The sequence below is a fragment of the Oncorhynchus mykiss genome, chromosome 7 (genome assembly GCF_013265735.2).
Source record: "Oncorhynchus mykiss isolate Arlee chromosome 7, USDA_OmykA_1.1, whole genome shotgun sequence".
Taxonomy (NCBI): Eukaryota; Metazoa; Chordata; class Actinopteri; order Salmoniformes; family Salmonidae; genus Oncorhynchus; species Oncorhynchus mykiss.
The window spans coordinates 50,866,492-51,010,670 of record NC_048571.1 but is presented as its reverse complement, the minus strand read 5'-3'; the positions used below and the strand labels follow the sequence as shown (position 1 = coordinate 51,010,670).

The window sequence follows — 144,179 nt, the reverse complement described above, 5'->3', positions numbered from 1 at the left end:
AGGAGGCTATTTGTTCTGGGTCTGTGTGGATGGATGCAGGGGACAGTCAGCACTAGCCTTCAGTATATGGCTCATAAAGGTTTAAATGGCTTGCTGGACCCGAAAATGTGATTTATTTTCCAAGATCCCTATTGATATACATGTCATTTTCCCTACAAAGATGATCTGTTTTCTGTGCCTGGTTTAACCACTGGCTCGAAATGTCAACGCAGAGGCCATTTTGGGCACGGAGTTGCTTTGGTGCAGGTATATAGAAACTGTGGCACAGAAAGAAAGAGGAGTGTTCAGGAAGCCACAACCTGTTGTGTGTCACACCCTATTCTTTTCCCTACTAGGCCAGGGCCAGCCACTCAGACCTGGGTGCCATAAACAAAGAGTGCAGCACGTCTATTGTGGAATGTACCATGCGATTTATAGACACACTCACACGGTCAACAAAGACAGCAGACCCAGCATTGTACCGCTCAGATATAAACTGTACTTTAACTTGTCATATCTGACATGATTTTTGACGCATAACAACACCAACAGCTTTAGGTATAAATGCCTAGACTCCCCTGATATGCACAACCAACTACACACACACACCGTGCCCACATAGCTGAGAGACAATAGGCTGTTTGTTCCCTGTCGTAGCCCAATATAAGTAGAGTTAAAAATAAAGTGGAAGGCATGTCGCACAGCTGTGAGATGCAGGGAGATGCGTGCTGTCAGTCCACTTAATTCACAACAGCTGAGATGACAGGAGACTGCCTCTACACTGCCTTTTCCCTTCTCTCACTCGCTTTCCTTTTATTTCTCTCTCACTCTTTTCTCCCTTCCCAATGTTTCTCTTTTTCCTATCTCCCTCCTTCTCTTTTTATCCCCCATCGCACCCTCTCTAAACATGAAGCCACCCACTCCCAACATCCTACTTGGCAGACTCTACAGAGCAGTGCAAAAGCAACGGGAGGACATGGTTCCAAAGATGTTTAAATCACAAAATGTCATAAGCTACCATACTATAGTGTAGCACCCGCATGCACACAAGAAAGCAGAATCCTACAAATTGTCATGACAAGGCTTATAGACACAGAAATCAATTGAATGTAAATATTCTAAATCAACTTAAAAAGTTGTCAAAACTAGCCTAAAGAAACACAAGGCAGTCAATCACTGAAGCTGAAAGTTTTTAATCAAATAGAGAGAAAATACCTCATTCATGACAGAAGCTACCAAACTAACATGACTGTATCCAGGCAGAGATCCCATGTCTGTCAGTCAGTCGGTGTGTGAAATGGCATGTTTGCTATGAATATGTAAAAGTTACTCACCACTTCCCCTCCGGCTGGCTGAGCAAGGACTGGGGAACACACGGTCAAACAACAGAGCCTCTCAGAGGATAATCATTGCAGCACCATAACCAGAAGAAAACACTTTCAACGTCTCTGTAATTGAAAAAGTCTGTTCCTTTCTCAGATGACCAGGAGACGAGGGAGAGAGACTGACATGGAGATGATAGCATTGAGTGTGTTGCTGAGCTGAAGACTTCTCTAGACTGCAGCTGGTGGCACAACCATATGGATGTGTGAAGTAAGTGTGAGAGAGAGGAGAGAGGAGAGAGAGAGCTGCCCACCAGAGGAATGTGATAGGGGCTGATCACCAATTTAAGAGCCGAGCAGGCAGCCTCTGTAGCCAGAACTCCCCTAAACACCCCAAACACTTCTAACCACACCCCTTATCTCCCCTAAAGGTGTGAGTCACCAGCTCTAAGCCTATCACAGCTTAGCAACTAGACCCTGATTAGATTCATTAGGGTGTCCAGTTAGCTTGGAGGTTAGTTTGAGCACCAAAGTGAAGAGCAAGGGAAAATAGGAATCGTGAACATGATGTGAAATCTAAATGGACAACGATTGAAGGTTAACTTCAAGTTGGACTGTGGTATGTTAGTCTTCTACAGTCCATCTTCCGCCGACTGAAACACTGGAGAAGCCAGCAGCGTAGAGAAACAGGGTACTGCCGGCATCCTTTCACTGTAGTCTCTCTCGACTTCCAAACATCCCCCTGAACTGAACTGGATGGAAACATCTGCTATAGTACTTTCTGTAGAGCCAGATCTGATGTGATGTGCAGCTAGTAGTTGTCCACTGATTTACCTGCAGAGAGTTACAGACATATAAATCAATACAGATGGAGTGTGGCCTCAACTCACCATAGGCTCCTCCGAGCCAAACCTAAACCTCTTCTCTCTCCAAACTGCCCCCTCTTCAGTCACACACCCCCCCCCCCCCTCCCCCCTCCCCATGCCAATCACATACTCATAAATAGAGGAACAGGACCTGTAGGGCGTGTGAGTACAGGTTAGAGCGGAGTCATCTATCACCAGAGAGCCAGAGTGAGGTTTCTGGACCCGTCAGTAGTGTGCTGTGGGTAGAATATGATCTGTTGTACAGCAGCGCTCTAGACTGTACAACTACTGTTCCACAGGCAGCAGGATACTCTGATTCATTCCCATAAATCCATATGGATTCCTGTGGTGGAAGACAACAAGGAATCACGCCAGGAGAGCAACACATTATACCTGACAATGAGTGCCAGTGTTCTCTTTCTGACCATCACACACACACACACACACACATTCTCCAGTGGCACGCGTCTCCCTCCTAACATTAGCCCAGTAGCAGGCATTGAGCCACACTCACACTGAAGAATGTCTCAGATGTTGCTACTTTTTGCTACTATGGAGAGCCGCCTCCTAAAGTGGATAATAATTTATGTATGATACAGAGGAATAGCTAATGCCCAAAGCATGTTGAGATCGCTAGTAAAGCATACATTTGGAAAAACACTAAAAGAAGTGTTGATGTCTTAACCAATGTTCATATTGAAAAGTCTAAAGATGTGTTGATGATACTGTACGTGGTCATGTAGAGGAAAGTATGCCCTCTGATAGGCGATGTGGAAGTTTCACCATATTGCTTATACCAATCAAATCCTGTCAGATCTCCACGAGTGCATAAGGCATAGGGTTTAGAGGTCCTTTGGGATTGGGCCAATGTGACTCTCCCCTACCCCACCCCATCCCTCCACCCCCCAGCCTACGGAGAGGTTAACTAGTCTGCCCCCCAGGACTAAATGACGTGATCAATCAATCCCACAGTCCCACAGAGAGGGGAACCTGGGCCAACAGCACACACAGAGTGACAGAGGTGTGTTATTAATCACAACCAGTTCTGAGCTGCTCCTCTCTCCTATCATGAACCATCTCCCTTATAAGGACACTTGAAAAAAAATACTTTATTTATTATAACATTCAAAAATAAACAGTAATGAAAGTTAATCCAATTTCACAGGCTACTAATCAAGAGTCTTTGAAATAAACAGACATAATACTGCTTTGGCAACATGGCAAAGGTCATCAATGGTGACCGAGGAAATGTAGAACTGGTACAGGATGGTTAGTTGCCTACATATCTGAATAAATGTTCTCTTCTCAGCAAGAGACTGTCAAGTAATCTCTCCACTCCACAAAGTACTGTGTCATGGAGAAAATTGTCTTATACACATAATAGAGTCATCATGATCAAAAACGCTGCATCTCTCTCTCGATGGAAATATGCTTTCTTCTCTGACTCTGAAGCCATTAGAGGGACGGCTGGCAGGCAGAGTGAGGAAGAAATGAATCCTGATTTAGTGATGAAAAAAACTTTCATCTGACATGGTACTTCTCAAGAGAGTATCAAAAGAACCCCAATGCTTCAGCCAATTGAGCAAGAGTCTAGACAGAGGCTGTAGTAGAGTTTTAGGAGGACTCATATAGAGCAGCACCCTGTCTGAGACTAGTATCCTGATGCAGAGCCCAACCACAACAAGGGTGCAGCTGAGGATGGGAGCTCTGATCCAGGCTATCCACACTGGGCATAACACTGGGCTTATTATGGAATGGGTAAGGGGGATACCTAGTCAGCTGTACGAGAATGCCTTCAACTGAAATGTGTCTTCCACATTTAACCCAACCCCTCTGAATCAGAGAGGTGCGGGGGGCTGCCTTAATCGACATCCACGTCTTCGGCGCCCGGGGAACAGTGGGTTAACTGCTTTGCTCAGGTGCAGAATGACAGATTTTTACCTTGTCAGCTTGGGCTCTGACGGTCAGCTCACTGGTACATTGCCATGCCTAGGTTTCCCCTTTCAGACCCCAGATGGGAGGATAGGCTTGCTTAGACCACAGGCTGACCCTCAGCCAATATGAGGAGAGAGAGAGAGGGGGAGGTGAAGAAAGAAGACGAGAAAGAGTTGGGAAAGAGAGAGAGACCACTCCCCTAATCTCTGCACTGGCCTGGCAGCAAGCCTTTTGGCAGGCCCTCAGGTATCCATTGCGTCTGGGTAATACTGGGGGTGGAAAGGGGGGGATCCAAAATGACAGATGAGGAGAGAGCAAGGTTAAACCAACACTGAAACTTTGGAACGAGTTTCATGCAATCCACACAGTGATAGATAGAGAGAGAGCGACAGAAAGAGAAAGCGCAACAAATACACAGAAACAGAGATAGAGAAAAGAGAGAGAAACAAAGTCAAATTCTTCTCATGCTTTGTCGATTTAAAAAATGTCATGGGGGCCTGCTATACAAATTGATGGAAAGTGGTGTTGGTGGAAAATATACATTATCAAATCCATGAATACAAACAACAAATGTGCGGTTAAAATAGGCAAAAAAAAACACAGACATTTCTTTCCACAGGGCCGGGGGGTGAGACAGGGATGCAGCTTAAGCCCCACCCTCTTAAATATACAAATCAACGAATTGGCGAGGGGACTAAAATGGTCTGCAGAGCCCGACCTCACCCTACTAGAGGGCCTACAGCAGCACCTATAACTTCTTCACAGATTCTGTCAGACCTGGGCCTTGATAGTACAAACGAATGTCATCTCAAAAAAGGTCCAGTTGCCAGGACCACAAATACAAATTCCACCTAGACACTGTTGCCGTAGAGCATACAAAAAACTAAACATCAGCGCCACAGGTAACTTACCCCGTAGCACTCACTTCTGTCATCATGAAGTGAAGCTTTTAGAGACTAGTCAAGGACCATATCACCTCTTCCTTACCTGACACCCTAGACCCACTTCAATTTGCTTACCGCCCCAATAGATCCACAGACCATGCAATCAATCGCCATCGCGCTGCACACTGACTTATCCCATCTGGACAAGAGGAGCACCTAAGTAAGAACGCTGTTCATTGACTATAGCTCAGCATTCAACACTATTGCACCCTCCAAGCACATCATTAAGCTTGAGGCCCGGGGGCTGAACTCCGCCCTGTGCGGCCCGGGGGCTGAACTCCGCCCTGTGCAACAGGGTCCTGGAATTCCTGACGGGCCGCCCCCAGGTGGTGAATGTAGGAGACAACACCTCCACTTCGCTGATCCTCAACACTGGGGCCCCACAAGGATGTGTACTCAGCCCCCTCCTGTACTCCCTGTTCACCCATGACTGCTTGGCCACGCACATCTCCAACTCAATTATCAAGTTTGCAGATGACAACAGTAGTAGGCCTGACTACCAACAATGACGAGACAGCCTACAGGGAGGAGGTGAGGGCTCTGAGAGTGTGGTGCCAGGAAAATAACCTCTCACCCAACAATAACAAAACAAAAGAGATGATCGTGGACTTCAGGAAAGAGCAGAGGGTGCACCCCCCTATCTACATCGATGGGACCGCAGTGGAGAAGGTGGAAAGCTTCAAGTTCCTCGGCGTACACATCACTGACAAACTGAAGAAGGCTGAAGAAATTTGGCTTAGCACCTAAAACCCTCAAACTTGTACAGATGCACAATTGAACAACAGAAACTATTTTTCAATCTCTCGATCTCAAGGCCATCAGACTAAGGATCAGACCCTTTTTTTCAATTTTCGCCTAAAATGACATACCCAAATCTAGCTGTCTGTAGCTCAGGACCTGAAGCAAGGAAATGCATATTATTGATACCATTTGAAAGGAAACGTTTATGAAAATGTGGAGCTACAGTATAGAAAACTAATGTCATATGTTTTTTTTATTGTGTAATGTCATTAATACTGGTATAAAATAAATACTGTAACTTTAAAAGTATTTACACTACAGGTATAAAGTCTCCATCCTTTACATTGTGCATATAATATGACAAATTATTCACATATTTTTGTTAAGATAGGAATGTGATTTTAGGAGGTATGAGAGAATCTATAGTTGAAGTCGGAAGTTTACATACACTTAGGTTAGAGTCATTAAAACTAGTTTTTCAACCACTCCACAAATTTCTTGTTAATAAACTATAGTTTGGGCAAGTCGGTTAGGACATCTACTTTTTGCATGACACAAGTAATTTTTCCAACAATTGTTAACAGACAGATTATTTCACTTATAATTCACTGTATCACAATTCCAGTTGGTCAGAAGTTTACATACACTAAGTTGACTGTGCCTTTAAACAGCTAGGAATATTACAGAAAATTATGTCATGGCTTTAGAAGCTTCTGATAAGCTAATTGAAATACTTTGAGTCGATTGGAGGTGTACCTGTGGATTTATTTCAAGGACTTCCTTCAAACTCAGTGCCTCTTTGCTTGACATCATGGGAAAATCAAAAGAAATCAGCCAAGACCTCCGTAAATAAATTGTAGACCTCCACAAGTCTGGTTCATCCTTGGGAGCAATTTCCAAACACCTGAAGGTACCATGTTCATCTGTACAAACAATAGGACGCAAGTATAAACACCATGGGACCACGCAGCCATCATAGAGTTCAGGAAGGAGACAAGTTCTGTCTCCTAGAGATGAACGTACTTTGGTGTGAAAAGTGCAAATCAAATCCAGAACAACAGCAAAGGACTTTGTGAAGATGCTGGAGGAAACAGGTACAAAAGTATCTATATCCACAGTAAAACGACATAACCCGAAAGGCTGGAACTTTAAACCTCAACACGAGGTGAAGAAATAAACTCGCCTTCCTTTAGACCAGAGAGACGGCGAGCTGCAGCTCATGTCCAAATCCTGAATAATCAACGAGGTGTAGGCGAAAAGCTCACCTCTCAGACAATCACTCAGAGTCAGATGGAGGAAAGCGAATCTAAGAGGGAACCATACCACTACACTTCAAACCATCCCATCCTACTCTCAAATCACCGTATTCTCCGACTATCATCACCAATGGGAACCGTCGACACGGCTGGCTAGCTATCTTCCAGAGTGAACATCTCTCCCTCTCCACTCTTCATTCGTTGTAACAATCCGTCATATTTTAGTCAGTCCACTAGGGACATGTGTCTCATGTAAAGGGTGTATGTTTATTCTGTGTTATTATTTAGTTAGCTACTGAATAAATATTTAAACAAATTTGTGTAGTACGTGAGTAAGGCTGGGTTTTTTTGCAGATGCGTGAGGTTACAACTGTTCAGAATGATGATATGATAAGAGTGACTGTTTATCGATGTAATAGATATATACCTTAGAGTTTAATTTGTGAGATGGTAACTCTTTAAACAACCTCTTCTGTGGTGCCCCAAATTCCTAATGAGTTAGCTGTTACATGATTCATTTAATTTGGGTAACAATTAAACATAGTTAGTGGATTAAATAAAAAACAGTCATCAGAGTAATGAAAGTAAAGTCATGACATGTATCAAGGATTAAACTGCTATCTCGCAGCCCTCTGCCCCATCTTCTGTGATTTGAACTGTCTGCTTCTGGGTCTTATCCTGACTTCTGATAATGTCTCTATTCTTTTGGAACTTTTGTAAGTGTAATTTATTTCACTTTTGTTTATTATCTATTTCACTTCCTTTGGCAAAGTAAACATGTGTTTTGCATGCCAATGAATCCCTTTAAATTGAAATTGAATTGAGAGAGGAGAGAGAGGAAAGAGGGTGAAAGAGAGGAGAGGAAAGAGGAGGAAAGAGAGGAGAGAGAGAGAGGTAGAGAGAGTGACAGAAAGTCATATCTACAGTATGACTGCAATACAAAGTTAGCGGAGGTCAGGGGCCAGGGTCGGCAGAGAGGAGAAAGATTTGTCTCTGATGGCTATTTTTCGATCTGTTTATTCTCTGAACGAACGGAGATGAGAGCAGACAGTAGATGAATGAGGTTGAAAACACTTCCTGCCACTTAGAGGATGGATTTAGTTTCACAATGCCCAGCTGTTTCCCTCTCCAGAAAGCCCATGCAAATTCCAACCTGCAGTTTGGAGACTCCAGAACAGAACATAGACTCTGGGGACTGGGATCAGAGCTGAGGATCAAGCCACTGCTACAGAAGGCTCAAGCCTATTCTCTCATCCCTCCCTTCACCCTTCCTACTCTCTGCCGTTCATCTACTCCTCCCATGTCCTCTCTCCAGGGATAGTTGGATACACACACAGGCTCGCGCACACCTTGTGCATGCACAAGTCTGTTATGGCAGGATTAGTGTCCCTCTCATTGAAAGCGACAGCTTTACAGTACCCCATTGTAGCAGTGATTGTTAATACAGAGGGAGAGAGACTGAGGGAGCCTTGACCTCATCCTAATTCTTCTCCATAGACAGTGATGATACAGCCTGGGTGTCTCATCTCATTCCCCCTGTCTTCTGGCTATTAGTCATATACATTACCTGATAGGAGACGTCAGAGCTCTTCAACATGGTGAAGATCCATAAATATGTAGGTGAAGCTACAGCATATTGTTCTATCCAGTGCAGCCCTCTTTCAGATCTGTGGCCACCAAAAGGAAATTAAAACAACACTAAGTCCTGTTAGAACCCTGGTCTATCCATAGAGTTGGGAGTGTAATCCCCCAGTGAACAGGAGGTGAGAGGGTCATAGGGATGTGACTCCCGAGTCAGTTCCCGGCAGCCAGCGGCTTTGCAGCATCAGCCATCTGTAACTCATTCTCAGCGGGATGGAGTCACTGACTGCAAAACCACAGAATGCAGCCAGCCAGCCCGCCCATCACAGCTGAGCTACAGACCTCTGCTGCCTCTGATTATAGACCGTCCATCTGCTACACATTCACAGGATGGGAATTGAGCAGGATCCATTCACTGCATCATCACTGCAGCCTCCTTTATTATACAGTACCAGTCAAAAGTTTGGATACATCTACTCTACTCATTCAAGGGTTATTCTTTATTTGTACTATTTTTGACATTGTAGAATAAAAACCTCTGGAATCAGGGAATAACCCAGAAAAGGTGTTTTTAAAAAAATTGAAATATATTTTAGATATGAGATTCTTCAAAGTAGCCACCATTTGCCTTGATGACAGCTTTGCACACTTTTTGCGACTGCACTTGAAGAAACTTTCAAAGTTCTTGACATTTTGTGTATCTTCTGTATACCACCCCTACCTTGTCACAACAACTGATTGGCTCAAATGCATTAAGAGGGAAATAAATTCCACAAATGTACTTTTCACAAGGCACACCTGTTAATTGAAATGCATTCCAGGTGACTACATGATAAAGTTGGTTGAGAGAATGCCAAGTGTGCGCAAAGCTGTCATCAAGGCAAAGAGTGGCTACTTTGAAAAATCTCAAATATAAAACACCTTTTTTGGTTACTACATGATTCCATACTGTGTTTTTTCATAGTTTTGTTGTCTTCACTATTATTCTACAATGTAAAAAATTAAGAAAAACCCTGGAATGTTTGTCTCGTGTTTGTCTTCCACACAAGACGTCTTTGTTTTTGGCAGGCAGAGAGGGAATTCTAAAAAATGTTTTTCTTCTGAAGTCCCGGGGTGTAAACACATGAAATGCTTTTCCCGCTCATCAGCAAGCACATCCACAATGACGCAAAACATATGCTCTCTCCCTTCCCTCCTCCTCTCATCTAAAACCCATTGCTTCCCTCAAAATATTTAAGATGGTGCCGGAGCAGAAGGCAGACGTTTCACGTGCCCCCAACCGAGAGAGTTTTCATCTGTATTCTTAGTAGCTGTTTACATACCACCTCATTCAGAGGTTGGCACTAAGATAGCATTGAATGAGCTATATTCCGCCATAAGCAAACAAGAAATCGTTCACTCAGAGGCAACGCTCCTACTAGCCGGGGACTTTAATGCAGGGAAACTTAAATAAGTTTAACCAAATTTCTATCAGCATGTTAAATGTGCAACCAGAGGGAAAAGACCTCTGGACCACCTATACTCCACACACAGACAGACATACAAAGCTCTCCCTCGCCCTACATTTGGCAAATCTGAATTCCATCCTCCCGATTCCTGCTTACAAGCAAAAATTAAAGCAGGAAACACCAGTGACTAGATTTTAAAAAGTAGTCAGATGAAGCAGATGCTAAGCTACAGGACTGTTTTTAAAGCACAGACTGGAATATGTTCCAGGATTCCTCCAATGGCATTGAGGAGTACACCACATCTGTCATTGGCTTCATCAATAAACAATGACGTCATCCCTACAGTGACAGTATGTACATACCCCAACCAGAAGTCATGGATTACAAGCAGCATCCGCACTGAGCTAAAGGCTAGAGCTGCCGCTTTCAAGGAGTGGGACTCTAACCCGGAAGCTTATAAGAAATTCCGTTATGCCCTCCGACGAACCATCAAACAGGCAAAGCGTCATCACAGGACTAAGATCGAGTTGTACTACACCGGCTCTGACGCTCGTCGGATGTGGCAGGGCTTGCAAAATATTACAAACTACAAAGGGAAGCACAGCCGAGAGCTGCCCAGTGACAAGAGCCTAACAGACGAGCTAAACTACTTCTATGCTCGCTTTGAGTCAAGCAACACTGAAACATGCATGAGAGCGATAGTTGAACTGGAAGACTGTGTGATCACGCTCTCTGCAGCCGATGTGAGTAAGACCTTTAGACAGGTCAACATTCACAAGGTCGCAGGGCCAGACACATTACCAGGAAGTGTACTGCGAGAATGTGCTGACCAACTAGCAAGTGTCTTCACTGACATTTTCAACCTCTCCCTATCCTAGTCTGTAATACCAACATGTTTTAAGCAGACCATCAGTGCCTCTGCCCAAGAACACTAAGGTAACCTGCCTAAATGAATACCGACCCGTAGCACTCACATCTGTAGCCATGAAGTGCATTGAAAGGCTGGTCATGGCTCACATCAACACCATCATCCCAGAAACTCTAGACCCACTCCAATTTGCATACCTTCCCAACAGAGCCACAGATGATGCAATCTCTATTGCACACCACACTGCCCTTGCCCACCTGGACAAAAGGAACACCTATGTGAGAATGCTATTCATTGAACAGCTCAGCGTTCAACGCCATAGTGCCCTCAAAGCTCATCAATAAGCTAAGGAGCCTGGGACTAAACACCTCCCTCTGAAACTTGATCCTGGACTTCGACGGGCCACCCCCAGGTGGTAAGAGTTGGTAACAACACATCCGCCACGCTGATCCTCAACACAGGGGCCCCTCAGGGGTGCGTGCTCAGCCCCCTCCTGTATTCCTTGTTCACTCATGACTGCATGGCCAGGCACGACTCCAACACCATCATTACATTTGCAGATGACAACAGTGGAAGGCCTGATCACCGCCAACAAAGACACAGCCTATAGGGAGGTCATACACCTGGCAGTGTGGTGCCAGGACAACAACCTCTCCCTCAACGTGATCAAGACAAAGGAGATGATTGTGTACTACAGGAAAAAGAGGACAGAGTACGCCCTCATTCTCATCGATGGGGCTGCAGTGGAGCAGGTTGAGAACTTCAAGCAAGCGGTACCAGAGCGCCAAATCTTGGTCCAAGAGGCTTCTAAACAGCTTCTACCCCCAAGCCATAAGACTCCTGAACCTTTCATCAAATGGCTACCCAGACTATTTGCATTGCCTCTTCCCCCCCCCCCCCCTCTATGTTGTCATCTATGCATATTCACTTTAATAACTCTACCTACATGTACATACTACCTCAACTAACTGGTGCACCGCACATATTGTTATTTAACTGCTGCTCTTTAATTACTTGTTACATTTATCTCGTATTCTTATCCATATTTTTTGGAAACTGCACTGTTGGTTAGAGGCTCGTAAGAAAGCATTTCACTGTAAGCATTTCACCCCCCCGGTACCAGCTCTCTGTGTTAAACGGTGACACTGTCAATCAGAAGAAATTGTCTCCATTGACAGTGCCCAGAAGAGCACTGTCAATGGAGTTACTATGTTGTTACCACCCACTCTGCATCACCCTCGCTCGCTCTCATCCTCTCTCCTTAAAAATGTCATATTTTCTCTGTTTCCAGCATTGTCTCTTCCACATCTTTCTCCTTGATCTCTCCCTTTTCATTTCATCTCTCCTCTTCCTCGCACGCTCAATCTATAAATCCTGGCCACTAACCCAACTTGACAGCACATAATGATCCTTTCCTTGGGGGCCACTGTGTATGGCCTTATGAATATTTAATTGACTATGATTTCTTTGCATGCATAATGGAATAACTGTTTAAAGAAGGGGGTATCAAATGGGTTAAAAGTATTCAAGAGAAAATGAGACGCTGGAAATAAAATGACATTGAAAATGAGATCACAGAAGACCTATATATGTTTCGGTAATGTCTCCTTCTGACAGGGAGCTGTGGATTGAGGCAGAGCCATTAGTGAGGTTAGGAGCTGAACTGGACAGGAAGCAGAGGGTGAAACTACACTCCAGAGGAAGACAGCAGTTTTACACGGTCTATCAAAGGGATGAAAAAAGGCAATAAGCTCCCTGACAGCAACGTGTAAACTTCATGAAGCCAGTGTCAGCTCCTCTCCCTGTTCCACATGAGTGATTTTTATCTCTCAGAAAAACAGGTCCTCCTCTCGCCTCTCACACTGAGAGGCTCCCCCACACCCCGCCATCCCTTTTCATCCCTCTGCTTAGACAGCACAGAGAAAATACCGGAGATGCATTTCCATGTGCCACTAGGGACGACCAGACAAACAGATGTCATATATCAGACTCTCCAAGGAAGCCAAACAAACCCACTTTCAGTCAGAGAGAGGAGAGAGAGAAGAGAGAAGAGAGAAGAGAGAAGAGAGAAGAGAGAAGAGAGGAGAGAGGAGAGAGAGAGAGAGAGAGAGAGAGAGAGAGAGAGAGAGAGAGAGAGAGAGAGAAAGAGAGAGAGAGAGAGAGAGAGAGAGAGAACAGACAGAAAGGGAGGTAGGCAGGTAGGGAGAGAGCAGGAGTGAGCCAACAGACCTTCCCCCTGGTCTTCTGGGCAGACAGGGAGGAGAGGAACAAAAGGATGATCTGGGGGCCATGGAAAGCAGGCGCTCAAAGGCTGCCTTTGTCTGTGAAGTGAGGAGAGGGTCAGCAGGCCCTACACACTCCATGTGCCCTACACACATGAACATAAAAGAGCACACAACACAAAAGGAGAGACATCAGGAATGATTTAATAATAAGCAGCAGTAACAGTGTGGGGTCACTTCACTGTAATGTGACCTGGCTACTGTATCCATCTACCCCCCTTTGACAATTACACCAGCCAGCCAACCAGCCTCCCCTCCCTCCCTCCTCTCACCCCCTTATAGTTCTCTGTGGAATACAATACAGAAAGCAATTTGCAGTGAGCTAAATCACTTCTGCAATGAAAGGCTATTCAATTGCTCTTTTACTTTCTGGCGTATTTCTAGAACATGGCACAGTAAGTGGTTGTCAGATGAGCCATCATGTGATCTGCTGGTGACGACCTGTACATGTCAGTCTAAAAGGAGAGGGCTGGATGGAAGATGGAACTGATATGTGTCATAAATCAAAGAGCTGGTTCTCAAAGAGAAAAATGAATTCATGAGAGGAATTTGACTGGCTGCGAGACAGAAATCTACTCTACATGACATTGCTAAATGAGCATATTGTTATCACCTACGTAAAAGTTTGGATTTTGTTGAATTAATTATAATATGAAGATTCATTTGGTCTATGAACAACTGTTATATTTCAAGACAAATATTCTATAGCAAAAAAAAAGTGAATTCCCTGTATGTCATTATGCATGCAAACTCTAGGTACACTCGTAAGAATGACTCTCAAATAGGCGTCAATATCTGTAATGAGTGTATAATATGTCAGCTGTGAGATTTAAGGTCTGGGCTGACAGACAGTCGAGACACCACAGTCGAGACACCACCAAGTGAGCTGACACGAGGCTGGCGTCTCTCTATGGACCTGGGTGTCAGTGATATCACACACACACACAGTGTGTCCTATCTGTGTCCAGGTCTAGCTGTTCATGGTTCAGGAGTTCTAAATCTCTCAGATGAGCTGCTATTTCCCTGGCTGTAAAAAAATATATATAATATTTTAAAAAAAAAGATAAATCTGCTAACACCACTCTGTCCCTGGTGAAGGTTGAACATGAGGAGAAATACATTTTAGATTTGAAATGCTGCCTCTCTGACTAGGTCTTCCTATATGTTGGTAGCACAGTAGTCTCAAAAACCCAACCCTAGGCAACAGTGACTAGGGTCTGGTTACAATTATGGACTATGTTGGCAAAAAAAGGGTGGGCTCCCTTCAGACAGACAACTCTCTTAACAAATTACAAGGCAGACATGCCAGAATGTCTACATTCAAAACCAAAGTTTGCATCAACTACCTTCACTAAAACCACTGAAAGAATTTTGCGAAATGCACTCATTAAAAATAACCTCAGTAATCTCCATCTGCTAGCTCCTACGTTGTATTTTATTCAAGCAGATAAATTAGCAGTGGCAATTTTTTAGCATGTAAATCTTGGTGGGGCAAACTCCCCAGAATGTATTTTTATGCATGCCAGCAACGCTAACAATACGTTAATTGCACTATAACAGTGCCAAACGGTGCCCACAAACTGTTAAGGCCTACGTAAAGCTGTGCAAACAGCAGAACTTTCTTTTCAGCGCCATGGAGTGAATCCTTACCTGGATATCAGCGGAGCCTTGTCTGGCAGCGAAACAGTTCATTCAGTCGAATGTACTGCCTTTAAAAAAAACCTAGCTGATAGGGATGACTTGCTTATACACCCATGGTTTCTACTGACAATTGAGATGTACAAACTATGGCATAAGGGGATGACGAGCAGATAAGAGGCAATCCCTAATTCAGATTAAGACATTAATGAGCGAGCTAGGATGGACATAGTCAATATAGCATAGTAAAGAGACCCTTAAACCCAGACTTGAACCTCAAACCCCCTCCAATGAATAGCAGGCTAGTGATTGTTTTACAATGCTTGCATTTAGCCACTGATTCCTTCCAAACCATTCATTGTTGAATTTGGGATTTCCAACTTGTTGTGTAATGTTTATGTCCTATGGCCGATGAGCACCGGAACGTTTTATCTATAATTTCTCTTCACATGATTGAACAGGATTTGCCAGTAGATTGTCGACGTGATTCATGAAGATGACTGCTTGTCTAGCTTGCTAGCTAAGATTTTTAAAGTATGATGTTGCCATGATCAGTCAAATGACAGCACCCAAGGGTCTTGACTTTTCTAGCTCTCCCCGTAGATGTTGCGGTCACATAGTGTCCCCATGAGTGAGAATACTGATCCAATCACAGTCCAACTAGGGAAAATGACCAACTCCTATACTCCGTATTTACTGCTGGCTGCCCCACCACCACAGAAAGCACTGAGCTAGGCTGAAACACCTGCATTTTGGAGCTGCCTTAAGAAATTAAAAAGTGGCCATGTTTGTCTGCGGCTTTATTAACTTAATTTTTATTTTTTTAAATTGTTGGCAAACTGATATGCGACACGTATTAATGACAAAATAACATGAAAACCAGGCAAAAACAAAATCAAAAATGTTTATTATTTTTTTATAGCTAAACAGATGGGGCTCAAATCAGGTGGGGCTCTGCTCTGAATGACGGGTCGTCACTGTAAATTAGTGACGTAGGTAGTGAGGTAGTTCCCTCTATGCCAAAAGAGTCCATCATTGAAACCAGGCCCTAGTCACTTCCCACTGTCTAGTTTTGATTTACATTTGGTTGAGTTGTCAACTAATGTGAATTCAACAAAATAATTCACCATGTCATTGGACTTACGTAAAATAAAAATAAAAAATATGAAAATTGCTTACATTGATGACATTTTGCAAATCAAAATCCGTTGTCCACGTTGATTCAACATCATCAGACTGAATTTTTTTGTTGAAATGACTTGGAAACAACATTTACTCAACAGTTATTTGCCCAGTGGGTGTTGTCTAGGGTCGGGTTTTCGATACTAGTAGCACAGTGCGCACTAAAGCTGTACTAAAACTACAAAAACATGTGAGGGGAGCGAGATACATTCTGGAGAGAGAAAAAGTGAAAAAAAAGATATATAATCCAGAGGGAGAGAAAATAAGAGTATCTTCTTATCATGCCCTCATCGTCTCTTTCATTCTTTTCCCTCCATCTCAGTCTCTGTCTTTCCCTCTCTCACCCACAAATCATTTTCACAATAACATTGGACAAACCTCTGGTGGAGAGAGAGAGCGAGACAGCGGTAAGGATAAACAAAGCTTTCTCCTGCCACAAGGGAGTTTTACAAATAAGTTTAATTATTTGATTTGATGAATGGAATGACTCAAATTAATAGTTCATTCAATTATCCTGTGAAAATCGAATGAACTTTTGAAAGCTTTCAGACCCCTGGACTTTTTCCACATTTCGTTATGTCACAGCCTTATTCTAAAATGAATTTTTTCAATTATTTAAATTAAATCTCAGCAATCTACACACAATACCCCATAACGACAAAGAAAAAAACAGGCTTTTAGAAATTTGGGAAAAAGTATTCAAATTTAAAAACAGAAATACCTTATTTACATAATTATTCAAACACTTTGCTATGAGAAATTGAGCTCAGGTGCATCCTGTTTCCATTGATCATTCTTGAGATGTTTCTACAACTTGAATGGAGTCTATCTGTGGTAAATTAAATTGATTGCACATGATTTGGAAAGGCACACACTTGTCTATATAAGGTCCCACAGTCGACAGTCCATGTTAGAGCAAAAACCAAACCATGAGGTAAAAGGCATTGTCTGTAGAGCTCCGAGACAGCATTGTGTCGAGGCACAGATCTGGGAAAGGGTTCCAAAAAATGTATGCAGCATTGAAGATCCCCAAGAACACAGTGGCCTCCATCATTCTTAAATGGAAGAAGTTTGGAACCACCAAGACTCTTCCCTAGAGCTGGCCGCTCGGCCAAACTGAGCAATCGGGGGAGAAGGGTCTTGGTCAGGGAGGTGACCAAGAACTCGATGGTCACTGACAGAGCTCTAGAATTCCTCCAGAAGGACAACCATCTCTGCAGCACTCCACCAATCAGGCCTTTATGGTAGAGTGGCCAGACGGAAGCAACTCCTCAGTAAAATACACATGACAGCCCGAGTTTGCCAACAGGCACCTAAAGACTCTCAGACCATGAGAAACAAGATTCTCTAGTCTGATGAAACCAAGATTGAGCTTTTTTGGCCTTGAGATGATCTGCAGAGAAGAATGGGAGAAACTCCCCAAATACAGGTGTGCCAAGCTTGTAGTGTCATACCCAAGAAGAATCAATGCTATAGTCGCTGACAAAGGTGCTTCAACAAAGTACTGAGTAAAGGGTCTGAATAGTATTGTAAATATAATATTTCAGTTTAAAACATTTCTAAAAAAACAGTTTTTGCTTTGTCATTATGGGGTATTTTGTGTAGGTTGGTGAGGGGAAAAAAATATTTAATACATTTTAGAATAAGGCTGTAAAGTAACAATATGTGGAAAAAGGATCTGAAAACCTTTTTGAAGGCACTGTATGCAAAGCAGATGTGGAAGATAAATACGGTACCAGGCGCAAACACTCTACCGTCAATATCTTGCTTCTCTTCATGTGGTGTTTAGACCACAGACTAGTCTTCTCTCCACAGCTTGACAGTTTATACAGCACATAACAGAAAAGTTATACTGCTGAAACCCACAACGTAGGACAAATTATAGCTATCTTGGAAGATAAACACGTTTTTTCATGTTAAATACTTCATCTGTTTTCTTTCTGACTGATGGGTATGAGTGGAGAGCAGAGACGAGAGTCGTGAAAAGGGACGAGCGACTGAGAGGGAGAACATGGGCTCAGGCAAGATGGCTGTTATTGTACTGATCCTGAATCACATCTGTAATGAGTCCAAACCATGGAAAGTGGAAACAAGCATTTAGGATAGATTCACCTCCCTACTTCCTTCCTTCTCAGGCTCCCCTGTCTGGCTCTCTCCATCTTTCTCAGGCTCCCTGTCCATCTCCATCTTGCTCTCTCTGTCTGTCTCACTGTCCCTCTCACACACCTTCTTTCTCTCTTTATCTGCCCATCTCTGCCAACCCCACGCTGTATACTGTATCTGAAAAGAAAAGATCAATAGACATAGCTAGATGTCCCAGTAGACCATACATCACACACAAAGGAAGGTTGACACTGAAAGTCTATTTCAGAGCTCAAACAGACAGACTGATGTCACAGTGCTGCAGTATACCGCTCTCTAAACAGTAGTCCATGATGACAAAAAGTTTCAGATGAACAAACTTCAATAAGATGGCCCCATTTCACAAAAAAAAAAGATTAATTGCACTAGCATTGCATATTTTTTTTCCTGAAAAAGGTCCACCTCATTCCTAAAATATATTAATTTCTGGAAATGGGAGCTCATTAGCGAAACGTGAAGCTGGGTTTCTTTTTGCACTACAAAGCTTAGCAACTAGCAGATGTAAATCAATGCGAGTGAGAGATAAACAGAAGGAGGGCACAACTTCAAAGTGTTGGTCTGGTGAGATAATCATCCCTGCTGGTGATCCTGCAACAGGTCATCTCTAAATCCACTCCCATGGAGACTGGCCCAGACTCCGCTATTAGCAGCCAATTTACACCACTTGGAAACAAGAGCTGACACACACACACACACACAAAACGCGAATGCACGCGCAGGCACACACACACACACACACACACACCAGCAAAGCCTGTCTTTTCTCTGGGAAGTAGCTACTGTTAAGGTGGTGAAATGTCCAGAACAAACTTTTCAAAACTGATTTACATTCTCCTCCATTGGACCTACAGTCAGAATCTATTTCCTTCAGACTAGAGCATGGGGGTGCGGTGGGTTCTGTTCTGGACAGACTGGCTCCGCTGAGCCAGGTGGTCTAATTAAAGATGACTTCTAATAAAGCTAACACCACCCGCTTGGCATATCACACGCAGACCTACCCTCACCCATGCTGCCTTCCTTGTTTCACCGACGTTTCACAGAGACACCAGGCTGCCTGCCCTCCCACTCCAGGCAGACCCGTTGTCCAGAGAGGGAGATGGCAGAGGAAGCCCATATGGGTCATTACATCTAATATAGTCAGATTATGACTGGTGAAGGAGAACAGCCAACCTGCCCTCTACTTACACCAGTGGTGATTTTAGCTTATAAATCTTGGTGGGGCAAACAAACAAATTTTGCGGGGATGCATGCCAGCAAAGACTCTACACAACACAACACAATAAACAATACACTAACTGCACTATAACGGTGCCAAACGGTGTCCACAAACTGTTGGGACAGCTTTATGTAGGCCCTAACAGCAGAGTCCCAGCACCTTACCACTGCTACACCTGCCTATCAGCGGAGCCTTGTCTGGCAGCAAAACTGTTCATTCAGGCTCAGTTACTGCCTTTTAAAAAAACATAGCTGATATGGCTGACTTGCTTAAACTAATGTGGTTTCTACTGACAATTGAGATGTACAAACTATGGCATAAGGGGACGACGAGTGGATAAGAGGCAATCCGTCATTTCGAATAGGACATCAATGAGCGAGCTAGGACGGACGTGGTCAAATATAACTATTTGTTCAGCACTTTTGAAATGTACAGTGACAGACTGTACACCAAGTCAGAACCGTAGGATAAATAAAGGTGGCATATAAGCAGACAACGAAAGCTCTTACAATATGATTACATTTCTCTAAAACAGGTTATAGGCTTCACGTGCACCACCAAGTCAGAACAGTAGGCGAAATTAAGAGGGTAAAATAGACCAAATTATTAGGATGAGGCACATGGGCTACTAACAGCTTACTACACAACATATACTTTTACTTTCTTAGCTACAGTATACATATCTCCCTGGCATATTACATCACTTAAGCAGCAGCATACAATACATTTTTGGACTCACCTTGTTGTGCTGTGCTCACATGAACAGGAAGGTAGCGCGGCAGTCCTTCTTGGGCAAATTTTGTCATCTGGCATTCTCTGGATTATTGCTGTTTTCAAGACAACTGGGAACTCGGAAAAAAACAAGGTCGAATCCTAATGATGTCAGTGATTTTCAGGTCGTAGCTCTAGAAAGAGGCCTGAGTTCCCAACTTGCAATTCCGAGTTGCCTGACCGTTTAAAAAGTATTTTTCCCAGTCGGAGCTAGTTTTTTCCTGAGTTCCCAGTTGTCTTGAACTCACTGATGTCAGATTTCCCAGTTCTGAGTTAACACTTGTTTTGAGCGCGACAGAAATCATGCTGGATTGACAGCATGGCCAATGTTGAATGTTTATAATTTTAAGCATGGAAAAGAAACTCTTAAATCCAGACTTGGGACCACACACACACCACTGAATAGAGGGCTAGTGATTGCTTTGCAATGCTTGCAGTTAGTCATTGATTCCTTCCAAACCACTCATTGTTGAATTTGCGATTTCCAACTTGTTGTGTAACGTTCATGTCCAATGGCTGATGAGCACCGATACGTTTTATCCATAATTTCTCTTCATATGACAAGGATTAAAAGGATTTGCCAGTAGATTGTCGACTTGATTCACAATGACGACTGCTAGCTAAGATTTGGAAAGTATGACGTTGACATGATCAGTCCAATAAAAGCTACTGTAGCTATAACGTGAATTGACGTCACTTTATCTGTGGCCAATGACCTTCAACCTTCTTGGATGTAACTCTATGGCAGCACCCAAGGGGCTTGAGATTTCGAGCTCTACCTTTATATTTAGCGGTGACGTAGTGTCCCCATGAGTGACAGAACACTGAGCCAATCATGGCGCAACTAGAGAACATTACCAACCCCTAAACTCTGTATTTTCCGCTGGCTGCCCCACCACCACAGAAAGCACTGAGCTTGGCTGAAACACCTGCATTTTGAAGCTCCCTTACTCAAGATAGCAAAAAAGAGAACATGTTTGTATGCAGCTTTATGCTTTATTCTCAATTATTATTATTTTTTTTTACATTGTTTGCAAACTGATGTGGGGTTCAAAACAGGTGGGGCTCTGCCCAACCTGCCCTGAATGACAGGTCGCCACTGACTTACAATCACATCAATGTTGTGTTAACACAAATCCACAGTCCATGTAGTGGAGCCCATTTCATATGAGCTACTTGGAAGGTAAACTCATATAAAAGTGAGGGGTGCATACCGTTGGCTTATGCTGCTGCTCTGGCAGGGTTTGTGTGCAGCAGCATATGGGAGATGCATTAATCGCAACACAAATCACTAAGTAGTTCAGTCTGTTGAGCAGAGCTCTTGGCTTCGGTGCTCCTCAACTCTGGGATTTGAACAATGCTGACACAGGAGAAAGGCAAGGAAAGCTCAACTGTACCCTTCATACCCATCACTGTGTGTTAATGAGGTTTTAGGACAGCAGTATTCGGAATGGACTGATTGGGCTTTCTAATTCATTACCATCTCTGTGAGAACTTGGAAGGATCCACTGGGCTGAGCCTGCCAAAGAACTCAAAGTTAGCCTGGCTTTCAGGTTGGCGGCATTGTGCATTTGTGCGACTACTGTGTGTGTGTGTGTGTGTGTGTGTGTGTGTGTGTGTGTGTGTGTGTGTGTGTGTGTGTGTGTGTGCATGCGTGAGATAGCACAAGAGCAGGACTTGGCTTTGTGAAAAGCACATAGCATATCCAGCACTAGAAGGCTCATGCAGTGCAGAACTTTCCCCAAGAATCTCAGTTAAAAAAACACCCCTAGGAAAGATGTGATGTTATCCAACCATTTTGGAATAATACAAGGTTGAGACATTTTAGATGTAAAAATAATTTCCAATATCAGAAATCTCTCTGTAGAAATGTATCCTTCTATAAAAGTATGAAAAATGCTATTTAGGCTACCTTCAATTGAATCAAATCAGTTCTCTTTAAAAAACAACAACAGAGAACTTAATGACCCAACAACCCCACACTCCACCAATAATAAGACCAGGACAGCAGCTCGTAATGACCCAACACCCCCACACCCCACCAATAATAAGACCAGGGCTGCAGCACGTAATGACCCAACACCCCCACACTCCACCAATAATAAGACCAGTTTGAGGTTGTGGACAGGTGTCTTTTATACTGATAACAAGTTCAAACAGGTGCCATTAATACAGGTAACGAGTGGAGGACAGAGGAGCCTCAAAGAAGAAGTCACAGGTCTGTGAGAGCCAGAAATCATGCTTGTTTGTAGGTGACCAAATACTTATTTTCCACCATAATTTGCAAATAAATTCATTAAAGATCCTACAATGTGATTTTCTGGATTTTTTTTCTCTCTCATTTTGTCTGTCATAGTTGAAGTGTACCTATGATGAAAATTACAGGCCTCTCTCGTATTTCTAAGTGGGAGAACTTGCACAATTGGTGGCTGACTAAATACTTTTTTGCCCCACTGTAAGTTGCTAGCTAGCATTAAACTTATATTATAAAAACAATCAATCAATCATAATCACTAGATGATATTACTAGATATTATCTAGCGTGTCCTGCGTTGCATACAATCTGACTGAGCATACAAGCATGCACGTATCTGACTGAGCGGTGGTAGGCAGCAGCAGGCTTGTAAGCATTCATTCAAACGACACTTTCGTGCATTTTGCCAGCAGCTCTTCGTTGTGCATCAAGCATTGCGCTATTTATGACTTCAAGCCTATCAACTCCCGAGATGAGGCTGGTGTAACCGATGTGAAATGGCTAGCTAGTTAGCGGGTGTGCGCTAATAGGGTTTCAAACGTCACTGGCTCTGAGACTTGGAGTGGTTGTTCCCCTTGCTCTGCGTGGGTAACGCTGCTTCGAGGGTGGCTGTTGTCGTTGTGTTCCTGGTTCAAGGCCAGGGAGGAGCAAGAAGAGGGACGGAAGCTATACTGTTACACTGGCAATACTAAAGTGCCTATAAGAACATCCAATAGTCAAAGGTTAATGAAATACAAATGGCATAGAGGGAAATAGTCCTATAATTCCTATAATAACTACAACCTAAACTTCTTACCTGGGAATATTGAAGACTCATGTTAAAAGGAACCACCAACTTTCATATGTTCTCATGTTCTGAGCAAGGAACTTAAACGTTAGCTTTCTTACATGGCACATATTGCACTTTTACTTTCTTCTCCAACACTTTGTTTTTGCATTATTTAAACCAAATTGAACATGTTTCATTATTTATTTGAGGCAAAATTCATTTTATTGATGTATTATATTAAGTTAAAATTAAGTGTTCATTCAGTATTGTTGTATTTGTCATTATTACAAATAAATAAAAATCATCCAATTAATCAGTATCGGCTTTTTTGGTTCTCCAATAATCGGTATCGGTGTTGAAAAATCATAAAATCGGTCAACCTCTAGTTTAGATGTCCTAAGAATTTGAAAGATTGCTCAGAAAACTAGTGTTTTAATCGCCATATGCTTACTTTGATTTTGACCTTCCTTCGATTAAGATAAGCAGAGTAAGGTTTTACATGACTATTGCCATAATCAGTTCAATATCCAATTATTAGTGTGCATGTAAACGTACGTATTCATTGACAATCAAAATAGGTAATGACTTTTCAAACCTGTCAAATGAACTAGGTCTATGTAAAATGATCTGTTGTCCTACAAGCTATCCGTTAAGGGCATGTGGAGACTGAATGAAGTCTGTTTTTCATCATGATTTCAGATCCATAATAGTCACATCCCCCAGCCATTGCTACGGTGTGCATCTGCTCTGACAACTGAGTATGACTGATGCACACTCACGACAAAATAGCTTCCACATGTGGACGTTGAGCAAGTTCTTGACCCTATTTACCCAAAACAAGGCCTACACTGGGGCTTGCTAATGACGCCTCACCCCTGGTCCCAGCTCAGCTGACTCACTGACTGACAGTCACACACTGACGGACAGAGACAGCCAGACAGACGGGGCCTTAAAGAGCTGGTTCCTCATCCGCTCTCTGTTGACCAGGAGGAGGTCAAACAACAGATGGCGGGCAAAGGATTACTGCAAACTCTGTCACAGTCAAGTTTAAGTTAAGCACAGGTCTGCAGCGCAATCACAAAGCTACTCATGCATTACTGAACTGTATGGAACCTATTGTGTGCGTGCGTGTGTGTGTATACAGAGAGAAAGGCAACATCTGAAGAGCGACTTGTAAAAGAAACCCTCTAAATTACAGTGCAGAATTCTCATCATGTAATCTTGTTTAGCGACCCCTAATCATATACTCATGTTTAGAAAGCAAGGACCTGGGATTGGCTGGCACAGCAGCAGCTTACCCTCCCAACACCCTTGCATATAATGTCAAATCATAACCAAACACCAAATTTGATCTACTCAAGCTATGAAACCCCTTATTACGCAATCAAATGCCTGATAATCGGCCACCGAGATTTAAAAAAATAATAATTCCATTTGCGGCTCTTTATGAAGATTACAAATATTTTTTCGCACCAGGAAGAAAGGAAGGCGCAGGGAGGGAGAAGCCTTTGAACAGGGGAAAGAGGGGAATCGTGCTGTCTGAAAATAGCCTGATAATTTGGGGTCTGACACAGAAGGCGTCTGATGTCGTGGTTAGATCCACAGCTCTGAGCTCGGAGGAGAAGGGCCTCTTCAGAAAGGCATCATTTCCAGGGTGCCGAGAGCACAGCTATCAAACCGTACACGACGGGTTTGATCATCAACACCTAGAGGCTTTAGAAAATAGATATATTTACGTTTTTTATCAGCTTTAATATTGTAGATAGATTGTGGCATCCATCAATGTAATTGTCTGCATCATTTCCAATTCCCCATATATTTGTTTGTTTGTAAATAAATAAATCAATTATTTCATTAAAATAAACACACAGCATATAAAAAAAGATATATATTTATTGTGCCCTAACCCTACCACCCCTCCTCTAATTGGAGTAAACTAATGGACAACACAGCACTAGAGGCTTGGTTATAACACACACAGACCACCACAACAACCTGTCTGGCTGAGAACATATTCCCAGGTCAATCAATGTAAACAGTCAGTCTCAGAGGTTCATTGAAATGGGATTGAAGGATGCACAAATTAATATCCCTCACCCTGGTATTGTGCAAGGACAAAGGGCCTCAACAATAGGTGGGTGAAAAGCTAGAAAACAGTTGTAAGAATAGAGGAGCAAATTATTACACTTTTGTAAAGGTTTGGAAAGCAGCATTGTCATATGCCCCATCATTTTGCACTAACGTGTTAACAGAAAAACACAGACCAAACCATTGTAGCAATGTTGTATGGGAGCAATAGCTACTGTATAATGTGTAGGACCTTTGTTTCCTTTTACTTTTGTATACCTCTCATCTCCAAAATACACTTTTCAGGAAATGGAAAACACACCTATTTTCCCATTAACGAACATACAATTATGAATATTTCAGAAGCTATTTTGTATACATTTTATTGGACCTAGTGTCATGAAATGTTCAGAGTACATTTAGGGGAGTTACTGCTTTCAGTACATGAATGGAGTTGCGAGGTTTTCATCAGACAGAGATGAATTACGGCTGCCATTCAGCAATATTGTAGCTCTGAAATCCCCACGGTTCTTAGCAAAGCACGCTGACTGCACAGCCAAGCGGAAGACCCTGAAGATCACTTAGAGCTGTCAGCCTAAACACAAACGCCTGAGCAGCCCCGCTGAATTAATATTATGATTGTGGCCCTTCGGGGCCCATTTCCAATACAGAAGGACTGTGGTGTATTGGTCTCTCCCTCGTCATTCAAACCTACTGGGATTCACAGGTGCTGGCTGCTCAAATCCAATTCCAGCAGGCCAGGCCTGATGACTGTCTCAGTGATGAAGCTGCCTGTATTGGGCCAGGGTCTTTGTGGGTGTAGAGACAGACTCTTTGTGTCTGGGCAGAAGGCATATCCACTCTCCACTCAATTGTGTCACGCCATTAATCACACGCGACAGTCCATCGCCTCAGGCTAATATATGCACTGGTTTTACCGAAGGATAATACAATAAGGCCTGACTGACACACACAGGCATATGCACGCATGCGCACACACCCGCACAATCCCTCTTTTATGGACTTCTTTCAAATCTCCATTGATTGACAAATATTGATCCTTGTTAGTAAAATAAGGAATTGTCACAGTGAGTCCCAGTAGGAGAGAAGGCTGGGGCCCATCTTAATGTTATGTATTCCATTCAAATCGTCACCATCTGGCCTACACACAAACTCACAACACGCACATCAAACATTCTCCTTCTAGTCCAAATTCATTATTCATTATTTCTAAAGGTGCACAGCTTGCCTGAGTTGGAGTTCAAACAGGGCAAAGGCTGAGTCTGCATTGAGAGAGAGGCTGTGGCACCAATCCACATACAGGACATGCCTGACTTTACCAGATAAAGAGATGTGGAGAGGCAGAGGGAGGGGAGAGAGAGTGAAATAGAGGAAGAATCTTTTGCTCGTGGTCTGCATAACTGAGGATTCACATGATATGATGTATGTCACATGATGTCCGTCACTGGCGTAAACGGAGGCTGAGGCCTTAACACTCACTGTGGGAGTGCTCTTCTATCCTTACAGAGCTGGACCCCTGGAACAAAGACACAGTCTGTGTGTGTGTGTGTGTCTGATGGGACATAGCAACCTCAGTCATCAGTTGATTGAGATGGATTCATTTTAGATTTAATAATAAAATGTCAAGTTTGAGACACAGGCAAGGCCACTGTTCTTCTGAAGACCAGCATCACATTTACGCAACACAGACATTCATACCCAGGCCTAAAGTCTCTACAGGTCAGACAGTTTGTCTGGGGCTTCCATAAACATCCACCAAAACACACCAAACTGGACCATATGAATGGATAGATACACAAGCTGATAGAGGACACGTGTCAACAAATTCTCCCCCACCCCCCCCACTTGGAGGCACACACACACACACACAAGCCTTTGGGCATCCCTTTGTCACAGGAGAGGATCAGGCATCTGGCACCTGCTCACACCCCCAGCCTGTACCCCACCCTACCCCATGATGCCAAACACACGTCTCCCAACCCCACCTGTGAGATTGAGACAAAGAGCTGTAACACAATCTCACTCGGGGACACCTCAGACAGGAGAGGAGCAGGACGATGTCACAGACCACATGCCTATCCTTCTGAAAACATACACACACCTCCCCTGCCAACACAAGCGCTAATGTCCCTACATTGAAACATATCACTTTCACTTTTCCCTGACCATCTAGAGAGAAAGAGAAATGTGGGACTATGCAGTCGTCTCAGCCAGGAGTGGACACCAGAGCAGGAACCAGATGGAACGTTTACACATGCATCAATGCTCTGGATCCACAGTCAGAGTAATCATAGTCTGCATCACTATTTAAACACATCAAAAGACAAACAAACACAGGGATTGTGATCCAAACCAGATGCACCTTGAAACCCATACGGGCCTGCTGAGGCTAAGTCACTGTTTATGGTGTGTCCCCACATGACATGACAGAAGATTCCCACACTGCTGTGTACAGGACGGTTTTCCATAGGTCAAAAACTGCCTTTTTATGTCTTCTGCATCACTCCCTCTCCCTAAACAGTTGACATTTTACTCCGCATACAGCATTCATTAGACAGTATGTCTATTTGGCTTCAATCGGCATGAAAGAGGCTAAATATGGAAGAGGAGGATTTGAGTAAATACATAAGACCAGATCAGGCCTGCGCTTGTTACAATCAAACTAGAAACCAATTACACCCCAAGAAGACTGATAAATATGTGAGCCTTTGATATCTGCGCTGAATGAGAAAGAGCCACTCTACAGACAGAAATTAGAGTGTGTGTGGGTGTGTATGAGAGAGATGATATAGACTGTGGCTTGCTTTACAGAGAAGGGTTGAACTGAGGCAAAGTTAACCTGACTCTAAAAGTATGCAGCACAGAGCCAGAGTCAAGGGGACTACGGTGGTGGTTAGTCTGAACATTTAGCAGTCCAGGTGTGGACAGCATGAGGAAACACATAACTAGAACGTTAGAAACATTTTGTACAACAAAGTTTACGCTAAAAGGTAAAGCACAATCATAATACTAGAAATATCATGCAGTAAAATATTGGCAGCATCAAATAAAATCGTATTTGTCACATGTGCTGAATGAAACAAGTGTAGATTTACAGTGAAATGCTTACTTTACGAGCCCTTTCCCAACAATGCAGTTAAAAAGTACAAAAATTAACAAATTGATAAAAAGAAAATAGCAACACAATAAAATGAGGTTATACACAGGCTATATTCAAGGAGTACCAGTACAGAGTCAGTGTACTGGGGTGATTATTTGAGGTAATACGTAAATGTGGGTTTGGTTAGGTGATTGATTGAGGTAATATGTAAATGTAGGTTTGGTTAGGTGATTGATTGAGGTAATACGTAAATGTGGGTTTGGTTAGGTGATTGATTGAGGTAATACGTAAATGTAGGTTTGGTTAGGTGATTGATTGAGGTAATACGTAAATGTGGGTTTGGTTAGGTGATTGATTGAGGTAATACGTAAATGTGGGTTTGGTTAGGTGATTGATTGATTGAAGTACATGTGGGTAGGAGGTAAAAAGCAGAAAGTCCAGGTGGCCGTTTAATGAACTGTTCAGCAGTCTTATGGTACTTGGGTAGAAGCTGTTCATTCGATGTCAGTTTGTTATAACATTGGCATTTGATGAGAACGGAGATCAGGATGTCTTCCTTCAATACGTTGCTGAACTGGAAGCCATGTTCATTCTGTGCTTTGTAGCTGAACTAGTTATAGTGAAACATACAAACTGGATTATGTTATCATGTTGCCTAGTCACTTTACCCCTACCTACAGTATACAAGTGACTTTGGAAAGTATTCAGACCCCTTGACTTTTTCCACATTTTGTTACGTTACAGCGTTATTCTAAAATGGATTAAATAAAACAGAACTCAGCAATCTACACACAATATCCCATAATGACAAAGTGAAAACAGGTTTTGGCAAATATATACAAAAAAAAACAGAAATACCTTATTTACATAAGTATTCAGACCCTTTGCTATGAGACTTTGCTATGCATCCCGTTTCCATTGATCATCTGTCAGATGTTTCTACAACTTGATTGGAGTCCACCTGTGGTAAATTCAATTGATTGGACGTGATTTGGAATGCACACACCTGTCTATATAAAAGGTCCCATAGTTGACAGTCCATGTCAGAGCAAAAACCAAGCCATGAGGTCAAAGAAATTGTCCGTAGAGCACGAGACAGGATTGTGTCGAGGCACAGATCTGGGGAAGAGTACCAAAATATTTATGCAGCATTGAAGGTCCCCAAGAACACAGTGGACTCCATCATTCTTAAATTAAAAGAAGTTTGGAACCACCAAGACTCTTAAAGCTGTCCGCCCGGCCAAACTGAGCAATTGGGAGAGAAGGGCCTGGTCAGGTTTGTGACCAAGAACCCGATGGTCACTCTGACAAAGCTCTGGAGTTCAATCCAATCCAGAAGGTCAACCATCTCTGCAACACCCCACCAATCAGGCCTTTATGGTAGAGTGGCCAGATGGAAGCAAGTTCCTTTTTACTGAGGACATGACAGCTCACTTGGTGTCTGCCAAAAGGCACCTAAAGACTCTCAGACCATGAGAAAGATTCTCTGGTCTGATGAAACCAATATTGTACTATTTGGCCTGAATCCCAAGCTTCAAGTCTGGAGGAAACCTGGCACCATCCCTACATTGAAGCATGGTAGTGGCAGCATCATGCTGTGAGGATGTTTTTCAGTGGCAGGGACTGGAAGACTATTCAGGATAAAGGGAAAGATGAATGGAGCAAAGTACAGAGAGATCCTTGATGAAAACCTGCTTTAGAGCTCTCAGGACCTCAGACTGGGGTGAAGGTTCACCTTCCAACAGGACAATGACACTAAACACACAGCCAAGACAACGCAGGAGTGGCTTCGGGACAAGTCTCTGAATGTCCTTGAGTGGCACAGCCAGAGCCGGGACTTTAACACCCCCCCGATCGAACACCTCTGGAGAGACCTGAAAATAGCTCCCCATCCAACCTGACAGAGCTTGAGAAGATCTGTAGGGAAGAATGGAATAAACTCCCCAAATAGAGGTGTGTCTTGTTTGTAGCGTCATACCCAAGATGACTCAAGGCTGTAATCGCTGCCAAAGGAGCTTCAACAAAGTACTGAGTAAAGGGTATGAGTACTTACGTAAATGTGATATTTCCATTTTTATTGCTTTGTCATTATGGGGTATTGTGTGTAGGTTCTAGAATAAGGCTGTAACATAACAAAATGTGAAAAAGGGGGTCTGAATACTTTCCGAATGGACTGTAGAAGTATTTCTCTTGCATATGCATATTGAGCAGTGTGTGAGTATGTCCATACTTTGCACGACTGTGTGTGTCCATGCTTTTTACATGACTGTGTATGTATTAATAGCCAGGAGGCTGCTAGTGAGCCCTGTATTTCATGGATGAAAGAGTAGCTGCTCAGCCGTTCTGGGCTCTGCCTATCAATGCATCTTAAAAGAGAGGACAGGAAGTGGGCCCCAACAGGAGAGAGGAGGCACTGCCAACTTCCTGTGATCAGAGACAGAACAACGGACAGCATCCAGAGACGCTGAACTCCCTGACACTCAGGCCAACACACACACACTCTCTCTGCTGAGTGTAACCAGTGCTCCCGAGAGGCGCAGCGGTCTAAGGCACTGCATCTCAATGCTAGAGGTGTCACTACAGGCCCTGGTTCGATCCCGGGCTGTATCACAACCGGCTGTGATCAGGGGTCCCATCAGGGGTCCCATAGGATGGCACACAATTGGCTCAGCGTCGTCCAGGTTAGGGGAGGGTTTAACTGACTTACCTAGTTAAATAAAGATTAAAATCAATCAATCAATAAATACAAATAAAAAACGTAACGACGTCCGAAAGTAAGGGCACTGTAAAGGTCTTCCATCTGAAACTTAAGAAAACAAAATACTTTAAAAAGTCTATTCTACACCATGTTTATGGATTTTACTTTTTTTTTTTTTAAGAGTTTGTGTGCATGCGTCCGGTAGAGAAAAGGAGATAGGAGGGAGCACTTAGAATATTTCAGAATGAGCACCATGTGGGGTTTGTGGGCCCTGCCAATATCAGGCTCAAGCCTTTATCACCCTATTAAATCCTCCATTCCTAGAGGAGAATCATTGCACAAGAATCCAGAACTCTTGCTCCAGCAGCTCCAAACAGAAACCAGAACTCTTGCTCCAGCAGCTCCATACGGAAACCAGAACTCTTGCTCCAGCAGCTCCATACGGAAACCAGAACTCTTGCTCCAGCAGCTCCATACAGAAACCAGAACTCTTGCTCCAGCAGCTCCATACAGAAACCAGAACTCTTGCTCCAGCAGCTCCATACGGAAACCCGAACTCTTGCTCCAGCAGCTCCATACAGAAACCCAAACTCTTGCTCCAGCAGCTCCATACGGAAACCAGAACTCTTGCTCCAGCAGCTCCATAGAGAAACCAGAACTCTTGCTCCAGCAGCTCCATACAGAAACCAGAACTCTTGCTCCAGCAGCTCCATACGGAAACCAGAACTCTTGCTCCAGCAGCTCCATACGGAAACCAGAACTCTTGCTCCAGCAGCTCCATATAGCACTGCATATTTAAACGCAACACTCATGCTCTATCTTGTACGGCCAAGTTTATTTGTGTAAATTGACTGGTTGCCAAGGAGATGTGTGTGAGTGACCAGAGTCGGCTGGTATCTTGACAACTGGCCATGCTAGAATAACAGAGCCATTACCATTAGTAGGGTTACAAATGGTCAGAGAGCCAACAGGCATGGCCTACACAACAACCAGATTAACAGTGAAAGAAAGGAAGGCTACAGAAGAGAGAAACACAGCTCTTTTGTGAATGTAATTGGCTTTCGACTCCAATGAGCTTGTTTTGTCCTCCTTGTCTGGTTAGTTACACTGCATGTCTGAGAACAGCTCAGTGCTGCTGCACGGTTTGAGTCCATAGCGTACTGCAGTAAAGTTGAGGCTGAGAGAGGAAATGAATACAGTTAACCATATCAATGTTTTGCATCTTCTACCTTGATCTTCTTTTGTTGTGTCTGAAGATAAGTGCCACCAAGTTCTAAAATATTTTTATTTATTTAACCTTAATTTAACTAGGCTTGTCAGAATGAAGCACTTTGTGAGGTAGAGAGAGAGTCGTTTTCAAGTATCTGACAGAATACATTGACTATGCAGAATGACAACCAGAAGCTTTATTGGGCTGTTGAGGGGTTGATAGTTATGTAAATAAATTACCTGGATTTTGTCTGTATTTCCAGTGTAGCAGAGTCCCATAGAATGCTTAAACTCATAAAGTATGCCCTACATTTGAAAGGTTTAGGGCCTTGTGTCTTGTGAAATAAGCGACCATATAAGTAACAAGGAAGGTCCCCTTTCATTTTAAGGCCACTCAGTGATTTATCGCTCAACCTGATATCCTTGTAGTTTGAGCTAGCAGGAAGCGTTCTTTTTTCACTCAATTTGATGCTGAAATTTTTCAAATTAGCTTTGACTATTCACACAATGTCATATCTAGTGACCAGAATCGGTCAGTCCATGGCATCACAGGTTATTGTAAGGGTTAGTACTGTATATCACTATACCGACCCGGGAGAGTGACATGGGGGATATGTAGGTTGCCATTTGTTGAAGTGAACCAGGAGAAGACTGCAGGGTCACTGGGGACTGAGACATCATGGAGGAGGGGTTCTACATCATAGGGCATCACTCTCACACCTCCATCCTCTCTCTGGATGCTTATGTAGCGTCACTCATGTGGAACAGCACTTTCTACGCAGTTTCAAACAAACCAACAGCCTGGCAACTGTCTGTTTGGCTTTCTGTTGTGTCATTTTCGGTATTTGAGGAGGAATTGTTTCTCCTCTCCTAGGCAATCAGCAATTAGTACCAGGAGGTGTGCTCCTCACTTTGCAAGACAATTATCAATTAGTATTAGTACCTGAGCCTCCCCTGTTCTCTCAATGGCAGCAGTGTCGGTCTCGTCGCAAAACTAAAACCTTTCTAGGAAGGAAAGAGGTGTCTCCACACCACTATCACCTAGTGATTTTTCAGATTATCTTACTTTGCTCTTTTGTAGCTTTGGCAACTATGTGTGTTTTCTATATGTGTTCGCTCCTCTCCCTGTAAGCTTTACAGACGCTCCCCTACCCTTTGGCTGCAACCCTTCTAATTTTGTGTAACCTGCAAGCACAACCCATGTGGAATTCCTGGTCTCTGGCAGCGTTTGGATCTGACGATCTGTGGTCAAGAACACACAGTTCATCTCGGCCTATGCTGCCCTTCAGTCCATTCACTTTTTTTGGTCCTGATGGAGACATGGATCACCCCAGAGAACACGTTCGTTTTCTCTCATAGCCCGAGAGCATCTGGTCATCATGGTGGTGGCACAGGGAGATACTAATGTCTCCTAGGTAGAGATTTTCCCTTTTCTCCCTCACTCACCTGTCCTTCTCCTCAATTGAATTCCATGCTGTCACTTGTCCACTCAAGCTTAACATTGTCATCTATCACCCACCAGGTGCCCTTAGAGTTCCTCAATGAGCTTCACACCTTGATAAGCTAATTTCCTGATGATGGCTCACCGTTTTTTGTACTTGGCAACTTCAACCTCCTGATGTCTGCCTTCGATTAATTTCTTTCCAACTCTCTCCCCTCCTTGCCTCTTGATCTCACCCTATCCCAGTCCCCTCCCACTCACAAGGCAATAACCTTGACCTTGTCTTTACTAGAGGCCTACGAATCTCGCTGCTACCCCCCCCCCCCCGGCAATCTTTGCTCTCTCTCCCACCACTCTCTCCTCTTCTATCATCTCTGCCTTCTGCTAAATCTTTCTCCCTCCGGTCTCCTGATTCTGCCTCTTGACCCTACTCTCCTCCCTTTCTACATCCTAGGACTTGCACTGTCCCTTTTCTAAATCTTATATACATTTCAAGCTTCTACCTCTGTCCTTAATCCTCCACCCCTCCCTCTCTGCAGACGACTTTGTCAACCACTTTGAAAAGAAGGTTCACGACATATGCTCCTCATTCACTCAACCTATTGAGTCCACTAGTCCCACTCACACAGAACTACCCTAGGCCTTGACCTATTTCTCCCCTCTATCTCCAGATTAAATCCTATGACTAGTGAGGTCTTCCCTTCTCCAGAACATCTTTGGAGACCTTCTCCCATTCCTCACTTCCTTCAGCAACTCATCCCTGACCATTGGCTGCGTCCCCTCTGACTTCACTATGGCCCAAGTCCCTTCCCTCCTCAAGAAACAAACACTCGACTCCTCTGATGTCAAAAATTACAGTCCGGTATCTCTTCTTTTTTTCTTTCCAAAACACTTGAGTGTGCCGTCTCTGATGAACTCGCTATGTCTCTCAGAACGATCTTCTTGACCCTAACCAGTCAGGCTTCAAGAGGGGTCACTCAACTGAGACTGCTTTTCTCTGTGTCACAGAGGCTCTCTGTATTGCCAAAGCTGTATCTCTCACATATCCTCACATGGTCTCCCCTATCCTTTCTCTGTGGACAACACTCAACTACTTTTCTTCTTACGCCCTTCTGACACCCAGGTGGCGACACACATCTCTACGTGCCTGTCAGATATCTCAGTTTGGATGTCGGCCCACCACCTCGAGCTCAACCTCGACAAGACGGAGCTGCTCTTCCTCCCGGGGAAGGCCTACCTGCTTCAACACCATCTCGCTCCTGCAGGTTCATGCTCTACAACATCCGTAGAGTACAACCCTACCTCACACAGGAAGTGGTGCAGGCACTTGTCATCTGGACGACTGCAACTCACTGTTGGATGGGCTCCCCACTTATCCAGAGCGCTGCAACCCTACTGGTGTTCAACCTTCCTAAGTTCTGCCATTTCACACCGGTCTTCTGCACACTCCACTGGCTTACAGAAAAAGCTCACATCCACTACAAGGCGATGGAACTTGCCTACGGAGCAGCAAGAGGAACTGTCCCTCCCTACCTTCAGGCTATGCTCAAACCCTACACCCCAACCCAAGCAATCTGTTCTGCCACCGCTTAGTCCCTGCCCATCTCCAAAAACCCTAACCTCTTCAAAAAGTAGGTCTTAAATAAACCCCCCCCCCCCCATTGTTAGTTCATGCCTTCATCATGAACTAACACTCGCACTTGGCTTTTCCCCCCTTACTAGCTCTGACTTTGCTGATGGCTACTTTGAGGTAAAATGTACTTACTATGACTGCGATATGTGATTGTCCAACCTAACTATTTTAAGACGAACACGTTAACTGTAAGTCTCTGAATAACAGTGTCTGCTAAATGACTCATATATACTAAAGCTTTTGTTCCTGTTTTGTTGTTGAGCTGCGTCATTAATGGACTCTGCTGTGTGCTTTGAGTCATTGTGAGCTGTGGATGTGATTGGGATAAAAATAACACTTCGCCCACTCCTGATGATGGAGAATACGCAGAGCCTCAGTACGAGGGAATAGATACAACACAGCTTGCAAAACATCTTGGGTCAGATAAAAATCAAACCCACACACCAGAACATTTGAGTTTTAGCTAATAAACAGACTTAACTGCATCCCTCAAATGTGATTCATACTTTAAAAGAGAAGGAACAATGGGATTTTCCACAGAGCAGGTTAGATTGAATTCTGGCCCTGGTGCATGCAATGATGAATACTGAGTTGGACAACAGCTCACAGATCAATACGCTCCTAAAGGCAGTTGGCTAAATCAATAAACCAATCAAATACCTCAACAATGCATGCTGTGTCATCAAGTCCATTTTTAGTGGCTAAACAAATGAATACTGTTTCAATGGGATTCAGTAAAATAATGAAAACAGGACATTTCAAACTGTTCTGCACAAAAAGGATAAACTGTCTATTGTTTTGTCTTGTAGTCACCACATCTGATGTGAGATAATGTAGTATGTTTGGTGTCTGTAAAGTAGATTTTTTTATGCATTATATTTATGAAATGACTGAGAAAAAACACTTCTAGCCATATTGATGCTGAAAATGGCAGGCGATAACGTCAGATACAACACTGACCTCTGCTGGTGACTCTGGAGCTGATACGTCTCCGAAAAATCTGAACGGCAACGAGAAATCTAGGGGTGATGTAACAGTAAACTCATCATCGGACACATTAAAAGGACTTATAAGTTCTCCTGAGCAGAAACACAGAATCATCAAAACCTCTCCAAAAATTCGTAAAGGCACACACAACTCATCTGGAATGACATACAACATTCTAACCTGCAGTAACATCCTCTATTACTATGGTGGTGGTGTGGGGTTCTCTCCCCATACAGGAACATGTGACTGGAGAGAGAAACAGAGAGAGAGAGAGGAGGAGGATACAAAAAAGGGGGAGTACAAAATCAAAGGAGTCTTTGAAGCGGTGCACTGCTCCAACTGAAGGTCCCACTGCAATCTGCAGTCTGCTGGCTACCTGAACACTGCACCTTGGTGCATAGAGAGAGGGAAGGAGGGAGGGATTGAGAGAAGGGAGATGGAAGGCAGGGAGAAGGGGATGGAGTAATGGAGAGAGAAGGGGATGGAGGGAGAAAGGGATGTATGAAAGGGATTGAGAAGGTATAAATCATACTGCTGAATGTGCCAATACGATATGAAAGTAACACGTTCCTACGTCATACTTCTGGGTCATGTCCTGTAATCTCTCAACTAGGCTTCAAGATTATATATCAATATAACATTATATTCACATTTGTGTATTGATTTTCTCATACCCCAATGCCTCATTTGAACTCCTGCAGCCTTGTTAGCATGCTGGAGCGTGTCTGCTCGGGTTGAGGACTCATTGATGCGTTTAATATTCTATTTCTTTTGAAGACGGGCAAGCTGTTGAAAGTGAGACCTATAAAGTGGGAGTTGTAGTTCATGTGTAGTTCATGTGTGTAGTTCCAATTGAAACGGTTGTTTCTTTTCAGCTCTGTGCTTCTTCTCAACCATAAAATACGTTGAAAGCCGGCATGTGGTAAGTAAATTCATTCGGAAACACGCATACATGTATTATACATCTTAAATTAACCACATTTTTATGACTGAGGACGCAAATTTGAGGTTAATTCTTAGCCTACAAAACAAGGATCCAGGAATTGTCACTTTCATACCGTATAGTCATGGGAAGTTAACAAAAAAGTTGGTGGGTGAGGAGTTAGAGACCTCCATAGCTGTGTGGTGTGTGTCTGGTGTATCTGATCCAGTGTGTGTTTCAGTGTTCATGTCTGACCCTGGCCTAAAGGGACATACAGATCATGACTGTGTCTCCTGCTGCTAATCTGGGACCGACTATCTGCCATCCCACTGTGCTAGGCTGAACCTGAGCCCGGGCCAGACGTCTGTGGACTGAAACCATAGCTCTATTAATATGACGCTTAACTAGAAAGTACTGTGTGGGATATCAAATCCTCTGCATCAATATAGTCTAACTCCAACTGTCCAGCACTGAACCTGATATATACCGAACAAAAACATAAAAACGCAACATGGGCCAATTTCAACGATTTTACTGAGTTACAGTTCATATAAGGAAATCAGTCAATTTAAATCAAATTCATTAGGCCCTAATCTATGTATTTCATATGACTGGACAGCGGAGCAGCCATGGGTGGGCCTGGGGGGGCATAGGCCCACCCACTTGGGAGCCAGGCCTACCCACGGGGGAGCCAGGCCCAGCCAATCAGAATGAGATTTTCCCCACAAAAGGGCTTTATTACAGACAGTTTCATCAGCTGTCTGGGTGGCTGGTATCAGACGATCCCACAGGTGAAGAAGCCGGATGTGGAGGTCCTGGGCTGGCGTAATTACACATGGTCTTCAGTTGTTAGGCCGGTTGGATGTACTTCCAAATTCTCTAAAACAACATTGGAGGCGGCTTATGGTAGAGAACTTAACATGGAAAATCTCTGGCAACAGTTCTAGTGAAGGTACACCTGTGTAATGATCATGCTGTTTAATCAGCTTCTTGATATGCCACACCTGTTAGATGGATGGATTGTCTAGGTAAAGGAGAAATGTTCACTAACAGTAATGTAAACCAGTTTGTGCAAATAAAAATTGAGAGAAATAAGCTTTTTGTGCGTATGGAAGAATTTTGGGATCTTTTATTTCATGGGACCAACACTAAAATGTTGTGCTTATATTTTTTTCAGTATTTGTTGATGTAATGGTGATACCTTCCTGAAGGTTTAACAGTCGAAAAAGCAATCACCTGCAGTTCCACTGAATTCGAATTAATGAGTAGAAATAATAGAATATCCACAGTCTAATTGCACAGAGGAATGTTAACAGAAGAACATGTAAAGTGATGTGAATGAACAATGCAAACCCTAAAAGGTGTGGGCGGGTGGGAATTGAAGGCTGTAGTACGTAGTGAATGTTAAAGTCAGTGTGGGGGTGACGGCTGTGAGACCCACCCCCCCTTTATTCCAGGTGACAGTTCAAAAGGTAGCTCTGGATGCTAAGCCTTCATTAAGGCCAGATCAGCACCGGGGCAGAGCGCTGTCTGCGTGGATGGAAACTCCTGGGGATGGAACTCTCAGGCAAAGCCATGGTTTATTCACATCAAGGGGGAGAGTGCATTGATCAACAGAACCTTTTCCTCATTTCAGAGTGGAACAAAGATGTAAAACAGCAACAGCAAGGTTGCAAGCAAAATCCTTTTTTCTTTACAAAATCATGAGGAAGAATGTTTTTCTACTGTTATCCAATGTCCTTGGACAGTCTGTTACAAATCGATGTTTAAAATACCAAATGCACTTCTCCAGCCATTGGGATTCACTCTCCCTCTCTATTTCCATGTCTTTCCCACCGTCTCTCACTCCCTGCCTTAAACTCTAGCTGAACTCTATCCCCTAGGTAAAGGCTGCCTCCACCAGCACCAAAATGTTAGTTTGACCACAGTAAGCACCCACCCATGGAAGAGCTGAGTGACACACATACAGACAACTATATCCATCAGCTTGAGCTTCTCTCTGATAAAAAATATATATATATATGTCAAGTCTATGAGACAGAAACTAAAAAATGATATGCGTGCTTGTGGATACAAATGCAATCATTATAGCGGAGATTATATGACTATAGATACAAAAGACAGTCTTAACTGTACAACTGGATCCAGTCTCCCTACATCATGTGGATAAGCTGGTCGACTACATCCCTATCTGGTGAGTATGACTTCTGCCACTTCCCCAGGGACAAAGAGGGGTTTTCTGATGCCTATCCGTCTCTGTCCATTACCCAGAGTGCTTTGGCACCTGTTCAGGATGACCTCTGATAACACAGTCTAGGAAAATAGATGGGGATCAGACTTAGCTGTAGACTTAAACTATCACAGGAGACTCACAGAGATGCCTCTAGTCTGGCACAAGATGGCTATGCTTTTGTTCAGGGGTCAGCTGTCGAACACACGCAGTGCCATAAGGAGTCTACTGATTGTTGCAACAACAAAAAAATGGTCAATGCAGCTAACTATCAGTACCAACAATTAATAACACAATCACACAAGTGATAAAAGCTGGGTGACTCTTCCATTTGACACCCATACCTATTGTCTACTTGCTGCAAACAAATTGCCCTTTGGGATTTCTACTCTAGTCTAATCTAATCTAATCTATGAAGAGTATGTTCGCCTCCCTGTGGACAAACAGAAGCGCTTCACTGCCGGGACAGTAAACACAAACAACTGAACATGGCTCGTTTGAGTCTAATATAATTAGATGACAAAGAAAGTTACACCTGAACACGGAATGTATAAACTTTAAATGCAAATCATATCGCTGAATGTGCAGTCACTTTTGCGTGATGAGAAAGAGAGCCCATTTGGCAAGTGACTGCTGGGCCTCTCTAATTGTGTGGGTTTTCTGGCATGGGCACACTGGAGGTTGCCTCTACTCCACAGAGTCAAAGTCAGGGTAGAGAGAGTACTTCTGTTGTCTGAACAGGCCAAGACTTGAATCAATAGCACTTCAATTGAGCTATTAGGCTGTTTAACCTCTAAAAGTTAGAGCTCACTTTGCTGGCACAAAACTACCTCCATACTTCCATTCATTTGTATGGGTTACCTTCAGACGAGTCCCGGGACACTTGTGGGGGTTGTAGAGCAAAAAGAGAACACCATCATGTAGGCCAAACCGCTCGGACACTACAAACGTTTTCATTAGAAGACAGATTTTCGGGATGTTTCCATGGTCTGATAAACACCGCTGTAGCTCAGCCACCTCCCACCGCAGACGCGGAAGGGCGACATAGGCGGATGCGGTGGATTGAGACGCAGAATGATATCTCCAGCTTAGACTCTTAAGGATTAAAGAACAAGATGCAAGTAGATGGGTTGTAGGAATGTGAAAAGGTGATACTAATGACATAAGATATGTAGTTTCTGTTTGAGAAAAGAGATAATAGCCACACTGGACCAGAGCAACCCAACACCTATGACCGCTTCTCCTCTTACATGCCCCATACAACGGCTGGTGAATAGGAAAACCCTCTCCCTATGACAAAGACACAACACAGTCATCAGATAACCATAGTGCATATACGAACACAAAACACATCCGTCATGCAGTTTCATCTCCCCCGAGCTGCGTTCAGCATCTGCTACAGAGGTATAATCAGATATAATTTCCCCTCTCAAGATAGACAAACACAGAAAGACCATAAAGAGCTGCTCTGACAGACACAATATGTCAATATCACCCTGGATAAAACTAAAACAACAGGCTCTGTTATCTGGGTAGGGATCCTTCCACAATGAGCTCTGTCTGAGAGGCAGCTAACCCTGGCTAATCACGACTTTTGAAATGCCACTCCATTTGAAATCATGAGCCGTCCAATTGGCCCTCTGTTTCTCACCGGGCTACCACATGCATATGCCCCGCTTCCCGTTTCCGTGACCACCATCCATAATTGAAAGACAGCCAATCAAAAGACTCTCCCTCTCGAGCTCATAGAGAAGCCAAAAAAGCAACTGATCTTGGACCAGCCTTTGATGCAGAAACAGAGAGAGTAAGAGAGAGATAGAGAGGAAGGGACCTGTCAGAGGATCTGTAAATGTCAAACTATGATTTATATCAGGATTAGAGAGTTCTCTGGGTTTGTATTATTGCTGAGCATCAGTAATCTATCAAAAAACCCTCTGGGGCTGTCAAAACACAGGCCCTTTCAAAAATGGACCTTCTTAAATGACAAAGACAAAACATTCCATTTACACGATAAAAAGCCCCCCCCAACATCTCATTTGCCTTCTGACCCAAATGAGTGTTACCACGCGGCACAGATGTTGCTGCTTTCCACTTCAAAAGGCCACGGGGAGTGGACTGGAGGAGATAATGATTTGGGCCCATTACCAGTAAACTTCTCCACTGCTTTCACTGGAGGCTGGCCTCTATCTCCATGCAAGTACAGAGAAGAACACTGGTAAATCCACCAGGCCTATTGTGTGGTGGTGGTCACCAGGGTCTCCCCACCCTTATAGGCTGTGGCCTCTTCAGTACTAAACCGAGAGACTCCCTTTTAAAGGGCCATTCATATGCCAAACCAGTCTGACAGTTTTATTTGACTGGGCTGCTTGTTAACATGCTGAATAGCAGGGTGGGCCTGTGTTATGCAGATCAGGTCAGGTTACTGTGAGGACAGACGTCAGTGGGCTTTCAGCCCAACTCAAACCCCCCCCCCCCGGCCAAACCCCCTCTCCTCTGCTTTTAGTCCAGCTTGGATTTCAATGTAGGGCTTGGTGCATACAAGAGCATTCTTTGTCCAAACAGTATTGCAAATACCATCACTAGCATACTGTCCAGTGCAAATTAAGGTGCTTGGCAACAGGAAATTACTGCAAATGGGGACATTTTACAGAAATCAACTAACAGGAAATCTGACTTAAAACCTTCCCCATTATTAACTACAGGTCAAGTGTTAACATTCAAAAACCATTATCATTGACAGCGGTGCGCTAACATGTCTCGATGGAGCGTTGGGCGAGTTATTGAATGAAGTTTTAAAACATACAGGTGCAGAGTTAAGTGGGTGACACGATTAGGCTGATCAGATATCTGGCGCACACACACCGTTCGTGTTCATAAGCTCTGTAATGAGTCTCATTAGAACAAAGAAAATCAATCAAGCCAATGGCTAGCATTAAAAATTCAAAAGGAGCGCGTTGCACAAGTTAAATCCACTCCTGTCTCCCCCTATCCTTTCCTGCCTAGAGCTGACAATTCTGTTTACACAGCACTATTGGCTCTCTGACACACTGGCAGTGGGGTTAGTAACATGCTGCTACTCTTCAGAAAAATGTTGCCAGTCTTGAAAAGATAGGTAGATCGAATTGGTCTGAAGCCAGAGGCAATGAATCAATACCACGAACTAGGCAGCCACGTGTTTATTTAGAATAGTGAAGCTCACAGTAGCTCATTACATATTATATTACTGTTCACAAAAGTTGCTTTTCTGAGAACAAATCGTGTCATAAAAAAAAGTGACAAATTCTCTCATTGGACTTTTCCTTAGAACGAATGTGATTGGTTGGATGAAAGCTCAACAGTGGTGGATGGCGAATACGGTCAGTAGTAGGCCTGAATGATTTTAAATGGATGACACTTGACTGGGTTTTTAGTAGGACCTGAATGGAGCCAGCAAACACAGTAAAACCACAGTGGAAGAGTAGGCATGAACCCCCAAGACACCAGCTTAGCGGAAGCTTCTTTATATAGCGCGGAAGAAGGGAAGAACGGAAAAAAACGTACCATCTCTTCCTGGAAACTCAAGCTCCTGAATATTTAGAAAAACATGAATATTTTAGAGAATTCAGAGCCATACACACATGTTAAAGTGTAGGGAATGGTAGGGGGATGTTGGTCTCAGCGCTTACTTAACCCAGTCCCTTTTCCTGTAGTTATTTCTTTTTTCCTGAGATTTCAACCCAGTTCTTAAATGGTCTGGCTCTCCTAGCCTCCCTGGCTCTCCCAGCCTCCCCCAGCCTCCCTGGCTCTCCTAGCCTCCCTGGCTCTCCCAGCCTCCCTGGCTCTCCCTGGCTCTCCCAGCCTCCCTGGCTCTCCCAGCCTCCCTGGCTCTCCCAGCCTCCCTGGCTCTCCCAGCCTCCCTGGCTCTCCCAGCCTCCCTGGCTTTCCTTCAGACTCACATTTTGCATGTCATCAAAGTGTGTGCTGCTGTGCAACTACATGTCTGACATCAGCAACCTTTAAAAATGTGGCTGTTTAAAGAGCTCATCCTGTTATAGAGAACTTGAAACAGTCACGATCCCCTCCCACACAAACACACGATGATCCTCATCAATAATGCCCCCAAGGAGACAATTCAAGGTCTAATTTTGGCAGTCTGGCAGGTCCCTGTGTTGACATAGAAAATGTTGTTTTGTCACTCTTAGTTAATAAACAGCAGGGTTGATATGGTAGCCAACCCACAATGTACGCACTCCCTTCTCTGATTCCCTAATCTACAACACCGAGGTCAGATAAAGTCCACATTCCAAATAACATACATATCTGTATCAATCGGCATGAAAACAGGCTTTCCTGAGAAGGAGAGGAAGAGACTGGTCGGAGCATTTTCTTTCCAAGAAGGAACAAAGGCGTTCAGTGATGTTTGTCGCCATAAAGTTCCCCCATACCGTTCCAGGGTCTACACACAAAGCAGGGTTTCCACGACCCGTCTGTAAGAAATGTCCGCTGTCGGGTTGGTTTTTCGGGAAAAAGTGTACTTTTATTGTGGCACTGCAAAGGCAATTAAAGGCACATTCCAGAGGTTGACTGTTGTCCCGTAATGGTTTACAGAATGGAGGCCTGAATCATGATGATCCTCTGCCTAACATGCCAGCCCCTCCCCTCCTCCCTCTCTCTCATTGTAGATTCGCTTATGGTGATAGCATGCTTCAGTTCGGCTGGCACCTAGCCGAATGACTTTACTCACATACTCCTTTAAAAAGACCTTCACTTGAAAAATGAGAAAAAAGCAGCAATAGTTCTGTTTGTCCATTTTGAGAAGCCGTAGCCAGTATACACTTCCTTAAAAATAGTCTGAATTAATTTAACTCAAGAAATTTGTCATAAATGTTTACGTTTTTGCTTCAGAGATCTTGGTCGCGCAATTTTACATTTAACTAAGATGTTTGGAGTATTTTTCAATGAAAAAATGTGCATAAAAAAAAGTCACCTCTCGTTGAATGACAAACTTTGTTGAAGAATCCCTACCGTTTGGCCAAATCACCGACGGAGGGGGGTAGACTTAAGTCCAAAACGTCACTAAATGTCGTCATAATGTATGCACGAACTCCACTGAACTGTTTCAGCTGGGAATCATGCGGACGCCTTTAGACAGACCAGGCATTGCTTTCGTTAGGGCTGCTTACATTGCTGCTACAGACGACTCTTTAAGTGGAGGTGGCAGAGAGGGACTCCGTACCTCTTCTTGCAGGAAACAAAATCATGATGTAGGGGTAAAGTAATTGCTTTCAATTTAGAAACTGTATTCCTAATTGAGGAGTGCCCTGATTTACCAAACATATCATACTAAATGGAGTGTCGCGGACTTACGTACAGAATAATACGAAATGCTCCGAGACCAGGTTGAACCACACCACTGCAGCTTTCACTTGCCATATTCAGGGCAATGCATGTTTTAGTAATAACTCTTGTAAACAGTTCTGAAAAACTCATGTTGTCTTAAATATATAGCCTCTCCAAGAGTGAACCAAACAAACACAGCTTATACGTGCGGCATATCAAAGACAAACTACCCAGCGCTCTTTCCTTTCACTCTAAAGCAAATACAACAGTTGAGAGCATTTGTAGAATGTCTGCTTAAATCTCTCATATTGCATGAATGGCTAAACTGTTGAGTTAGGGCACACAGATTCTGAACAATGCCTTGCCGACTCTGATACGCACGGCTGAGTCCATTTAGCAAAAACAGGGTGGCTTCAGTAACCCTCAAAAGGCATCCTCCAGACCAGTGCCTTGCAGAGGGGGAAGTGTCCACTGCATCAAACTGGCATAGAGACATGGTTCATACTACTCAAGAGCAGTATGTATTCAATTTCCTCAAGACGTTTTCTAAGACAGGGAGCAAACAGCATTCCACGGTACCAACTGCCACCACTGAAACTTTGAACTTAAGTGGACTGATCTTTTTGGCTGGGAGGGGCGGAGGGATAACTAGCCACAGTAAGGGCAAAGATAGAGAAGGAGAGAGAGGGTCCCTACCTCCATTTGTGCAGAGTGAAGCCGGGACACTGGTCTCCACACACGTTACACGGCTGTCCTCTCTCCGGCTCATCAAGGGTGTTCAGCTAGTGATGGAGAGAAGAACCTATATAGTTAATGGTCACATGATACCTGCTGTTATCGCTCATCTCTTCTAGATTCATCAAACACATGCTGTCTCTCACATGACAATTCACATTGGGACAGAGTGGGTTTACAGAAGACTTCAGAAGTCTAACTATTTAGAGAAGACAAAAAAGTATTCAGTCATAATTAGTCATAATCAAACCTAAAAAAAACATTGAAATAATGAGACAATGACATCAAGCCTATATATGACTTGGCCCAAATTATTTTAAAAAGAGTACCGTAACTACTAAATACAGAACTCAGTAATAGTCGATTGCCTCTGGGTACATGTGTGGAACACAAATGAGGGCAAACACTTAGGAAAGAAATGTCTGGTGCAGTGAACTGAAAGGCTTAACAAAGTATGCGTATTGGGGTAGATTCGTAGAATACAAACCAACTATTCTTACATCAGCGGGATAATGTTGCTTAAATGAGCCTTTGAAATGTACTGGTGGATGCGTTCTCTCCCGATCAAATGAGAAGTGCGAAGAGGACTAGGAATTTAACGTTACTGCTTTACCGATTAAGAAACAGTCCACAGACTGCAAAATAACATTTAATTTTTATAGACTTAAACCACAACACAGTGTATCTGGACACCGGGATTAAAGAGCACGCCGTGGTCGCGTGCGCCTCATGCAACCGTACTGTACCACATTTCTGCAAAAACGTGGGATCATATGGAAAAACTACAATTTGTATCACTCACCGATCTACTGGATTCTCTCTTCTTGGAGCTGCGAGTGAACATGACAGTCTTGTTCCAGGACAGTGGGCTGAAAACTGGAACCAATAACGCAAAAGGGACACTTGGAGAGTGTCCACGCACTTTCGTAAACAAATCCCCACGGTGGCGCTCGACGTTCCTCAACCAAACAGAGCCCTCGCGGTCCTATCCCGTTACCCTGTTTCATTAATGAATGAAGGAGCGCGGTTTCCGGATTCGACCGAGGGTGCCAGCTCCACCTTATTGCCTTTCAGCCAATAGAATCAGCTAATTCCACAGACGATGATAATCTTGAAAGTATAATATTACAGGGAACACTTAACTTTACACTGTCCTTATTAATTGCATTTGTAAAAGTAAAGTGTTATACATATTCACTACATTCATTACGTATAATCAATATATACGTGACATAAGTGAATTGTCAGAGCATTTTTCTAAAAGTGAAGGGCATATAGAGCAGTTGTTCTATCATGTAGGCCTAGAGGATGAAACAAACCAAACAGTAGATTAGTTGAGAAACTTGAGATCCTGCCATGCAAATTCTTCATCACTAGACTGTAACCAAGCCAACCCCAAGGTTACCAGGTTACCAGGAGAAACTCCCCTTTTCAAACAAGACTGAGAACACTGTACAGTGTTGTCTCTCTGAGTGCTAAATCACAGGAGGACAGAAATGATTAATTCTACCCCCGTTTGTTTGATATAGCATCTGACTTCTGCCTCCCACCCAGGGATTTCCCATTTCAATTTCCTGTGAGGTAATGCAGACAGAGTTGGCTCTCCAACAAGTGCTTGCCATTTATCACCAGAGAAAAGCTTTGCAGCATTACCTCGACAGACAGACAGGCTCAATGCACTCGAGAGCGCTGAGTCCCAAGGCCTTTCCTCTCAAAGGAGAATTCTTCAAGGAGAACAGAGCCATGTTAAGAATATCCCAGCAAGAATCTCCTTGCTCAGGGCTCTATTCACTTTACTGGGCTATTATGTATATTCTTCTCTTACCCTTCAAAGGATGGTATTATTAACTAATATATTACACAACTTTTTGAGTTCCCTCTTGGCTTTTCTCTATCTTCGACACCACCAGTGTACAACTGAGTTCACTAACTTTCTATGTTCTGAACTTGCTTCGCGTCCCACATCTGTTTTCAGGAGCTTTTGAATGTGACACAAGGTTCAAATGACTTTGGCCAAGCAGTACTGATGAACGGAAGTGTAGAGAAAATAAAGATAGACACACGTGTCTATGTGTGACAACTCTCTGCTGTGACCTTCAGACACTTCCTCACACCTGTGTGTGGACTAAACAACCACAATGTTCCACATCAGCAGGCTCTAGAGAGAGAGAGAGAGAGAGAGAGAGAGAGAGAAGAAAGAGATGAGACATAGAGAACGCACACACACACACGCATGCACACACTACAACAGACACAGACATGAAGGTCCACATTGTTTGTGTGTGTACAGAAAGCTGGAGGCTAATCAAACCTAGTGTAAGTTCAAAGCTGTCTGTGTCTAATTACCCAGGGGAGTGGTCCTACAGGGTACTTTATCTGTTGCTGGTTTTAGGATCATCTTGATGCCATCTAAATACAGGACCTACATGGCCTAAGGAGGGTCTAATAGTAGCCACCTTTACATGATTAGAAAAGACACATGGACAAGTATTACAAGAACCCACCAGTGTTTACAGATAGGTAGGGCTGTGTTTGAAATCAAAGGAATCTCATATATTTTTTCTCTTACATAGACTTATTATTTCCGGGACATGCCATTACCCTCACATTGTCAGTGTTCAGGAATAAAATGCCCTTAGTGTGAAGGTCAGAGGTGTCAGGAAAGTACAGTAGAGACCTAGGACCTATAAGGACTGAGGTCACTACTTTAATCTGTGTGGGAAGGTCTGGGAATGTGTCTGAGAACAAACCATGGCTGGGTTTCTGTTTAAGCACTTTGTGAAATCTGCTGATGTAAAATAAATTTGATTGATTGATTGATTGGTATTTAGTGATTTAAGCACACACAGACACACAAGTACAGATACAGACAAAGACACAGACAGACACATGGACACGCACATGTGCTTATGTGCGGGCGTGCACGTGTGTGTATTGAGAGGCTGTGCTGTATTGCTACCCATCTGATTCCAAACAACGATATTAACTGCAAATATGGAATTACACCCAATGAAATGAAATTGATTTGAAATAGCATCCAGAACAAGATGATGACCTGACATAATTCACACCACACATATTCCACAGTGACAGATTCTCCAACCACTCCCAGAAGTTAATGTGCTCTGATAAATATGAGTGTGCAGTCTGCACAGCTCCACAAGGTTAGCTGAAAGAAACAGCTACACTTGCTCTAATGCATAATTCAGAGGTTTCTCTCTCTGCACTGCTAAAGGGGGGCAATGTCAGAGCTTTGCAGATGGAACACTGCATACAAAGGTGCTTTTAGTACCGAGCCCACGGAGGGGTAATCTGTCTCTGGCTGATACCACTTAGAGGGCATGGTACAGGTTGATATTGGGTGCAGGGACGCTGAAAGAGCCCACAGGGAATGAGGCAATGGTCCAGGTGGGACACTGCAGCTACTCTTACCCCCAGGCAAAACACTTTATCTGGACAGTTCCCATGAAAACGAGCTAGCAGTCTGCTCCAGCTTGAGTATTGCCAAAAGGTGAGGGAGTAACGGAAGAGCAGTCGTGTATGAATTGTTGATAAGGTAAGATTGAGCTCAAGCCATAACATACAAGCACCTCGATATAACTACTTATGAAAACAGATCAAATGTGTGTGATAATGATCAAATGAATAAAGTAAATAGATGTCCACTGAGCGATTCTAACTCATAAAGCGTATAAGAAATTCATTACTCAAAGAAGTTCATCTGTTAATAAAATAAGTCAACTTACCTGTTAGGAGTAGTTGTTTGCTCTTCTTCTTTTAACAGTGATACGTGGAGTTGGAGTTGTGAAGGGCAATGTGTGTTCCTACCACCTGGGCTCTGTAGACAGGTATTTGTCGGGTTTAAAACAGAACACGCCTACGTGAGGGATCCTTGGAGATAGTAAACAGTAACTAAATCAGGTGAGTTGGGGGGAACACACACACACACACACACACACACACACACACACACACACACACACACACACACACACACATCAAACAGACCACATTAGAGAAGCAACAAACTTGCCACCATTTAAACCCCACTAGACAGCTCTACTGTCAGAGATGTCGATCTAAAGGACAATGAGGGTGTAGTTAATACATTACACAACAGTGAACACCATGCTTTTAAAATAATCAATATAATGCTCATAATAACCACTACATGAATAGATCTGTTTTTCTGGCATCCGGTTAGTGCTGAACCAATGACCATGACATATTACAGAGGACCTACATCTTACATGGGAAAAGATGAGATTTAGTGGGCTATGTAATTTAACCTGAGATGTGGGGGAATCCAATACATCTGGTCCATGTAGGCTGCTACAATATATCTGATGTTATTTCTGTGATGAGGGATACTCTGCCAAACACCATTGGTTTTGTAAAGATAAAAGGCTAACATGGTAAATTAACTGTCCTTGTACGTTAGATCCCCAACGTACCTACTATATGGGTACAACACAAACTGTCTGGACACGAATACAACTGGTTTCATTTTGTTATCATTTTTCTGAGGGGCAAGACCAACCTTATTACATTGAGGGTACACAGTGTATCTACTGTACTTACCAATAATCATTTCCCTGTGAGCATAACAATCTGTCATGTAATTTCCAGGAACAGCACTTTTAAAACACAAGGTATTCTGGCTTGGCTCTGTCAGATCCTTCCGCTTGGTAGAATGATAGCGCTCTCCCACTTTCTCTCTCTTTGTCTCTCTCGCTCTGTCACGTCCTGACCTTAGTTCCTTTTTTATGTCTCTATTTTAGTTTGGTCAGGGCGTGAGTTGCGGTGGGCATTTTATGTTTTGTTCTGTGTGTTATATTTCTAGGTGTTTGGCCTGGTATGGTTCCCAATCGTTGTCTCTGATTGAGAACCATACTTAGGCAGCCTGTTTTCCCACTATGGGTTGTGGGTAGTTGTTTTCTGTTTTGTGTGTCTTCACCTTACAGAACTGTTTTGTTTCGTTCACTCTCTCTCTTTGTTGTTTTTTTGGTTATTGCAGTGTTCAGTTTATTTATTAAAATTAACATGGATTACATTACCACACATTACCACACTGCGTTTTGGTCTGATCCTTCCTATTCCTCATCCAAGGGGGACAACGATCATTACACGCTCCTCACTTATGCTACTAAAAGAAACATTCTTGACAACTAACAGTCATTGCTAAAATAATTCCGCTCGCTCGTAACATAGATTAAAGGACTTGTACAAACTAGCTGGCGCCTCAGCACACGACTTACTTGAATGCATATTCATGGCGCCCCACAGTCATAACATTGGCTTTGTATTCCCATGACAGGAAGTCAACAGTACAGGCTGGACTAGACCATGGTCACAGTACTGCACATTTTAGAGAAACCTACCAACCAGTAATTGCTGAGACTCTCATAAACAAACCAAACACAGGCAGTTAAACAATAAAGAATGGGGGCGTTAGAGTCAGATCCGCATATGCACAGCATAAACCAGCTCTTTATAGTATGGTGGGGAAAGTGCAATAATTACAAAGTGACAATTACGAAAGCATTGTGAGCTTTATGGCAGAGGCATGTCCTTTCATTGATTGGAGCATAATAGGCATCATAGCTTGTTACATCAAGGTCAGATTTGTGTAGGAAAACGATGTGTTAGCATAATATGTGCTCATAGGAATGGATGAGCTGTGTCAGTGACTTTATTTCCTCTGATCCTTCCCTTATCTCATCTCATACATGAATCATACATTTCATGTCGTGGAATTAAACTACGTGACATATTACGCAGACATGACATATAAATACGAACATTTGCTGGGAGAAATGGCTTGCCTGGAGCATACAAAGTGGTATGATTTGTAATAAAGAGGTATGTTTTATTTAGGTCACAATTGCATTATAATTCATAATCATTTATGATTCAAAGGTACAATAAGTACTTGCATATTGAACACAAGCATGTATGATTTCTTATTATAATACTTGTTAAGATCATTTAAAAGTAGAAAAAAAATGGAAAAATACATAGATTTATCAAAAGGTCAACAATGGGGGAAATGTGGAATCAGATACAGTATATATAAACTCAGCAAAAAAAGAAACATCTCTTTGCAGGACCCTGTCCTTCAAAGATAATTTATAAAAATCTAAATAATTTCACAGATCTTCATTGTAAAGGGTTTAAACACTGTTTCCCATGCTTGTTCAACAAACCATAAACAATTAATGAACATGCACCTGTGGAACGGTCGTTAAGACACTAACAGCTCACAGACGGTAGTCAATTAAGGTCACACTTATGAAAACTTAGGACACTAAAGAGGCCTTTCTACTGACTACGAAAAACACCAAAAGAAAGATGCCCAGGGTCCCTGCTCATCTGCGTGAACGTGCCTTAGGCATGCTGCAAGGAGGCATGAGGACTGCAGATGTGGCCAGGGCAATAAATTGCAATGTCCATATTGTGAGACGCCTAAGACAGCGCTACAAGGAGACAGGACGAACAGCTGATCGTCCTCGCAATGGCAGACCACGTGTAACAACACCTGCACAGGATCGGTACATCCGAACATCACACCTGCGGGACAGGTACAGGATGGCAGCAACTGCCCGAGTTACACCAGGAATGCACAATCCCTCCATCAGTGCTCAGACTGTCCTCCATAGGCTGAGAGAGGCTGGACTGAGGGCTTGTAGGCCTGTTGTAAGGCAGGTCCTCACCAGACACCACCGGCAACAACGTTGCCTGTGGGCACAAACCCACCATTGCTGGACCAGACAGGACTGGCAAAAAGTGCTGTTCACTGACGAGTCGTGGTTTTGTCTCACCAGGGGTGATGGTCAGATTCACGTTTATCGTTGACAGAATGAGTGTTACACCGAGGCCTGTACTTGGAATCAATTTGGAGGTGGAGGGTCCATCATGGTCTGGGACGGTGTGTCACAGCATCATCGGACTGAGCTTGTTGTCATTGCAGGCAATCTCAACGCTGTGTGTTACAGGGAAGACATCCTCCTCCCTCATGTAGTACCCTTCCTACAGGCTCATCCTGACATGACCCTCCAGCATGACAATGCCACCAGCCAGACTGCTCGTTCTGTGTGTGATTTCCTGCAAGACAGGAATGTCAGTGTTCTGACATGGCCAGCGAGGAGCCCGGATCTCAATCCCATTGAGCACGTCTGGGACCTGTTGGATCGGAGGGTGAGGGCTAGGGCCATTCCCCCCCAGAAATGTTCCGGAACTTGCAGGTGCCTTGGTGGAAGAGTGGGGTAACATCTCACAGCAGGAACGGACAAATCTGGTGCAGTCCACGAGGAGGAGATGCACTGCAGTACTTAATGCAGCTGGTGGCCACACCAGATACTGATTGTTACTTTTGATTTTGACCCCCCCTTTGTTCAGGGACACATTTAATTTCTGTTTGTCACATGTCTGTGGAACTTGTTCAGTTTACGTCTCAGCTGTTGAATCTTATGTTCATACAAATATCTACACATGTTACATTTGCTGAAAATAAATGCAGTTGACAGTGAGAGGACGTTTCTTTTTTTGCTGAGTTTATAAATTGTTACATAAATATAAGACATAATATAATGTTCAACTAATCCCTTTATTTTAACACCTGAGAATACATATACAATCTGGATCATCAGATATTCACAATCAGACTAAAGTTTCAATCCCTTTTCACTGGAGGATATTATTTGGACAATAAAACATTTAACGTTAACAGTTAACATTTTTTACTTCATTAAATCTAAACTAATATGATTCCAAAGATAAATTCAGAATGGCTATCGGTTACAACGGTGTGGAATTCCCTTTTAGCGAAAGGTTGGATGGAACCATGACAAAGTAAGAGTTGCACCGTCATGAAAATGTCCTGCTGATATTCTCAAGGCATCATTTATAAGGCAAATGTAGCAAATATGGCTTTGTCCTCTGAATCTATCTCAGGTACCAATGTCCATCCACCCCGCCAAACCCTGTCAAACAAATAAATACACACGAGAATAACCTCATATGTGTACAGTAAGGTGATATACTAAACTTCCTTACAACATCACAGTCACTTACGTTATTCATTTTGGGATATGTATCTTATCATGTCAAAAGAATCATACAAATTATTATAGTTATTATTATTTGTCATTCACTTTCTATAAAAGTCTTATAAAAAAAAATCTAATGAAGGGCATTGGTTGCAAACAGTATATAAGATAAAGAAAACACACATTCAAACAGAAAGTACCCTGATATTGTCAAAACACTTACATCAGACAGCAGAAAAATGGACTAACTGTTGAAAGGCAATAAGATAAAGGCTGAGAAAAAAGCTACGTTGTTTGAGTGGAGGTACAGTAAGCAGTTCTTAGAGGCAGCATTTGGACACCTACACCTTTAAGACATCAACCAATCTCTATGGAGCACTGGTGTTGTTATAGGCCTGAGGTAAACTCTGCTTGATTCATGTAGTTATAGCCATGGGAATACGGCCTCTTTCTCAAAACTAAGGAATAACGGCTATTCCCTGTCACAACACCTGAGAGACCCAGAACAAACAAAAGGTGAGTCTTTCTGATGCTTTGAAGCACATCTCTCTGGATCTATCAGCCTGCAAGCCTTTCCTCCCTCTCCTCCTCTAGCTGTGTCTCTGCTCTGACCTTAAAGCCCCCGGGGCCACTCCACTGTCTATTCCCCTGACACACTCCCTCTGGGTAGGTGACACCTTGTACTTCCACGGATAAGTATGAAATGTTAAGGTTCTGCATCACAACTTTCATGTCATTCACTTTTCTCTCTCAGCAAAAATATTCAAGTATGTCCCACCAAGGCAGGGGTTCTCTCTCTCTCTCTCTCTCTCTCTCTCTCTCTCTCTCTCTCTCTCTCTCTCTCTCTCTCTCTCTCTCTCTCTCTCTCTCTCTCTCTCTCTCTCTCTCTCTCTCTCTCTCTCTCTCTCTCTCTCTCTCTCAATTTTCCCTGCTGCTGAATTCTTGAACTCCTCAACTTTACAGGGATGGCTATCTCTTTAAAGCACTCATTCCCATTCCTCTCTGCATATGGCCCATCTCAGGGTTGTTCCTCTGTGGTAGTAACACCTGGCTGGGTCTGCCTCTGCAGCAGCTGCCTGTGCTAGCCTCGACAGCACCAGCATTCCCCCTGGCTGTCCCAGGTCGACCTTTACAGCACGCTGCGCTACGGTTCACTACACCGTCTCTGTGCCGTCTCTGTCTCTGTCTCTGTACCACACCTGACTAATGCACCAGCCCACTGATCACCGCTGGCGACTGTGTAGACCAGGTAATTAGAACAGCCTAAACAGCCTTCACACTCTAAGACCCAGGTAGGAACATACAGTAGCACTTACTACACTGGTTGATAAACACTCAGGCACTGAACAAGGTTGGATAGTGACACCACACGGCATAAGATGCCGAGACCGTAACACAGCTACGAGTGTAAAAAAGGAAGTACATACAAAGTGCCCACGTCCGTACACACAAACGTGAAGCAGAACTGACAGTCTCCTTCTGCATCTTAAGACATAGAAGAGCCAGGCTGCAACACTGCCACAATATGAGAGACACAACAACGCAAGAAACACAAGCAACTACTCTGGACTGAATATGTTAAATATTTCTAAGGCACATTTTTATGTTCTAGTTAATGCAATGCGAATAGATGTCCATGGTGTTTGTTGCAAGAAAGAAAACACAATCCTTAAATTATCTTACAATACAAAAATAAATGTTGAGTATATAGTATAATAAATAAGTCATTTACCATGTTATGTACAGTACTTACACCTGTTCTATTGACATATTTACACATTGGAGGGAATAGAGGTCATTTGGAGGATGGAATCCTCATTACTGTAGCACCACTGAGAGGTTGGACATCTTGGCTTGAAGAGAGCTGTGAAGAGAGAAAGGGATGCCAAAACCACATACTTTACTATACTATACAAACACATGTTTAGGATGAGGAGGGGAATGGTGGTACACATAATAACAGACTGAAGCTATAAAACACGATATATTTCTAAATAATAGTTAGTATTACACACCTGGTTAAACACTGTAGATTTAGGCCACTGTGATGAGCAGGTAAGAGCCGGAGGACGGAGTGCATTTCCCACAGTAACCCCCACACATTCCTGTTACTCTGCTGCCATCCTGTGGACAAACGAGGAACAATATTTACTTTGCTATAATGCAGTTGTTTTTTATTTATCGCTTTGGTGCAAAGTATGTGGTACATTTTCACAATTCTTAGTACAAAATTCAAAACAGATCATCAAAAGGGCAGTTGTTTCAAAACTTTAAGCACGTTTTGAAACAACTAAGTACAACAGACAAATCAAATCAAATGTTATTTGTCACATGCGCCAAATACAACTACGTTTCACATTGCAATACATGCTCATATAATGTAATTGCCTTTCACAATGCATCGCTCACATTACTTTTGATATGATTCTCTTCTCTTTAAAAATAATTGTACTATTACTTAATCTGACGGCTCTTAATTGATAATCACTTAGCCATTTGATAAACCTGTAGATGTTACATGTAAACCGGTTTGTCTACTACAGATTTTGAGAACTACTCAGTTCACACTGCTTTTTAAAATTGCAATGGCCAATACAGTATCAACGTTTTTAACCAAAGATACAAAAGTCCACACATTTGGTATGTGACCCCAGTGGGAATCGAACACCCAACTCTGGTGTTGCTAGAGCCATGCTCTTATGAACTAAGCCACATACAGGACCACTACACAAGTACAATACAATACTGTAAAATACAATACACAATCACAATACAGGCGGAAGATGTATGATTGACAACCCTATGAGCGTACCAACACCCTCCAAACCATGGATGAGGCATGCAATGGTTTCAATCGAGACCTACAGTATGTCAGGCTTGGATTGGCTATGCCAAAAGGTTTTTCACCAGGTGCGTGAACATTGAGGATATGTACCGCGATTTTGATGAGAACCTATGGCCAAATGCTCAAGACAGGCTTGATGCAAACTAGTGCCTGCTAAACATTGTTTCTAATTTATTTCATTTAATTATATTGTGAAAGAAGTCTTCAATGATCACAACTTTGATCACACAAATGATGAAAATGTGATGTTTTGTATATTTTTATGGGTAGTGCAAGTGTATTGCCTAATGTACAGCACTGTAGCATACTACATTCAAAGGACAATTTTGAAACATGTATCTAGCATTTTTTGTTATTTGACTGTAACTGGTTGTTAAAATAACTAAATTGAGAAGATAAAACAAAAATCTTTTTTTTTTCTTGGTTCTCTGTGACTACATTGTAAAGGTTTTACACAAAAAATGTAAAATGTTGTAAATGAGAACTTGTTCTCAACTGGCCTACCTGGTTAAATAAAGGTGGGGGGGGGGGGGGAGCAAAAAAAAAAATGGGGCCTCTTAATGAATTACATAGAAAAACACAGTAATAAAATATCATTAGCTAAGCACAGATGCAGAACACTGAGCTTAGAAAGGTCTAGAAATACACAGGTGAAACATTTCCCCAGAAATCTATCCCACGGAATGAATAGGAGCGGCATTTCCTCTGAAGTTTGGCAACTCTCATCTTGAGTGCCCTCCAGCACACTTGACTTAAAACAACCAGTGTTCAGCTATCCTTGAGTGTCCAAAGCTCCACTGGCTTTGAGACAGATTCAACCTTTTTCTCCCTGCCAAAAGCGGTCTTCAGCCTGATCTCCATTACAAAACCAGGAGGGCCCACTTCCCTCGGCAGCTGCCCAATAAGGCTCCTCTCTCACCAGTCACATAACAGCACATTTCCATATATGATTTACCTCAGCGGTTTACCCAAAAGGCTCAGACTTTTCTCTTTCCATCTACGCAGGCCAGCCCCTTTGTCTCATTGGGCCATGGTTCCAGTGGACCTGCTCTCACTTGGGGCCAAAGCCAGGCCTCTGGTACTTTTCATTTTTCATTTAAATAACAGTGGCCAACTGTGAACTTTAACACCTTCTCACCAAGCAACTGTTTTGATTATGCTATTCACAAGTCCTCACTGTTAGAATTAGCTATGGAAAATCGTCCCGATGCTGAATCTAGTTGATGATCCCTGCACTAGTGTTACAGTCGAAAAACAGCATTAAGGCACCAGGGGAGTCTGGGATACAGAGTCCACTTGGGCCAATGCCCAGAGCAGAGGCCCCTCTGAAGCCAAAAGGAAAGGAGGGAGGGAAGGATGGAGAGAGGTAGGTTGGGGGGGGGGGGGGGGGGGGGGGGAGAAGAAAGGAGGGAAGGAGGGAGGGAAGGATGGAGAGAGGTAGGTTGGGGGGGGGGGGGGGGAGAGAAGAAAGGAGGGAAGGAGGGAGGGAAGGATGGAGAGAGGTAGGTTGGGGGGGAGGGAGAGAAGAAAGGAGGGAGGGAAGGATGGAGAGAGGTAGGTTGGGGGGGGGGAGGGGGGGAGAGAGAAGAAAGGAGGGAAGGAGGGAGGGAAGGATGGAGAGAGTTAGGGTGGGGGGGGAAGAAAGGAGGGAAGGAGGGAGGGAAGGATGGAGAGAGGCAGGGTGGGTTGGGGGGAGAGAAGAAAGGAGGGAAGGAGGGAGGGAAGGATGGAGAGAGGTAGGTTGGGGGAGAGGGAGAGAAGAAAGGAGGGAAGGAGGGAAAGTGGAGAATGACGTTGTCTGAAACCAGAAACGTGAATATAAGATGCTAATCTAAATCATTCCGTCCATGAGGCTGTGTGAATGTGCATCATATTTTTACCTGGGATTTGTGTATATCAGCAACTGCGTAGTTTCCTTGGGAGATCCACTTGGTTTCCTCAGCTATCTGGAAGCCTGTCCCTGAGAGGTTGATGCTGAAACGACCCTGAGGAAACATAGAAGTAGGGAGGAGGGAGGGAAGAAGAGAAAGAGAAAATGAAGAGAGAGAGCGAGAGAGAGAGGGGGAGGGAGAGATATCAGCACCTCCCCACTACGCCAACCACAGAAAGCAGTAGAGAGCAGTTCACTAACATGCAGCAGCTGCATTTACGTTTCATCAGAGCCCAGCTGATATAAGCCAGACAAAACCCATGGACAAATACCGACACTTTACGGTACCAACAGCTATAAACAGAGCGGGGTAGATCATTCAGCCAGAGGTAAGCATCTACAGTTGAGTGTCTCTTGAAACTCTAGTATGGAAGCATAAATATTTGTCAAGTTCACAGAGCATGGTGTAGTGCAGCGTTTTCCATAACTCAATCCTCAGGACCCCAAGGGGTGCACATTTTGTTTTTTGCCCTAACACTACACAACTTATTCAAATTTTCAAAGCTTGGTGATTAGTTGGTTATTTGAATCAGCTGTGTAGTGCTAGGGCACAACCCCAAAAGTTCCCCCAGGGGAAAGCCTGGCGTAGTGTATGGCTAATTTAAATGTGTGGATAAGTGGTGTGTTGTGTTGATGGAAATGAAAAACATGTTCACTAACTCTTGGCAAACAATATAATGTTTCTTTATTAACTTAGCAAAACCAACATGTTTTGGCAAATAGCTTTCATTGTAATTTTTTTGTATTGACTTGGTGCTGCCTATCTTGGCCAGGATGCTCTTGAAAAAGAGATTTTAATCTCAATGAGCCCTGGTTAAATAAAGGTTGAATAAATAAATTGGGGTCTTTTGGGGTCATTGGAAACACATCTCCTGAAATGAGTCGGAAGAGGGGAGGAAAAGTGAGGGGAAAGCAGGTGAACCGGGGTCTTTGAAGGATGTAGGACTGCAGTCTGCGACACCACGGAGACAAATCATACAGTGCCATCAGAAAGTACTCATACCCCTTGACTTATTACATATTTTGTTGTGTTACAGCCTGGATTCAAAATTCATTAAATATGTTTTGTTTCTCAATCATCTACACACTATACCCCATAATGACAAAGGGAATGTAAAAAACTTGGAGATTTTTTCAAATTTGTTGAGAAGGCAATAGAGAAATATCTAATTTACATTAGTATTCACACCCCTGAGTCAATACATGTTAAAATCACCTTTGGCAGGGTTTACAGCTGTGAGTCTTTCTGGGTGACTCTCTATGAGATTTGCACACCTAAGTCAAAACCGTAACTAGACCACTCAGCAACATTCAATGTCGTCTTGGTAAGTAACTTCAGTGTAGATTTGGCCTTGTGTTTTAGGTTATTGTCCTGCTGAAAGGTGAATTAGTCTCCCAGCGTCTGTTGGAAAGCAGACTGAACCAGGTTTTCCTCTAGGATTTTGCCTGTGCTTAGCTGTATACAATTTGTTTTTATCCTAAAAAAACTCCATAGTCCTTGCCGATGACAAGCATACCCATAACATGACGCAGCCACCCCCATGCTTGAAAATATGACGACTGGTACTCTGGTGATGTGTTGTATTTGCCCCAAACATAGTAGTTTTACTTTAGTGCCTTATTGCAAACACTGTCAATTAGGTTAGTATTGTGGAATGACAACGTTGTTGATCCATCCTCAGTTTTCTCCTATCACAGCCATTAACCTCTGTAAATGTTTTAAAGTCACCATTGGGCTCATGGTGAATTCTCTGAGAGGTTTCCTTCCTCTCCGGCACCTGAGTTAGGAAGGACGCCTGTATCTTTGTAATGACTGGGTGTATTGATACACCACCCAAATTGTAATGCATAAGTTCACCACGCTCAAAGGGATATTCAATGTCTGTTTTTTTTATTTTTTACCCATCTACTAATAGGTACCCTTCTAGGTGAGGCATTGGAAAACCTCCTTGGTCTTTGTGGTTAAATCTGTGTTTGAAATTCACTGCTCGATGGAGGAACAGATGTGTGGGGTAGAGATGAGGTAGTCATTCAAAAATGATGTTAAACACTATTATTGCACACAGAGTGGGTCCATGCAACTTGTGACTTGTTAAGACATTTTTTTTTTATAAACTGAACTTATTTAGGCTTGCCATAACATAGGGGTTGAATACTTATTGACTCAAGACATTTCAGCTTATCATTTTTTATTCATGAACAAAAATGTCTCAAAAATGTCTCAAAACATTATGGGGTAATTAGGCCAGTGACACAACATCTCAATTGAAGCCATTTAATATTCAGGCTGCAACACAACAACATACTTTCTGAAGGCACTGTACCTGCTGCACAGTGGGAGCTGGATGGGACTGTGGGAAAGGTGACACATACACATACAGTAGAACCACTTCTTCATGTACTGGCTGGAGCTTGTGCTCGCACACACACGTGTACACATAGACACATACACGCATGATAGCACACACATACACAGACACCCTCCACAGCCTTGTACCGGTGCACTCCCTCACACCACAGGGGGTTGGTGGTACATTAATTGGGGAGGACGGGCTCGTGGTAATGGCTGGAGCGGAATAGGTGGAATGGTATCAAATACATCAAATACATGGTTTCCATGCGCTTGGTGCCATTCCATTTGCTCCTGTAACTCACACACTCCCCTGTCTCTGATATGAGGGCATACCCCAGTTGAGGGAGACGCTGCACAACACCAGAAAGACATGGGACTAATACAGTCTCACATGCAGCATCTGTGGTGAGGGGAGAGAGTGTAGAGGGACAGCACATGGTGTGTCGGTTTGCCAGCTGTAGACAGGGTGTATTTGATGTGTGTTTGCCAGGGCTTGGTGTGTGTGTGTATGTGTGTGTGTGTGTGTGTGTGTGTGTGTGTGTGTGTGTGTGTGTGTGTGTGTGTGTGTGTGTGTGTGTGTGTGTGTGTGTGTGTCAGCCGTCTCCTCTCACAGACTAACAGGATCTGATCTGCAGACACTGGCACAGGCAGGGAGTGTTTCCAAATCTCCTCTCAGACAGACGGGCCTCTCTGTCCTCAGGCCATGTGTGTCTGCTCTGCTCGGTCCCCACTCACAGAACACACCCCTGCTCTCTCTGTTCACAGTATCACCACACTCAGCATCTGACTAACCTCTTGAGCATTAGGCTCTGCTGGAACTAAGCACACATTGAACTCAACAGCACAATTCTACGGTCAGACACACCAGCGAAGACACAGCTGGTAAACGAGATGAACCAAGACTAGTTAAGTCCATACAAGTCCTTAGTCCTAACCTCAGAACTCACGCCCTAGTGAAGACTTGAGTCAAACCTCTTTATTCTCCACTAGTTCTCTCCCAGTGGCTCCCTGGCCATGCAGTTCTTACCTGTGGACACCGGGCAGCGCTGTAGCAGTCTCCAGCGGTGGCAAAGGGAACTCTGTGGCCGTCGCGTGTGAAAGCAAACTGCCAGTCTATGGCTGAACGACAAAAGAGAGAAACAATGGCAGGACATATTAGTAAACATGACAGAAGCTTGGTGAAAAATGAATCGGGAACATAGCTCGGTCTGTTTGACTGGTCAGCATAACTACGACAGCTCATTTAACATCAAAAGAACAGCCTGCATCTTCCAAAATGAGTACACTTTCACATAACCTGATACCGGGCTTCCTTTTAGGGGTCACCATAATGGCAATATCAGTATAATTCCATCTACTTATCCCCTAAGGCCCTTTAATTGTGTGCTCCTAAAAGACATCTTGATCCCATTAACCCCACTCTGCTTGGACTTAATGAAATGTCTATGTGAGGATAGAGAGGAGTGGGGAGGAGGCTCTGACTTCCAAGCATGTTGGGGGAGCCAAGCATGGTACTCTGACACTAGCTGGTTAGCATTGACATTCAGGTTAGTGTAATGAAATCTGATGTAGCGTGTGTGCGTGTGTGTGTGTGTGTGTGTGTGTGTGTGTGTGTGTGTGTGTGTGTGTGTGTTTCAATAATTGGTAGGCTAGCCTATGTGGCCTTGCTGAATGTATTCTGCAACTGGTTCTGGCCCACTCACTGATGATGTGCATCTTGCTGAGGTCCAGTCGTACTCTGGTGAAGGTGGAGAGGCCAGCAGCGGTGTAGTCTCTCCTACACTCACAGTCCTCTCTCCTTGTCCCGTTAGCAGGGCACTGTGTGGGGTCTATCAGTCTGAAGAGAAAAAGAGCAACCAAGTTCATATAAAATGTGTCCTCCACACTTTTGACAGTGTTACATGATGATACATGAAGTAATCCACAGCCCCATAGGTTGCTTTACCTGAAGCCAAAGACTTCAGAGTAGTTCTCTCCCTCTCCGGTCGTCAAGGTGAGGTACTCCTGCGGCCTGTCAGTCTGCATTCCTGCACAGTAGACCTGAGGAGGAAGAGGAGGTGGAGAAGGAGGAAGGAGTGAGGAACGAGCCCAGAAATTAAAATCAAAACCTCTTCAGGACGACACACGCTATTTCTAAACCTGACCTGGGTTGGCTTGGTTCTCAAATGGACAGCCAGATAGATAGCCAGACAGAGAGCGAGACAGCCAGACAGCCAGACAGATAGCCAGACAGAGAGCGAGACAGCCAGACAGCCAGACAGAGAGCGAGACAGCCAGATAGAGAGCGATACAGCCAGACAGACAACCAGACAGACAGATAGAGAGCCAGACAGCCAGATAGAGAGCGAGACAGCCAGACAGAGAGCGAGACAGCCAGACAGACAGCCAGACAGCCAGACAGAGAGCGAGACAGCCAGACAGCCAGACAGAGAGCGAGACAGCCAGACAGAGAGCGAGACAACCAGACAGAGAGTGAGACAGCCAGACAGAGAGCGAGACAGCCAGACAGCCAGACAGAGAGCAAGAGAGACAGCCAGACAGACAGACAGAGAGTGAGAGAGACAGCCAGACAGCCAGAGAGCCAGAGAGACAGCCAGACAGCCAGACAGAGAGCGAGACAGCCAGACAGAGAGCGAGACAGCCAGATAGAGAGCGAGACAGCCAAACAGCCAGACAGAGAGCAAGAGAGACAGCCAGACAGCCAGACAGAGAGCGAGAGAGACAGCCAGACAGCCAGACAGAGAGCGAGAGAGACAGCCAGACAGCCAGACAGAGAGCGAGAGAGACAGCCAGACAGCCAGACAGAGAGCGAGAGAGACAGCCAGACAGAGAGTGAGTGAGACAGCCAGACAGACAGAGAGCGAGACAGCCAGATAGAGAGTGAGACAGCCAGACAGCCAGACAGAGAGCGAGACAGCCAGACAGCCAGACAGAGAGCGAGAGAGACAGCCAGACAGAGAGCGAGAGAGACAGCCAGACAGAGAGCGAGACAGCCAGACAGCCAGACAGAGAGCGAGAGAGACAGCCAGACAGCCAGACAGAGAGCGAGAGAGACAGCCAGACAGAGAGCGAGAGAGACAGCCAGCCAGCCAGCCAGCCAGCCAGCCAGCCAGCCAGCCAGCCAGCCAGCCAGACAGACAGACAGACAGACAGACAGACAGACAGACAGACAGACAGACAGACAGACAGACAGACATGTAAAGCCATGTAAAGCCATGTATGATCACTGGCCAACAGGTTTTTATTGACTGACATTGGCATAGATACTCTCTCTATTCATTTACCATTTACATTTGCAAAATAAGTCAGTAATCACTATATAAAATGTTATAAAACGTTGCATAGTGCACTTAATAAGAAAGATGATACCATGGTCTTACTTTGAGTGCTTTTCCTTGTACGTTGAGAAACTGTTCACCATCAGGCTGGACGCCAGACAGACTCTGGACGTCACTGCAGCTAGTGGGCAGATGGCCTAAGAGAGAGAACAAAGGACATATTTAGGAGAGGTATAGCTATGGTATAGAGGTTTATCACACATATACAGTATAACAGGAGTTATGGAGTCTGTGGAGGCTGAGGCTACTGTATGTCTACTCACAGGCAGGGCTGCTGCAGACTTTGCTGGCTTCTGGTTTAGTTTCTGAGGGACAACTGTCACTGCCTTGTCCCTCAGTAGACACACACTGCACTGTCCTCTCCATCACCCCACCTCCACAGCTTACTGAACACTGAGGGGGAGAGAAGAGCAGGTGTAAGGGAGCCTGCCAGGATGAAAAAAGCACTGAACACTGATAATACATAGAGACCGGATGCCACTCACAGGTCCCCAGACTCCAACTCTCCACTCGTGTGTTGGAGGACAGGGGCTTTGGCTACACGGCATGTAGCTCTCAGGGGGGGTCCCAGGGCAGTTGGACAAAGACTGATGCCCATACTCATAGTTATCATTCCCAGCATGCACCTCACTGCAGGAGACTAGGCGTCTGTGGTATCCCTGTCCACAGCTGGCCGAGCACTGCCACAGGAGAGAGAAAATTCGATACGATAACGACACTGCAATCAAGCACGATCAGATAGAACAGTAATGTTAGATAACATTATTAAAGTGACATGATTGCATTTTGAAACAGGCCCATTCATTGACTCTCACCTCTGTCCAGTCCCCTGTGATCCAGATGAACTCACAGACGTGGGTATTACAGCTCTCAGAGTCATCTGGCCTTCTCTGATCCACACAGAACATCTCATGGACCTCCTCCCCTGTCTGGTCCATACACAGCACCGCTCGACGCCGGTGGCCCGACCCACACGACTTACTACACTGGAATGGAAGCGGGAACATCACAAACAACGGGAAAATCAAAGTTAATGTCGTCGAAAACAACCCCAAGATCCTTCCCATAGCCTTTATCTGAGTCTTCAGAGTTGAAAAGACTGAAGGGGTGGGTTTGTTTTCAGCACCAGCAAAAGGTTGGTTCCAAATGTCAAGGTGATTTATGTACAGATGTATTTTATGTTTGTTCTAAGACCCTTACCTACATCTAATATGGATATCAGAACAGGAGATAGGAGGCGGAAAACATGACTGAGCCTGACCACTAACGGTAATACTACAACACTAGGATTTGCACAATTTCAACACGTTCTTTTGACTTTCTGCAAGACTTCTTACAGTATGTGACCTTGCTGATCTGACACAGTCTTGGACAAGTATGCTGGATGAAGAGTGAAATTTGACTAAATAACATGATGGCAGTGTGCTATGGACTTAACAGCAGCTGTGATGTGTTTATAGTCCGGACTGACTGAAGCTGAGTGAAGTCTCAGGCCGTCACCCTGGTTCTCTACGTCCAGATGTATGTAGTAACTCAAGTGTTGTGACGCTGTGTTATGGTGGTAATCCAAGCTACAAGCTTTTTTGGAAGGGCTTAGAGAGGCCTTGCCTTGCGTCAGAAACACCTCAGCTCTTACGAATGCACTCCAGCTGGTCTTCATCTACCTTATGTGTCCAAAGCTGTCAAACAACTAAAATACCTGGAATTGTTGTTGTGAGCTGAGCAGCCATGGTGTGACTTAGTGGAATGTAGCCTGCCATAGCAGGCTGTTGAGTTTGGGCTAATGTAAAAACATTCTAAACGTGGTATTATAAAATGATATACTTCAACAGCTCAAAGTAGCCTATACTTACAAATACCTATACTGGACAGAAGGACAGAGTAACATAGCCTAGCTCGTATAATGATATAGTACAACTCCTAGTTATTAGAATGAGTGGCATAGCCTATGTTATTACACGATATGGTGAGAAAAATGAAGAATAGATTTCCACTAAACCCTTTCCTCAAGCTCTCAAGTTAACTGGCCATATCGGCTGGTCCAGAAACTAGGCCCTACCCATAGCCCACTTAAGCACTAGGCCTAAAAAATGACAGGATATGGCGGAAATGAACATGTGTCTAGCTGTCAGAGCACATGTTTGAGCTATTGCTTGCTGTAGGCCCCCTACCTATACCATTCTTTTAAATCTGGATGAAGCATATTGAGGTATAGCAGTGGCTAAACAGACTAGAAAGGCACAAGAAATTCCCGCATCTGGAACTTTAGCTGAGGCAACATGACCTAGTCTTGAAACCCCTACCCTAGGCAACAGTGACTGCTTAGGGTCGAGTTTTCGAGACTGAACTTGACCCGCCAAACGTCCCACAGGAGCAGGAGGTGAACTGCCATAATTACCTCCAGCTGTTTGCAGCGTGAGGGGGTGCCGAGCTCCCTCAACTAATTAGGCTACACTCTCCTCTGAGTGCAGTGATTTCATGCTGCTTGTTGACCTAGATTTAAGGCTTCCTGAACAAAAATACTAACCCCAACCAACATAGCCTGAAAGCAGTGTTTGATAACTTGCCGATCATGGGACTATCTTACCTAAAGAAAATGAGTTGATGAGATCAGATTGGGTTGAGGGACTATGTTCAATAAAACATTTCTTGAGAAGTTGAAACAAAGTGTGCCTCTGAAGCTCGTATCCAGTATGTTTTCAGCTCTATGGGCCTACTGTATTTGTAAAGGAGTTGAATCGTGCAGGGGGAATATGAGAGAAAGGGAGTCATCTGATTTTTATCACAGGCACTGCTCTCATATGGATGAAATTTTGTGCCTTTAGTGTCAAGCAAACCTTTTGAATTTGAGAACAAAATTCTTATTACAGCAAACAAAAATACTGATATTGAAAGCAAAACATTAACCCAAAAATATTGAGTGTAAAATTAATAATATTACAAAGGAAATCTTTTTGAAAGGCAAGACAATGGAATTGTAAATGAACGCAAAAAAACATTTTCAGTGAAGCGCTTCCCTCTTTGCCTGCAATTTTGTCTATATTTGTTTAAGTTACTCTGCCATTTTCTTTCTCTGCCTTTTTTTGCATTTTAAAAGTTTTGGCATATAATTTTGTGTAGGTTGGTTTAGAGGGAGGCATAGATGATGTGCATCTATTGGTCAACCTGTTTTGGAGTGAAAGATCAACCTTATTTTTTTAAATCCCAGCTAAAGTTAGCAGCTTAAAACAATGGCCAGTACAGCTATGTTCGATAGCTACCTAGCTTGCTGGCAATGCTGAGAGTACACTGTACAGTGTGCATGTACTATAGACAATTTTGTTAAGCATTTGTTTATTATTTTGCGGCCTGGCTCTCACACTGCCTGCCTGCCTGCCCGCCCGCCCGCCCGCCCGCCTGACTGACTGCCTGCCTGCCTGCCTGCCTGCCTGCCTGCCTGCCTGCCTGCCTGCCTGACTGACTGACTGACTGACTGACTGACTGACTGACTGGCTGACTGGCTGACTGTCTGTCTGTTAGTAGTTCCAGATGTGGCTGGATAACAGCGGAGGGCATTTTCTCCATGTAGGAGCTAATCCTCATGGAGTTCATCTATACCTGCTGATAATATTTAGCCTATATTAGGTAAGCCTGCTACTACTTGGATAGATAGTAGGTAGAGGTTGCAAGCATAGGGGTAGATCACGTATATAGTATTTTACTCTATGGTTGCAAGTCATTACAAGTCTTTATTTGGCACTGATTCTACTCATAGGCAGTACCAATTTGGTTTGACCTAAAAGTAATGTTACATCCTGATAAAAACTGAAATACCTTATTTACATAGGTATCAGACCCTTTGCTATGAGACTCGAAATTGAGCTCAGGTGCATCCTGTTTCCATTGATCCTCCTTCTACAACTTAAGATGTTTCTACAACTCCACCTGTGGTAAATTAAATTGATTGGACATGATTTGGAAAGGCACACACCTGTCTATATAAGGTCTCACAGTTGACAGTGCATGTCAGAGCAAAAACCAAGCCATGAGGTTGAAGGAATTGTCCGTAGAGCTCAGAGACAGGATTGTGTCGAGGCACAGATCTGGGGAAGGGTACCAAAAAATGTCTGTAGCATTGAAGGTCCCCAAGACCACAGTGGCCTCCATCATTCTTAAATGGAAGAAGTTTGAAACAACCAAGACTCTTCCTAGAGCTGGTTGTCTGGTCAAACTGAGCAATCGGGGGAGAAGGGCCTTGGTCAGGGAGGTGACCAAGAACCAGCTGATCACTCTGACAGAGTTCCAGAGTTCCTCTGTGGAGATGGGAGAACAATCCAGAAGGACAACCATCTCTGCAGCACTCCACCAATCAGACATTTATGGTAGAGTGGCCAGATGGAAGCCACTCCTCAGTAAAAGGCACATAACAGCCAACTTGGAGTTTGCCAACGGGCACATAAAGGACTCTCAGACCATGAGAAACAAGATTCTCTGGTCTGATTAAACCAAGATTGAATGCCAAGCGTCATGTCTGTAGGAAACCTAGCACTATCCCTACAGTGAAGCATGGTGGTGGCAGCATCATGCTGTGGGGATGTTTTTCAGAGGCAGGGACTGGGACACTAGTCAGGATCAAGGGAAAGGTGAACAGACCAAAGTACAGAGAGATCCTTGATGAAAACCTGCTCCAGAGCGGTCAGGACCTCAGACTGGGGTGAAGGGTCACCTTCCAACAGGACAACGACACTGGAGAGACCTTAAAATAGCTGTGCAGCAATGCTCCCCAGAAGTCCACGACATCTGTACTTCCGAGAGGAGCCGAAGCCACCCAAGATCTCTCGGGAATCATTGGGGATGGGCGACTCGTTCACTCTGGAGCCTACGCAACTGGGCAGAGCTAGATTATCGCCTAAGGAACGTTTAACGTAGGCTGAGCTTGACTCTGGGTCTGATGAGAGTTTTATGGACGCTACTCTGGTATCTAGCCTAGGTATCTCCTCACAACTCCTCTCCGTTCCCATGGACACCAGAGCACTGGACGGACCCTCCATTGGCAGAGTCACGCACAGCAGAGTTCCAACTAACCTGCGGGTATCAGGCAATCACGGTAAGTCCATACAGCTTCTCCCTCTGGATTTTCATGGCTCCTGAGGCACAACTCCCTTATTGAGTGGAACACTGGTTCTATCCTGGGTTGGAGCCCATTCTTCCACTCACATTGCCTTAAGGCGGCACAGCCTTAAGCCACAGCCTTTTCCGCGGCACAGCCTTTTCCGTGCTCCTGTTTTACCTAGTCTCTGTTTTTCCAGTCCACCCGGTTCTGACTCTTTGCCTGCCCTGACACTGTACCCGCCTGCCTGACCATTCAGCCTGCCCTGACCATGAGCCTGCCTGCCGCCCAGTACCTTCTGGACTCTGACCTGGTTTATGAACTTCTGCTTGTCCTCGACATGCCTCTTGCCTGCCCCTTGTTTTTCAATAAATATCATACACTCGAACCATCTGCCTCCAGTGTCTGCATCTGGGTCTCGCCCTGTGTCGTAATAAGGCCAAGGACTAGATAAAGTGTATTTTTACCTGGAGTTTTTCCTTATTGTAGGCTACTACGTTTACAACTTTAAGTCTTGAAATCTTTGTTGTTTACTAAACTACTCACTCTGTTTAGTACATGGCGTCACATGTCAATCCTTAAAGAGATGGGTTGGGGTAAGGCTTAAGAGGCTGTGAACGATGCTGAACCGGTGTAGACAAAGAGCTCTCCAGTAGGTGTACCAAAACATTCAAGGGCCATTTTCTCAAAAGTGTGGTTACAAGTTCATCAACTTTCAAAGAATAATTACTTTCCCATTGTTCCTCAACTGCTGTGTATGATATACCATTTTCTATCACAGAGTCTCTACTTTTATTCAATGTAAAAAAAACACCATTTCAAGTGTTGTGGCAGTGGTCACAAATGAGGATGAACCAATTGACCAATAGAGACACATCATCTATGCCTCCCTCTAAACCCCATGTACAGGGAATGAATCTGGCAAAACTTGGCAAAAGCAAAAAAAGGAAGAGAAAGCAAATGGCAGGGTAAGTTAACCAAAGATTTTTAAAAAAAAATGCAAGCAAAGAGGGAAGTTATCATTGAAAATGTTTAGCTGAATTTCTTTTTTTTTTTTTTTTGCATGAATTATTTTACAATTAATTTGTTCTTGCCTTTCAAAATGATTTCCTTGATATGTTTATTTTGCTCTCAATACTTTTGGTTAATGTTTTGTTTTCCAAATCAGTATTTTTGTTTGCGATACTAAGAATGTTGTTCTCCAATTAAAAAGGTTTGCTTGCCATTAAAGGCACAAAAGTAATTCGATACACACGAGCCTTTGCGCGCTCTGGAGCTCCCTCAGCCCCCTCCTGACAGCGAATGTCTCTGGGACGAGCGTGAGGTCCCACTCTGTCTGTCAGCTGCGCTGCACCTCGCTTGAAATAGCAGTGCGCGAAATATCCACGCGCCAACTGAGTGGACACGCCGACGCGCACGCTGCTTGTTTATTTCGGAGAACATGCAAATGGTGTTATCCGGAGAGACGTCAAGGCTGCACTTACCGATTGCCACTCTCCCTTGCTCCACCGGTACGGAGACGGGCAGTCAGTGACCCGGCAGGTCTGGCTGGAGGCCGGACGGGAGGATGGGGGGCATTCAGTCTCCTCCGGGCTGCGCCGGTTTCCAACCTCACAGAAAACTTCCCGCTCTTGAATTCCATTGCCACATGACGCTGAGCACTGAAACAGAACAGGGCAGAAGGTAAGATGTATTAAAATCGATTCTCTACACGTCTGATATTTACTTGATTGTGATGTCATTCCTCTCCACCTATTTTTTTCTTCAATTATCACCAAGTTCTTTGAGAACAAGTTGACTGTAAAAATGAAATCAACGTGTGATTTTTTTGTTATATATTAACATTTATTTTTCGGAATATGAATTGACTATAAAAAGCACAGGAAGCAGAATTTCATTGAATCATGTATTATTGAATGCAATTCAAACAAAACTGATTAGAGGCACTGTTGTTTTTATCTCTGCAATTGATATAACCTCAAAGGATCATATATGACAATACAAGTCTAGCCAACTACTTCCTACATTAAAATTATACACTTGTTGAAACCAAATATGGAAATGATGTACTCTTTAACATACAGGTGTAGGATCTTAATTTTATTTTGTAGTGTATTTTGATGTTTAAAAAGACTTCTGAAGTTGATAGTTTGATAGCATGATTCTTGTCCTGCTGTAGCAAACTGGCTCAGATTAAGATGCTACATCTGTAGAGTTTCGTTGTTAATTTCTATGTTTATTTACCCTCATTTTAGACCTGTGTGGAATTGAATTCAGGAACCACATACAGGTGGTTGCACTATTCAAGGCTACGCTACACCCACCTTCCTTACCTTCCACAGCAAAGATGTCAGTCACACACACTGGTTTAACTTACCGGGGGTTTAACCCGGGTTAGTTGGCATAAGTCTTTAGGTCTTCAATAAGGTTATGTCCCTGCACGAGACTACACTAACAAGCAAAGCACTTCGGGTTACATGTGCCTGTGAAACTAATGTTTTGAAAGACACAGGTAGAAACATAGTTAAATGGCATAAATGGTTTGTCATTTTGTTAGTTGACTCACACCAGACCCCTCTATGGTTTATATGTAATACAACTTGACTTAGAATTACATGCTGGCTTCAGGTTGAAGGACACAGCTCATTATTAAGTCTTTGACTGCTGTACCACTACAATTTTAATTCAATATCATTCACTACAATTTTAATTCAATATCATTCACTACAATTTTAATTCAATATCATTCACTACAATTTTAATTCAATATCATTCACTACAATTTTAATTCAATATCATTCACTATAATTTTAATTCAATATCATTCACTACAATTTGCCTCAATATCAACAGCAATACGTCTAAGTAAAGCTAACACATCATAATCATTGCATAACCTGATATTGTATTATTCCAAAAAGTATGGGTCTAGAGCTTTGATCCAAACGATCTAACCACCGGACGTTGGGGGCAAGAAAAATGTAAGCTTGAATCAGGGTTGTGTTTGCAGAATTTTAAATCTTAAAAAGTGGGGCAGAGTGTAACCACAGTGAAAACCCTCCAGACGGATGGGGTTCTTTACACACGTGTGTTCCCGGCTCCTCTGTGTTAATAAATAGCAGATTTCAACCCTCTGTGAAGAGGGAGAGAGAGGGAGGGAGAGAGGAGAGGGAGTGTCCACTAGACAGTCAAGTTTGAACCCCTGCCTTGAGGACATTGTATTTTGAATGTATAATGTCTTGAAGATTTAACCCAGTTTTTTATCTTAAAAAGTGCAAGAAATGTGAAACATTTAATCTACTTAATCTACAGCTGCACACAACAGAAATACATCTGGAGGAAAATCCCAACATGTAAGTAGAAAGAATGATAATGGTTGGTGGGAACACTCTTAGAAAGGTGCTATCTAGAACCAAAATGTTTTCTCTGGCTGTCCCCATAGGAGAACCCTTTGAAGAACCCCGTTTAGTTCCAGGTAGAACCCTTTTGGTTCCAGGTAAAACCATTTTAGGTGTCATGTAGAACCCTTTCTAGCGAGGGTTCTACATGGAACTCAAAATAGTTGTAACTGGAACCAAAAAGGGCTCTACCTGAAACCAGAAGGGGTTCTCCTATAGCCACAGCCACAGAACCCCTTTGGAACCATTTTTTCTAAGAATGTAATGTTCACTACTACCTTGTTTTCCTCACATTTGTGCATGTTCAGCATGCCTATCTAGGTCTTTTAAAAATACTGTATTAGAAACATAAAATTACATTAATAAGGCACATCTAATCATGTTTATATGTTTAATGTGTATGCTTATCATCTTAAAATAAAAATATCCACTTTCAAATGAAACAGTGGGGAGCAGGTCTCGAACCCTCGACCTTCTAGCCCGAGGTCCGGCGCTCTATCGACTGTGCTGCAAAAGCATGCTCCAGCGGCAGAGTCGATTTCCACGCTTATAAACCCAGGGTCGTTACAATACTGTTAATCCTGATACTGTTTGTGCTTACATTTGAATTGGTTTTGTGCACCAACATTAATGGCAAACAGTGCATTTTCCTAAGGGAGCTTTTATGTTGTAAAGGCACATGAAGATCATTATTACACATGCCTTAATTGATTATAAAGTGTCTTAATTGATTATGTGTTTTTGAGTGAGTATTTGTGTGTGAGTTTGTCTATCTGTTAATGTGTATATTATTGTGTGTGTGTGTGTCGTGTGTGAGTGAGTTTGTCTATCTGTTCATGTGTATATTATTGTGTGTGTGTGTGAGTTTGTCTATCTGTTAATGTGTATATTATTGTGTGTGTGTGTGTGTGTGAGTTTGTCTATCTGTTAATGTGTATATTATTGTGTGTGTGAGTTTGTCTATCTGTTAATGTGTATATTATTGTGTGTGAGTTTGTTTATCTGTTAATGTGTATATTATTGTGTGTGTGTGTGAGAGTTTATCTGTTAACGTGTATATTGTTGTGTGTGTGTGTGAGTTTGTTTATCTGTTAACGTGTATATTGTTGTGTGTGAGTTTGTCTATCTGTTAATGTGTATATTATTGTGTGTGTGTGTGTGTGTACATGTTATTACCACCCAATCGACTGTACATGCTCTTAAAGGTTAGAGGACTGTGTGTGTGTGTGTGTGTGTGGATCAGTAAACACATCCAGATGTCCATACCCTCCTGAGGCCCACAGAGTGAGAGGTGAGAAATCACCTTGTTAAATTAGTTGCATGTTAACCATTAAAAGCCCCAAGCATTCCATCTTTTTATGCTACCTATCCTCTCTGTATTTCAACAATGTGTATTACTTTCATTCTCAAAACAAGAAAAACTAAATGTGATTAGTGAAAAAGCTTTCATCTGATTTATTTTATATTAGGGTCACCTGCTTGAAGAAGGAATATTTCCAGTGTGAAATGCCATAATTGTAGTATTTAAAGGTAGACTCAGCTAAATGACGTTGCCACGAGCAGCACCGGAGATATTGAGATGAGCGAGATGCAACACTTCACTCTCACACAGTATCCGGACAAGTGCATGGGTTCCCTTCACGCTGTTCACAGCGTGGTAGCCAGGGCACCAAAACAGGGGAGAAGTTTAGCCTCACGCATCAACGCTCTTAGTTGTTGTGGAAATGTACCCACAACGGTGTTTACTTTCTGCATCTACATCATATCGCTGAGTCTGTCTTTAAGACTATATTTCGATTGACTAATGATTTCTTGAACATCATATTTCATAATCACATTCAAAATAAAGCTGATTGTTTATGAAGGAACTACTCGCTAAGGCTTAAAGGCTAATACCACTCAATAACAGTCCAAATACAGAATGTGTCACAGTATGATGCGTTTTGCATGACACTTTCTGTATTTTGAAAGTTCTATGTCTTCAACATTAGATTGCTTACATGTAAAACATGTTGGGACTATCAACAGTGGACTAAGATAGTGTTTGAGCGGTGTTTTCCTTGAACAAGTGGGTAGGATTTCAGTTGTTAACATGTGGAGTGTTTTTTACATTTTTTATCTGCCAATTATTTGATGTAATTTTGTGTGTGCATTTTTTAAATTTTTGTAAAATGGTCCATGGCTACCATAGACTGTCTGTTTAATAATTACGGTACAGTACATTCAGGGAAATCATTTGTTACCTGGTTATATTAATACGATTGCAATAGAGCTGTTTGACATAGACAACAAGTCCTCTGAGGTATGGAGGGCAGATGTGTATCTCTTCTGGGCCCCTGATCAGTGGAGAGAGAGGAAGAGAAAGAGACAGAGAGGAATAGAGGGCGAAAAAGCACCAGGGTCTCCAGCTGGGGAGGTGCATGTTGGGAATGTGTCTGGCCTGCTGTGGTAAGTGGATTGTCTCGCTGGCCAACCTGGACTCAGGGGTAGCCATAACATAGTAAATGAAAATCTGTGACTAGTATTTTAAAAATGTAACCTTTATTTAACTAGGCAAGTCAGTTAATAACAAATTATTATTTATAATGATGGCCTAGGAATAGTGGGTTAACTACCTTATTCAGGGGCAGAACGACAGATTTTTTGATGATTTGTTACATTTGGTATAGTATGTATTATTTTGTGGATGTAAAATAAATAAATAAAAGCTAGGTGGCTAACGTTAGCTAGGCTAGGGGTTAGAGGTTAGGGTTAGGAGTTAGGTTAAAGGGTTAAGGTTAGTGTTAGGGGAAGGGTTAGGTAACATGCTAAGTAGTTGCAAAGTAGCTAAAAAGTAGTAAGCAGTTGCAAAGTTGCTAATTATCTAAAATGCAAAAGTGTTCCGTGATGAGATTCGAACATGCAACCTTTGGGTTGCTAGACGTTCACGTTATATGTCGGCCCATCCACCCCGACCAACCACACTCCTTTTGTTTTTGCATTAAGTAACCTTCTGTCTTTGGGCTCCCCGGTGACATGCATCTCAGTGCTAGGTGCGTCACACAGACCCTGGTTAGATTCCAGGCTGTATCACAACTGGCCGTGATTGGTATGCCCATAGGGCGGCGCACAATTGGCTCAGCGTCATCCCGGGTTAGGATTTGGCCATGGTAGGCCATCATTGTAAATAAGAATTTGTTCTTAACTGACTTGCCTAGTAAAATAAATATTAAATAAAGATTAAAATGTAACATGCTAATTTGAGTGTCATGGATTTTCATTTTCTATGTTACTTCTAGTCTATGAGACCAGATTGCTCTGGGTGGGTAGAGAAAGAGGAGCCTCTGACACATGTTTCCAATTGGGGAGGTATAGGATAGGAGAGCGGGCGCGCGGGAGGGAAGGAGCGTGGAGTGGGGAGCTTCATGCTGGCTAAAGTCTACCTCAGCCAAGCCCAGATGAAAGTGGAGGCATGGCTATCCCTCCCTCCCACTGCCCCAGATAGCAGCCCAGAATGGGATCCTCTCAAACCGCCAGAGTGGTGAGCTACAACCCAGAAGACAGGCCACATTTTGAGGTGCCACAGAACACATATTACTGAACAGTAGTGCATGTTAGAAAAAATGCCAACTCAGACACATACCTCACAGTGCACCAGTGAATCAGCAAGTTAATGAGCATTAAAGGGAAAAATAATGAGTGCTGAACTGAGAGCATGATTGGTGGTTGTAGCATGTAGTGTTTATTTCAGGTTTAAAGAGTACCTCTCCCCAGCTCCCTGCCTTCCATTTGGGGCAGCGGCGCCCCCGGCAGCTCCTCTCCTTGCTGGGTTGGGTCAGGTGTTTACAGTTGTCCTCTGGAACAGGTCGACCGGATCGGGTCACACAGCTCACCTTACGGTTCTTCGATCCTTTACCACAGGCGGAAGAACACTGCAACAGGAGGTCAAGAGGAGGTCCAATGTAATAAATTGTTTATAGATAGGGGGTGTACAGAGATCAAATACCAGAACAATGTCAAATACTAGATGACAGATGAGTATAGTATAGAACACTTTTATCATTCACTTGAATAGTTTTTCAGTCTACTTCTTCTTGAGAACAATATCACATGTACATGGCTTCAGAGTACACAACAGGTTAGTGACATTTTCATTAGCGAATACGGTATGTAACATGAGGTGGGACATAAGATCATGTGAATAGGTTTGAGACATATTTAGCACATATTTAGCACTTTGACACGACTTTAGATACTAATGCACTGCCTTTTACACACAAAACAGTCTCTACAGTACAGCATTTTAGATTTTAGTGAATGCAAGCTGAGAGTACAGAAATGTGCGACGGAAGAGGAGGCCCCTCTGTTAAACGGATGAAGTCCACAGAAGGTAGAGTCATGAGAGCCAAGCAGCACACAGTCACCAGCCACGTTCACATCCAGGTTCATTGAGCTGGCCCAGGTCTAACTCTGTCTGACAGGCAGGCACCCCACACACCAGCACCCCCCAGCACAGTCAGGCGCTCCCAGGCCTGTGAGTTCAGTGGGGCTGTTGGGTTGGGTAATCAAAGCGTCTCAGAGTGTGAGGACAGATAGGATGCGACAGGCCCTGGGTTGAACGAGTGCGTCCCAGCATGACGGCACTGCGCTGCCCAGCGAGGGATCGCGCCGGACAGGAACCCACAACGACCTTTCACCTCATTAAGGGGGGGGGGGGGGGGGGGCTAAATGTCACCAGAGCCCATAGGACAACGAATGGCTCAATAAGGAGGATGTTACCCCCCCGGAAATGACTGTAGAGAGGTGAGTGCCTTGTGAATGTATCTGCTTATTATACATCATAGGCATTTCATTTTATATTAACAAATTCAAACAAAAGCACAAAATGACAAGGAATGACAAATATAATGTTACTAAAGTCATTTAATTTAAGGGATTGATACGGTTTTACATGTTTAACCACAGACACCAATTTCATATAATAAACTTGATTGAAAATGAAACCTTTCATTGAATGTTAGTTTGTTCCATTAACAAATGGAAAATGAAGCCAAAACAACAACAATGTGTGATTACTTGCTGTAATGAGTTTCAATACACATAAGGGAGAACATTTAAATGTGAGTACCGTACTGTATGTGTTTTTTTTAACATTTAGGCAATCTGACTTAGTCGCCCAGATGTTCCCCACATGCACACATCTGGGAGAGGCTGTTATTGGGGCCCAGCAGTGTGAGAGTCTGTCACCAGTTGCAGTTAGCCCTCCTTTAAAATAACCACTTGAGGCCAGATATCAGTCTGCATGAGAACTTGAGGCTGTGTTTACACCGGCAGCGCAATTCTAATATTTTGCCCAATTATTGGTAAAACAGCTGATCTGATTGGTCAGAAGACCAATTAATGGAACAAAGATCAGAATTGGGCTGCCTGTGTAAGTAAACACAGCCTCAGAGCGTGCAGCACACTTCTAAATTTAAGGTGCAGTTATTGTCCATTTGTGGTGTTTTAGTTACCGTAACAAATGTGATACTATTGATTCACCCACTGGCCTATGAGCAGACGTTACAGTGGTGTTTGGAATTTGGAGTGAGGTAGACACGAAGAGTACACACACAGGCTATGATCATGGTCATGGAGGGCCATTTAGGAGAAATAGCATTTTACAAAGGTTTAAATAATTTAATAAAATGCATTTACAATGAGGGGCAGGGAGCCAGACTGATGCTTTTTAAATGTCAGACCATTCCTCAAAGTTTTATATACTCTTTAAATGAGCTTTCCAGCCATAGTGCTCTGCACTAATAACTTTCTATTACCTTGGGAATCATTACAACACTGGGGAAGTAAATCACAACCCAGTTCTCTACATCCACAAATTCTGTGGGTATCCACTAGACACCTTCCTTTCATGTACTTAGCTAGTGTGCATGTTCCATGCTGGAATTTACCCTACAACCTACCACGTGCCAACCATTTAATAAACTAGACTCCATATTTTAGCATATTTTATACTTTCATGTCAATGTAAACTGTAATCATCACAAAACTACCTTTTATCTACAACACTATTTCCAACTATCACACTATTTTCAACTATCACGCATTCAGACACAATTTTATTTTATCGTTCAATCAGATGCTTTTATTACCGTGTCAAATAAAACAGTGCCTCTGACAGACCACTACTTGTGCCTAAAATACACCACATTCCGATGCCTGCGTTCCGTCCTGGAATTCTAAAGAACCCAGGCGACAGGGCCTTTCGGGCCCCCACAGACAACAGGGCTTTCCAGGCTTTTTCCCCTGGGATCACAGCCCTTTCCCAGAAGCCCATCCATGCTGATTAGATGTACAGGGAAGGGGCCCCTCCCAGATCAAACGTGACCCTTGACCTCCAATGCACTCCTGTATTGTCTTTCTGACGGGCTCTCATTTGAGTCACTGTCATTGGCCCCCCGCCATCGGAACAATGTCATCAACCCGCCAGTGAAAAGGGGAAAGGGGGGGACTGGCGAGAGGCGGATGAGGGGGCGACATAGTTGAAGAGAACGTGTCGTCAGGCGCACAAAAAAACATGTCAGCCATTAGGAATGAGCACAGTAAATGGGAGTCCTAGCCAGTGTTACAGAGACTCAAGATTTACCTTGGTACGAAAGGCATTGAACTCTGGCAGAGACAGAAATATCATTATTGCTCAAAGAGATCACTGGGTCCCTGACCTCATAAGACAACAGAGATATTGCTCAGTGATTTGTACATTTTCATTCACTGAAAACACCCCTTTCAAAACACCAGTCAGAGAGCTCGAGTAATGCTCTCTGCAGAGATAACTTGCAGAGAATTTCCTATCTAATCCATAGTTGATTTAGGTTAACTATATGGACCACTTCCATGTTCCTACTGTAATTAGTGTAAAGCCAATTCCGGTAATCTAAAGGTAATCTTCTTAATTAAAGCACAGACATGTTGATGAGATGATAAGTGAATGTGTTCACTTCACTGTTAGTGGTTCTTCATGGCAATTATCTCATTTAATAAAACTATTTCTAACAAAGTGTTCCAGAGGTATCAGTTTTCGCCATAAGCTCTGGTCCTACTGTAACTAAGATGAGGTCAGGAGTGCAGATGTCTTGTCTCTCTTCTCTCATATGACCTCCATTTTTCACTTCCGATATCCATACAATAAAACACATTTCTGCACGCTAAATCAACTAGCTAGAGGATTGACTAGAAAGGAAACAAGTATAAATGGATGTTTTGGAACTTAGTTTGAGAATAAGCACTTGTTCGTGATGGTTCGTGAATCGTGAACATGATATTTTACGGTGAGTACTATAAATGAAAGAAACATTGCTTTTTAATAGTATCTCTACTTCACTTTAATAGTTACCTTTCTGTGAGCGAACAAATTCAGCAAGTTCAAATAAAATTAAATATTGACATGACATTATAATGAAGTAGAAATAAATACAGATAATTACATAAATATGCACAAATGTCCTTGGAACCCAGACTAATACTGCCATATGGAATGAGAGGCATGGAGTATTTTATTTCAAGAGCCTGTTCATATCATCAAACACATTGTAAATGCATCATGCCGTACTGCTAAAATATGCACCCTAAACTCCAACAAGGAGCCAAGCTGTAATTTGTGGCTCTAGATAAAATAATACAACTGTGTTTTATTCTACACATCAAATGATCGACAATTCCACATTGTAATGAGACTCAATGCGTGTGGAGTTGTTTCAAGTAGGGTAAAAAGTTACACACTCTTATTGGATTCGTCATAATCAACCCAAACCGTATGCTACCTTGTCAATACTCATATTGTTAGAAATGATAGTATTTATTTCGTGAACAAGGTGTGGTGAGAAATACACTCACTTCCTGCTTGAGAGCTGTGTTAACAGGCCCTTAAAATAAGGTGTGATGTCTGCAACTTATGCACACACATTAATTACCAAGGAGGTTACAGTTAGCCTTAGGAATGACTGGGTGGGCTCCAGGCAGAGGTTGCGCCTAACCACAGGTCCAAGATCAGCTTTCACTACCACTCAACTATTAAGAGGTAGAACAAAACACAGACCCTGGATCTGTGCTTATGGCCAACATCCTGATGAATTAGAATGAGAATGCAGCCCTCCAGCAGAAGATAAAGGCGGGTGGGGTTAATAGAGAATGAGGTAGACACATACGACTGGCTCAGAGGATAAGCTCCAGGTATATAGAACACTATAAACTCTCCCTGTGGTCGCAGGTACTGACTGTGTGTTCACAATGCTAGGACAAGGGGCATTCTATTTCAGCTACAACAAAAACCGGTTTGTTGGTGAATAAATGGAACACACGTTCAAAAAAAAACTATAACACATTTTCACCTAACATAACTATTTTTTTTTTTTTTTTTTTTTACATAATCAATAATCAACTCATCATGAAAAAAATGTGATTATGAAAAACGACTCAAAACAACAGGTGTTTAACATACATATCTCTATGTCACAATAGACAGTTTGTGACCGTAAGTTATTTTTGTTCTTTTTTTTATGTTTACATCTCATTTCTCCCTTGTTTTGCAAAAGCACCATTGTAAGTATCATAAGTTAATGGCTAGTTGAGTTGTGTTTGTTCTAAGTGAGGTATGGTTGAGCATGGCATATTTTCACATGTGTATTGAGCACTGGTGAACACACCAAAATAAACTATTTACAAAGCGAATATATAGACATATCTAACAAGACATAAATACACTCATATCAAGCACCTTTTGAGCGGTGGGCCTTGGACCTACTGGTTTGGCCGGGTGCTTATGTCTGTGCTAATTAAAAGGAGGGATTCTGGGTCAGGACTTCAAGCTGTGGTAAAATGACTATTACCTTGAAGAATCACATAATATATTAAATAACATGGCTATCACCTTATTCTACAGTCCACTTTCATCTGGTGTTAACCTGTTCTTTACTGAGAAACCCTATTGTTTCTTTAAGAATTTAGCATAATTGGTAACTAGCCGGCCCATACATGACTAAAAAGTAATTATTAGTTCATTACCATGTAACTACCATTTTACGACGTAATTTCTGAGTTAATAACAGTGGACTGGAAAATAAGGCAGAAACATAAGAGAATTAGTAACATCTCTATAATTAATAAGGAGCAATCTGCCATTGCTACATCTGTATTTTGACTTTTAAATATCTAAGCTTGTTTCACCCCTTTGTTGGTGAACAATGTAATTGTAAACAAAACACGGTATTAAAACATGGTTAAAACATGGATGGTCGGTCCATGCATCTATAGATCTGTCCATGACATTTCTCCAGCCCCATCCCTCAGCTGTTTACTGAAACAGTGGTGGGCTGATGCTTTGTTATTGTTTGAACTGCAGATTGCCCCTTTAAGACCAATTGAATTCTTACAGTTATGATGGTCAATAAAGCTGTAGCATCAGAATGATATATATAGTGCCTTTCGGAAAGTATTCAGACCCCTACACTTTTTCCATATTTGTTAGGTTACAGCTTTTTTATTTTTTATTATTAAATTGTTGTTTTTTTCCCTCATCAAATTGACACACGATACCCCATAATGACAAAGCAAAAACAGTTTTTTTTAGAAATGTTTGCTAATTTATAAAAAGGTGAACCTTCACCACTAGTCTGCGGTCCTAAGCGCTCTGGAGCAGGTTTTCATTAAGGATCTCTCTGTTCTTTGCTCCGTTCATCTTTCCCTTGATCCTGACTAGTCTCCCAGTCCCTGCCACTGAAAAACATCCCCACACATGATGCTGCCACCACCATGCTTCACTGTAGGGATGGTCCTCCAGACATGATGCTAGACATTCAGGCTAAAGAGTTCAATCTTGGTCAATCTGTCATGTGCCTTTTCCTGAGGAGTGGCTTCCATCTGGCCATTCTATCATAAAGTGCCTGATTGGTGGAGTGCTGCAGAGATGGTTGTCCTTCTGGAAGGTTCTCCCATCTCCACAAAATAACTCTAGAGCGCTGTCAGAGTGACCATCGGGTTCTTGGTCACCTCCCTGACCAAGGCCCTTCTCGCCCCGATTGATCAGTTTGGCCGAGCGGCCAGCTCTAGGAAGAGTCTTGGTGGTTCCAAACTTCTTCAGTTTAAGAATGATGGAGGCCACTGTGTTCTTGGGGACCTTCAATGCTGAAGAAATGTTTTGCTACCCTTCCCCAGATCTGTGCCTCGACACAATCCTGTCACGGAGCTCTACGGAAAATTCCATCAACCTCATGGCTTGGTTTTTGCTCTGACATGCACTTTCAACAGTGAGACTTTATATAGACAGTTCCAAGTCATGTCCAATCAATTGAATTTACCACAGGTGGTCTGCAATCAAGTTGTATAAACATGTTAAGGACGATCAATGAAAACAGGATGCAACTGAGCACAATTTCGAATCTCATTACAAAGGGTTTGAGTACTTATGTAAATAAGGTCTTTCAGTTTTTTTTATATTTAATATAGTTGAAAGAAAAATCTAAAAACCTGTTTTCGCTTTGTCATTATGGGGTAGTGTGTGTAGATTGCTGAGGATTAAAAAAAAACTATTTTAGAATAAGGCTGTAACGTAACAAAATGTGGAAAATGTCAAAGTGTCTGAATACTTTCCGAAGGCACTGTATATCTCTAGAGTACACAAAAAACGATATAGTCCCAATAGGGTTGGTGTATTCACTTGGACTCTTTTCAGGTTATTTTCTTTGCCACGTGTAAAAACTATGAACAGCACCAACACTTGAGTATACCGTATCTCCATTATTTGGGTGTTTACAAAAAAAACAAAACAAGGCATCTTAAATTCCTGATATACAGAAACATTCATCAATATTTGCATATGAACAACGATTGACTGTGTGCGAATACAAAGAGGTATGACAGAAACGCTGGAGGTTAAGGCTACTGTATATACAAAGGAAACCAAGAAGAAAATCTCTTAAGTAATAAATTATATTTGAAAACAATATCTTACAAACTAGCTTTGATTCTGAAATACCAACTGATCCTGAATTTTGAACACTGACTAAGACTGATAACAGAGAAAGTGTTCTTATGGTCACAGCTGTCAATGAAGCATTTCAGAGGTTGTACTTTTTGGTGTGTTGTGTGTTTATTTTTTCTCTTAAGTGCAACAGAAATCAATTCCCATCTGTCTCTAGAAGGACGACCAGTCTCAGGCACCAAGGGAAAGGGTAAAGGTGAGGTGGAGGTGAGGTGAAAAATTGAGTTTCCAGCATGTAAGTCTACAGAACCATCCTTCTCCCTCAAGTTTAATTCTTTGTTTGTTTTGCTTTGTCATGCTACACAGTTTAGTGGTGAAACTCTGTGTGTGGTGAAATGAGAGGACTGTTAAAAAAAAAGAGGGGAGAAAGAAAACAAAAGGGATATATTTACGAGCGTACCGAGCTCCATGGGTCTGTGCTCCAGTGGGGGTTAGACGGGCACGACTGAGTATTGCACTGCTCACGGTCGGGCGGTTTGTCAAGAATCTCACAGCTCAGATCGTTAAAGCGCTCTCCGTTGGGCCTTTGACACGCCACGAGCCGCGTCTTTATTCCTCCCCCACACGGCTTGGTACACTGCAGGACAGAACAGAAGTAAGGAGGAGTGTGTAGACAAAGTCGGGACAGTTGATTCACGCCATTGTTTATCTAACGTACAGTATGAAATCCCCACCCAACATACGCCTACCTATCTAGGACATCGAACACCTCATTTCTAACCTTTAACCTCTAACCTTTAGACATACAGCCCAGCAATTTCAGAAGAATGGAATTATAGAAGAATGACCGCTGTCAGAACGCCAAGGTTCATAACGATGGGATGAAGTCATCAAAGTGCAACTAAGCCCCGCAGTGTATCAGTGCTGTAGGGCGGATTGTGTTCTCTCACCTCTCCCCAGTTCCCATAGACCCACTGTGGACAGGGTCCGGACTCACAGGAGCGCTGCTCGATGGGTTTGGAGTGCTCCTCACAGTTGTTGACAGCATAACCATTCTCATCCTGGCACACCACCACACGCCTCTGGAAGCCGCCCGCACACGTGCTCGAGCACTGACGTCACATGGAGGAGAACACCGTTTGAGACAGATGGATAACACACTCTCACACGTACAGGTGTGTGTGCACTACCTCAGAGACAAGCAAGTAGACATCCAAACACTAACACATGTACATGTACTCATCCATGCAAATGTATGGCGCTCATCTATACACACATACCTCACTCAAACAATGGGTTACAACAAGAATATATTGACCAAAAAACACAGTGTCACATACTGCAGACCTTTGCACATACACACACCAGCTACAGTGAAACAAGTGCACACACAAAGACCAACACACCATTTCTTAAATACAATAACAAACTAACATACAGTATGTGCAAAAAGGCACCCGTTGACAGACAAGTATACAAAAGCACACATACATCATTTTTGCAAGTGTCAGATTGACCTCAGAGACTATGTGCTTTAGGAAACTGGGATGGATAATGCACTGCTATATTAAAACACATATCCTCTGGAAAAGGAAGGAAGAGATCCCAAAAATAGCCCTTGCTATTTCCCATGATCTTTTAAATAACACCAGCTATTTGGGGACACAGATTGCTGTGCAACTGACTGTAATAACCCCATTTTGAATAACAGCTATACAATAGACTACTAACTGCCAAAACTATCAGCAAAAACTCATTGACTTCTTGGGTTAGGATACATCACAGACAGACAGCCTCATAAAGGTCAACATCAACACAAGACTGAGATAGTGCTCAGCTGTGCTGCCTTCCCACTTATACAATTGTAATGGGAGACCACTTAGGTTGTATGCATTCATTTAAGGTTAAGGAACCTAGGACTCCAAGATGATTGTAAATGGTGTCCAGTGTAAGAAACTCACCGCTCCCCAGGGTCCTGTTCTCCACTGGTGGGCCTGGGCTCGCCCTCCACCGCGCCCATCAGCAGTCGTGGGCAGGTTATTGCGGGGGCCCCCGCTGGGTGAAGGGAGGGGCCGAGAGTCACTGGAGCGGGCAGCAGGGCACTGGGACATGGCACACTCCTGCTCTGTGGCCGGACGGTCATCAGCGTCACACTCCACTACGTCCACTATCTGATCACTGAAGTTCACACACACCACCTGGCGTGTGGTCTTCCCCTGCCCGCAGGATACAGAACACTGTGCACACACACACACACACACAGGCACACACACCCAGTAAGATACAAAGCATATAAACACAAACAGAACTTGCTGTAGCAGCTTAGTCTTGTCTCTGTAAACATGGCTGACCCAAACAGCTCTTCCTTAAAGAAAATAAAAGAGAGCTTCTGCCAAAGACTCATGCTGCTCCAATTACGTCTGGCCAAGTGGAGTAAACTGGACTGTATCTGTCTTGCATAAGACCTGGAATTATGCAAGAACTGTCCACTGTACTGTACTGTACCATGCTACTGAGCCAGGGATTACACTGGCCAAGGGTTTACTGTCTAGGACTCAACAATGCTGCCTATTTCAAATAGGTGTGGATATTGCACAAGCATCTCCCAATCCGAAAAATGGTGTAGTTACTGCACTTTAACAGGCCCTGTGTAGGCCTATGCACAAGTTAAAACCACAACACTTAGGCTGCTTTTACAGTTAGGTCTTATATTGGTAGAACAGCCATTAAACTTCATGTCCTAACTGGGACATCCGCCATGCCATAGCTATCACTCCCTCCATCAGGGTTCATTTCCGGTTCCATATCAAGAGCGTGTAATGTGAACGTTTAGAGTCAGAGCGGTCTCTCTCTGTGGCTCTGTTTGCTGTGGCCTTGGGCTGAGCTGCTTCCTGCCTGCCTGCCTGGAGCCCACTGAGTTGCTCTGGAATAAATAAGCAGTCAGAGAGACCCTCCCTCCCACAGCCTGTATCTAGCTATCTGTGTGTGTGTCTATGTGTGAGTGAATGTGTGTATGTGTGCATTCGTGCGTGCGTGTGTGTGTTTGTGCGTGGTGGCCATAACTGCAGCATGGTGGGAGTATGACTAGTGCTCTCTGTCTGATGAGAAACATCTGCAAACAAGGACCCTAGCCCCTCTCTCCAGCCCCTTGTTCCTCACGCGTCCCTCTATCCCCTTGCCAACCCTCCAAACACACCAAAGCCTGTTTCATCTCCTCCTCCCCTTGGACCAGAGAAACACACAATCACACAAAGTGATTATGAACAGTGGTCTGAAAGGTTCAAACCACAGCTAAACAAACCTCAGATATTATAATCCACTGAGCTGGCTAGAGATTTCATTGTGAAATACAACTTAATGAACAGTGCCGACAGAGCATATAATGGTTGTCAGATTTCCCTCTCGAAGAGTTCACTTTGGAATTGAAGGTTAAAGGCCCAGTGCAGTCAAAAAAACGATTTTGCTGTGTTTGATGTATATTTCCACACTATGAGGTTGGAATGATTTGTTAAATAAGAAATAAGAAAGAGAGTTCCAAACCTCTCTGCCAATAACAGCTAGATTTCAGTTTTCCCCTACCCACTTACACTACATTACCAAAAGTATGTGGACACGTGCTCGTTGAAAATCTCATTCCAAAAACATGGGCATTAATATGAAGGCGTTCGATTGGGTTGACGTCAGGGCTCTGTGCAGGCCAGTCATGTTCTTCCACACCGATCTCGACAAACAATTTCTGTATGGACCTTGCTTTGAGCATGGGGGCATTGTCATGCTGAAACAGGAAAGGGGCTCCCCAAACTGTTGCCGTAAAGTTGGGAGCACCGAATTGTCTAGAATGTTGTTGCATGGTGTAGCGTTAAGATTTCCCTTTACTGGAACTAAGGGGCCTAGCTCCTCTACAAACCTTTACAGTTGGCAGAGTTCTCCTGGCATCCGCCAAACCCAGATTCATCCGTTGGACTGCCAGATGGCGAAGTGTGATTTATCACTCCAGAGAACGCGTTTCCACTGCTAAACAGTCCAATGGTGGCGAGCTTTACACCACTCCAGCCGATGGAAACCCATTTCATGAAGCTCCCAACGAACAGTTCTTATGCTGACGTTGCTTCCAGAGGCAGTTCGGAAATCGGTAGTGAGTGTTGCAACCGAGTACAGACGAGCTCTTCAGTAAGGCCATTCTACTGCCAATGTTTGTCTGTGGAGATTGCATGGCGGTGTGCTCAATTTTATACACCTGTCAGACATGGGTGTGGTTGAAATAGCCGAATCCACTCATTTGAAGGGCTGTCCACATACTTTTGTAAATATATTGTAGACCACTCCCAGACAGTCCTAGCAGAATTCTTGCTTGAGAATTTGCTCTGTGCTAAAAAGCAATTATTAAAAAATGTTGACCATTTTAATTGAAAACAATCACGGTAAGGTACATAATTGTTACTCAGAAATTATTTGATATTGAGATAAAAACAGCTGCATTGGAACTTTAAAGAGATTAGTAATGGATATAATGGATATATGGATTTAATATCCTTAGCCACAAGACCCTGTGGTAATGTCAAATATTTTAAGTGTACATGGTAAATGCATTAAACATTGGTGGTTGATTAAACAAAAATAGTTACTTACAGATGTCCATTCAAGGACCTTCCACTGTCCGCAGGCCACTACAGAGCACACCTCCCTGGCCGGGGGCTTGGCCAGGTGGGAGCAGGCAGAATCCTCCGCAACGCCACCCTGGTTGTCACGGCAACTGACATAGCGCATCCGGGTCCCTTTGCCGCAAGTGGCGCTACACTGTGGTGGAGATGGAGGCAATTAGTACAATTGTAGTACAACACACAGAGTATGTAATTGCTTCATTGAGTGGTGGAGTAACTGATAGAACCAACCTGTGTCCAGGAGCCGAACCTCCACTGGGTTTTGTGTGGGAGGTGGGAGGGCACTTTGGTCCCCGGCGGTACCGGGTGACTGATGGGACACTGGGTCAGTTCACAGTCCTACAGGGACAACCATACAAATCCATTAAAACAATTACAGTGACAGAAACACAGCCTACTGTACTGTCATCTACTTACTGTGCAGCTCCAACAGAAGTGTACCCATCATCAGACTAAAAGTAACAGTGTTACTCTGACGGATCCCAGAAATGCAGTGTTAAACCCCTCCATCTGAATAACCTGATGCCTGTCATAACGTGTCACAGTGGAGGAGGATCCCAGAAATACAGTGTTAAACCCCTCCATCTGAATAACCTGATGCCTGTCATAACGTGTCACAGTGGAGGAGGATCCCAGAAATACACAGTGTTAAACCCCTCCATCTGAATAACCTGATGCCTGTCATAACGTGTCACAGTGGAGGAGGATCCCAGAAATACAGTGTTAAACCCCTCCATCTGAATAACCTGATGCCTGTCATAACGTGTCACAGTGGAGGAGGATCCCAGAAATGCAGTGTTAAACCCCTCCATCTGAATAACCTGATGCCTGTCATAACGTGTCACAGTGGAGGAGGATCCCAGAAATACAGTGTTAAACCCCTCCATCTGAATAACCTGATGCCTGTCATAACGTGTCACAGTGGAGGAGGATCCCAGAAATACAGTGTTAAACCCCTCCATCTGAATAACCTGATGCCTGTCATAACGTGTCACAGTGGAGGAGGATCCCAGAAATACACAGTGTTAAACCCCTCCATCTGAATAACCTGGTGCCTGTCATAACGTGTCACAGTGGAGAGGTATCCCAGTCACTGGCGTGTTACTGGGCTCCTCCTTCTTCCGCCGTGCTCTCCTCCCCAGAGCCCTCTCATGACCTTTGACCCCCTAGTTCTGGGTTGAGCAGAAAGGTGAGCAGAGAGGGGCCTAACTTAGGTATAGTTGTGTTACAGAGGGCTCCACATTCCACACTCATCCTCTGAGTGGAAATAAACAGGACCCTGGCAGCCAGGCAGGCTGGAGAACACAGCCTCCGCAGCTTTACACTAACACAGTTAAATACATTGTAAAACATGGTGGTGGGGTGGAAGTGGTGGGAATAATAAGAGAAAGAATGAAGGAGGCAACCAAGACCTGTCTATGACTGTGGGTGTGTGTTGATGTATGTGCGTCTTTATATAAATAAAGGGGCCAATGTGTGACATCAGGGTCAACATTTCAAAATGGTTAGATATACATTTAAATATGATTTTCTTGCAGCTTCCCATGTTTAGTTACAGGAATAAAAGTATAGATAGGCACAATGAGACCATAATTCCACTTAGCAACAACCAAAAAAATGTCAGAATATCACAAGAAACACTGCGTGTTTCCTTGTCATGCTTAGTTGCCAGGTCTTTTTGTGCTTTGGTCAAATTCTCTATCATTTAAAGCCGTGCCAAACATTCCTGGACAACGAAAAGGATAAACAACAGCATTACTATATGTTTTAATAGTGAATATAATAATATAATAGAATGAAATAATAATAATACAATGGGTTTTGTCAAAAAAATCATTGACAATAATAATAACCAATAATGAAATCATTATAATCAGTAAACTCTTCAAGCATTGTGTGTGTGTGTGGGCGTCTGTGTCTGAAAACGATTATTTCTTCCTCTGTCTTTGTTTCTTCCACTCCTTGAAAGTGCATTGCAGCTGGAGGGGAGGAACCATCACTCCTCTCCCCCAATGTGCTCTGAGAATGAGGTGAGGAATGGGGTAAACAAGGGGAGAATCTGAATTGCATTTCCTTGATTCCTCACGTCCTCTCTCCTCACCTCCTTCTCAAAACCAATTGGATAAGAAGGTGAGAGGGGAAGGACCTCTGAGACGAAGAGAGGAGGAGCGAGGTTGCAATGGATCAAGAAAATGTAATTGAGATTCTCCCAATGATAGAGGAAGCATGTATTTGACAGCTATTAAAGCATCCATGCAGTCTTTGTAATTGTATTTTTAAATCATCACTGTATATCTAATAAATCACTGTGTTTATTTAATGAAAATAACTCCAAAGTACTTTTCATTTATTTCCTTGAGCCTCCTTTGGTCCTTGAAATGCTCAGATTGATCATGTGGGTGATAGGAAACTAATGTGAAGATATTTACAAACACAGCCCTGATTGGCTGATAGGATGGTCTAGAGTCCACCCCCTTTCCCAGATGAACAGTCATTGGTCTATGATAATCATATCACATTATGATGTCATGATGTGGGCCAAAAGTTCCATCCCACCTGAACAGAAATTACAGACATTTTTGGAACAGCTCTTACACAATAAGGCCATTATTATAATTTTCACGATTTCAGAGTTTTATTTTGACCTCATAGTAGGGCCGGGACGATGCCAATATCATGATACTCATTAGTATCGTGCCAAAGAAACAAAACACTTAGCGGATTTAACTTCTTTAGGAAAACACCCCTAATGTTGGCTACAAACACCATTAAGTTGTCATCCAGAGTCACATGCATTTATTTTCCAAGCTATACAGTAGCACACAATATTTTACATACAGCAGGTTTTTAAAGGACCAAAGAGTTTGGTCTGCTTTGTGTTAAAATGTTTGCCATGGAAAAAATATTGCAATATTGATATCGTCCCGGCCCTACCTCATAGTGTGTGTGTGGAAATCTCTTTAAAAAAACAGACCAAAATCTTGTTTTTAAATGCACTGCCTTTTAAACATTTTAGACAGTTCCAGGCTGACTGACTGCTCTACCATAATACCTATGGCTTGTCCAGAAACAACACCTAGCCCCTACTGCCCAGAGTCTAGACACTTCTGGAGATCTGAGAGGGATTGATTGGTGGTGACATGGTGAGAGCTCCACCTTACCCTCTCAAAGGCTTGGTGGAAATTTGGCGGTATGGCTTACACCTGTCCAATCCTTTCAGATCTCCACAAGTGTCTACGATAGGGGCTGCTTCTGGACAGGACCCCACAACTCTCCGGACGTGTGGTGGACCTACAGCACGACTCAAGGCATTGGTTGGATGTTTCATTCCATTGCTATTCACACCCACGGCACCCTACCAAGCTGATCAGACAGTTCTGGGTAGCTGAACACAGTCTCTACCATTCACACCCTTACTTAATTACAGCTAGTTAGATGTGCAACCACTGAGCTACACTATAGCTACAGTAGGGCCGTATCTCTAGTCTAGCAATAGATACGGTTGTTCATACCCGTGGGAAGTAGGGATGCCGAGGGTGCTGCAGCACCCCGTGAAAAATCGGAATAAAAATATATATTACTAAAATGTGGTGGATTTATGGGGTCCATTTTTTACCTTCACAAAAGTAGTGCACTGGGCCTTTACTAGTACTGTATTAGTGGACCAAAATAGTCGTCTGTAGCATGGGCAAAACAGTTGGAAGGGTGAAGTCCTACTTTGAAAGGACAGGAAGTGTTGGCTGTGCACTTAACCAATGACAGGCATTCCACATTTAACCCCGTCTACATGTGAAAATGGAAATATTACGTTTTTGGGGGGGGGTTTCATATGCAAAAATGAAAAACAAGCCATTTTTCTTCTTCTATTTCTATTCAAGAATGGCTAAACAAGCCATTTTCAATTTTCCGATTGCACCATTTTTACAAAAAAAAAAAGAAAAAAAAAAGTGTCTCAAACAGTGGCGTGTAGTCTTGGGAGTCAAGGGAAGCCAGGCTTCCCCAAACAATGTACCAAGAAAAAAAGAAACAAAATAATGTATCTTTCGTCTCTGTTTCCAAAATGTCCTTCAATTCACAACAGGCTGAATGTATCTCACCAGAGAAAGTATCTGTGAACAAAACAGCGCCCCTCTGTCTCAGTATGTGTAGCCCATCTACCCAAGGTAAGCCAGTGAGCATTTGGCCTCCCTTGAGTATTTTTTTAAATAATAATAATAACCAATCAGCATTGCGCTAAACTGAACAAGTTCAGCTATGAATGGTGCTGGCACACCAAAAAAAGTGTCAAGGGAAGACAGTTTGGATTTGGTTTCACACCAATCACATCATAAGCCATACGTCATTGAATTGTTGCATCTCACCATGCTGTGGTCGACCGGTTGGTTGCTAGCTTGCTAAAATTGTCCCTTTCCTAAATTAGCCATGGATGGAGATAGGGATTAATACTTTTTAATAAGTTTGACTTAATTCTCTGTACTGGCCAATGATTATAATGGTGATTGTGATACAACCATAAATGAATACATTGTGCCCCTGACCTGAGAAGATGGAAGGTCAATATGTAGCTAGATGTCGTAGGCTAATGTTAACTAGCTGGCCTGGAGCAAGTTAGGCTAGCGAGCAAGCATTTTAGCCAGGTAGACTAGGACAACAAAAACGTAAAGCGCGTACTGTATGGCAGAGTCATAGACCATTTAGGCAACATGAAAGAGGAGGATGACATTGGCGTTTCTCTACAATTAGGGTGAGTCAACACATTTCTTTCTACTTGCAAGCATGCACGCACACACACACACAGAAATCAGTACTAGGTAAAGCCACATAATATTTAATTTACGTTTATTGGACTAAATTGTTTTTGGTATCTTTTAGTTGTCAATGTGTTAGACTAAGCATAGGTGATTAGATCATGTTGAAATGTTAAATTTGAAATGGTGCTGGATCAGTGGAAGCAGCACCTGTTTTCTTTGTGACTTGTGGTAACTCTGTGGTTCTAAATCAATAGCTGTTTAGTAGTCCTAAAATGTCAGGAACATTAACTTGCTTGACCATGCTATTCGTCATGTTACATGCAATATGATTCGTGGACCAACTGGACAGAGGTTGCTCTCCGGTTTTCTGATAAACAAAGGTGTGGTTGAATTTCTTCCTATTGTCTCGGCCTTTAGGCTTATATATCACAGTGTCAAGGAATATGAACTATGCATTGTTTGCTTATAGAGCAAAATATGCAACTATCACAAAACACAGTTTGTAATATGGCTTTTTTGGGAGGACCTTGGGTTCCCGGTGATTTTACACACGCACCGCTACTGCGATCAAAACGTACACGGACTGTATGTAATCTTACCTCAGGAATGTTGACATAATGTTGTCCAGGACATAGGCTAATTAACTTGACCGCCACAGCAATATAGACACCAACATGTTCTGTCAATTCTCCAGATCAACGTTCATTTCTGCACTTTGGCTGTTGTTCAATCGCATGCTGTATCACACCAGCTTTCAATAACTTCATAATCCTTTCCTGAATCGGCTGATCGTTTCCCCACGTAACTTAACAGCATCAAATGCGCATCGAACAACTATCATTTTTGAAGAACCCTACTAATGACAGTATCGATTTTTGTTTGAATATTCTTGTTCAAGTTACTCTTTCTTGATAGAAGAATTCGATTTTGCAACCCATCCATTATTTGGGGTATGTGTGTCCATGAAAATTGTCATCACAGCACAACATAGGGAGATACGAAATGCTATGAGGTTACAGTACACTTCCAAGATCTCATTACAAAAAAAAAAGAGTCTGACAGCAACATCCAGGAATTTTACAGGATCATGTTAAATGTGTAATTCAATTGTTAAATTGTTAGTATATGATATAACGAGAAACAGCAGTATTATAAATGTAAGGAAAGAAAGGTTGTGTTTTATGTCACACGATTTTTGCCAAATCTGTGAAGACTCCAAGCACGAGAAAGAGTTTAAATATAGACTTTGATTCAACTCATTAATTATATTGAATGTATTTATGTTCCACCCATTATATCTTAATGTATTCACAATTATTATGAATGACATTGCAACAGCTACAAACAGTCCACTACAAGAAAAGATCACTAGTACCCTAGTTTATAGAAAGACCCATGTTGTGTACCCATCTGCGGGTAGGTGTGTATGAGGCAAGTGTTCAGTCATCGTTGTGTGTTTTTTTGTTTTTCTCCCCTCCTTCTCACTGGTCAACTGAGGTAGAGACAGGCGTCCTGAAACATAAGCTCCATTCTGTCGTCTTTCCCCCTTTTCCAGCCCCGGAGTGGTTTAGGGTGTGCGGCCTCGGAGCTGACTTCACGGATGACTGGCTGGAATCACAGGGAGATGAAGTGACTGGTTCAGGGTCACTGGGCATGATGGCTGAGTCGGGAATTAAGGCCTGAACCAGGGGGGCCTCCCTGTGACCGGAGTCTCAGCCAGTGTTTATGGCCCACCCCACCCCATCACAACCCACCCCTCCACACCCCATCACAACCCACCCCTCCACACCCCACCCAACCAGGACCCGCCCGCCATGCCGCGGGAAAACGGTCCATCCTACCTTCCCACTATTAGCATGAAGAAGAAAGAAGCAGGCCCTAATAAACTAAATTGATGCACAAAGAGGTTCATAAAAGTAGAGGCTCATGAAATGTGTGACGATTACTCCGCAACTGTTTGTGTTCACCATTTATGTCTTGGTCATGACACTTCAACAGAGCGGGAATTGTCTTCCTGAAGAGGTTTTTCAGATAGGTTCACATAAGGTGTTGACAGACAGACATTAAGGTGGGAAACTAGACTATTACACTACACTACAACACTCTTTACAGACAAACAATACAGCTAGCAGACTGTAGGTTTGATTTACATAACCAAGGTGAGGACATTTTCCACAAATAATCAAGGAATGTTTTGCCCCATCATCCAGTCCTGCCCCATGGCCTACTGTTACTGCAAAATCTTTCTGTTTCTGGGGTTAGAGCCAGCTTCCACTCCCCCTCTATCACCCATCCCCAGACACCCTCCTGTTCCTTGACAGGAGCTGTTGTGCGGACCTGCCGTGGACAGGCCCTCTTTCCTCCTCCCTCATGCTTGGTAAGGGGATGGACTGCTGGAGGGAGACAATCCCAGCTATGTGTCTCCGTCTGGGGGTAAGAGCCAGCACAGCCCCCCTCTAACCCCTGTCTAGACAACAAGGCCTTATTGAGTCCAGGTGGTAATGGACTGGGTGTGGGACTTCCTTCCTACCTCACAGTGCCAGTGACTGTACCTGTGTCTCAGCCTGCACGGGGAACCCCCCTTTCCTCACTATAGAATTGAACACCATTCTACAACTGGGGGGGATAGGGCAGGTCACATGGTCAGCTCACAACCAAGCATTCGAGTAGTGTGTCAGGAGCGGGTTAGGGTCTTGTGTGGTCTACTGAGTCTGACAGTCAAGCCCTGGGTGGCCTAATAGATATATATATATATCTAAAAGATATATTCTCACAAATATCACTTGAAAGGGCAGTATACAAAAGCATTTTCACAAAATGAGAAGGAATCCACCCCATGGCTTTCACTTATCCTGTGTCAAGTGTCCAGATCAGTGCAGAGGAGATGAGTGGAAGTTCTAGAGATGTTGAGATGGGTCTTAGTGGACTGTGTCCTTACCTGAGTGTCAGTGGGCCGCGTGGCAGCGTTACATTCAGTGTCGTCCATGACGGACCCGTATGTCCCCACAACGCACTTCACAGCTCGCATCTGGTAGCCTGGTCCACACGAGGTAGTGCACTGAGTCCACCAAAGAGAGAGTAAGAGAACAGAGAGATATGAAGAATGAGAGCAATGGAGAGAAAGATAGAGAGGGAGAAAGAGAAAGTCAGAGAGGGACAAAAACAAGCCAATGTAGCAAATCTTCCCAAAAATGAGTAACTGAATGGAAAAGAAGTGCACTGGTCAGACTAGTGCCAGCAGATAACAGCCTTCAGGATCATAATGCATGAGTAACTCATCTACTTTCCACTGTAGCCAAGTCAGTGGGTACACACCACACTCTCTTCTACCTCACTGACTCCGATGAAATGAGGTCAAACTTGTGTGGCAGCAACTTCAGCTAAGATTCCGCGCGCTTCATTAAACAGCTTCAAATATACATTTAACATGATTGCCTATGCCATGGTATAGGAACACCTAATCTCCCATCACACGTTTAGGCTTACAGGCAGTCTGCACACACAAGCTGTGTTAAGATGAAGTGCCCAGTTTTGATTTGGAAAACGTTGCGACACCTTGCTACAGGATTGCTACAGAGAAAGTTTTTTTTTTGCGTCCTGAGAGATATAAACTGGCAATGCATTAGCAAGCATAAATATAGGGGAGTATGTCGACACAGATTGTGTACAGATTGTATATGCTTATTTTGGCACGGTCAGCAATGTGCTTAAACAGCAGAGTAAATGGGGGATAGACTAAATGAGTGGCTTGTCTTTCTCCTGTCTTTGCTCTACATCTGGAATAGTGGAGGCTGCTGAGGGGAGGACGGCTCATAATAATGGCTGGAAAGGAGCTAATGGAATGGCATCAAACACATAGAAACCATGTGTTTGATGTATTGAATGCCATGCCACTGATTCTGCTCCAGCCATTACCACAAACCCATCCTCGCCAATTAAACCAACCTCCTGTGATCTGAAGAAAGTTCATAGGAGATTTTTTTTATTTTTAAAAAATCACATTAGGCTCTGTATAGCCTCATGAACACATAACTAAAACTCTGAAGCAAAATGGGTTTATTATGATAGATTGTAAAAATAGCTGCTTCATTGGGTCATATTCTAATATTAGAAACAGTTGGACACAGTTGGAATGACACATAAGTTCAGATAATCGTTAGCTTTTACAAGACACAACACTGTAGTCTTTGAGGGACAGGGGGTGACTGGAAGCCACAGATGTCACCTGAAATACAGTGTGTGCCACCCGGGCAAACAGATCATAATATTACCTGCCACAAAACATGTCACTCTACAGGTATGTCAACTGTACAACACGCGTGACTCACCTGTCCCCATGGTCCGACCTGCCACGAAGCACAATCCTGCTGCTGACACGTCTGGACGGACTCAGGCTTGGACATCGAGTCACAGAAGCGGTCGTCCAGTCGGTCCTCCGCAAACTGGCACCATGTCTGCCGATGCTTGTACCCTTTCCCACACGTCACCAGGCACTGCAACAGTCAACGGGCAAAATGAGAAACAGGGGCACATAGATTGACATGTACAGTAGGCTAGCTATGTGTGTACAGTGTTTGTTTGTGTAGGCGCACTCAAAGCCTTTTGAACTGCTGGACAGAACGTGTAAACTACACAATCAAGCTAGTTACTACCCCACAAACACGGGTACAGTCGTGCACCGAACATGACAAGACATTCCTTTGACCAACTTCCCTGGCGCCCAGTCATTTTTACATGTTTAATACTTCCTCTTTATATTATAGGAGTAGAATTCCTTAGTCAAACAAATTCAAGATTATTCCCTCTGTCCTACAAATGTTATTTTTACACTATGTCTGCTGTCAGGTGTAGAATCAGAACCCTGATTTGGCTGCGAACTGGTCGTAATGTAAAAAGGCCATCTGAGTTCAAAATTCCTCAATTTGCTTCAAATGCTAAGCAAACATTCTCCATAGAACTGACCTCAGACCAGTCTCCGGTCTGATTACCTTCAAATGATTAGCTTCAAATGCTAAGCAACATTCCCAAAGCGTAGTCCAACCATTCTCCATAGAACTGACCTCAGACCAGTCTCCGGTCTTCCACGCAGGACATAGGAACTCATTGCAGTTCTGGACGGTGGTCAGCTTGTCTCTCTGGCTGCACTTGCTCTCATCACTTCCCGCCTCAGAAGACTTTCCACACACAGCCGCACGACGCCGGGACCCTCCTCCACAGCTTTTGGAGCACTGCAACACATGCACACACGTATTAAACCTTTTCCCTCTCTTTTTATAAATCCCTTAAAACTATAACAGGCATTCTCACCTCTGACCAAGATGAGTACTCCCATCCTCCTGGGTTACAGTCTCCATGGCAACTCTCCTTGTTGTCAGGTTTGCGTTGACTGCTGCAGTAACGCTCGTCCACCTTCTGGGTCTTTCCATCGGCACGGCTGAGTTTGGCGCAGTAGATCTCCAGCGTACGATATCCCACCCCACATGGGACTGTGCACTCGCTCTTCCTCGCCACATGCCACCTACACAGACAGGAAAGGTCATAGGTGAAAGACGCTGACAGGATAAAACTGAACTTTGTATCAAACAGCACACATATCACAGATATAAAGACTGAGAGTGATCAAAGAAATCTGCAATATGGACAGATAAAGCGATTGAGAGTGGTTTAGGCAGTACCTGATTTCACACTCTGCGTTGCAGGGTTCTGTGACCATGGCTGGTCTGGCGGCCCCATGGCACCTCTGGTCTGAGACCACCACACGGTCCGACTCTCTACTACACAGGATCTTCCTCTTACGCTCTCCTGATGGGGTGGGAGAGAGGGTTTAGTTCCTTGGTCATGGTCCTGCTGCTTTTAGTTTCTCCCAGTACCTGGCATTGAATCAATAAATAGATTGTCTAGAAAGTCCACGCAAGCTTGAATTCTTTGGAGTCTAAATCAGACACTCGTCAAGACGGAAAACCAGCAGGAGTGTGTGCCTCCAGGAATCGTGTGGTTTAAATCACAGCAAAATCGTTTTTATTAAAAAAAATCTTTCTAAGAAACATCACTCTTCCTCCTATACCTTCTGTTCTTAATTGTTATAACCAAGCATTATGAGCTGTAAATCAGTCAAAGTGGCAGTAAATCCCCATAGATAAATAGATATGTATTAGTGAAGAAATACACTGCAGGCTCTATTGTCAGCCAGGTTCAGCAATTTACCTGTCTGACATCAGCTTACTTGAGGTGGGATGGTGGGAATATTTGAGATGTGTCTTTAAAACTCGCACAAGTGCAATTTTCATTCAGTGATTTAAGACTCACCAAAAGCAGGTCTTAACGGTAATGTGGATGATAATGACATTGATTTTGACAGCGGATGCGCAGCCTGTCCAGCCGTGACGGACTGTGCCCGTATGCTCATGGAACAAGAGATATGTGCTTTTCCCCGCATAGGCATTTCATTTGGAACAATAAGGATATTTTGTATAGAAACAAGTCTTCATTTTTTAACAACTGGTTTAATAATCATACGCTGCTGGTGAGTCAACTTTTTAATGAGGAAGGAGTGTTACTCAATTATGAGGATTTTTTAAAATCTCGTTACAATATCCTTGTTACACCTAGAGAGTTCGCCATAGTCTTTGATGCTATTCCATCTGGAACTTTCATGTTATTTAGAGGTGTAACCAGAATCACTACCTGAAGAAGCTCAGAAAACACATTAACATTAACAGTACTTTTTGTGTTGAGCATTATTTTGGCATTGGCTACGTGTAAAAAAATGATGGCAAGATATTCATAGTTTTATACTGTTAATATTCTTGATGACTTTTGTTTTTTTATGGGAGAATGTGCTGCTCGGTTTCCTTAACTGTAATAAGGACAAAGAAAACATGTTTTACCTCATAAATCTAATTGTGCTAATGGAAAAATGTAATATTCATAAATGTAAATTCACTAATAAAAAAAACTCTCTTCCGTGTTTTCTATAAGGAATTTTAGCAATACATTAAGAGCACTTGTACGTTCTTCTAATAAGAAAGCTGTTAAAAAAAGATATTTGTATAATCTAGAATTTGTTGTACACCCTAGCATATGTTATCATTGTCTGTTTGTATGCTTGTATATATACTGTTTTTTTTTCTAATAAAAAATAATAAATATATATATTGAAAATTATATATTTTTAAATAAATATGTTGTAATATAATGTATTTTTTCTCCATTTCGTTTAATTTAATTTAAAACCAAGCATAGCCATGGGGCTGTTGTTTTTTTTCTCCTGCCCTATCCATTCACCAAGAAGCCAAGACTATCAATTAAGGGTTTGGTTCAAGAGATAGCTTTTTAATAAATCTTTATCACCAAGCTTTATTAAAAGGTACATTTGGGAGCAGCAAAACAGTAAGCGGACATCCCCTTTTAATCTATGTATTGTAGGCTACATTTTTTTAGCCAGCTCTTGGAGCGAGAGATGATGTAAGTGACCCTCGTTTTTAGAAACGTTGAAGTTATTTTCCTGTAACAATTTATTGATTTTCATTTCATTAGATGAAAAACCAAGCCCTCAGTAGGCTACCCCTAGACTACTACAATGAAATCTGGTTCAACAACAATGAGTTGGGTATCTCTCTTATCCTGGCCATGCATAAGCCAAGTAGCCCATCCATAAAAGGTTTCTAAATGGTCTACTGGTGAGGCTTTTGCCGTTTTGCTTTTGCATTATTCACAATTCACATTGGCCTACCTGCATACACCATTTCACTGATATCCATCCCCATTTCCAGAGTGCCTCTTGTCCAGTTACCAACAATGCACTCCTCTTTTCTTATTCAAATGATTTGGTCCTATAATTCCACATCAATGATGGATAAGCCTATATTTTGCTTATTGCAAATGTGCCTCACACATAGTCTACAATACATTTTAAAGGGAGCCTAGTGTTCTTTATTTCGGAAGAAGTGTCATGCGTAAAGACACGCATGTATGGGTCGTTCCACGAAATGAGTGATATTTGCAGTAGTAATTGTGCACCAATATAGTATTTTAAAAGCCTGTTATATTAAATAAAGAAAATTAAATACATCTGTTTTTTAATATGAATAAAGACTTGCTAAAGTGCCACAATTCAGCAATTTGACATGTCCCTCAGTACACCCTCTGTGACTTAACCACAGCATTTTGACATGTCCCTCTGACCACCCTCTGTGACTTAACCACAGCATTTTGACATGTCCCTCTGACCACCCTCTGTGACTTAACCACAGCATTTCTCAAAGTTTTGACCATCATTGTAAAGCCCTAGTTATTATGTTGCTTTGTGGCGATTGTTATTCATTTATTTAATGTGATTAGTGATTCATGAAAACATTTATAACATTTTTCCCCCTCATTTTAAGGTCAACCCTGTTCTGCAAACTGAACTCTCATTTTAATATGGTAATACTATTCCTATTAATAAAATTGTAAAAACTAAAATAAACATTGTAGTCAAACCCTAGTGTAAAAGCAGGTGAGCTGGTTCTAATCTTTTTTTGACATTTTCGAATGTTTGTGGTGGAAAATTCAGCGGGTCAAGCATAATATGTCAACCCTGTGACCCATAGATAGACAGACTAGAAATGTTTTAACAATTTCAATGTTGTTTGTCAAGCTTGAATTTAATTGACATTCTCTGTTGCACACAACAAGCTTCCATTCTCCCTGTAACAGGGGTATTTATGGCTGACTTAAGATGAAATCGTCAACCCTTATGATTAACCCTGTTACTTTACTTGGCACTTGCTATCGTAATTTAGCTTATTTAACATTTTGAGATGGGAAAACAAGTTTTTTTATTAAGTTGAACATGTGCTCATTATGACAGAATGTTTAAATTAGGTTAATAAATCACCAAGTTACACTACTCAAAAGGCACCCAAGGGGTGGAGCGACCTGTATAGGCCTATAGGTTAAGCAAGTACAACAATGTTGACTGCCAAAGCTGTATTTTGCTGTTGCTATTATTCATTACTGTAGCCTATGCTATTTAATAAACGGACTCGGAGGAGAATATTGAAGTTGATGGCAACACAAAGACGGTCAATAACCTACACAACTTGAGATAACAGCTTGCAGTATTAAGCCATGGAACACGTTGATTGGCCAGTGAATGATCAAGCCCTCCGCCAACCTACAATTTATTTATTCATCAAAAACCCAGCGCTTTCACGCCACCGCCAGCTATTGCGCCCATAATTCCCACTGTAAAAATAGCACAAATATTTCTGACACATGCCCAGACCTATAGCGCTACCACCAGTGCTAAGATTTACCATTGCGTTAGGTTGTTAAAATAGAGCCCTACATCTTCAAAGATTTTATTCTAAAGTTATTTTGGACATTTAATTCTATTGCTAATGGTTTGCTTATGGTTGTTCATATTGCTAATGTTTTCAAGCATATTCCTAACGCGAAACATGTCCCACTGTTGTTAGAGAAAAAGTCACATGCGAGTAGAAATGTATCATTGTTTAATTAGAAGAAAATATACATTTGTATGGCCAATCTGTACTCTCCACGGCAGATTGTTTTGTGGACTGATTTGGAGAGCACGCCGACCGGTCACATGCGCATTGTTATCCATCATAGTTATCCATCATAGCTCTCCATCATAGTTATCTATCATAGCTTTCCATCATAGTTATACATCATTGTTATCCATCATAGTTTCCCATTACAATGTTCTATGTTGAGGGAGGTTTTCCGAATATCTACAGTATATTCATTGAACATTAATGGGATATTTTGTCCTCATATGATGAAATGTATTATGGAATGGTCATTGATATGATAACTATTGAGAAGTACTAATTGTGAAGGGAATGAATTTTTAGGCTAGGGGTTGGGCTTTAAGCCTGTTCAGATGCCCATTTTCAAGAGAGGCCAAGATCTCTGATTGCGAGAGCTAGAGAGAATGGCGTAAGTGGACATCGAGTTTGAATTTGACGGCGCTAGCAAAAATGAGATTAAGAATGAAGGTGACGACAATACTGGATGGACTACAGTCGATAAAGGACGGATAAAGAGCGCTATAATCACAATTAAAACGCTGTCTAGTGAGCCTACTGCTCCTAGCACAACTACTTCACAGTTTGTAGTAGGAGGGCAGTTTGAGGATAAGAAGATGTACCTGGGAGATCCGTTTTATGTTGCCAAGATATTGGTGATGGTATACTGTGGAATCCGTTCGGGTGGACAGAAGTGGAATTTCGTAGATTTTTGTATGTCGGCAGAACAGAAGGAGTGCGCGTTGCGCCTTAGCAGATTCAAGGAGAAAGAGTTGACTGCCTTCGATTTTCGGAGCAGGGCACCAATCAAGGGCGTGATTTCTGGATTCTATGTAGAAGTTAGCGCTAAGAAGATCGCAATGAAAATTCCTGAAACAGTTGGTGCTCGGCGATTGACGCGTTCAATGGAAATGTCCTGTAAGGGTGAAGGAGGCAGAGATTGCTAGGTTAAAAGCTGTTCAGCGTGTCTCCTAAGCAGAGGCTGCGAGAAAAGTTAAATGATGTTCTAGTGGTTCGGTTGCCATGGAGACACCAACGTTCAGTGCTGTGGGTTCCATTCGCAAGGTGCAGGATCCAGATACCCTTGTCGAGCAGAAAGTCGATATTTTGTCATTTATTGCTATGGTGATAAACTGCACTGCAGGAGTGGCGAAGAACTCAAGAAAGATCAATATCAGCCTATCTGCAGCTGAACGCTTTTTGGGAATGAAGGATGAAACAGGTGAGGAGCTGCATGGCATACTGAATGGAGCAGAAGTTCCATCCTCTCAGGTCACCAGATCTGAGTGGTGCTCTGAGTGGATTTTGAAGGACTGAGTTTTTTTTGTTATGGATTTCCCGCCTTTTTTATTTCCCGCATCCAATACAACGTTTCAGGTGTAGTCTGCGCTAAAACACTACAGGAGAAGAAGAAGAATTTTCAAGAGTGCATAGCCTGGACTGACATGTTGTCTCAGACTCTGCTGAACTCAGCTGTGTGAGGAATTACTGACGCTTTGTCAAAGTTAAAGGTGCTCTGTCTTGTTTGAAGGTGGTCCTTTGTAGCTCATTTGGTAAAGCATGGCGCTTGTAATGCCAGGGTAGTGGGTTTGATTCCTGGGACCACCCAAGTCGCTTTGGATAAAAGTGTCTGCTAAACAGCATTTATTATTATTATTCTGTCTTAGAAGGCAAATGTAGCTTCAGTATATTGACTCTATAAGTCTGTAAGTCAGTGTCGATCAACATCCTGTCAATATTAATACTGTATATCCAGCTCACCTTCTACATCTGATAATTAATACCAGCATTTTGCTCCTGAATTCCATCTGACTCCTGATGCTTCCCACCGCCCTGACAACACTGTATGGTCCACTATTCTCCACTATTTAATGCAAATTTCTTAGTACATGGTTGTAAGAGCCTTGGAGCCAATATTGGATTTAATAGTGGTCAGATACAACCACATAAAGCCTCACCTTCTCTCTCCCTCAACCTTTCACCTCCCTCCACACCTCCTTTCCCACACGCCCACACCTCTCCACCACCTCAACCTTTCCGACACCCCTCATCTTCTCTTTAACCCCCAAACCACACTTCTTACGTTCCCTTCCCATCCCTCACCTTGGCAGGGCCTGCTGCAGTCCTGCCAGGGCCCGTAGGCATCCCAGACAAACTGCTGGGGTTTATCCTCGATGGGGATGTTATAGGAGTACCTGACGTCTGGGTTGTACAAGTTACCTACAGAAAGCACCTGAGGAGGGATCGGAGGGCAGAGGAACAGAACAATCAGTACAATTCCACTGTTCCATTTGCATCATAACCTTCTCAACAGGCAGGTAAGGAGTTGTTACCTGGACAATGATCTCCTCCTCGATGCGGTCAGTGCAGTTGATTCTCTCGATGACGTGGTCGGATCCGCTGTACTCGATGACGGCATTGCCCACTTTGATTTCCCTTTTAAACATGCTGACTACAAACTCGCCATTGAGCAGGAAGTCCCCACGACTGTTTGAAACAGCTGGAGAAAAAGACAGAGGAGGTGACACTGACATGAGTAAATAAGATGGCATAAGATTCTGAAAGTACAGTACGGGACAGGGTGCAAAACCACAAGTCTTTATTAAGTTCGCTAAACTCCTTTTTCCTTCTCTTGAGGACACAGTGATAAAAACATAGAGCAGCATAACAGTTGATGTTTTCATTTACAGCAAGGGCTGCAACAGAGGGCAGATAAACCTAACTGGGGTAAAATAATCCTACATTTCTACTGGAGGAATCTCAGTCCTCCTGTTCTGTTCATCAGACAGTCTGCTGCACACATTCACACTAATGCGATTATGGAGCTAATTTCCTGAGTTACTTTCCTCACCATTTCACACATCACAGTAATGTGGCCACAGAGACCAGCCCACTTCCCACAAGCCCCCCTACCCCCTGTTCCCTCCCTGTTCCCCCTTAGGCCCCAGCGCACCCGCAGAGAGTCACACGCGCACGCACATGCACACGCGAACAAAGAAACACCAAGAAACACAAGCATAGTAGCTTTTACACTTTTACGAGCAGCACAGAGAGAATGAAATTACACCCAGAGGGCTATGTGAGTTCTGGGTAATTAATGTTTTAGCATGTGTGCCACAAACTCTCCAACATGCCAAGTTCAACAGGCCCTCCAAATCTCTCCGCTGAGGACAGGCAGGACACTACAGTAGCACCAACAACCAGACAAAACATATCTGCTCAAGAAGAGAATACTAAAGCTGTTGACACCTCTGAATGTTAGACATACTGAACTTTGACATGACAGACAGTGACAAATCAAATCCTCCAGCTAATGTTTCAAATTCAACAGCCAACAAGACCCCTAAAAGTGTTTTGATCGTGAGTTTGAGTCTTACCGAGGTAGTTATCGTCCTCTGGTTTCCCTGAGTAGCTGTGTTGACGCACATCAATATTTGTAGCACCACTGGGTATTCTCACTACTTCGTTGTATCCTGCAGCACAACCAGCAGAGGAGAACTCAACGTCTCTGAGTGACCATGACAAGGTCAGCGGTCAGTATATAATAGTGAAAAGGTTTCAATGACACTTTTCGGTCATTGGGATAACACACAGTTTGGCTCACCGTAGCGCACCATGTTGAAGGTGCCTGCCACGGTCTTGCACGAGGAGTTGTCACCGCCACACACACCACACTTATCTCTCCTCGCCTTGGAATTCAACACATGGTCACATCCCGCTTGCTGCACAGGGATGAGGAGGAGTAAGGAGGGAAGGAAAACGAGGAGAAGGAAGTGGAGGAGAAAAAAGCAGGGGGGAAAGAAATGTCATTAAAGTAGTGGAATTTCTTATGAAATCCTGTACTGTGCCCTGCAACCTTCTCCCATCTGCAGGGATAAAACCTAATAAATTGTTTCCTTAATACACCGAATCGAACCCGGTTAAGTGTGTTAAATTCATATAACTGTAACACACCTGACAGAAATTCTCTATTGTAAATAGCACGACAGTGAAACTCTATTCTGGTATAATTGGTTTTAGTCTGTTGCCTGTAATAGGGACAATGGACTTTAGCTCAAGAGTACAGTAAAATGAAGAACCACACCTCCTCCGTGAATAATATTCTCCTCATTTTAAAATAATGGCATCATGACAGCTGTTATAACAGCTCTTATGACTGTTACGAATGGCATTTTAGGTTAACTGTCAGGCTGAGGTCGTTAAAGGCTGTGTGTCAGTCTCACCCTGCACAGGCCCTGCACACAGATGTCGTTGGTGTCGGGGCCACATGGCGTGCCGTCGATGACCCGGTCCCTGAGCTGGTAGTAGGCCGTGCTGCCAGCCACCCTGCAGAACAGCTTACAGCGATCCTTCATCTGAACTACAGGACAGAAGAGGAAGAGGGAATGGTGAAAACAGTCCACTGACCTCATTAAAGACAACAATAAATGGTTCCCTAAAGAAAATCAAATCCAAACCTGGCCAAAAGAGCACTCTTCCATGGCTAAATGGAGTAATCTGGAAATTGATGCAACAACGAGATTATGCTCTAAAAACATCCCTAAGATCCAAATTGGAGCATGACAGATGTAGGTTTACCATGTTGAGAAATAAGGTGATGAAAGAAATCAGACAGGCCAAGGCAAACTTTTTTATTAACATAATTGGTGAAGCAAAGGGAAATTCTAAACTGATCTGGGAGAATCTAAAAAAGTTTACAGGGAAAGACCATAGTAACACTGCAAAAATACTAGAACTCATGGTGAATAACAATCTAACACAGGATGCAGTCGAAATAGCAATAGCCTTCAATTCCTACTTTATTGACTGTCAGGGTGCTGACACAGAACCCCTCCACTGGTATCTTGGGATCAGTGCGAGTGAATGACGCTCAACCTGTCTTCATCATAAGGGAGGTTTCTGAGTCAAAGGTGAACAAGGTGATTAGCTCAGTAAAGAACTCTAAAGCAAAATATGTGTTTGGGCCGGACTCTACCTTTCTTAAAAACTACAAGGAGTCACTCATTGGCCCCATTACTAAGGTCACCAACACATCTATTGGTCTCGGGGTGTTTCCAAGGGTATGGAAGTCGGCCATCATTACGGCCATCTTTAAATTGGGCGACCCTGCTGACGTGAGTAACTACAGGCCCATTAGTATACTACCTGTGATGTCAAAGGTTGTTGAAAAGTGTGTAGCAGAACAACTGATTGCCCACCTCAACAACAGCCCCTTCACATTACACTCCATGCAGTTTGGCTTCAGAGCGAAACACTCCACAGAAACAGCCAACTGCTTTCTTCTGGAAAATGTGAAGTCCAAGATGGACAAAGGGGGCGTTGTTGGGGCTGTGTTTCTGGACCTAAGGAAGGCTTTTGATACTGTTAACCATGAGATTCTCATCACAAAATTGTCCAAGTTCAACTTTTCCCCCGGTGCCTTGAGATGGATGAAATCATACCTTGAAGGCAGAACTTAGTGTGTCAGAGTGAGCAATGAGCTGTCGCCCACTCTTAGCTATGATGTGGGCGTGCCCCAGGGGTCAATACTGGGGCCCCTCCTGTTCAGCCTGTACATTAATGATCTGCCTTCTGTCTGTACTGGGTCTGAAGTTCAAATGTTTGCAGATGATACAGTGATATATGTGCATGCAAAGAGCAAACAACAAGCTGCAAAATAACTCACTACTGTAATGGTCCAGGTTACAAAGTGGCTCAGTGACTCGTGTTTGCATCTCAATGTGAAAAAAAACTGTCTGCATGTTCTTCACAAAGAGGGCAACAGATGCTACTGAACCAGATGTCTATGTGTCAGGGGAGAAGCTCCAGGTGGTATCTGATTTTAAGTACCCTGGCATCATTCCAACCTCTCTTTTAAAAAGCATGTGAAAAAGGTCATTCAGATAACCAAATTCAACCTAGCTAATTTCCGATTTATACAAAATTGTTTGACTACAGAGGTAGCAAAACTGTACTTCAAATCTATGATACTCCCCCCACTTAACATACTGCTTGACTAGTTGGGCCCAAGCTTGCTGTACAACATTAAAACCTATTCAGTCTGTCTACAAACAGGCTCTCAAAGTGCTTGATAGGAAGCCTAGTAGCCATCATCACTGTTACATCCTCAGAAAGCATGAGCTCGTGAGTTGGGAAAATCTTGTGCAATACACCGACGCATGTCTTGTATTCAAGATCCTAAATGACCTGGCTCCCCCTCCACTCAGTATTTTTGTTAAACAGAAAACCCAAACATATGGCAGCAGATCCACAAGGTCTGCCATGAGAGGTGACTGTATAGTTCCCTTAAGGAAAAGCACCTTTAGTAAATCCGCTTTCTCTGTGAGAGCTTCCCATGTCTGGAATACACTGCCATCAGACACACATAACTGCACCACCTATCACACTTTCACAAAATGTAAGAATACATGGCTAAATATCAATCAGATTTGTGAACAAAATCCCTAGCTGTGTATTGCCACTTTCCATGTTGTCTGTAGCTTGTGAGGTGTAGAAACACTTTGTTGCTTTAATGAATTTTGTCTTGCTGCTTTTTGTTCTATGTTGCTCTGTCTGTATGCTACGTCTTGCTTGTCCTATGTTGCTCTGTCTGTATGCTACGTCTTGCTTATCCTATGTTGCTCTGCGTGTGCTCACTGCTCAATGATTGTCTATATTGTAATTGTTTCTAATAACCTGCCCAGGGACTGCGGTTGAAAATTAGCCGGCTGGCTAAAACCGGCACTTTTACTGAAACGTTTATTAATGTGCACTGTCCCTGGAAAATACAAATAAACTCAAACTCAAAGTGGCTAATGAAAATTCAACCATTTGGATGTTCCAACAAGTTCACATAACTCCTCATGCTATATCGCATCGATTCACCGAGCACTCCGAATGCTTTGTGCACATCTACAGGAAATTTTAGTTAGCTTACAACGACACCCATTCTAAAGGCCTAAGAGTCCAGTTAATTTTTATCTGTGTTAGTAAGATGCAAAACCAAGAAGGCGTAAAGAGAGAGATGTTCTTACTTCCGCTGTACTTGGGTACCCAGCGCACGTTAGGAGGTAGACCGTTGATGTTGAAGTGCCGGCCATCAAAGGCAGCACATTGCTCCTCTCTGAAGTCCTTCTTCTGCTTGGAGCAGGGCTCTGAGTTACACGAGCGGAACTTCATCCTGCGCCCCACACAGTACTTCCCCCCGTTCTTGGGCCTGGAGGAAGGTGGTAGATAGATACAGCATCAAATCTGCTGTGACTGTACTTTAGAATTGCTCTGGAAAGAATTCATTTAAGGAGGCTTGATGTTATGGTACATTGACCACTGCAGCTCATAGGGAGACACAGTTCAGTAGATGTGCATGACTACAAAGACTGTGCTTACACAGGTTGGTTGCACTCGCGCACGGCAATCTTGATGCCCCCGCCACACGTCCTCGAGCAAGAGCCAAACGGAGACCAGCCTCCCCATGCCCCGTCCACGGGGGTGGCGTCGTGCTCCTTGGGAATGCACTGGCCATGTTTACAGTGCTGTGGAGAGAAAGAAAGAGACAGAGTGAGAGAGAGAGAGAGGGAGGGTGAGAGAGAGAGAGAGAGAGAGAGAGAGGAAGAGCATGATAGTAGGAAACCTTAGTCTGCACACTGGCAACACATTATCCTGAAAGCACTTCACAACCTCCTTTGACGTTAATCTGGGAAAAATGACAAGACGACTGGAAAAAGACGGAACCCAAAAAGACACCCATTACAAATGTGCCGGTCTGAGAGGAAGTGAACACAAAGGGGAAGATATGTTTCAGTTTATAGCGGACAATCCATTTCCCTTGGTGACAACGACTGCATTCTAAACAGCGGCAACCTCGGTGCTGAGCATGGCATAGCCATAGTCTTGGCATGAGGTTGGTTTGTGTGCAGGAATACAATGTGTAACCAGAGCAGGCTCTGAACATGTGTGCTATGGGACCTCAGCAACCCGGCCCGGCCGCCCCGCAGCCCTTTTATGTCAGACAGACAGGCAGGAAGTGAAGGGTTTGGTACAGGGCCTAATTAGAAGCTACACTAAAGCAGTAATGGAGAGGGAAATCTCCACAAGCCTACATTCACAGCTCCACCATAAGCCTATTATTGCCTAATAATAATACAGTCTCTGAAGCAAACAAATCCATGTTTAAACAAATGGAGGAATTTGGAGCAACTGCCACGTACGTCCCACTCTGGCTCACGAGTTTATATCCAGTCTTCATTGGTGAATTGATTTCTTGGCAGATTTCTGTGATCTTGTTGTTTTCTTTTGTCATTTGGGCTTTTGAAAAAATACATTTTATAGTTGTGAGTCATTTAAATAGCAGCCGGAACAAAGAAGGTTCATATCTAAGTTTCCTTTGTGGTTATTTATGGGGTGTATTTTGACAGTTCATAACATTAAATGTTCCAGCATGCTCCAGCATAGTGATAAAGCTAGCTTGGTTGTATGTGAATGTGTTTGTGTGTTCATGCACAGATGTGCATGAAACTATTTTAGCCTCTCTCTCTGTGTACACACTACATAAGAATCTGGTGCTCGTCTCACTCTCTTTCTCTTCATCTCACCCTTTCTATTTATCCCCATCTGTCCATTTCCTTCCCTCTCCCTATCAGATCCTTTCATCTTGCGGTACGTCTCTCTGATACTTGCCTTTCCTGGAGAGCACTCGGTCCCGTCAGCCCAAGGCATGTGTTGGGTCCTGCAGCCCCTCTGGGCCCCCTCTGGGCTGGTGCACCACAGTCTGCGGCACTGGACCTATAAAAAACATGCACACACACACACACACACACACACACAGTTACCATTCCCTTGCCTAAGCCCCATCCACAATCACACACAGTTACCATTCCCTTGCCTGAGCCTCATCCACAAACACACACAGTTACCATTCCCTTGCCTGAGCCTCATCCACAAACACACATACAGTGCTATATACTCTTCCATGTCTTACAAGGCGTGTGCCCTTTAAACAAAGCCTGGAGCTAAGCCCTGACAACATCAAGCCCAGCGGTTTGCAGGGCACATTCACTCACAGGAGGAGTAGTGTGTAAACAACTGCTTTAACACATGCTGTACAGAAGACCTAGCTGAGAGATAGCCAACTGACAGAATAAGGTGACTCTGGTATAGAATGTCTAGAACCATAGACTATAATAATGTAGGACGAGACAGTGAACTGTCATTTGAAATCTGTGTGGTCCATTCTCTTACCATATAAGGGCACACCTGTGTCCCCGGCCCAAATATCAATTCACATTGTTTATTGACATTGTATATCCGTCCAGGCAGCTGCTGCGACAGACTGTATGGCCTAGAAATGGGCTCATCAAGTAAGCACTCTCCATACCCTGTGCTATTAAGAAATACAAATAAAATGACTTCAAGAAAAAAGGGGAAAAAACAAAGACACAAACAGACAGAAAACACACTCAGTACAGATGGCGAGGTAGTACCCTGTAAATAACAGAACCCCTACTGCACCAACTACAAGGCGATTGATATGAAAACAAGAGCTGGAACTCTATTCAATCAAAAACTATATACGGAAGTAATTAACGTTCCAAATATACACTAACAACACAGAAGTCATGTTGTTTCCCTTTAACCCAGAAATATCCAGATACCAGTTTTGATTGAATAGCTGACTGGTCATTTAACCCATACTGCGGTGTGGTGCTACTGACGTTAACGACAATAACACTTCTCCATAATGACATGCACGTCTAAAATAGAAAACAATGGCCGTTACATACTCAAGGAACTCTGTGATGTATTTCCTGCTACACTTGGACCACATCCAGGGGTTAGTGTAGTAGTTGAGTGTGGGCGCCATCACATGCTGCTGTATTTTAACCCCCTCCTCTTTGCACTTGTTGCTGTCATCATGGGGCATGTTGAATCTGTCAGGAGGCCAAACCACAAGTGAGAACATATATTCACCACAACACACAGGTCTAACCCATCATCAATAAACCTACATGTTAGACTGATTGTTCAACTAAGCACGAAAGGACCGGTTTTGGGAGATTTGTTTGACTGTGGTAAATAAAGCATCATTCTTTAAGCAGCAGACTGGTAACACACAGGGTTAAATGACTGGGCTGGTTGGGGTTGACATTAGTAGCAGGTCTGTGCAGGGGCCAGTGTCTGGTAGAGTAGGCTCACAGGGGATAGGTATTATATAGTATGGTACCTCTCTCCTATGGTACTGTACTGTACCGTATGGTACCTCTCTACGGTACAGTATGACAGGTAGGTACTGTATTCCACCAAGCTTTGTCGCTAAGCAGACCTGAAGCCGCTTGGTGCTAATAAGAATGGAATTCAACAATCCCACCTTTTGTGTGTGTGGCAAAGAAAATATTATTTGACTAAGACACAAGGGTTGTTCAAGTCTGTAACAGTCTCCAATGTAGTGGCCTGGGGTTGTATTGCCACGCTGGATGAAGGCAGGCAGGTGCATGCTGACTTGGGACGTTGCACATGCAGACTTAGATCTTGAAGCTTGGAGACATTTTAAGAGGAAAACCAGGGCCACATAAGCATGACACACTAATACAGCTTTAGAGTTGTAATGACATGAAATCAATCAAAGACTAAACAGCATGCCGTACTCACACATGGCCCAGTTCATGGGCGATAGTGAACGCAGTGCTGAGCCCATTGTCCTCACTAATACTGCAGCTTCTGTATGGATCACACACGGTGCCGAGCTCTGCAAGCCCTGCAAACCAAGAGTATCACCATTATCATCATCATCATTATATTGTCATCAGCACTATCAAAAGCAGAATCGTTATCTGGCATCAGGTACATCAATATGGTTATGAAACTGTCCTCAATCAAACGTTATGTTGCACAGTCTATTGCATGTGTCCTTAGAGCTCCTCTTACCTAATGTGTCACACTTGTCCCGCGCTCGGCAGATGTCTTGCCTGTGAAGAACACACAGACGGAAGTCATGTCACTGGTTTCATGCCCCAGAACTGTGACACCAGAGATGCCCTATGTCAACTAGTGTACTCGTTTGTATAAACAAAAGGCAACACATTGCAGAGAATTCAGGGGGTTGCCCCCAACCAGGGCTCGAAACGAGGCCCAGCGACTGTCAACACAACACTTTAGCCGTTACACCAAGAGATGGTGCTGAGAATGGCTGTGTCGTGGTGGGAGTGACAGCGTACCTGGTGATGAGAATGGCTGTGTCGTGGTGGGAGTGACAGTGTACCTGGTGATGAGAATGGCTGTGTCGTGGTGGGAGTGATGATTCTCATCTTGGTGATTTTGCCTCTGTTGCCAGATACAGAAGTTCTTTAAAGTGGTCTGTGCATTGAAGGAAATGGTTGGGCCATCCTACAGCAGAGAGTAAGAGGGAGATGTTTACAGTCCTGTAATGTGCTGCTGGAACTGAATGACTGCAGTGTTTTAGAGATGTGATCTCACCAGCTCATTGTTGATTATGACTAACTTCACAATCACAACGTTAATCAGATTTCCGATGCTGGGATCCTTGTAGATGGAAGACACCTGAAGGGAAAGATTATAGACACTGTTTTTTTATCAATACATTTCAGTCTCCGGAATACATAAACCCCTTAGGAGTCTACTCAATCAGTGGTTCAGATATTATAAATCAACATGCAGTTTTAAGGGAAGAAAAACCTGGACTCATAGTCCTATTTGAGAGGTTGATTATGGCTGCAGTCAGATCTTGTAGAGAATGCAGACGGCCAGGATCACAATAAAGGCTAGTTTAGCTACCCCATAGGTGCTGAGCCACAAACACCTGAAGAAGCATTTATTTGAAGTGGACAGGAGGATGCCATCTATGCAACATACCTGAGATTATTTTTACACATTCATCAAAGCTCTCAGACAGATCCACCTCATGCTGCCCCTCTCCTGACCATTTGAACATTTTGTTTACTCCTTCCCCGGGCTGCCCTTTCCCTCTGAGCCCTCTGCCTCCCTGCCAATGTCCCGGGACAGAAAATAAGATCCTGGCCTCCCCTACAATCAAAGAAGCTGGCTGGCTCGCTTGCGGTCGGTTAACGGAGCAGAACTTACGATAGACATTAATGTGAGTATGTAGTGCTGAAGGTTGCTCCCGTGATGTTCCACCATCTTGCTGTCTGCCACCACCATGACCTCTACAAAGCGGGGATAGGAGAGGAAGCGCTTTGATCTCCTGTGAGGTCCTGAGTCGCCGCTGCTGTCATTAGCCGGCCGTCTGCCGCTCTCTCTCTCTGTTCTGGAGAAGGGATCGGCAGTCAGGCCTGCAGACAGGCCGTCCAGGTCGTCCAGGTCGTCCAGCATGCTGCTGCTACTGCTGGACAGCGGACGTCTCTTCACCTTGTCGCTGTTCCTCTTGTGTCTGTGTTTATGTCCTGGAAAAGAGATGGTCCAATGAATATAATACACACAATATGAACCACAAGCTTATACTGCAAGCTGGGATCACAGGCTATTGAATTGATCATACAATCAACTCTCACTCGCTTCCTTGAAAGCCTGTTTTTACTACTAGAGAATGCTTCCAAAGTAAAGATGCTGCTGCTCTTCTTTAAATATTATTGCTGAAGGAATGAGTCAAAATGAACGAGTTGAGGTCCAAGGGCCTGGAGAGAGAAGGAGTGAAGAGATGAGGGGGTGGGTGGGGTTCACTTTAGGTAAGCCTGGCACTCTGCCACACACCAAAGATGGCGCGAAGCCCCAACATCATAGACTGGTGTCATAGACTGGTGTCATAGACTGGATGCCAGACTACACTGACCTTTCGTTTTTCAGGGGTTGGACGGGTGACTTCTGAGTCGGATTTTAATCTTGAGATGACAACCAAACTCAATGGAGTAGCACCAGTACCTCTTCACTCTTGTTTCCTTAGAAGAAAGATCACTAAATCTACACCAATTGCAATGCGACACCAGTCATAGAAAAAGGCCTCTGTCTCCAGCACAAAGGTTGAACTGTTTCTGTTCACCATGATTCTTATCAGAAGTAAACATATTCCTTTATTGAAAATCCAGAGCTACAAAGGGCCTTTGTAAAAGCCAACACACGGTCTTATATTCATCCCCACTGGTTAAAAAACATACTCCAATGTATTTCTTAGACTTAATATTCAATGTACAGGTCATACAATCTGAAATGTAACACACACAAGCAAACACACACTCAGAGGGTTCTCAGGACCGAGGAGATATCAAACACCACTTTCCTCTCTCAGGAACCCAAACACTCTTCCTCAGCTCCTAATCACCACAATCACACACGTCCCTGCCATTTCAATTTCAAATCCTTTGCTGTACACACCACACACACAGACACACACACACACACACACACCCTACCACAAAGACCCTTCTCAGATGTGAAAAACAGCTATGTGCAGTGACATGTCTTGCGTTTTACTCAAATCAATATCATTCAGCTTTATTTTCATAGTAATGAATAGTTAAATGTTTGAAGTTGGCATCACTTTCATACAATACAATATACACTGTGTCTTCATGGTACTGGGCCCATCGTGTTTTCTTACCAAAGGACCACAGGAAGTGCCAGAGTCAACAGGAACTTGTGGCAATAAACTGAGATTTGGCGATACTAGGAAGAACTTCCAAAATTATTTCCCTGTGCCTGAGCTGAAAAAGCATCTAGTTACAGTAGAACTTGCTTGGGAAATTAGAGGTGAGATGCATCCATATCCTGTCCTTTTCTTATGGAAACATGAATAACCTCTGACCTTTTGCCTATAATGCATTGTAGTGGGCATTCCATCTGGATACAACTCTCTGCAATCAGTTGTTCATTGAGGTTGCTGTGCCACAATTTGTTTGACTGACTGATGGTGGGATCACATGAGTGAATCCATACAGATACGCTGTCTATCAGATATGTCAGTCACTGTAGAACCACTCATAATCTGTTATACTGTATCTGCCTTACAACAAAAATTTACAACTTTGAAATAGTTCTTACTGTGTTTTTATGAGCCAAATTATGCTACTGCTTTACATCAAAGTCTAAATATGACATCACAGTAGTGTGGTTATGCCTGTAATAGTAAAATGTCCTATTGCAAATCATATACTGAAGTTTTAGGATATAATACTGTATATGACAGACAACGATTATCCGTCCTTGCTAATGTCTGTTGGAACTCGTTAAAGGCCGGGTAACGAGGGGGGGGGGGGGGGGGGGGGGGGGGGTTATCAGGGAGACTGAGACACACACAAACACACACACACACACACAAACACACACACACACACACACAAACACACTGTGACGGCCCTGAATTATTTTGAGCCGTCTCAGTGCTTCTCCTTCCAATAGGATGCTTTCCCTTTAATTCCCAATTAAATAGCCAGCATCAGCTGCGCAAAAGTGGCGTTTGTGATGGAGACGTGACTGAGGATGTGTTCCCGAAGCTTCTCTATTCCGGTTGTTTTGTTGCTGTTAAACGTGTGTTTTGTAGCCTGAGAGAGTTTACCCAGGATCGGATCCACTCTTTGCGTCCGTGGACTACTCCTCTCTATTCTTCGTGGCCTTTCTCCGCTGGAGATCTGTTGGCGGATTGGATTGTCTGACTGACCGACTGACTACCACCTTTTTTGTATACGGTATTTCATTTGTTTTGATATGATGTATACGGTGATGATTTATGTAGTTGAGGAATTAGTAAGAGCAGATACGCTTTAAAGTTCTGTGGTAAAATTGTTATATTGATTGTATGATTTAATACTGGGTTTACGCTACACGGAATGAACGGACAAACATTGCGTGACAAAAGTCACTTGAGTTCACTGAACTCCTTTACCGGGCTGGACTCTTTTTAGGCCCGAGGTACAGGACATTTCTGGAGGAACCAGAACTCATTGTGTTATATTATTATGTGTGTGTAATCCATTGATGTTGCTAATACAACCCACGCAAAATAATAGTTGTTTTTGAAGTTCTTTTCAATGTTTTAAGGGTTTATGAAAAGTTGATTTCCCTTCTGACGTTTACATAAGTCCTTTGTATTGGTGTAGACTTGACGGACCAGATGGGACTCATTCCCTCCCAAACTAAAAGGAGAAACCAATGTTTTCTCTGGTAGGCACAACCTACCTGGCACCCCTATAAAAAATAACCTCAAGTCAAAACCGTTACATAAAAAATGGCACCCCAGATGGGACTCATTCCCTCCCAAACTAAAAGGAGAAACCAATGTTTTCTCTGGTAGGCACAACCTACCTGGCACCCCTATAAAAAACAACCTCAAGTCAAAACCGTTACATAAAAAATGGCACCCCAGATGGGACAGCTCAACATTGAGAACTAACCAAAGCAAATATTTTGTGTGGAATTAAAACAATGGATTCACCCCAAGATAATGTGCTCATCCATTTCATACCTGTCAATGGGAATACACAGGGCCATTCTGACCATCAAGCTGACAACACAAATCATAATGGGAATGGAGATAATGGAGTTGATTTGGGCCAGAGCCCTGGGAATCTGAATGCTCGGTCTGGACCACAGGCCACAGGAGGTCTAACCAGTTACTCACTTATTGACATGGATCTGTGTGAAAGTACTGAGCCAGCCCTCCATCTGACACCCAACCTTCCTCCATTGTCTGGTTTATCTCCAGAGGTTGTAGTTTTACAACTTCAAGGCGACATCCTTGATATTCGTCGGACTCAACAACATCTCCAAACTCTTATCCACGATAAATTCAAATGTCTGAGGGAAGAGCAACAACAGAGTGCCATGGAATTCAGAAACTCACTGAGCACTCTCACCCACACACTGACAGAGCTCAGTGAGAGTGGAAGACGGGAAATTACTGGTGCCATGGACAGGCAGTTTGACTACCAACGAAACCAACTCACGGCCACTCTCCAATGGCGCCTGCAACATCATCACACTGAGGTCCTCAAGGACGTTAATTCTGTTTTTTCTCCCATGGTTAACACTGTAGACCACTTGCAAACAGAGCTCTCTAATTGTGTTAAAATGTTGGATGACGTGTCTGTGGACATGGCCGCCATTAGGCACAACTCCTTACACAGAGTTTCTCTGGTGTCCACTTCTGTTCAGACCACTGAGGGCCAAGCTGGCACCTCTGAAGAGCCAAGACAAGGCCATGCTACAGCCACCCCTTGCAGGATGCAATCCACCATGCATCCTGGTGTTCATTTTCATTGTCCGATAACGCCCTTCCCCTCTACTTCCTCAATCCCTCCTAGCTCGTTTGTTCATGGTGAATTGAGTAGACGTCATGTGGGGGCGATGCCCATTAAATTGCAATTTCCCACCTTTGGGAAAAAAGATGACAGTCCTGATCCGCTAATGTACCTAGAAAGATGTCGTGACTTTCTTGCCCTCAATCCCCTGGCTGACGAAGAACTCCTTGCCACATTGAGGAATGTGTTGCATGGGACAGCTCGAGACTGGTGGGATGTGGCACGTCTCACCACTACCTCCTGGGCTGACTTTGAGGCCAAGTTTTCCTCTGCATTTCTGTCTGAGGACTACACAGATGAGTTGGCAGACAGAGTCAGGAATCGAGTACAAAGAGAGAAAGAGAGTATCCGTGACTTTGCATACGGTTACCACTCCCTGTGCAGAAGGTGGAAACCTGGCATTGAGGAGGAAGAGGTCATTAAATTGATTTTGAAGAACATCAACCCACTACTAGCCAGTCAACTCCGAGAACGAGTCACCACTGTCGATGGACTGGTTCGCTTGGGACAGCAGTTTGAGAAGGACAGAGAATGCCAACAGCAATATGACCAAAGAAAGAAACAGATACCCAAACAGTTACCCAAGACAGACCATCAACAACAGCTAGAGTCTCCAGCCAAGACCCCTCTCATGTTCTGTTGGAGATGTAACCAAAAGGGACATTCTTCAGCTACATGTCCAAGACCGTATCAAGAAAACCCTTCCAGAAACCACAAATCACAACAGGCCAACACACCTAACTCTCTTCGCAGGAATGACCATCCTTCTCTGGGTGCTTTAACCAGAGCTGAAATCCCAAGAGTCACTGCCTACGCCCCCCCATCGACATCCCCTTCCTTTCAGTTCATACCGCACCAACTGGTGTTACCCCTGTCCATAGGCCCATGGACAGGAAGAGCCATCCTGGACACCGGGTCATCCTACACACTGCTCAATGAGAAACTGTGGAAGGAGGTTAAAGGTCCGCAATACAACTTGAAGCCGTGGACAGAAGGTCCACTCTACCTGGCTGATGGTGAGGCTAAACGACCACTTGGATGGAGTGAGGTAGAGTTCCGCCTGTGTAACCGCTCCTATATGATTCCTTCGGTTATCCTACAAACCAAGAACCTTGCTTTTCCTGTCGTGTTGGGAATTGATTTCATGTACTTCAGTGGTGTCCAGATTGATATCGCACACAATTGCTACTGGTTTCCATACAATCCGAGCAAGAAGCATTTCTTCCAATCAGAAGCTACGAAGTTCCATGATTGGGGTTCAAATGTTGCAGCAGTCTTCTCTGCCGTTGCTCCGTTACCACTAACCCTTGATAATCCTTCTGACGATCTCCTTTTACAGGCTGTAAGAAGAGCTCAGCTGGAACATCCAGAGGAGTTAAGGCTGTTGGAACAGCTGCAGAATAATGCTGATGTATGTACTTCAAGGCTAGGACGCACCGGGCTCCTGAAGCACAAAATATTCCTTACACAGGAAATGCCGATCAAGCAAAAGCCATATCGTTTGTCCCCAGCGAAGCTAATCATCCAAAAGGGACTCATTAATGATATGTTAACACAAGATATAATAGAACGTTCCTCCTCTCCTTGGGCTGCTCCTGTTGTCCTCATCCCAAAAAGGACTGGTGGTCTTAGATTTTGTGTGGACTATAGGAAGACCAACAATGTTTCCCAGACTGATGCCTATCCTCTTCCTACCATCCACGAGATCCTGGAGTCATTGTCTGGCGCTGTTGTGTTCACCACCCTTGACCTCAATAGTGGTTATTGGCAAGTTGAGATGGACCAGGAAAGCAAGGACAAGACTGCTTTTGTCTGTGCTGAGGGCTTGTTTTCCTTTAAGGTGATGCCTTTTGGATTAAAGAATGCACCTGCCACTTTCCAAAGACTGATGGAGATTGCGTTAGGTGAGCTCAAAGGGAAGATCTGTTTCGTTTACCTGGACGATATAATTATCTACTCCTAGAACAGAGAACAACACTTTCAAGATCTTCAAGCAGTGTTGGACAAGCTAAGAGAAGCTGGTCTGACCGTGAATATGAAGAAGAGCAACTTCTGCCAAACTTCCCTGAAGTTCCTTGGCCATATTGTGTCTTTCGACGGCATTCATGTGGATCCTGAAAAGACCAAGGCGGTACAAGATTTTCCTGTGCCAACCACACTCAAGGCCCTTCAACGGTTCCTTGGGATGGCTGGATGGTATCATCGGTTTGTGTCGAACTTCTACCAGGTGGCAGAACCCCTCAACGCGTTGAAGCGAAAAGGAGTGAAATTCCTATGGACGGCAAAGTGCCAGACATCCTTTGAAACCCTGAAACGACACCTCGTCACACCTCCCATTTTAGGTCATCCCAACTTTGATTCCCCTTTTGTTGTTTACACTGATGCAAGTGATGTTGGACTTGGTGCTGTCCTAGTCCAACAGACTGGACTTGGCACTGAAGAAGTGCTAGCGTTCGCCAGTCGGACATTGAATGGAGCAGAACGGAACTACTCCACAACCGAGCAAGAGTGCCTTGCAGTTGTCTGGGCTTTGGAAAAGTGGAGGTACTACCTGGAGGGAAGACACTTCACTGTGGTCACTGACCATTCCTCCCTTGTGTGGGTGTTCAAGACCAACAAACCAAGCACCAGACTCATAAGATGGGCTCTACGGTTGCAAGAGTTCACCTTTGCAGTAGAATACAGGAAAGGAAAATACAACACTGTTCCAGATGCCTTATCCAGGGCTCCTGCTTGTGATAACGGTGGCCCTCATTTTACATGTGCTACTGTCCTGTCAAGCAGTTGAGACTCGCCCAAAACAGACTTTCCCATCTCTGATGAGACCATATGGAAAGCCCAACAGGATGATCCAGAAGTACAGGCTTTGTACCAGACTATCCTGGAAGATGGAGAAAAGATGGTCAATCCTACCACAAAGCTGACCATCATGGAAGACAAAGTCTACCGTGTTGTACAACTACCTCACAGAACCCTCTACCAATTGTACATACCTGAAACTCTACGCCTACAACTGCTTCAACATTTCCATGAAGACCCATTAGCTGGTCATTTGGGCAGGTTCAAAACCTACAAGCGGTTGCAAGCGTTACTGTACTGGCCACATCTGAGCATGGATGTGAAGTCACACATCCGAAACTGTCAGGTTTGTCAAATGTACAAACCAGAAGGTAGAAAGCCTGCTGGCAAGTTGCAGCAAACGGTGGTTACCCGACCTTGGGAAATGCTAGGAGTGGATTTGATGGGTCCATTTCCTAGAAGCTCCAATCAGAATGTGTACATGCTTGTGTTTGTTTATTATTCAAAGTGGGTGGAACTCTTTTCCCTGCGTCAGGCCACAGCAAGGACCGTCTCTAACATCCTTACGAAAGAGATCCTGACTCGCTGGGGAGTGCCTGATTACATCCTGTCTGATCGAGGTTCCCAATTTGTCTCTGATCTCTTTGAGGAGACCTGCCAAAGATGGAACCTGAGACAGAAGTTGACCACGGCCTATCACCCACAGACCAATCTCACTGAGAGAGTAAATCGAACCTTGAAGACAATGATTGCTTCCTATGTAGGGAACCCAGCACAAACACTGGGACAAGCACCTTCACGAGTTTCGATTTGCCCTGAATTCTGCTGTGCAAGAGTCCACTGGAGTCACACCTGCAGAGCTGAACCTAAGTCGTCCCCTCCGAGGACCCTTGGATATGGTGCTACAGCCCCAGCAGATTACTCCAGACGCTGCTTGCTATGACCAGGTAGTCCATCTCCATGACTTGAGAGCTCTTGTCTCAAAGAACATGACCCAGGCTCGACTCAAGCAGAAGAGAAATTATGATAAGAACAGACGAGACATGCAGTTTCAGCTTCGTGATCGGGTGTGGCTTCGCTCTCATCCTTACTCGAAAGCTGAACAATTCTTCTCTGCCAAGCTCGCTCCTAAATGGCAAGGACCATATAGGATTGTGGAGCAGATGGGCCCTTTGAACTACCGAGTGGTGAAAGAGGACACAGGTGAAGATATGCGCGTTGTCCATGTCTCACGCCTTAAGGCCTGTTACCCCTCGGCTGAGGAATTGGAGGCGATTGAGCGCCGCAAGATCTTGGATATCTTTGAAGAGGAAAGTGAGGATACTTTTCTCGGATTCCCAGACCCAGAATTCTCACACCTTAAGGCCTGTGACCCCTCAGCTGAGGAGCGTGAGCTCCAAAAAGTCATGAGAATTTTTGTAGAGGAAAGTGATGAGGAGACCTTTCTCGGTTTCCCCGAACAAGATGTGCCTTCCAGGGCAATGGTCGGCTTTTTCCAGGGGAGGGGGTGTGTGACGGCCCTGAATTATTTTGAGCCGTCTCAGTGCTTCTCCTTCCAATAGGATGCTTTCCCTTTAATTCCCAATTAAATAGCCAGCATCAGCTGCGCAAAAGTGGCGTTTGTGATGGAGACGTGACTGAGGATGTGTTCCCGAAGCTTCTCTATTCCGGTTGTTTTGTTGCTGTTAAACGTGTGTTTTGTAGCCTGAGAGAGTTTACCCAGGATCGGATCCACTCTTTGCGTCCGTGGACTACTCCTCTCTATTCTTCGTGGCCTTTCTCCGCTGGAGATCTGTTGGCGGATTGGATTGTCTGACTGACCGACTGACTACCACCTTTTTTGTATACGGTATTTCATTTGTTTTGATATGATGTATACGGTGATGATTTATGTAGTTGAGGAATTAGTAAAAGCAGATACGCTTTAAAGTTCTGTGGTAAAATTGTTATATTGATTGTATGATTTAATACTGGGTTTACGCTACACGGAATGAACGGACAAACATTGCGTGACAAAAGTCACTTGAGTTCACTGAACTCCTTTACCGGGCTGGACTCTTTTTAGGCCCGAGGTACAGGACATTTCTGGAGGAACCAGAACTCATTGTGTTATATTATTATGTGTGTGTAATCCATTGATGTTGCTAATACAACCCACGCAAAATAATAGTTGTTTTTGAAGTTCTTTTCAATGTTTTAAGGGTTTATGAAAAGTTGATTTCCCTTCTGACGTTTACATAAGTCCTTTGTATTGGTGTAGACTTGACGGACCAGATGGGACTCATTCCCTCCCAAACTAAAAGGAGAAACCAATGTTTTCTCTGGTAGGCACAACCTACCTGGCACCCCTATAAAAAATAACCTCAAGTCAAAACCGTTACAACACACACATTTGCTTCCACACGTAGCAGCTCGCACAGGGAGTCCCATTCTCTCTCATCTCCTCTCCTCTCAGAGCCATCAGAGTGCAGGAGCACCAAGAGGAAGACACCAGATGAAAGTCTGTCAGTTGACTCAATGGAACTGACTCAGCTAGCTGTAGCTGTAGCTCTCTCTCTCTTTATCTCTTTCTCTCTCTGTCTGTGTGTGTGTGTGTGTGTGTGCTTGCGTCTGTGTGTCCAAAATCCTCCTGACAAACTCTATAACACACCAGAAACACTCATCTCAGACCAAAACATGTCCATTGCACCTCTACTCTTATAATTTCAATGTACCTGATGTGTCACAAGCAGTGTCCTCCACGGCTGCCTCATTCACAGAGGCTTTCTTTCTGTACACAATATGAGGTTTGGTGTGTTCTTCTTCATAGAGTTCTCCATTGTAACTGTGAAGGGGCTCCACAAAATATTCCCCTTCCGGTGACCTGAAAGTGCCAAGCTGAGGGGGAGAAAAAAGGAGGAATTAGAATGGTTTGAAATAAGTGCAGTAACATTGGAGTGTACTGCATGGACACACTCCACAGAGGAGTGGAAATGGTCCTTGTCAGAGCCCCCACTGGCTTTGATTCACAGCTATTCATTTCATGGTTATGTGGTGAAATACATGTATTTGCATGCATATTAGTAAAATGGTCCCTGAAAAGAGAGGAGAAATGAGAAGAATGAAGCCGATGATGCCTATCAGAAAACAATGTGAGTCTTATTGTTGGTTTCTTGGCACCGTTTGCAGACTCGATGGAAGCCGTGTTACATTTCATAAAGCACAGGCAGTGCTACTAGTTAACGTGGAGGTCAAAGATACACCAGACATGTGAAGTGCCAAGCTAGGCAATGTGGAAACAGCACTTATTTCTAATCTAGATTGAATTGGACAATGCTGCACTGCGCAATGTTACAGACCAATAGGGTGGCCCACAGTAAGCCTAATTCACCATGAAAATATATTTTATTGTTTGTGTATGATGAAAAGATTCTGTAGGTCTGCTGTATGCTAAATGTAATGACTATTGGGAACATTCACAATTGTGCTCAAATGCACACCAGCTATAATGACAACACCAACAATGACAACTATTGATTTAGGTGAGGTAGCCGCTCGTAGTATTATGGAGGATGACTCTTCTAATATTAAAATGCAAAGTGGAATTGAAATGAAAAACAGAAAATTCTCAGCCTCATGGCAAAATGTGTAGAATAGCATGTGGCTAGCTATAGAACTGCACAGGTCTCTCTTTGCCCCATGGCAAAGTGCAGGGAGTTAGGTTTTTCTTTTTTTGGGAGGGGGGGGCGCAGCCACATTTTGTGCTACTGTGAGTGAGAGTGTCATTCCAGTTTTTCCAATGTGTTGTGTTATGCCAATACAAGTTATAATTGACTATGGCCAGTGACAGTGTGGCCTTGTGCCAATTGAGAACAGTTGACTAAATCAATGAATGGTTCTCAATTCTCTTCTCAGATACCACCAGCTCTAGCAGAGGTGGCTCACTTTATTCGACTTGTCAATTAGCACAATAAAAACACCTATGGAATTTTAACAGTATAATATGGCTGACCAGCATAAAAAACCCAGTATGGTTCTTCAAAAGGATTTCCAAAGAACCTTCAGATTCAGAAAGGTTCTTTATAGAACCATTCTCCATAAAGGTTATATAAAGAACCAGAAGAAAATGGTTCTATATAGCCACAAACAGTGTTGTAACCATAGCGGAACATTTTTTGGTGCTATATAGAACCTTTTTTAATGGCACCATAATGGTTCCATTTAGAACCTTGTGAGCATGCTTCTTTATTGAATCTTCAACAAAAGGTTCTATATGGCACCAAAAAGGGTTCCACTATGGTTACAAGCCAAATAACCCCTATCTGGTACTATTTAGAACAATCATTTTTTTGTGTGCTAAATTTATTTAATAGCTCATCTCATGCTATTCTACACATTTAGCATTTATTTAAGCTAATTAAAGCTAAAATAGAGGTGTGTTGACTAGGCCTGGGCGGTATACGTTATATACCGTATGCCGGGGTATTTGGAAATAGCCATGGGATGTTGTTTTTAGTACCGTCAATAACATTAAAACAATTTCTTTGAAGTCTTTTTTTATTATTATTTGAATATTTGTAGGTCATTTTGAAATAAATACCTGCAGTCTTGTGCAATATGCTAGGAGATAAAGAAGATTGCGCCCTTAACTTCACCTGTCCCGTCATTTTTCATTCTGAAGTTTACCGGTAGTACCCAGTCACGTGGTGTTTGTTTACAAGCACACAACGACAAGAAACCGAAGCCTTGTGAGTCACTCACTGTTGTGCAGCACGCGCCAGGTGATCTAGGTAAAGTATGGAATTCACAACTAAATGTTGGATAAAGTTGTGTCTGTCAACTGTAGAGGTGCTCATGTTACTGGTGTGAGAAAGGCAGGTTGAGGTGGCAAGAGTCAGAGTAGTGTGGAACGTGTCATATGCTAAGGCAGTGAAAAAAGTAGAGGAAGATGGATTAAGGTTAAGGCTGAGGGATACTGAAAGGTGTGACATATGCTTCAGTAAGGTTGCCTTCTTAGCGTTCATAGCAATGGTTATTTACTGTTCAGGAACAGATAGGGTCAAAGTAGTAGAATGGGGTAGTGGGTTTTTTAATGAGTGTAGGGTTAGTTGGAAGGTTGTTTATTTTCCCCTTTTTCCATTTTGGATCACAAGGTATAATGGATTTATACTATAGTCCAGTTGGGTGCGGTATTGCAACATTTTGGATGCCAACTGCCATGAATAAACCCCACCAAAGAAGAAGACAACTAAATGTTTGCCAGCTGGACATCTTAAAACTATTCCAAATCAAATCAAATTTTATTTGTCACATGTGCTGAATACAACAGGTGTAGGTAGACCTTACTGTGAATTGCTTACTTACAAGGCCTTAACCAACAATGCAGTTCAATAAATAGAGTTAAGAAAATATTCAAGAAATAAAATAAAGTCCATTTTTTAAATTAAAAGTAACACGATAAAATAATAATAACGAGGCTATATACAGGGGGTGCCGGTACCGAGTCAATGTGTGGGGTTACTGCCTAAAACGTGCTAAATGTTCTGCAGTTGTACATTTGGTTTGATAATTTAGCAGCTCGTTAGCTATATGGCTAAGTGGTTAGCTTCTTCCAAAGTCAAGCTTCATTGGCCGGTAACAGCAGGGAATCCCCTCATGGACCTTGCTGTCTAATATTTGTTTTGTGCTGAAAACTGTGAGTAGCATTTTTGAGTTACTTGTATAACTTTATGAGCTGGGATGTCTCTCCTGAAAATAGTTTAGGTCAGAGACTGTATAAAATGTTAGCAATACACTCGTTAGCATTTAGAGTTTTCAATGGGATTCAACATGTACTTGTTAGCATTGCTAACCTTCAGATTACAACGGTTCAGTGAGGTTTGAAAACAGCTCCCTTTGTGTGCAGTACCGGTATTACCGAAAATCCCGGTATGGCACCAGGTCAGGATGAAAAGATGAAAATTGGAATATCGCCCAAGCCTAGTGTTGACTGTGATAAAGGCACTGAATGATGAGCTGTCTTTTTTGCTAAATGAACAAATGAAATAGGCAGTGACATGTCGAGAGTTTGGGACTATAAGGTTATATCTGCATATTGAGTTATTGACGTAGCCTTGTTCAGTTCAATTTTATTCCTATATATTAATCTAAATACCCCAATTCATGTTAAATTCAAATGAATGCAAAATAAAAATAGCTGACACCAATCAAACCAATTAGGGTTCGGAACTGTAGGCCACTGCTGCAGTCATTGACCAAAAGCACCCTCTTCTGCCTCATGGGTGGAATGTTATTAATATTTCATCATTAATAAAATAAAACAAAATGAAGAAAATGACAAATCCAGTGTTTCTATGTCAAACAGTTTTGTTATATTTCAGTCTTCTGGGATGTATATAAAGTGTAATATTGGGATGCAAACTCAAAATGGAATAATGTCAACTCTATACCTGACATGGCACAGGTGTCTTAATTTTGTTAAGCCCATAACCATGTGTGTGTGGTGTATACTTTTGTTTCAAAGTAGATTTGTTTAAGACTACCAATAATCACTCTGTGTGACCTTGATTTATCCCACTGCAGTAAAAGGTTGAAGACAATTACCTCAGAATAATATTTTTGCAGATTGAACCTTATAGTCCCAAGCTCTCGTGTTGGTGCGTATAGCCATAGAAGCACAGTGGCATATGGCTCAATGCAGTCATATTGGTGGCTTATTGGGGTTGTGGCTTTCAGTTAGTTCTTCTGGCAACCCATCCCGTGAGAGTGAATGTAATTCCAGTTAGTCTGTTCTGTTATATTTAATGAAATCTGACTAACCCAGTGCAATGCGTGCTATGAATTACAGTACAGAATTACAGTATATCTGATGGTGTTTGCATGTTTAGGTAAAAAGACAAATAATGTCCTGTTTGGAACACTGACAAATAAAAGAGCATTAAAAAAATAATGTTTTTTTTTCTCAATCTGATTGGGTGGGCCTGGCTCCCCTGAGTGGATATAATTCATAATGTATCAGTGGTCATATACCTGCTTCCGACTGTTTCCCTGTGAATAGGTCCAGAGCAAGTAAAAGTCCTTAGATGTATATGAATGAATAGCCTATACATACGTGAATCATTGTAACGTTCTAATAGTGCATGTTATTGGCCTGAACCACACCAATAGACCAACATGAACTTGTTTTATTTTAATGTCAAATGATCTCCAAGCCTACTAGGCATATGGTGCAGGCAAGACCCATTTGTTTAATTTGTGGTGACCTCAATGGCATTCACATTGGGAATTTAACTGTTATTATTACAATATATAAGTATCCCTAGTGAATTTCAACTCCACGCAACTTCATGCATGCATGGGGATTATGTCCCTGTCTGAGACTCAATCGTGATGACGTCAGTACCACTGGCGCTCCCTCTGCACTGATGTGCGTAACGTAGGACGTCACTGGTTACCGGAGAAGCGTGCATGACACTGCATGCAGAGTATGATGGCTGAAGTTGAATGGGACTACTAGGCTCAAAGTTATTTATGTGAGCAGCTCATTTACATGTGAAGTGGTCAGGGATAGAAGAGTTAACATAAATGGCATTCTCTCACTAACAGTCAAAACCACTTTTAAATCGAACACAAACGCACACGGCTGGAAAATCGCGTTTTGTGCAGAGGTCTAAATCCATTCCATTACAGCACTCCAGGGTAAGGTTCCCCTTATGTTCTCATGTTGTCATAGTATTACAACAGCTGTATAAACTATTTGCATTACAGTTTCATATCGGGTCAGATAACAGGTGCGCCTATCATAGTGCAGATAAACATTGTATCACACTGTATCAAGGGAGGGCTACTCAAAGTGCTTGGACTCACCAATCCAGAGCAGAGACTGATGACTGCGGTGTTCTCCGTTTGAGCATTCACATGTCCTTTATAGAAGCAGTGCTGATACTCCGTATCCTCCTCCGTCTCCTCCTCCGGGGTGAAATCCGTTATGTTAACTATAGGTGCTCCAAGTACTGTCACAGTGTATAGCGGAGCGATAAATCCTGACTCGAGTGTCAGGTTGAGGTGATAGTTCTGTCCAAACGCAGATATTTTGTAATGGATTGATGGCAAGGCCCATTGGTCAGAGGAGTTGTCTGGGCTATCCTCCACACTACGCTTTTTCCTTTTGAAGTGCACGCTCGTGGGAAAGTTGTCACCGGCTTCATTCACTCGCTCCGGAGTTACAATCTCATATGCGCCAAGCTGCTCGGAAATTTTAGCTGGAGAAGAAACCCATGGTATAACGTGTATAGAATTAGCAATGTTAATTACTAATAATAGTCTTATAATAATAATAACAATAATAATAATAATAATAATGTTATTTGCGTTAATTACGTTTGCCTCTGTGAAATGAAGTCATTCAAGAAACATAAGACCATTATAAAAGCATTCCAAGTCATGTGCTTTGCTGATACGGAAAAAAGTCATTCATTCTCTGTCTGCCGGTTAGCCTACAACATAACACATCACAGGGTCATTTTTTTTTGTGGCAAGTCAAAATACGTTACCTTTTCTTGAACTCAATAGCGATCTCCCCGTAGATGACACTATATTCAAAAAGTCAGGGAGAAATAGCAAAAACCCTAGTCCCCAAAACAGCATATGCATGATTGTCCACGTTAAGTAGAGAGCGCCACCCCGAATATAGTATTCCTCCTTCACTGCCGGTGCTCCGGTCACTCGGGCTTACCACCGTATTCAAACTCTCAAGTGCGCGCCACATCCAAATCGATTATCCTTGACTCTTCCGTGGGGTGTTTCTCACCGGTAACGTGCGTTGGGTCGTGAGCGGTTCGCAGATACCCTGGCGAACATGCTTACTGCAGAGAGAAGGGTCGGAGAGACAACTGTGGTGGGCTACACTGCACACACCACAGACTGCTGATGTGGGGGGCGGGATTAGTGAAAGGTGCATTACTGGAGCACGCCCTTTTGAACAAGCCACTCCCGTTTCTGTGACATACATACAGAATTAACGGAGGCCTACAGTGTGATTGTGTTATCACTGAAATGACTTGAGTTAAACATCTTCAATAATGATTGCTGGCGGGGGTGGAGATGTTATTTACCTGGAAACCATGAAGGAAGTACAGCTTGATAAGTCATGAGACATTGAATCATTTGTTGTTTAAAGGCATTATAAAGGCATCGCTTACTGTTTACTGATGGCTTTGTTAGGATACATCTTCCTCCTGACATTAGCCTACATGCCCTCCTTTGTATAGACACTGAGATCTAAGGGTTCTACTCCACGTCTAGCCTTCTACTGAATCCACCTCATTCACTGTGTCTTTACAAATGAGGATTTGCTGGGATCATTACATTTAGAATTGAAAGTCATTGAATTCCTTTAAATGTCTCCTCTCAACTCACTTGGAAGGCTCTGTCAGCTCAGCTCTGTCAGTTTAGGACATGAAGAAATACGTTTTCACCAGGCAGTCATGTACTTCAGATTAAAACTAGTCTAAATATCCTTGTTACAACACCGACCAGGGCTAGAATAGTTGAACGTGTAACATAGATGCCACTAAGCACTGCTTAAACACTCCCTTGGTTTGATCAGTGTGTCACCACTGCAACCAGTGCACCACAACACTAGATTCCTGGTCTCCCAGAGTGCATAGTGATAAATGTTAGCAGATGGGACGTTACAGCTAATTTCTTTGGTACGATCAACACGCATGACCATTATAACCGTTTACATGGTTTGCAGGTGCACACCTTAAACAATAGCCTCATAGGAAATGCCTGTGGTGGACTCAGAAAAAAAGCCTGTAAGGAGGAGCCAAACATGGGCCCTCAGATCCTCAAAAAGTTCTACAACTGCACCATTGAGAGTATCTTGACTGGCTGCATCACCACTTTGTATGGCAACTGCTTGGCATCCGACCGCAAGGCGCTACTGAGGGCAGTGCGTATGGCCCAGTAAATAAGTGTGGCTGAGCTCCCTGCCAACCAGGACCTCTATAGCAGACGATGTCAGAGGAAGGCCCTAAACATTTTCAAAGACTCCAGCCACCTAAGTCATAGACTGTTCTCTCTGCTACTGCACGGTACGATGCACCAAGTCTGGAACCAACAGGACCCTGAACAGCTTCTACACCCAAGCCATAAGACTGATACATACTTAGTTAAATAGTTAACCAAATAGCTACACCAGACTATCTGCACTGACCCTTTTTCCACAAACCTTTTGTGATTCATCACATACACTGCTGCATCTGTTTATTATCTATCCTGTTTCCTAGTCACTTTATTCCTAGTTATATGTACATATCTGCCTCAATTATCTCGTACCCTGCACATCGACTGGTACAGGTACCCTGTGTATATAGCCATGCTATCATTACTCATTGTGTATTTATTTTTACTGTTCTGTTATTTCTCTATTTTCTTTCTCTCTGCATTGTTGGGAAAGGCCCGTAAGAAAGCATTTTACTGTTAGTCTACACCTGCAGTTTACAAAGCATGTGAAGAACAACATTTTATTTGATTTGATTGTATAGCTTGATAAGTCTGAGCAGCTTACCGATCGCTGCAGCTGTACATAGTCTATTGGTAAATAGCCCACCCATTTTCACCTACCTCATCCCCATACTGTTTTTATTTATTTATTTTTCTGCTCTTTTGCACACCAATATCTCTACCTGTACATAACCATCTGATCATTTATCACTCCAGTGTTATTCTGCATAATTGTAATTATTTGCCTACCTTCTCATGCCTTTTGCACACAATGTATATATAGACTCAACACCGACCAGGGCTAGAATAGTTGAACGTGTAACATAGATGCCACTAAGCACTGCTTAAACACTCCCTTGGTTTGATCAGTGTGTCACCACTGCAACCAGTGCACCACAACACTAGATTCCTGGTCTCCCAGAGTACGTAGTGATAAATGTTAGCAGATGGGACGTTACAGCTAATTTCTTTGGTACGATCAACACGCATTACCATTATAACCGTTTACATGGTTTGCAGGTGCACACCTTAAACAATAGCCTCATAGGAAATGCCTGTGGTGGACTCAGAAACAAAAACATTGCTGCTTAACCACAGGAGCTTTTTGATGGTAGCCAACCAGCTTGTACAAAATGTATGTTGGTTAACATACAGCATGAAGTTCAAACCTCTATTAATTAATTTTGTAAATCATGACTTATTTTTTGTATTTTAAATGATGAGAACATCTGTTTGATTATCTGACTCAGCAGATTAGATCATTAGATACTATAGACGTCATGTTTTGTTAAGCCAATCTGGGACCAAACTCAAAGGCATACAGTATACATACACTACATGGTATATGGACACCTGCTCGTTGAACATCTTATTCTAAAATCATGGGCATTAATATGTAGTTGGTCCCCCTTTTGCTGCTATAACAGCCTCCACTCTTCCGTGAAGGCTTTCCACTAGATGTTGGAACATTGCTGCGGGGACTTGCTTCCATTCAGCCACAAGAGTATTAGTGGGGTTGGGTCTGATGTTGGGCGATTTAGGTCTGGCTCGGTGTTCCAATTCATCCCAAAGGTGTTCGATGGGGTTGAGGTCAGGGCTCTGTACAGGCCAGTCAAGTTCTTTCACACCAATCCTAACAAACCATTTTTAAATGGAACTCGCTTTGTGCACGGGTGCATAGTGATGCTGAAACACGAAAGGGCCCACAAGGTTGGAAGCACAGAAACGTCTAGAATGTCATTGTATGCTGTAGCGTTAAAACTTCCCTTCACTGGAGCTATGCGGCCTAGCTTGAACCATGAAGAAAAAAGCCCCAGACCATTATTCCTAATCCACCAAACTTTACAGTTGGCACCTATGCATTCGGGCAGGTAGCGTTCTCCTGGCATCCACCAAACCCAGATTTGTCGGCGAGTTTTAGACCACTCCAGGCGATGCCTGGCATTGCGCATGGTGATCCTAGGCTTGTGTGCGGCTGCTCAGCCATGTAAACCCATTTCATGAAGCTCCCAACGAACAGTTCTTGTGCTGACATTGCTTCCAGAGGCAGTTTGTAACAGTGTAGTGAGTGTTGCAGCCGAGAACAGACGATTTGTACGTGCTAATACTCAGTGTAGTGCGTATTCTAGCCACTACCTTGCCATTTGTAAAATTAACTGTTGTTAACTGCAGAGTGCATTTAAAATACCTACAATAGTGGCCTAGGGTGGTCTAGCGGTGCACATATAGCGCTGCAGCATGGGTTTAAATCCCGACCACTGCAATTCCAGCACACTCTCTCCTCTATCTTTCCCACTGTCTCTCTATCCAATAAAGCATATACCTTGCACATGCAATCTCTCCAAACATGCAGTATGCAGACAGGCGCAATGCTCCCTCTGGATCTTCTTGCTGTTTTGGACTTCTTCCTCAGAACACACCACAAAAACGCACTGTTGGCCCAGTACAGTGGCACATCCTACTTCCAGGAACCCCTTTAAATGTAACCTGTCAATTGCAATTATTCCATTCCCAGAACTCTCCATGAACCTTTTTACAACATAGGGGTCAAAAATACCCAGATAAACAATGCCACAAGGCATTGCTTTCGGATTTAAATACAATGGTGGTGGTGCAGTTGATATGATGCTTAGCAGTTGACTTATTGCATAGGGTTGTATGTATTTCTCATTGTGCTGTTCTGAACAGGCCGTTAGGCTACTGTTGGCCTCCCTCAACAGGCTGGTGGCAGGAGGTCATGGACCCCATGGTTATTCTCATTGGATAGTCACTGAGGTCAATGGAGCCACCTAGCCTGGCCTGGCTTGGGAAGGAACAGTAATAGGCAGCATACTGAGGGCAGTCTCCTCAAGACCGTGTAAACTTCATTTCCCCTCCTGTTCCGATGACGGCCGATAAGGTCTGAAAAGCTTGAATGGAGGCTGAATTCTGTCCTGGGGTTTCAAAGAGAGAAACCTAATTGCTTTTAACATCCCCCTTCCTCCCCTCATGACTAACTTCCTTGCCATACTGAACTTGTGTTGATTATTGGGTGAGGTCCATGTGTGTTGTGTTGGGACACCAGCAGGATATGTGCAGTTTCATTCCACTACCTCTGCACATTCTTGCGTACAGTGCCTTCGGAAAATATTTAAACCCCTTGACTTTTTCAAAAACAAAATTACGTGACAGCCTTTTTCTAAAATGGATTAAATTTTTAAAAATCCTCAGAAATCTACACATAATACCCCATTATGACATTTTTGCAAATGTATTAAAAAGATAAATACCTTATTTACATAATTATTCAGACCCTTTGCTGTGAGACTTTAAACTGAGCTCAGGTGCATCCTGTTTCCATCGATTATCCTTGAGATGTCTCTACAACTTGATTGAAGTCCACCTGTGCTAAATTCAATATTGATTTGACATCATTTGGAAAGACACACACCTGTCTATAAGGTCCCACCTGTTGACAGTGCATGTCAGAGCAAAAACCAAGCCATGAGGTCGAAGGAATTCTCCGTAGAGATCATAGACAGGATTGTGTCGAGGCACAGAACTGGGGAAGGGTACCAAAAAATGTCTGCAGCATTGAAGATCCCCCAAGAACACAGTGGCCTCCATCATTCTTAAATGGAAGAAGTGTGGAACTACCAAGACTAAGTCTGAGCAAAGTACAGAGAGATTCGTGTTGAAAACCTGCTCCAGAGCACTCAAGACCTCAAACTGGGGCGAAGGTTCACCTTACAAGTTTTTATTTATTTAAGAACACAGCCAAGACAACGTAGGAGTGGATTCAGGACAAGTCTCTGAATGTCCTTGAGTGGTCCAGCCAGAACCCAAACTTGAACCCGATCGAACATCTCTGGAGAGACCTGAAAACAGTTGTGCAGCAACGCTCCCCATCCAACCTGGCAGAGCTTGAGAGGATCAGCAGAGAAGAATGGGAGAAACTTCCCAAATACAGGTGTGCCAAGCTTGTAGCGTCATACCCAAGAAGACTCGATGCTGCCAAAGGCATTTCAACAAAGTACTGAGTACAGGGTCTGAATAATTATGTAAATGTGATATTACAGTTTATTTGATAAATTAGCTAAAATTTCTAATCCAGTTTTTGTTTTGTCATTATGGGGTACTTTGTGTAAATTGAGGGGGGGGGGGGGGGTGTACTTTTCATACATTTTAGAATAAGGCTGTAACATAACAAAATGTGGTAAAACTCAAGGGGTCTGAATACTTACCGAAGGCACTCTATATGCACCTTCTTTTTTAAACTTTGTGCTGAATGACTGCATAGAGGTCTGCTCCATTGCACATCATCCATTGTAAATTGTTTATACATCCATACCATGCATAATTATTCAGATTTAGCTGTTTATAGTGTATTCATAAATTCTTTATTGATATATTCTGTCTATGTATTATGCTTATCATCTATATTCCGGTTACTGTGTGAGCACCATTTCACCAAATCGAATTATGGGTATATGTAAATGAACTGGGCTAATAAAGGTGATTCTGATTGGCTGTCCATAGTTTTCAGCGCTCATCAGTTCCTCTGTGCTTTGGTTCTGCACAAATAGGGCTGATATAGACTTTATTCACATGCATTGACAGCTAGCTATATGCTGCTGTCTACATTACATATTTTTATGAGGCACTCAAAGCTCTTAACCTCAGTTGTCTCGTTGACCTTTCCAGCTGGGGTCCTGTCAGGGGATAGTAGTTGAGAAATACCCTGGTCTCTCTTCACCACTGTGACACACCAAGATACTTTTTCCCATGCTATTCCCTGTGAGAAAATGCCTTTCCTTGGAAAGCAAAAAAAAATGCAACTCTTGAACATAGTCAGTAGGGCATAAGGTGCACATACAGTTATGCTTTCTGTTTTACATTTCTTGCTCTGATTCTGTTGATTTCAAAACAACGTTTTCCTTGAGCACTGTGAGGAGGATCCTCCTTGGCCGCAGGGAAGAAACTCCTTTTGAAGAAGGGACATGTGTGTGTGGTGTGTACAGCAAAGGATTTGAAGTTGAAATGGCAGGGACGTGTATGATTGTGGCGATTAGGAGCTGAGGATGAGTGTTTGGGTTCCTGTGAGAGGAAAGTGGTGTTTGATATCTTCTCGGTCCTGAGAACCCTCTTACACTTATTACTTCCTGCAGGATGGGACCGTTTGCACTTCCACCAGTAATTGGGTAAACATCGAGAGACTACAGCTCCCTAGGACCTGCAGACAGACACCCACATGCAGACACAGGCAGACAGACACACACGCATGCGCACACACAAACAGGCACACACACACACACACACACACACAAACAGGCACACACATACACACACAAACACACACACACACACACACAGGCACACTCACGTGTACATTTACATTCTTATGTGCGCATGCACACAGAGAGGCATACACTGTCACACACAAACATCACAAGCTTTGTCCATAACTGTAACAATGCTGCAATTGGCAACTGTTCATGAATATTTAAGAAATATGTGAACATACTGGCAGAAAAAAATTACTTTGCAATTAAACTGAAAATAATAACTTTGACACAGTAATTTAAAAACAATAAAGCTGTGTCACATGTCCACAGCCTTTTAAGTAGTGCTTCAGACAGTGCTGCAAGCATTGAGGACTTTAGAAGGGAGATGCTGAAAATGCAACCTGGTCTCAGATAATTTTGTACTATTCTGTACGCAAATCCGAGAAATACTCCATTTAGTATCATATTTTACGTTTCATATGGTACGTATTAATTTGTGGATGTCCATCATCCATTTCATATGATATCTTACGAATGGCAATTCATATGATATATTACGAATTTCAAAAACGTACAATATGTAATGAATTTGCTAAATGTATATAATGTGTCAAAATTAGCAAAACGTATGATATGTAATAAATTATATTTTTTTGTGGCTAACGTTAGCTAGGTGGGTAGGTGGCTAATGTTAAGGTTAGCTAGCTGGCTAACATTAGCTAGGCTAGGAATTAGCTAAAATGGTTAAGGTTAGGGGAAGGGTTAGGTAACATGCTAAGCAGTTGCAAAGTAGCTAAAAAGTAGTAAGTAGTTGATAAGCTGCTAATTAGATAAAATGCTAAAGTTGTCCGTGATGAGATTTGAACAGGCAAACTTTGGGTTGCTAGACTTTCTCATTATACGCCCATCCATCCATCCATCCATCCATCCATCCATCAAACCAGACCAATCACCCTCATTTCGTTTGCATTGTACACTCACCCATCCACCCTCCTTTAATTTTTTACCTTAAATAGCTTTCTGTCTTTTGTAACCATACCAAAAGTAACACATCATACTAATTTCAGTGTCCCAGATTTACATATGTTAGGTCTAGTGTATGAGATCATGCTGGTAAGTGGGCTTTTAGGATGTTCCTGGGCTAGTTTACGTTGGGAGAGCATACCAAAAACAAGGCCGACCTTCTGAAATGCCTTTTTGAGCTTTCACAGACAGTGAGCTAGGTCTGGACACTGCCCAAGTGGTAGCTGCCAAGCAGTCTTTCCCAATTTTGAATGCTTCCCATATATCAAAGCTCTCTATGGAATGGCAACAATAGCAACATGCTAAAGCAGATATTTATCAGGTTTTGAGACCAGAGATTAGAGAAATGTAAAGAATTGATCAAAATTGCAAAGTCTAGCCGTACCATTGGATGTGCCACACACTAAGAAAGCCTCCAGCTGTGTAGTCTCCAACTTCCAAAAACCTCTCAACACTTCCACCAAATCCTCTGTTTACATGCCAAATGAATACGTAGTGAGTCATTCTTCCCCTGCTGAAGGTTTTGGAGGGCATGTATTCTTTCATAACATCATTACATGGACAGTGAACTGTAGAGCCGTGGTGTGGTGGTGGTAGTGCTGGTGGTGACAGGGGGTGGGGAGGGGTGTAACACTGCAGTTGGGAGACAGACACCCAAGCACCTTGTTTGACTTGAAATGGATGTGACAGACCATTTTGGGGAAAGTAGTAATATCAGTTCTCCGAGTCCGTATGTCATCAGTTAGCAGCACTGGGCCTGTTCCCCCCTCTCACTTGTCATCCTGTGCTTAACAAAAGGACAACATGATGACCTAATCATTCTCAGCTGTGAGAGACATTGAAAAGATAACCCAACACCCTTTCCAACCCAAGCCAGTATATTGATATGAGGCAGCTGGAGAAGGAGTGTGAGCATGAGAAAATAGAGAGTTAGTAGGGGGGCCGTGGGGTTAACACCACCTCTCCTCTTACTAAAAAAAAACAACTTTTATTTTAGATTCCTTACTCCAAAAATGCAGAATGTCACGAGGAGAAAAGGGAATACAGCAAACACAATGTTATTTTCTCTGATCCTTTGATTGGGCGCCATACAGAGACGCTCCTTAGATACCCGGGGGTCTCCAGAAATACAGAGTGATAATTTGTCATACATTAATTATCGTCGTGAGCACAAAGTGTTTTGTTTCTCATTCCAGGTCTCCTAAGCCAGGTAGTTTATAAGACCACTCTATTAATATCATTCTTATCCTCATTCATTTAACTTCATAATATAGAATCAATGCTTTTACACTGTAAAGCATACATTGTAGTGTCTAACACATTCTAATTCCAGGTCTCTTAAATTACGTTAACGAGATGAAGACAGCACAGAGTGTCTAACACATCATTCTAAGTCCAGGGTGTCTTGAATGACCTTAGCGAGATGAAGACAGCTCAGACCTGAACTGAGCCTCACAGTAAACAGGGTGTGCACAGTACAGGAGGGATTAGAGGGGTACAGGGTTATCTTTAAACACACAAATGACTGCTAGATGTAGATTTGTTTCCCCTATGCTCTAGCTGCCTGGGTACTGCTTCTTTTGTCGTATTAGATATAGTTTAGTGTTCTGGGTCAGGGACTCTATTCTGTAGCTGTCAGGGCCTGGAGAATAGGCTGGCCCGGGTCCCGCTGGCAGCCCCACTGTGTCAGGGGCCGACAAGGACTGACAGGGGCCGCCAGGCTCACTGCAGATGACAGGAGCACAGCAGTGTGCACGGGACCTCCACTGGATGGGATTGGACAAAACACCATAGAAATGACGAACCCCTTCAAGACCAAACAACGCTCCTGTCACGCTAAGAGGGTTTACTTAAAACTAGGAAGAAAGTAGATAAAAACAGTATGTAGTATAACTGCACATAAACCATTTCCAATGGTGATGAAGGCTTGAACACTTTCGACTTTGTGCAAGAATTGTATAAATCATACAATCGTAACAGTTGTATGAAAATGTTGAGTTCAATAGTATGCCCTTTTCCTTTCCTATGAGAAAATTACCCTTTCAGATTGGTGGCGTTTTTAACTTATACATTTAGATTTTACTTTTAGTGTCTCTTTTTACTTTTTAAATATTAATTACAAAATGATTGCTTTCTTTACCATGTAAGAAGTCTATGGACAAAGTATGACAGCAATCCTTGCTTTGGTTTAGTTTCCCTGGCACTGTTTCCACATGCTAACGTTCAAGCATTTATGGCACAATAAAATGCAAATCATAGGACCGATATTAGCATTTCTCACGCATCATGTTCCAATCATAAGTTACTTTGTTGAGCTTCACAATATATTTTAGATACTTTCGGATGACTTGGACATGATGCATGACAATTCTAATATCGGTCCCATGACTTGAATAGGATTTGGGCCACAAATGCTAAAACGTTAGTGCCAGGGAAACTTAACCAAAACATGGATTGCTGTCATAACTTGTCCATAGACTGCTTACGGGTTAAGGAAACCAATATGATGCTTCGTGGGTGACTGTTGTTGATGTGTGCAGAGGGTCCCTGGTTCGAGCCCGGGTATGGGCGAGGGGACGGACTAAAGTTATACTGTTACATTGATGCTGTTGACCCGGATCACTGGTTGCTGCGGAAAAGGAGGAGGTCAAAAGGGGGGTGAGTGAAACCGATGTGAAATAGCTAGCTAGTTAGCGGTGGTGCGCACTAATAGTGTTTCAGTTGGTGACGTCACTCGCTCTGAGACCTTGAAGTAGTGGTTCCCCTTGCTCTGCAAGGGCCGTGGCTTTTGTGGAGCGATGGGTAACGATGCTTCGTGGGTGACTGTTGTTGATGTGTGCAGAGGGTCCCTGGTTCGAGCCCGGGTATGGGCGAGGGGACGGACTAAAGTTGTACTGTTACATATGTTTAGATACTTTGGGATGATTTGGACATGATGCACAACAATTCTAATATTGGTCCCATGACTTGAATGGGATTTGTGCCGTAAATGCAAAAATGTTAGCATGTGGAAACAGTGCCAGGGAAACTAAACCAAAGCATGGAGTGCTGTCATAACTTGTCCATGGACTGCTGTCAGGGTAAGGAAGCCAATGTGTCATTTAGTAATTTGGGTGAACTATACTTATATATATATATATATATATCTTGGCATCACCCATGCCAAGTTAAACAACAATAAAGCTACTATAGAGAGGAAGGCCAGTCATGCAGTATTATATGTATGAATTTGAGGCAGAAGCCCCATTTCAGTCCTTAGCTTAGCTCATCACTATGCTAAGGACCCTCGGACTAAACACCTCCCTCTGCAACTGGATCCTCGACTTCCTGACGGGACGTCCCCAGGTGGTAAGGGTAGGTAACAACACATTCGTTAAGCTGATCCTCAACATAGGGTCCCCTCAGGAGAGCGTGCTCATCCCCCTCCTGTACTCCCTGTTCACTCGTGACTGCAGGGCCAGGCACAACTCCAACACCATCATTAAGTTAACCGATGACACAACAGTGGTAGGCCTGATCACCAGCAATGATGAGACAGCATGGAGGGAGGAGGTCAGAGACCTAGACGTGTGGTGCCAGGACAACAACCTCTCCCTCAATGTGATCAAGACTAAGGAGATGATTGTGGACTACAGGAAAAGGAGGACCGAGCTTCACCCCCATTCTCATTGATGGGGCTGTAGTGGAGCAGGTTGAGAGATTTGAGTTCCCTGGTGTCCACATTACCAACAAACTAACATGGTGCAAGCACACCAAGACAGTTGTAAAGAGGGCACGACAAAACCACTCCAAAACCTATTCAATTACCTCGACTAACCGGCGCCCACGCATGTTGACTCCGTACCGGTACCCCCTTACTTTTCTTTATTATTATTTTTTTGGGGTGGGGGGGGTGGGGTATTCTTCTTAAAACTACATTGTTGGTTAAGGGCTTGTAAGTAAGAATTTCACTGTAAGGTCTGTGTGACAAATACAATTTGATTTGCCTTGCTGAGGTATTGACTTGTGTGGATTTATGTTGAAAACAGCTGTGATGAGGAAGAATGTCTGCGTTGGTGCTGTGCTCTCATTTCCCCCTCACTCCCAGAAGCATTGATTTTCTGACCACAGCTTCTCTTCTGTGTACATTTCTGTTTAGGAATGGATGGCTTCGGAGGTCCAGGAAGTGTCCCATGTCAAACGGCTATGATTCCTTTGAAATATATACAATGAAACACTCGTTCTTCTTTAGTGGAGAGGATTCCGGTGCACGAATATGTCCTTTATTAAGGTCTCTTTGTTTTCCAGGGAAAAAATAAAACAAACCCAAGGGAACAATACTGTATTAGCAATGAGCCCTATATCCAAAACGAACTTATGAAACAGAATAGGATTTCTTCAGTTATTGTGTCTCCCTCCCATAAGTTGAAAAGTTTGAAAAATTGCTACGATAAAAGAATGTAGAATGACTTCATCCTATTGTAGGATATCCATTCATCATCCAAAGAAGGAAATAGAGACCTCTCCTAGCAAACCCTTAACATTTGGATCAGTGTTAATCAGCATTGACCTGAGCAGAGGTCATGGTGGGTTCACTGAGTGCCCATGTAAATGTTTTAGACAGTGGCGTGTATTCATGGACGTCAAGGGAAGCATCCGAGCGAGTGAAACAGCGCCCCTCTGTCACTGTATGTGTAGGCTATCTATCTGATGCTGTCTGGTCATAAAGAGTATGACATTGTTGCAGCCCGTAGCAATGAATTCAAGGGAAGCGAGCAAGCATTTGGCCTCCCTTGATAAAAAAGTATAAAATGATAGCCAGTCAGTGTTGAGCTAAATTGAATGAGCTCAACTGTAAATCGTCCTGGCGCACCCACATTTATTTTCAAGGGAAGCCAGTTTTGATTTGGCTTATCTTCTCTCACATCGCATCAAGAGAAATACGTCATTGACAGAAACAACTTGAATTGCTGCATCTCGATGTGTTGTTGTCCTCCGGTGGCTAGCTAGCTAGCTAAAACTGTCCCTTTCCTAAATTAGCCATGGATGGAGATAGGGATTTGTACTTGTGGTTTTTCTTAATTCTCCGTACTGGCCATTGATTCTAATGGTGATTCTGAACCAACCATAAATTAAATTATTGTGCCCCTGGACTAAGAGCATGGATGTTCAATATGTAGCTAGATGTAGAAGGCAAATGTTAACTGGCTTAACGTTGCCCATGAAAGGAAGTTAGGCTAGTGAGCAAGCATGATGTTGAAATGGTGCTGGAATAGTGGAGGCAGCTCCTGTTTTCTTTTCTCTCCATGGTTCTAAATCAATAGTTGTTTAGTGGTCTGAAAATGTCGAAACATTAACTTCCTTGACCCATCCTGGAGGTTATGTAACTGTTTGTTACATGCAATATGCTTTGCGGACTTCAACGTACAGAGGTTGCTCTCCGGTTTTGTGATAAAACAAAGGTGTGGTTGAATTTATTCTGTCACTGTGTCTTATTGTCTCTGCCTTAGGCCTATATATCACGGTTGCAAGGCATATGAACTAACAGGTTATAGAACAGACAACGCAATTATCACAACACATAGGTTGTAGTATATTAAGGCTTTTTTTCTTGCTTGGCCTCCCCAGTTATTTTACTCACACACCGCTACTGGTTTTAGACCAGTGACAAGGGGGTGGCCACTCCACTACTACAGAGTGCCCGGCCTAGTCCAGCCCCTGGATGGTCAGCTCAGCTGTGACCAGTGGTTTGGGGGAAAAGCCCAGCTTGTGTAACCAATACGGGTAGAGTTTCATGCCGGCTAATTAGGTTCCCCTTCCGACCCAAGGGGAGGGCATGGGAAGCACCCTGAAGCAGTGATATTAACCCTCTGCAGCCCCGGCTGTCATGTTTTTCACATTTACTCCCCCATCCTTAGGTCACCACATGATTCAGTTTCACATTGAAGTCCCATTGTGAGGGTCTATCTATCCACACCTCACATTGTTTCCCCTACAGGTTACCTTTGAGTTATTCTCCCTGTTGGATTCGGTACTCTGCTTTGTCACTGTTGTGGTCGATGTTATGATAAGGATGATTTAACCTTGGAAAGAGTATGGTTTGGAAATCCCTGTTGTTTTTGTAGTTTGAGCTCAGTGAGAAGGCAGAACCTACTGTAGGTTGGATTTAATCAAATCCAGCCATTGTGCATGTCTCCCAAGGCAGGCAGGTTGCCTCCCACATTAACAATGTTTTCCGACATACACGTCTGCACAGGTACAAGCATCAGCTGGGATGGGCAGAAATAGGCATGCAGAAAATTTGTCCGGAGCCCATTAGTGCCCAAGTGTAAAATTGGAAGCTAGTTAAATGTAGGTCATTTTCAATGAGAGTATTTTGCATGTGAGTAGTTTGCATGTGCCATTACGGCTAACATTAGCACTACAAGATTTCAAC

General features: G+C 43.2%; 2 protein-coding genes and 1 long non-coding RNA gene across 4 annotated transcripts in view; 1 reads left to right on the top strand and 2 right to left on the bottom strand.

Annotated features, from left to right (window-relative positions):
* The window catches only part of LOC110527970 (prickle-like protein 2), a 115,038-nt gene extending 68,459 nt beyond the window's left edge, over positions 1-46,579 (bottom strand). Inside the window, exons 1-2 of one of the 2 annotated variants that reach the window (XM_036983457.1) lie at positions 46,359-46,579; positions 45,518-45,603 (exon numbers count right to left, since the gene is read on the bottom strand). In XM_036983457.1, the coding sequence (XP_036839352.1) occupies positions 45,518-45,603; positions 46,359-46,400 (128 nt within the window). In that variant the 5' untranslated portion in view covers positions 46,401-46,579. Of the gene's footprint in view, positions 1-1,313; positions 1,681-45,517; positions 45,604-46,358 lie in introns of those variants that run through there. The other variant, XM_036983459.1, reaches the window with a different exon arrangement.
* Positions 46,580-52,994: 6,415 nt separating this feature from the next.
* LOC110527969 (A disintegrin and metalloproteinase with thrombospondin motifs 9) lies at positions 52,995-130,373 on the bottom strand. Its single transcript, XM_021609619.2, has 40 exons — positions 130,022-130,373; positions 129,336-129,730; positions 124,205-124,367; positions 114,526-114,845; positions 113,902-113,985; positions 113,687-113,811; positions 113,353-113,393; positions 113,077-113,182; positions 112,212-112,358; positions 111,670-111,811; positions 111,109-111,213; positions 109,819-109,964; positions 109,467-109,648; positions 106,677-106,813; positions 106,058-106,175; positions 105,831-105,926; positions 104,787-104,953; positions 104,557-104,686; positions 98,596-98,722; positions 98,228-98,438; positions 97,981-98,148; positions 97,249-97,413; positions 95,859-95,978; positions 88,401-88,508; positions 88,138-88,305; positions 85,470-85,745; positions 84,459-84,620; positions 83,969-84,145; positions 76,301-76,468; positions 70,644-70,820; positions 64,886-65,056; positions 64,556-64,750; positions 64,334-64,463; positions 64,113-64,207; positions 62,678-62,772; positions 62,436-62,569; positions 61,760-61,851; positions 58,330-58,434; positions 55,620-55,728; positions 52,995-55,468 (listed from the first exon to the last, which is right to left on the bottom strand). The coding sequence occupies exons 1-39, from the start codon at positions 130,119-130,121 to the stop codon at positions 55,639-55,641; spliced, it is 5,838 nt and encodes a 1,945-aa protein (XP_021465294.2). The 5' UTR covers positions 130,122-130,373; the 3' UTR covers positions 52,995-55,468; positions 55,620-55,638.
* Positions 70,707-73,462, top strand: LOC118965294. The gene is made up of 3 exons (XR_005052597.1): positions 70,707-70,842; positions 72,472-72,512; positions 73,004-73,462. It is a non-coding gene; the product is annotated as an uncharacterized LOC118965294 (long non-coding RNA).
* Positions 130,374-144,179: the final 13,806 nt, after the last annotated feature.

Coding starts and splice junctions, on each gene's coding strand:
- LOC110527969 (XM_021609619.2), bottom strand. CDS start 130,121: ATGCATATGCTGTTTTGGGGACTAGGGTTTTTGCTATTTCTCCCTGAC. Junction 88,509..95,858: donor CGCGGCCCACTGACACTCAG/GTAAGGACACAG, acceptor TTGTCCCTGTAG/GACTGTGAACTGACCCAGTG. Junction 64,751..64,885: donor TCACAGGGGACTGGACAGAG/GTGAGAGTCAAT, acceptor CTCCTGTGGCAG/TGCTCGGCCAGCTGTGGACA.